Below are 144,179 nucleotides of genomic sequence, written 5' to 3'. Positions count from 1 at the left end.
AACTTGCAAAAGTAGCGAAAATTCGCGAGCTTGAAGGCGTGAAAAAAAACAATGTTCGCCGATTTTCATTCAAATTTTATATAATGCCCTCGCAAGATTGGTAAATCTACTACTGCAACAACACGTTGCATTATTTTGTTTTAGGCTCTGAACTTGAGCATATCTTTAGAACCCTTTCTTTTTCAGCAAAAATTTCACACGACGTGGGCTAATGTTTCTGTACAAAGTAGTAGTAGTAGTAGTAGTAGTAGTAGTAGTAGTAGTAGTAGTAGTAGTAGTAGTAGTAGTAGTAGTAGTAGTAGTAGTAGTAGTAGTAGTAGTAGTAGTAGTAGTAGTGTAGTATTCAATTCCTATTGTCAGTGTAGTGATAAAATTAAATTGACATTACATTCATATTGCATTCCGAGTTAGTTGTTTTGTGTATAGTAAAGTGACTCAGATTGTGTCTTTCTTACCTCTACTGAGCCACAAAATGAGTTGAGCTTGAGCTTTCAAGGCTCCTGTGTCTGTATTTCTTCCTATATTGTACATTAAGGTAGCAAGCACGCAACAATGCGTACAGCGAGTTCTCAAAGTCAGGTGTGGGAAAATTTAGTTCCGGCACTGTTCTCCAATTACACCTGCTATTTGAAATGTTCCCCGTTGATATGGCCGATGCACCAATCAAGTGCCTACCAGCGTTCCCTGCCTCTTTGATTCGAGCCAGTGTCTCAGAGGACATAAAAGAACACGTATGTTTATCTCTTGTAGTGCCGTTAATAGCCTTTCTTTTTTTTAATTTCATTCTCAGTAGCCGGCGCAGCCTGCAGAATCTGTAGTCATACCACTGTATACCCGGGTTACACGTAATCACTTCAATTCCTTTCCCCTGACGTGACATTCACGAACGCTTATTCATTCCTCATTGACTCATTCCTCATTGACTCAAAGGTAGCTTTTCACAGTATCAAGTCTGCCTTAGATCACAGGACATACGAGCAGATGATATCCGACATTAGGGAAATACACAACCACACTCTGGAAACAGGGTACAGCATAATCTTTCAGTGGATTCCTGTTCGCAGTGGCATCGTCGGCAACCACTATACTGACTGGGCTGCCCGGTCTGCCAACAAAGACAATGCGTCAATACATTTGGCAAGAACAAACGCTGCCAGGGAACTTCGTCTGTTTGCACGCAAAAAATCACAAGCTTCCTGGAGTTCAAGTTCCTTCAATTGCCTTCAATTGCCAATTCATAAGCAGGACCCCTTGCTACGGCTACAACCCCTATCTAGCCTTTCCCGCGGCGAAATAACCTTCACGAACGCTTACTCCTATCGTATGTGAATGGCTGCGAGCCCGATGTGCGACTCCCGTAGGTGCGAGAAAACCATCGAGCACCTATTGTGTATCAGTCCTCGCTACGACGTACAACACCTCTCTTAGTACTCGAGACCGTTTTCTTGAGACAACAAAGATACTCTGACCGTGGTCACATACGTCACTGGCACAAAAAGCGATTCGTGCACCGGTGCAGTACCTGAAGTGCACCGGTTTTAAAGACCGCTTATAGTGTCCCTGTGGATCCTCCCACGTTCATACACTCAGTGCTCACTCGCTTCCTCTTTTTCTCCTTCTATTCCCCCTTTCGCTTACCCCCAGTGTAGGGTAGCAAACCAGACACATGTCTGATTGACGTCCTTGCTTTTCCTCGCTTTGCTTTCTCTCTCTCTCTCTCTCTCTCTCTCTCTCGCATCGGATATCTTAGCTTTTCTTTCCGTTGCAGCTGTTCTAATTAAACGGACGTGTCTCATCCATCGTGGTCACAGGCATCGCCGGCCATTGCTTTCAGATCGGTCCAGATTAACGCCAGCGAGAGCATTGTTGCAGATATATCATGGAACTCTATAAGGTCAGCATCTGAGCGGGGTTGTTTTACGACCGATACTTCACCATAAAAATGTCAGGACAATTATTAATCTTGTCAAAAATTTTGAAGGCACTTAAGCTTCGCCTTTAAGAGTGGAATGCGAAATAATTCAAAGATCCCTGACTGCTTCTCACACTTCCCGGCAACTGCAGCTTATGTAACCATAAGGTTTACCTGGAGACGCTGGCGGCAAACTCTGTGCACGAAGGCGAGCCTTAAGGTTATTTCTTTCTTCTCCTCCTCCGCCTTCGAGCGCCGCTGCCGCAGATGCGCGGAAGCGAGCGCCATCTGGACGGTGTTGCGAGGAACCGAGCGGTGCGCGGAGCTCTATGCATGGTAGAAACGCTGGAAAAGGGGTTTGCATTTCAGTTCCCGCGTAACATAATCATTTGGAAACATACTTAGTGCCAGCGAACAAGGACAGAAGGGAGACGACACCACAATGCGCTAAATATGCTTTCCAATTCAGTTTGCTGGCATGCCCAACAAATGGCAATGCTGAAACATAATTAAGCTTTCTCGTATATTCAGATTATAATCCGACGCTATCATGAGTGCGTGTTGTGTGTAAGTCGTACTTTACGATTTTTCTGACGCATTTTACTTTGAGAAATTCAATACGTTCGGCAAAGCCTCTGCGCCATGCGGATTGCCTGCGCGGTTCGGTATGCGTGGTTCGGAATGATTTTTCGCTCGCGAGACGACCGGCGCCGGACGCCGACGAACGGGGCCCCGTTAAAATTTAAAGCCTAGTTGAATCAGCAGTGAGCCATGCGTGCGAGCCTCGCTGCGCGTGTACAAGGTCACCCAGGCTTAGAGAAATTGACAGTGCCGATCGATGTCATGGGCTATACCGCGCTGAACACGCCGATTCTCGCCCGATCACAATATTCATAGTATATAAGTGCGATGTAACGTATGCATTTCTTGTGCTTATACACGGGGGAAAATTACCCGATGTCAAGCGTTGTGAAGACATCTATAATGAACATGCAGCCTAGAAACTAACTGAAGCTGCGATGAGCTCATGAATAATAATGATGTGCTTCGTCTCGCAGTGAGCAGCCACATGGAATCAGTTCGGAAATCTGCCATGAAGAAATTTTTTTTAATTACGAAGCTACCATGAAACAGAGAGAAAGAGAGAGAGAGAGAGAGAGAGAGAGAGAGAGATGTGGTTTTCTTTAGAATAGTGAGCTGTTGGGCTAGTTGGTTCCACATATCTTGCAAAGGGGCTCGCAGAAGTGGTTCGGAAAAAGGAGACAAGATAGGGAAATGGCTTCTTTCCTGTCTCCTTTTTCCGAACCACATCTGCGCTAATAATATAATAATAATAAATGAACTTATATAAAGAATAATAATAAACTGCGGTGCTTACTGCTGTGACTTGCAAGTGTTTTCAAACTGTAGGGTTTCTATTTCATGGAGAGCAAAATTTATTCGACTTCTTGTCAAGGCAGCTCTTTGTTAGTTAGAAGGGCGAGGGAGGGGAAGGTCCGCCATGAATCGCGAGTGGTTTAGAGCGTCTTTCCTGCGCCGGACTGCTTTATTTCATCGACATCTCTCGTTTCAACGCTGCCACTGACGACCATCTTCAAGTCACGCCGCCTAACCTGACCCGCCATTTTTTTATGTACCCACCCCCCATGTATGTTCCGTTTCTGGGACCTTTGAAGTACTATTAGTAAATAAGTAAATAAATAAATAAATAAATAAATAAATATAGGGCAGAACGTTCACTCGAGGTTCATCCGCACTATTCTCACTCGCTGAGGCACGAGCTTGAGCAACCACCGCTTCATTCTCCGCCTAATGTATATCAAATGCCACCCGCCGCAGTTGCTTAGTGGCATGTGTTGGGCTGCTAAGCGCGAGGTCGCAGGATTGAATCCCGGCCTCCTCAACGGCCGCATTTCGATAGGGGCGAAGTGCAAAAACACCCGTGTACTTGGGTTTAGACGCACATTTCATAAAGAACCCCGGGTGGTCCAAATTTCCGGAGTCCCCCACTACGGCGTGCCTCATTATCAAATCGTGGTTTCGTAAAACACGTAAAACCCATACGGCACGTAAAACCCCATACTTTTTTTTTTGTCAACTGTCGATATATAGGACAGCCGTTTTCACCTTTACTATCTGTATTGCTATATATCAGTAGTGCAGCATGGTCAAAAGCACGAACACTCCTCCTCCTTCTTCTTCTTTTTCTTCATAGCTTGTTCAATCTTCTTCATCTAAAAGCCCCTCGAATGCGCCGTTTCCTGCTATAGAGCTCGATCCACGTCACTGCGACCGCTACACTGTGTGACTAAACGCAAAACGTGGGCTCCACGTGTGCCCAGTCACGTGTCACAAAAGGTTTCGCAAGTTTCCTGCAATAAAACGCCCACCCTTCTTTCCTTCCTTCAGTTTTGAACCGCATCGCGAAAGTCACTTGCGCAATCAGGCCTACGGTCAAAGCATCGCTCCCTTCGTGCGCTGCTCGATCACGTGCCTTCTTTGTGTCGACGCGACGACCGAGCGTTTGCGCGGCCCGTCGCTGCACCCGTCGGCGAGGGCGCTAATGAGGGCGATCGATCAAACGTGTTTGTCTACGGGATGGCCCACGAGGACGAATGCAGGGCACACACGCATATATATGGCGATTCCTATGCGCGCGCTGCAGAACGCGGGCGCGAGGCCGGCGAGACGAAAGGGCCGCTCGCCGGGCGAGGACAGCAGCCCCTTCGATCACAGCTACTTCGAACGCGTGTTTTGTTTCGTGTTCTCCCGAGCTGCGTTTGCCGTTCCTAACTTTGCATCGCAAAACTCTGGTTACTGTTACCGACCAATATGCGGCGGTCCATATGTGAGCTCGGTCAGAGAGAGAGAGAGAGAGGAATACTACGATTTCTGGCTGTAGTGCTGCTGTGGCCACGTTATACTTCCGCTATTAGATTCGTCGGACGATCCCACCGCTGTCAACCAGATGTAAGATTCGTCGGACGATCCCACCGCTGTTACCAGTTGTAGGAGTTGTCGGACGATCTCGCCGCTGCCACCATTTGTAAGCGCTGAAGGTCGTAGAGAGGAACTTGGGAGGAACTAGGTGAACAGGGTTTATTTACATTATTGACATTTGAACAAGTGATACATTTGCACAGTCTAGCGTGCCTCCCAAATGGAGCCCGCAAGACGAAGCATACAGCAAACGAGCACACAGCCCACGAGTACATTGACGAGCACCGAGCACGACGACGAGCACACAGCTCACGAGTACGACGACGAGCACCCGCACTAGCAGCCGACAACAGCCCCTTATAACCACTCCGTTCGACGTCATCGTTCGACGTCATCGTTCGACGTCATCGTAGAAAGTCCTCGTGGTCGCCTTTGTGAGAAGGGCGTAGGGGTTTCACACACACTCATGCCGCACAGGTTTCAGTGCTTTCTCCGAGGGCCGACGACCTTTGCAGCGCAGTCATCGTGGTATCCATTGTCTTGCGTCCCCGTAGTCAGATGGTCACGCCCAACCCCAGCCGGCGCCTCTAAATTCCAGAGCTGCCTTTCTCCTGTAGTCGCCACGTGTAGAGGCAGACTGTGATGAATCCTGGGGCCCGCGTACCGCAAAGCACCCTTTTGCCAGGGTGGCTCCCCATGCCGCAGAGAGACCATGACGACCCGGCAAATTGACCAGCAATGCACGGGGCGCCAAACGTGACCAGCCCTGCTGTCGTCACCGATCCTCCAAACGAGGCGCATGGTCGGCTAGCGTTGTCGTCCTCGCTCGTTCTCTGAAGGGCGCCGCCACCGCTTGGTCGGTCGAAGCACGTGCAGCGGGCTGAAATAGCTGGCACGTTGCCACCCCGGCCGGCCATTCCTAACACCGCCCTCTTTCCATGTTCACATGTTCGTGAGGATTAATAATTTACAGGATAAGTGCTCGCCTCAGCTGTCGGGTGCACTTTGCAAGGAAAAGTTTCCAGCAGAAAACACTGACGTGGACAACCGAGAGGAAGACGCACAAGACACCGCTGTTTCCCGCATGGTGCCTTTTCTAAACAGTTCTCAAGTTTACTTGTAGTTTGTTCCAGCGGTATGCAGTCTCTAGTTTGTCCAGGTGCGAGCTTTTCGGTTGGAAATCTTTCTTGCTTAGCAATTTAGTCCGCCTTTCGCTGCGTATTCTTATTTTTGCAACTATTTATATGTTTCCTCGCGCCTCCGTCATTCGGTCATGAAAATCAGTGCTTGTACGCGTTGCCGTGTAGTGTATGCCTTCCTTCCTACGTAATACCCGTGAGCTGTAATGGTATTTCAAGGTAAACGGATAAAAAGCGAACTGAGCTGCGCAACGCATGGAATGTGTCGGCAACGACAGAGAGCGTCACAGGCCTGTCATCGCGTCTACAGAGGACACTGAGCGACTGAGCTCTTTCGACGTTTCTGTAAGCGACTGTAATGGCAGACGGATGCCGTTCTGCGATGGTATTCGCCTCTTGAGAAAGCCTATCATTGACCGTAGTGGGGGAGGGAAAGGTGCAACGCTCTGTCATGTTGAAATTGCAGAACACGCTGTAATTGCAGACAACAGTTTCGATCCTCCCCGAGCCATAGCGACTGCTTTAGTTCGCTCAGATTGAGACCACTGCAGTTCCTCACGATTCGATTATATGCTTCGCTGATTGAAACGAAGTTGTTGTAGCGGCACATTCTAACGAGTTTCCCGTCCGGAAATTTCCAGCTGAAAAAGCGAGCTGTGTTGACCGCACAAGCGAAGCAATTTCTTTTATTGCGATAACAATTGTAGGCATGGACACTCTAGCCGCATTTTTTGCCGTCTGCGTCGGCGTGATGTTCCGTAGAAAGCCCAAGGGCGATAACACCGTCGCAGCGCGTCGTATGCTGTATGTGCGAGTGAAAGCACCCGAGGAAAGTCGACGATCGCGGCTCAATCTGGCGCGCGCGAGGAAAGCGGAGAGCAAACGCGCCGTCTTCCGTCGCGCGAAATGCCGTGGGGGTGGCAGGTATAGGGAGCGCGGTTCGGTGTTGAGCTGCGGCAGCAACTGCGCATTTTGCGACCGGGCGCAAGGGGAACTGACGATCGCGGCTGAATCTGGTGCGCCATACATGGAGGAAAGCGGGCAGGCAGCGCGAGAGGGATGGGGGGCGGCTTCGATTCCTCCAAGTGCGTACTTTGCACCACCGAGCGCGATGGCGCGCGTCCTGTCTTGAAAGGAATCTGCAGACGCATCATACCTTTGTGTGCGCTGTGTTCGCGGCGCGCTCTTGAGAGCACGAAGGTCACTTCGCTCGCTGCTGCTGCTGCATTTGCTCACACCAGCGTTTCGACAGCGAGTGTCCACGCTATCGAGTGTGACGTGTTCCTGTTTGCTTGTACGCGCTGATAACCATGCTTGTCGATTCAGTTAGTCAGCGAATGATTCCAAGTTTACACGGTCCATAAAATTACTATACTTACTTCGTACAGCTGTCTACTAATTTTCTATCGCAATCGATGCTTCGCCCTTCGGGCAACTGCGACTTTTTTTAAAATAAAATCTGTTTAATTTGGATTCTAAGCTTCATTCAAGCGATGAACCAGGTATGTTGACTAACGGATGCTTACCAGGTAAAAGGAAAAAAGAAAGAAAGAAAATGTAGTTGAAATGTTTTCAGTAAATTGAGCAAATGCTGCCGGATGCGAATCATTTCAGAATGATCTTGGCATATAGTGCGTGTGTATACACGTCAGAGGATGGCGAACGGTTTCATATACAGCCCTGTTTATAATGGCGCACGCCATTATAAACAGTGCCTATATAAAATTATATAAAAATTATATAAAAGTGCCTCGAGCGGCCAGTCGTGCTGCAATTTTACGTGTATTTGCGGGCTTCTTTCACACTCGTAAAAATACTTTTACATAGCACGTATCGAGCAACAGAAAGCTGTACGGGAGTTTTTCATATTGCTCTACAGTTTTCTCACTGACGCTTTTCATCTAATAGTAATATTTGAGAAGTTGATTAATTAATTAAGACTAATCATCTAATTAGGCGAAATGCAAAATATAATTTGAGTATCTCCAAGCGACGGCACACAACATCACCATGGTTCTGCCGAGGTACGTAACATTTGCATATTTTACATGTTTGGCTCGAGTTACGTGGGACACCCTGTATATGTGGACGAATGAGGAACAGATACGCGCTGGCGTCATCTTTGTGTAGGTTGCGCTGCATCTGCACTCCCCCCCCCCCTTTTTTTTTTTGCCGTGTCAATATAATGCGAAAGCATATGACTCACTATCGGGAAACGCGTGAGTTTGGGTGAGTCACGAGGAAGATCGTATCACGTTCCAATAACGGCATATATATATATATATATATATATATATATATATATATATATATATATATATATATATATATATATATATATATATATATATATATATATATAATCAGTGCATCACAATGAAAGGTCTGTCCAAATAACACTCACGTACGCGCTGTCAGTACCATAGTAGGTATACTGCACTACAAACGCTGCTAGACCTGTTACGGGGTAGTCCGTAAGCTCGTAGCGACATAATATAGTATATGCTTGTATACAGTATACTTACATACTTACTTACGGACTCAAAGGGTGATGCCCACCCTCTGTCAATATCGATCTTTCTTTCTTCCTTTCTTTCTTTCTTTCTTTCTTTCTTTCTTTCTTTCTTTCTTTCTTTCTTTCTTTCTTTCTTTCTTTCTTTCTTTCTTTCTTTTTATTTCGCATCCTCAGCGCAGTATACATCAGCAACAGGACGTCAGAGCACACGGCGGCTGCCCTCAGTTCGCAGACGACGAGTAGATAGACAATTGCCTTCCGCATGGAAACAGAGGCCACCTTGTTTACCACAGAATGTTCGAGCGACGATCGTGTGACCGATGATCGAGTATCCAGCAGCGGTTGACGTTTCCTCGATTCCGTCGTCGTCGACCCACGGCGGGGCTTCGGTGTGATTTCTCCGCGCACGAGAAACTGGAGAAACGGGGAAATCTAAGACGGGCGCTCCCGATACTTAAACCGCGCTCATCTCGAGGACATCTGTATCTTGAGTGAGCCAAGAGCGACGGCACTCAAACTCGCAAAACAGGCTGCCGGTCGTCTTGTCGCTATTGTACTGACTGGCTCGGGCAACGTGGACGAATGTTACGGAATTAAGCTTACATGAATTTTTGCGAGGTTCTCTTCGCCGCGTCATCTTCGGCATGACAAAATAGAAATGAGGGGGGGGGGGGAGGAGGAGTACGGCTCTCACTGACCGCACTGAATGATGACAGAGTACTGATGTCTTCGCATGCATACGTTTTATCTTGCTCCTCCTGGAATGTGTCGTGTTTGATGAGACATGTCTGTATTGTATAAAAAGGTATGTATAGAGGAACGCATCTTAAAGCGGGACTGTCAAGCGCTAGGATGCGTTCTTGAAAGAAAATACCGTGGATGCCACATCTTTAACACGTACGCTTACACAGAAACAAGCAAACAAACTAAACAAAATAATGTTCGGTTATTTAGCGCAAGTTATAAATTTAACTATGTTGTGGGAAGCGGTTTTCATGTTGACCCTTGAAAACGTACTCGTCTCGTGCTCGTGCTCCGAACATCCTGGCTTGAAAGCAGCTAATAGTGAGTAGGAACATTACATTTCAACGTCACATTTACTTAAGTACATAAAAGGAAAGGAAAAATTAGTCACACACCCGACAGTAGCCGTAGCTACGAAGAAAACCCGAATGGGTTTCTGATAGAACAAGCAGTTGAAGAAAGATTGGCCCTGGATCGGGAATCGAATCCGGGACCAACGTCTTTCCTGGGTCTTTTTTCCTCCACCTTGCGGGCTTCCGCAGAACTCATCTGCAACATTATGTGTCCCTGAACTTTCAATTGTCGATTAATTCACCCTCGCTCTGTGATTAGATAGCTTCCTGCGTTGTTATATAGCTCGAATAGTAGGGCGTCATCGACATGGCAAACATGCGTTGGTCCCATGTCATCCCGCATTGCCCCATTCGTGGTTTTACCATGCGCCCCCAATGGAGATCAGTCAATCGACTTTCGTTTAACTTCCAACCCCAATAACATCTCTAATTTTAAGCACAGAACGGCACTTGCAAACGTCAGCGCTGGACTCGTGAGGGCAAATAAGCGCCGCCGGTGGTGTAATACCACGACGAAGTCGGCAACCAAGAAAGCAGCCACTGCAGCGAGGACGAACATGTATAATGCGAAGTCCCGCTACAGCGAGCTGCCCTTACCTTGTTCAGCGCTAGGCTTTGCTTTGCGAATGCAACAGCGTGTCTCAACACATGATAAGTGACCAGTAGCGGGCGAACAAGGGGGCCACTATAGAGCCAACGTTTGGTGAAGTCCCCCTGTCGGCATACGTTGGCTCAAGGCTGAAGTTTCCGTTGTTCCGTTCATCAATTCATCTCCATCTTTCTGCAGATATTTTATCCTTTTTGAAGTGTCTTCATCTTTTCGTCCCCATTTCCCCCTTCCTAGCTGATACGGGGGAGGGGGGAGTTGACAACCGGGCTCAGACTGGTTCACGTATCTGCCTTTTCCTTATCACTTTTCTCTCTCTTTCTTGATTGCGATTAAATGCCATGTTGTAGAGCATTTAATTAACACTTACCATATATCGGCCAGCAGGCCTGTCCGAAACACATTGAGGGCTCTTCATGAAGTCCCATAAATACAGTATAGCACTTGTAAACATTTTGTGAATGCAATTAAGAGGAACCTTTAGCTTGAGGGCTCCTATCTAAGCACATGGGAACAGAGCAATCGTTTTTCAGCAACCACTGCACCAAATGTGGCGATCGAGGTTTATTGTTGCACTTAAAAGATAAAGTTAAAATCTAGTTACTATAGGAAGCAGATTTCTTATTTAGGCCGTCAATTTTTTTACACAAATTGTTGAAAATCGAAGTTTTTCAATAAACGAAATTATTAAGCTTACAACTCTGTAACCCGGCAAGAAAAATGATTCTGTAAACTGCACCTAACAATACATATAAAGTGGGCAAAATAATGTATTGTGCACTCATCTGAAATATACCGCTAATTTGTGAGTACGACTTTTGTAAAAACCTTGTAAACATTGCAACAAATTCACGTAAGCTGTCGTTTCATGCATCACATTTGTCCGCTTTAGATGCTCAACAGATGTAGTTTACAGAATTGCGCTATCTCTCTTTGGTGCAGAATTACGAATTGATAAACTTCGTGCTTCTATTTTGTTTAAAACATTAAAAAATTCCGACAAGTTTTGTAGATCCGCCGTGGTGGCTTAGCGGTGTTAGATATGGCGCCGTTTCCTGAGGCTACTTCGAGTTCCCCAGACCACATCGGATGGCAGCACAGCTAATTGAGGAATGCAGAAGCAGGAAAGTGCATTCCAGAGAAGCGGCCGAGCAAACAAGTTTAAGGCAACAAGTTTACGTGCCAACAAGTTCGTGCGCCGCCGGGATTAGCAGGTGGGCATCCGACAATGAAGCAGGTGCAGCCCTCCCCTTCTCTTTGTTCGAAGTGCATTGCCAGTCTGCGATGCAAGACCGCAGCAAGCCGCCAGGTGTGACACCACGACACGGGCGCCTACCATTGGCTGAAAGTGGCGTCATCGGAGTGGACTCTCCCATTGGTGAAACCTGACGTGACTTGCAGTGCTCGAAGGGTTTATAAGAAGCCTTCCAGAGAGACCTGAGCCTTCTGGGACGTGCCCTGATTCCCTGATTCACCTCTCTCGAACTTCTTGCCGCGGGCCGCAGCGTCCGAGTTGCTGCCGGCCCGTAATGTCTGTACGACTGTTAATTGACGCTCACGTACCCTGTATATAATGTAGAATAAATCCCGCCCAAGTTTTGTGGCTTTCATCCCGAAGTCCCGTACTCCAACCCCTACAGCGGCTATCTCTTTGCGATGCTATGTGCGAGGGCACGGAATCAAATAATGGCCATGGCGGCCGCATCTCGATGGGGGCAAAATGCCAAAACGCCCTTGTACCGTGCATTGGCTGTACGTTAAAGATCCACGGGTGGTCAAAATCTCCCGAGTCCCTCACTACGGCGTGCCATATAATCATATTGTGGCTATGGCACGTAAACTCCAAAATCTCTCTCTGTGAAGCTTTGTAAAATATTATAGGCTATAAAGCAATATCTTGATTCCTAGAGTGACTATAACTTAAGTTTATCTCTGAAATGCAACAAATTTTATTCAAGTCGGTCCAATGGTTTTCTCATAAAATCATTTCTGCGTTTTACATGTATTTGGATAGGCAGGCCCCGAGCTGTAGCTTCCTATCAAGCCTGCTATCGGATGTGGTGTAATAACGCGTAGCGGCTGTACGGTGCAGTTGGCTGGTTACTATAAAAGACGTTGCATGCGAACATCGTTCTCACGTAGCTCGTTCGCGATTTCTGCAAATTAAGGTGGGCCTTCCCCTCCAGCCTCCCTTCACGTGCCCTTTCAATCCCCTTTAAAATTTTCTGTTTTTCTACCAAACACTTCTGACGTTCCTCCTGGCACCGTAATAGCAAACGACTCCGGAATTCTGCTTCCACTGGCATGCACCGTGTTCCTGCAAGAGGTCACGCGAGACGAGTGTTCATTTGTCACCACGGCAGCTTCCGATTTGGGTCACATCTAGAAAAGCGCTCCTTTCTTTGACGTAAAAACATTTTTTTTTTCCTTCCGTAATCCATGCTCTTGGCCTTTTGAGGTAACAGGAAACGACGCGAGAAGATCGTGAACCCCAGCAACATATAGAGCTCTCTGCCGAGAGCGACCGGCTTATACGACCGAAAAATGCCCCATCCGCGACAGGAAGATGCATCGCGCTCACAACCGCACGTGCGTGAACTCCAGGATTCGTGACTCTGGGATCGCCCAGTGGCCTGTCCAAATTCCCGCGCGCTCTCAGAGACGACATCTGAGCGAGAACAGTTCGCTGCACCGCGGCTATTTTCCGATTTTCTGGGTCATTTGAACATTACAAGTTCCTTGAAGCTGCAATCACGTGCCTCACGGAATCCCGGACAGCGTTGCGAAAGCTACAAAGGCGTACCAAGGTGCAGCTCCTATCTCTCTACGTTTTTTTTTCTTTTTTTTCTTCTTGAAGTTCCGCGACATAACGGCGTATTTGTCACTGTCGCAAGCACGCACTTATTGAAGCTCTTTTCAAGGCTTCTCAGCATCGTGCCGCGCATCTTTTGCAGCGTCGTCTGCTTGTGATCCTCGATCACAGACGACGCAGCCACGGATACTGGTGCGCGCGTCATGCAGGAATACATGAGTGCATCGGTATACGCTCACCTTCCTCACCGACTAGCTCACTGTCTAGCGGAAGCTTCAGCTTGCCCAATGCTGCATGATTTTATTGAAGCAGCACATGCAATATGGTATACAAAGACGTCATCGTGGAGGCACTAATATTATACATTCATAGACCACGATGCAAGCAGTCAAAGGTTGCTTATTTATCCCAATGCATGTGGGTATATGTGGAACTGCTGATATTGTGAACATGGTAACATGACGTCCGTGGCGTCATTTGAATACTGTGTGTATTTCTTAAATTTTTACGTTGTTCAGTGCTTGTCCTCAAACAATACTCATTTATTTCGCGTTAATTTCATTTCTTTAACACTCCGTACCCGCCCTGGTTGCTTAGTGGTTTTTGCCTTACACTGCTAAGAACGAGGTAGCGCGGGGTCAAATTGCGATGAAATGTAAACTGGAGCGAAATTCAAAAACGCCTGTGTACCCTGCTTGCATCGGGTGCAGGTTAGAGAACCCAAGGTGGTCAAAATTAGTCCTTGGTCTCCCAGTACGGCGTGCCTCATAATCAGATCGTGGTTATGGCTCATAAAATCGCAGACGTTAATGAACCACTGTGTGGTCACTACTTTCCTGTCTAAAATGCCATATCACGTTCATGCGCACCTGCTATCCATAACCTGAAAGTACCAAGCACAACACGTTAAAGGAAGGAAAGGCCCGCATAGGTAGATGAAGCTTGTTGTCTGGCTACAAGACACATACGCTCCAAAGGGTGCAAATTTTTATCAATGTGTAGGCGTGCTTGAGAAGTTCAAACAAGTTCAAACATTCTTTAGTTGCACTAATTCATTCGTATGGTGATGTGATGTTTTTACAGGTGACAACGTTGCGTCCTGTATGTCCACGGATTCGAACGACAGTTGACCTTTAGCTCCCCTAAACGACTGCTGCTGTAGCCGGAAGCGGTGAAAATGCGCTCCAACACAATATGTTTGTTTACATCAGCTAGCGTCATACCCTTCGTTGACAGGGTGTAAGAAAGGAAACCTACAATGCCAGCGCAAAAAACGTTATAGCAGCCCTTTGATGAACAATTCATAAGATGGAGTAGAAACCGTTGCATTCAAATAAGTGGAACAGAGTCCCGTCAGTTTAGAGGACGACGTTTTCCACATACTTATTTCCAATAGCAGAGACAGAGAGAGAGAGAGAGAGAGAGAGCAACAGTTGGTATCGAGAACGTGCCGGTTGCTGTAAAAATTTACGTAGAATTGTGTTATGAAGCCACGCAAAGTTATGGTGAACTACAATAACCTTGCCGATTATAATGGTCAAGAAAAAAAAATAGAAAGCAATAGAAAGTTTGGTTCACCATCGCTCTCGGGGCGGACATAATCCAGACATCGAAACAAAACCGAAACAAGATTATTCAACCCTTAATTTACTTTCCTCAATTATATCGCAATTACCACTGTGCTCGGTAACAATGTGCTTACCTTCACGAATACTTAAATAAGAGACATAAAGACACGAGTTAATGAAAAAAAAATTGAAAAAAAAAGCTCTCGCAGCGTTCATACCATTGAAAATCTTATCTCGGTGCATGTTTTTCCAGCGTGGCGAACAGCAGCCAGCGCCATCCACACCTATCATATTATCATTATCACCAGTTGTTAGATGGCGCTCATTCTGTGTCCTTCCTTTTTGTGTTGCCGTCGTTTTCCGTGCTGATTCGAATAATGCTTCTCTCTCCGTACGGTACACAACTTTTGCTAAAAATTACGGCCAAAACTCTCCTAACAAAAATTTTTCTATATAGTCATATCACAAGAAGCCAACAATGACACCAACGGCAGCATAATGGAAATTACTTGCAGTTCTTAACTGAATTACCGAAACGGTAAATAAATGGAAATGAAAGTGGATGAAAACAACAGGCCGCAGGTGCGTTACGGACCCCCGTCTTTGCATTGTATACGCGTGCGATGCTCTTACCAATTGATCTACCGCAGCGCCGTTCTCCCATCTACTTTCTGTGGTATTTCGTGTTTATCCACTAGAACTAACCCAACCCTGGGAGTGTTAGCGCCGCCACTCACAAGCCTTGGCGGCGCAGGTGGGACATCCTTTCCGCCGCAGGCGTCACGTCTACGTGAACTTTCTGGAGACGGCAACCGGTTAGTAAACCCACGCATGCTACCTGAAAGCATCAGAACTGCCCGATTCAAGACCCTCGCTGTGTAATGAACGAGAAGAAAGGAAACCGAGCGTCTCAATGTTGATATGGCTAATAACAACAGGACCTCAGTTACCTTTCTTCTCGATCATAGTTTCTCACTATAACACATAGAGGGAAATCTGGCGCCACCGTCTATGGGAGTTTCTTAAGGGGGCACCGTGACGTCATGGGAATGATGGTATATGTGTCTGCGAGGCTCGTGTTGGCTGGTGTTGTAAGAGGCTTCGTCTAAAACGAGAATATGGCTACACAAATAACGTCTTCTCAAAGTAAGTTCTTCATGAAATGTTTCCATTCAGGCATATTACATCTTTACTCACCCACAATGCATGACCAAGCGAAGAAAAGCAAGAACAGATGACCAACTGTTACAAAGCGAGCGCGAACCTTGTCGTTTGTTCTCCAACTTTAGCGGCCCGCTGATACCTTTTAGGCCGCTGGTATACCTATTACGTAAGATATAGTCGTACACGCAATAACAAGTTCTAATAGCTAAACAAAACATGTTTTCGCGTAATAATAAAGCTAAAACAGCTTTTCACGAGCTGTTTTAGTAGAAATTGAATCATTGTGACAGACGGAACGGTACTTGCCAAGCGCGTCTTCAAGGTGTCCTGGCTCTCCGAGAACGATTCCAATCCGAAGCCATTATATGCCGGCATTCCCGTGCATACCACAGCGCAGCAGTGCCAGATTTCCCTCTAGGTAATGTAGTGAGAAACTCTATGTTGCCCGTCCTGCGGCCAGACCTCCACTCTACCTCACATGCTCTGGGAGTGCGGGTCGACATACCCCAAGTTCATCAAGGAGGAGTGGGACTCGCTTTTGCGTAGCCCCGCTCTAGAAAAGCAAATCCTGGCCGTCCGGCGTGCCCGCGACCGGGCAGGTGGGCTAGACCTGCCGGTCCCGACGTGGGACTAGCCGGACCTACAATAAAGTTTATTCACTCACTCACTCGATCATATATATATATATATATATATATATATATATATATATATATATATATATATATATATATATATATATATATATATATATATATATATATATATATATATATATATATATATATATTGCCACGACCTCGACACAGCTGACAGCCACACGGTGCAATTCGGTGCCACATGCTAGGCATGTTGGGTGGCTCGCAGAAGAAGAGAACGACGAAGGTGCCAGGACAGCGATCAATAAAGAGATCTCCAGCGTCGACCGAAGTCTTTGTGGCTTTGTCTGTGACAAACTGGTGGACGTGCTGGGTACGCGTCTATGTACTCTGACCCCCAGGAACGGGAAGTGGACAACCTACGCAAAAGCCGACGGCTTCAAAGACTGCCTCCGGAATACGGCCTGCAAGATCTGCCGAGGATGTCCACCACAACCGCAAGCCAGACACAGGAGACGTACGGTACGGGACAGCCTCCTGCGTCGCTGGTTCTCCACACCCCACGCTGGCCGCGGCCGTTCCATGGTGAGCCTTTTGAGGACGTGGAAGACTGGCTTGACGACTTTGATCGTGTGGCTGACGTCAATTATTGGGACGAGCAGAAAAAGTTACGGAACGTGTACTTCGCCCTAGAGGACTCTGCCCGAACATGGTTCGCTAACCACGAGCCATCCATTACCACCTGGCAATAATTTCAGCAGCAGATACGCGATACGTACAGCAGCCCCGCAAGAAAAGAACGAGCAGAGCAAGCCCTTCAGAACAGGGTTCAAAGGCCGAACGAAAGCGTCGCCATGTTCGTCGAGGACATGTCGCGGCTTTTCAAGCGTGCTGACCCTGGCATGACAGAAGCTAAGAAAGTACGCCTGCTGATGCGTGCAGTGAAAGAACAGCTGTTTGCTGGACTGATGCGAAGGCCTCCAAGTACAGTAGCTGAGTTCGTCAGTGAGGCTACGACAATGGAGCGAGCCCTTCAGCAACGTTCCTCAGCCTACGATCGCCAAATCAGCCTGGGATCAGCGTCTTCTGTCTCGTTGCCCTATGACACCAATGCGCTTCGAGAGCTTGTGCGTAGTGTCGTGCGTGAGGAGCTCGATCGACTACAGGGAGCACGATTTCAACCGACCGTAACGTCCCTCACAGATATCGTCCGCGAAGAAGTCCGCCAGGCGGCACAGCCATTCGTGCAAACCAGACCTGAAGCCGCCCCCGTACTGACTTATGCACAAGCAGTGAGGCTACCATCGCAACCCGGGAACCACCGTAACCCGCCTTCTTCTGAAGAACCGCTGTGCCACTTCCAGGGCCAAGCTTCACGTACAAATATATACGGGTCCACGAGCCCCCGAATCAATACGCGAAAGTCAGACGTGTGGCGCACACCGGACTATCAGCCACTCTGCTTCCACTATGGCGAAGCGGGCCACCTGTACCGTGCCTGCTACTACCGAAGAATAGGACTCCAGGGCTATCACCCCGGCGCTCGTCGCCCACGTGAGGGAGAGCGCCCGAGAGAAATCCAGCAATATCTGGCCAGTCAACCTTCGTTGCCGTATGCGCAGTTCCCACCGGTTGAACAGTCCCTGCCAACGACCCGATCTCCGTCTCCGCAGAGGCGCCAGTCACGATCACCACCTCCTCGACGATCGGCGTCACCTAGCCGCTACACTACGTTCTCCGCTTCCGTGGGCAACCGGGCCACGAGGCCAAGTCGGGGAAACTAAGAACAGCGACCTCTGGGGGTGGGGCCGCTGTCCAACGCACTTCGAAAGATCCTCCGCTGCGACCCCCCGACGACGGCGTCGACGACGACGACGATAACGATGACGACAACGACGACTGCGTACCTTCGACACCTTCCTGCGAAAACCGTGAACCTGTTTCAGCCGACATACTTGTTTCTGTAGATAACCACCCGGTAACCGCTCTTGTCGATACTGGTGCCGATTATTCTGTCATGAGCGGACAACTGGTTACTGCACTTCGCAAGGTGACGACACCATGGCCAGGACTTAAACTCCGTACAGCCGGCGGTCATGTTCTCACGCCGATCGGCAAATGCACTGCGAGGATACAAATTCGTGAGGCCACATTTGTCGGTTCATTTATTATACTGGCAGAGTGCTCCAGGCAGGTCATACTCGGCATGGACTTTCTTCGGGAGTACGGCGCAATCATCAACCTTCGCGAGTTACTTGTCACTTTTTCCAGCGAACACGCAACTCATTCGGGCGACTACCACCCACAGTCCACGGTGTTACGCGTTTCGGGTGACTGTGCTACTTTACCACCCAGGAGTACTGCGTTGATCACCGTAGAAACAGACGATGATCCTCCCCGTCTCGGAATCGCTGAAGGCAATCTGTCAGTCTTGTTGGCGCGACAGGTTTGCGTAGCCCGCGGCATCTTGCAGCTGTCGTCACGGACTGCTCAGATTTTAGTGACCAATTTCAGTCGTGAATACCAGCACTTCGCCCCACGAACTGCCATTGCCTATTTGGAGCCAGTCAGTGACTTTCCCGCTTGTTTAACTGTAGGACACACTGATGAAGATTCTAACTGTGACGTACCAGCCAACAACAATATTGCTGTGAATTCTAAATTATCAGTTGAACAACAGGCTAGCATTTGGAGCCTTTTACAGTCTTTTGCGGACTGTTTCGCTTCAACATCGAAGGTCAACCAAACGCCTATTGCGAAACACAGAATTATTACAAATCCGAATGAAAGACCTGTGCGCCAACGTGCCTACCGTGTTTCTCGTAAAGAGCAAGACGCCATTCGAAATCAAGTCCAACAAATGCTTACCGACGATATCATACAGCCCTCCACCAGTCCATGGACGTCACCTGTGGTTCTGGTGAAAAAGAAAGACGGCACACTGCGTTTTTGCGTTGACTATCGCAAGCTTAACAACGTTACGAAGAAGGACGTTTATCCCCTTCCCCGCATCGACGACTCTTTGGACCGCCTTCGACATGCTCGATACTTCTCATCGATGGACCTTCGCAGCGGCTACTGGCAAATAGAGGTTGATGAGCGTGATCGTGAGAAAACCGCATTTATTACGCCTGACGGACTCTACGAATTCAAGGTCCTTCCTTTCGGATTGTGCTCTGCGCCTGCTACTTTTCAGCGCATGATGGACACGGTTCTATCAGGTCTGAAGTGGCAGTCATGCCTTGTCTATTTAGACGATATCGTTGTGTTCTCAGAAACTTTTGAGCAGCACATCCAGCGTTTACAAGCAGTTCTTGCCGCAATTCGCACTGCTGGTCTGTCTTTAAAGCCTGAAAAATGCCATTTCGGGTATGACGAATTCAAATTTTTAGGCCATGTCATCAGCTACGAGGGCATTCGACCAGACCCCGACAAAACCATTGCTGTTGCTTCGTTTCCAACACCTTCGAACAAACACGAACTCCGCCGTTTTCTAGGGCTTTGCGCATATTATCGACGCTTCGTGGCTAACTTTTCACGGATAGCCGAACCTTTGCAATGGTTGACTAAGGATAATGTTCCGTTTGTCTGGGAGCAGGACCAACAAGAAGCCTTCTGTGAACTCCGGAAACGTCTGCGCACACCTCCTGTTCTAGGACACTTTGACGAAGACAGTGACACCGAGTTGCACACAGATGCCAGCAACGTTGGCCTTGGTGCCGTCCTCGTCCAGTGGCAGGATGGCGCCGAACGCGTGATTGCATACGCCAGCCGCACTTTGTCTCCAGCTGAAAGGAACTATTCCACTACGGAAAAGGAATGCTTGGCTGTGGTGTGGGCAATTACTAAGTTCCGACCATATTTGTACGGCCGATCGTTTCGAGTTGTGACAGATCACCATTCATTGTGCTGGCTCGCCAATCTGAAGGATCCATCTGGCCGTCTTGCACGCTGGAGTCTTCGCTTGCAAGAATACGATATGACGATAGTATTCAAGTCCGGGCGTATCCACACCGACGCCGACTGCCTGTCACGTGCTCCACTTCAACCGTCGCCAAACGACTTTGATGAAGAGGACGCATTTCTGTCCATTATCACAGCATCAGACATCAGCAAGCAACAGCGCGATGATTCAGAACTCCGGCCGCTCATCGACTACCTTGAGAACCGTCTACCAGAGCCGCCTCGTATGTTTATGCGCAAGTTATCCTCCTTTTTTCTCCGCGATGGCGTGCTCTACAAATTAGGTTTTCACTCGACCGCAACCGCCTGCCTCCTTGTAGTGCCGTCTTCACTACGTGACGACATCCTGCGGGCCTCTCACGACGAGCCATCTTCGGGCCACTTGGGCTTCGCACGGACGTTTTCACGCATACGCCAAAAGTACTTCTGGCCTAACCTTCGCCGTGACGTAAAGCAATACGTGAAGACATGCCGCGACTGCCAGAGACGCAAGACACCACCCGTGCGTCCTGCTGGACTTCTCCATCCCGTGGATCCTCCGAGGATCCCTTTTCAGCAGGTTGGCATAGATTTGCTTGGACCATTCCCCACGTCGAGGACTGGTAACCGCTGGATTGCTGTTGCCACAGACTACCTTACACGATACATTGAAACCAGAGCTCTCCCACGAGGCACCGCTAATGATATTGCGACCTTCTTTGTACATGGTATCGTACTCCGCCACGGTGCCCCTAGAGTGGTTATAACCGACCGGGGCACAGCATTTACAGCGAAGCTCACAGAAGATATCATGCTTCTCAGTGGTACAGTTCACCGCAAAGCCACTGCTTACCATCCCCAGACGAATGGGCTCACAGAAAGGCTAAACAAAACGATCGCTGATATGATTTCCATGTATGTTGACGTCGACCACAAGAACTGGGACGACGTTCTCCCATATGTTACGTTTGCATACAATACTGCCGTTCAAGAAACTACCGGCTTCACCCCTTTTCGCTTGGTGCACGGCCGGGAAGCTGTCACAACGTTGGACGCAATGCTTTTACCCACCTGCTGCTCTAATGTTGTCACTGATGCTGCCGAATTTGCTCGATGCGCCGAAGAGGCGCGCCAGCTCGCACGAATGCGTATCCGCTACCAACAACAAAATGACGCCGACCGCTACAATCTTCGTCACCGCGACGTCACTTATCAACCCGGTGACAAAGTATGGGTGTGGACACCGATCCGCCAGCGTGGTCGGTCGGAGAAGCTTTTGCGCCGCTACTTTGGACCTTACAGGATCGTTCAACGACTCGGCGACGTCACATACGAAGTGATTCCTGAAGGAGTAGGCACCACGCACCGTCCCCGACGCCCACCCCTGTCCGATGTCGTTCACGTCTCTCGACTGAAGTTATACAACAGCCGCTGAACGCAAAGCTCAGCACCTCTCTCACCATCTGCGTCTCTCTTAACAGTATCCCCGTGGCAATCTCCAGTGCATCAATATTCCGCATCGAGACGATGCTCCTAGGGAAGGGGGTAATGCCACGACCTCGACACAGCTGACAGCCACACGGTGCAATTCGGTGCCACATGCTAGGCATGTTGGGTGGCTCGCAGAAGAAGAGAACGACGAAGGTGCCAGGACAGCGATCAATAAAGAGATCTCCAGCGTCGACCGAAGTCTTTGTGGCTTTGTCTGTGACAATATATATATATATATATATATATATATATATATATATATATATATATATATATATATATATATATATATATATATATATATATATATATATATATAGTTATAGTTATAGTTATAGTTATAGTTATATAGTTATATATATATATATATATATATATATATATAGTTATAGTTATAGTTATGGCTGTGCGTGTGTGCGTGTGTGCTCGTGTGTGCGTGTGTGTGTGTGTGCGTGTGTGTGTGTGTGTGTGTGTGTGTGTGTGTGTGTGCGTGTGTGTGTGTGTGTGTGTGTGTGTGTGTGTGTGTGTGTGTGTGTGTGTGTGTGTGTGTGTGTGTGTGTGTGTGTGTGTGTGTGTGTGTGTGTGTGTGTGTGAACGAGAAGAAAGGGACTCAGCGGCCCTATATGTATTAATCATATCATAAGAAGCCAACAAAGAAAACAAGGACAACACAGGGGAGATTACTTGTACTTACGCAAGTTAACTAATTAAATGAAAAAGTATTGGAAATGAAAGTGTATGCAAAAACAACTGGCCGCAGGTGGGAGTACATCAGCAAGTACTAGTAATTTACCCTATGTTGTCTTTCGTGTCTTTGTTTGTTGGCTTCTTATGATATACACTTTAACCTCAATATAACGAAGTCGGTAAAATCGGCAATTTGCTGCGTTATATCGAAATATCGGTCTTTTGAAATTCGACCTTTTATGCAAGTATGTACCGTTGCCGATCGATTTTTCTTGCACAGAAAGGGGCCGCAGAATTTTCCGAATTAACGGGCAATCGGAAATAGCAAACTTGAATGAGAAAACAATTCACTTTGATAAATTTGGAAGTCGGCGACGATGATACGGCTTCATGCCACATCGACGATATCTTCACATCGGCGGTACGACTAAAGCGAAGCCAGCCACGCTTTCGCGTGCACTCCGCCCCCGCGACTGATAGCGTCGAACGCACTGGGAGACGCTCTCAGTAAAAGCGCCGGCAGCGGGGGAGCGAATGCTACGCCTGCCTCTCGCTCCAGCGGGTCACCGAAACTCGAGATGACGCAACCTCCAGTGCCAAACGCGCGGCAAGAAAGCTTGCATGATGCCACGCCGTCTCGGCACGCCCACTCTCTGCACACATATGCGCGCGCACAGCCCTGCGCAGCCAGGGCCCAGACGCGAGCTTGACCGCGTTTTACTGCGAGCTCGCTCCCTTCCCCTACTTCCCCTTTGCTCGCGCGGGAAAGCGGCATTCGTGAAGCCACCATCTTTCTTGTCTCACCCTCGCACACTTTCAAAGCACACAGTGCGCGAGGCGCGATATGATCTTATCGCACGTCAGCGGTCGCTCTTGTCGCGCGGCGCGCGATTTTAGAGGTGCGTCTGCAGGAAGCCGCTTGTAATTCAATGATTTGACCACTTGCGTCCGCGGAAGTTCCCATTTATTGACTCGGCATACCGTGGCGGCGCCAGTGAAAGTTTGTTATATTGAAATCACATATAAACACACTTCGTAATATTGAGGTTTTAAATAGATGGTGTTCCGTGGACAAGATGTTATGAAAAGTTATATACTGCGTTATATATATATATATATATATATATATATATATATATATATATATATATATATATATATATATATATATATATATATATATATATATATATATATATATATATATATATATATATATATATATATATGTATATATATATATATATATATGTACGCGCGCGTGTGTGTAAATATGCAGCCTTAGGCTGAGATGTTTGCAGTTTCAGGGCAGGAGCAGCCGTGTAGAGTGGCGAGCGGCGACCGGGTAGATCTGCTGCCCTCCTCTCCCATTTCCAATCATTGCACCAATAAGCGTGTGCCTCCGCACCACCTGCGCGGTAGCTGCGCCACAGATTCGGAAGGGGGCTGAGCTTCGGGCTCTGTTGCGGGTGACTTGATCTTCGTGCCCAGACGACCAGACGACCCAAGTATTAGTGGTACGATCACGTGACTAACCTCAAATGACTCCTTAGTTCATGGATAATACAGATTGGCCATTTTCAAATTCCTAAGTTAGCTTATCACTTCACACTCCTCACAAAGCCAAGATTCGGTCTCGTAATTAACTATTAATTTTTATGAACTACTGCATATATTCTCACAACTCTTGCATATTATAGACATTATTAGGTCTACTTCATAACTGTAGCAATATTTTGCCGGATTTGTAAGCGGAAAGATTATTTTTTCAGGTGGGCCTAAATTTGAAAATGACCTTGTGTGACCTTGCTGAGCGCTTCCCATATAATGCTCCACATGCAAACTAGTGAGTGCGCGCGCACGTGTGCGTGCGTGGCATTCGCTCTTCTCTTAATAACGGGTATAAAAGTAAATTGAAATGAAAAAAGCTTTTGGTACGCCACGCCACTTAGAATACCTGAAGAAGGGAACTCGGGAAGTTTAACGAGTTTAGATGACAAGAACCTTTGGAACACGCAACCTCAAGGAAATGTTTCAGGAGAAGAAACAGGATTGCTGTGAACCGCGACCCAAAGTGACAAAAAAAAAAAAGCAATGTATCCGGAGCATTCACTTTGTCGCGACTATGGCCCCGAAAGACGTGCTTGCGTTTCTCCGTAAGGACCAAACTCACAACCACCGCGCAAAAAAAAAGAAGAAAAAGAAAAAAATGCGATTAGGAGAAGAAAGAAAGAAAGGAACAGAGGGAATAAGTGGGAAAAAAAAAGAGGATAAAGCCAGCACCGCCCGCGGGCTGCGGGCGTAACGCTTCTGAAATTCAATAGCTCCCTGTGCTTGCAAACAAAAGCAGGACATCGATTCATAATTACGGCTGAGGGAGCCGATGTCTTCGCAGCATTGCGTCGCAGCTACGCGTATAAGCATTAGTACGCAAAATAAATTATAACTTGTCGAGCTCTGGTACGTCTTTCATATAGTACGCAGCATGACACGATGCAAAGTGCTTGTCCGTGCGCCCTCGTTGTGTTCCTCCAAGTTTGCGGCACAATTATCTCGAAGCACGCTCATAAACTGCAAACCACAAATGAACAAAAGGAAGAACGAATTATTAAGCTGAATTATATTAGCCAGAATTATTCATTATTAATTACGCTTCGGCGAAACGAGAAAAATTATAAGCCAGTCACAATGTGAACCCACCCAGACGCGTTATGGGAAAACCGTTGCGTATATGCATATCGCGCTGCGTATAACAAGCCCCGAGTGCGCGGGGGCGCACCGAGCTTCGTTATGCGACGCGCGCGTGAGAGCGAATTTCGCAATTGCGTCGCCAATGCTGCGAGCGTGCTGGTGCCATCCGCATGCTCTCGAAGACGGCACGCACGCACACACGCACATAAACACATTCAACTTCTTTTCCACTTTCCGTTCGTTCGTTCGCTCGTTCTTTCTTATTTCTTGTTCTTTCTTTCAAATTCCTTCGCTCTCTTTGCTCCTTGTCGCGCTTTCGTCATGCACATTCAGCAGGGTGTGCATACACAACACGCGCGGCTCAAGGGCACGCGTATCACATCCTGCGCGAGGTGCGACGCGCTGTTCTTCGCGGAACGGAAACGGTTTACCTAAACAGGCGCATACACATCCAAGTGGTACGTGTGCCACCCCACCCCAACATGCCGTTGCGCAATTAATGCGAGCTTCGCGCACTTATACAGCGGTGCACGAAAGCAGAAAACTTCTCTCGCTTTCTTCTTGCATTTCGTTCGCCAAGTCTTTGATGCGGACCGCATCAAGGCAGTTTATTTATTTCTTTCTTTGCTATCGTTACTCATCTTCTTCAAGGTGCGGTCGTGCAGTCTATTAATACAGCTCCTACCGTCAAATAGCCCCAAGGCGCCTCCTTTAGCTGTCACCCTCTCGCAGCGGCGGCTGAGGACACGCTGCATGGAAGCTCGCTTCACGTAGTTTCGTGAAAGATAAGGCAAGAGGGCTGGCGGGCTTTCTCGGGCGGATGTCTGCCGAGTGGGAAACGTTGCCTATATCCCCCCGTACATCTGTTCTTCGTGCCTATCGGAATTGCAAATTGGGTCAAGTGGTAACAATTAATCTTCAACAACACAGTTCAAGACAGGGGCACGCAGACATGTGATATGCATTTGATGCCTGGCGATGCCTATAGGATGCAGGGAATACTTAGTACTACGCGTAAAGGGCGGGAATATAATCTGTGCGCAGCATTGCTACGCAGTCGTACGAGTTTCTCGATGCAAACTGTTGAACATTTCTTCTATTTTCTTCTTTTTCCTTTTCTTTTGTTTTCTTTCTTTCAAAAGTATGTAAGCGCGCTTTCAAGATGTACCATCTGGCATAGAGTTTCCATCTGGTCAGCACTGGGCTGAAAAGTGAAAGAAGAGAGCGAAATACAGGAGGAAGCTGACAGCAAACGCAGCGTTTTTAGCCTCCTTTCGCGCCTTGATTGTTCATTTGTTCAGCGCGCACTCACACACACACACACGTACGCACGCACACGTAGCTTCGCGTCAACGCGAAGCTATGTCGCGCTGTCACAAGATCCCAGCCGATGCGATGGTGAATTCGCTCCGTGGGTGTACACCGCAAGTTGACACTGGACGTGCGATAACCGACGCCAGAAGCGCCTCGACATGTGGATGACCGAACAGTTCGCGAGAAGAGCACTTACGATCCTAAGGGAAAGGAAATAATGAAACGTTTCACCAGCTCCGTTTATTATACGCTCACTTGCTGTCTTTCCTTCCACACTCCCTTTGTGGCGACTTTCTCCACAACTTCAGGAATCACGTGTATTCCGGCGTCACGGCTGCAAAAACGCCTGCAGCAATGGTCTCCTCCCTTCGCGGCGTCTATAAAAGCTGCATGAGCGAGTTGGCTAGTGGCATTATGAAGCGTGTTTACAGAGCTGACGAAGACGACGCACAAACGCCCCCTGCGTCACACGCTAGCGTTTCATGTTCCTTAGCGATGTAAGCATGTCTTTTAACGACGTTTATCGGTCATCCCCACCGTCGCCTCCTTTTTAAACATGCGCGGCCATCTTCGCTTACTATACGGGTGCACAGCGCGTCAACTGCTTCGTCCCGTTTCTCTGGCCGTCATCGCGCATTCTTGCGGCTAACTATAGAGCGCACTGCCCCGGCCAACCTGTCGGTCTTTCATATCAATAGAACCCGCTCTGATCGTTTCGTGTGATTAGGTGCGCTTTCGTACGGGATAACTATCTCGGTACATATGATCGATTAACGCGTTGACCCGAGACTTACTGATGTGTGACTGGTCTAAAACAGACAATTTCTTCTTAATATTTTTTGTCACGTACGTTAGGACCATCAGCGATGCTGCGGCTCGGGCAGCTAAATGAAGAAATGTTCAGCAATTCGTGTGGCGAGGTTGCCACGTTTAGTCGCGTCTTGTGGGAGTGTCAGAACTTAACAGACCATTCGGACAGTGTCGATCCCTCCTTCTCTTCCAACGCCAGCCTCCGCTCGCGCTGGAAGACCACACTGCTCAGCTCGAACCTGACAGCACAACTCTGGGCCGTCCAGCGAGCCGAGGAAGCCGCTTCGAGACAAGGTCTCGGAACCGCGTCTGCGGCGGCTGCCCAGACCCATTAAAAAGACGCCGGACTCGAATCTTTTGAGTTGGAAATAAAGTTTACACCCTTCTTCTTCAGCACTCAGTAAAAACGCAGTTTTCCGTGCTAGGTTTCCCTCAGGTAAAATTGTCGGTAAACTGCCAGCTAGAAATCTTATGTTTGCCTAACGCTACTCTGAATTTTTCGCACTGCTGTTGACCATGGCAAAAAGCGCGAATATCTGGTAAAGAGAGAAATAGCTTTATTTATTTACTTATTCTTTTTCAAGGGATCAGTATGCACCAGTGTGTAACGAGCAAGTGAATATTAACAAAAAATTAACTATTGTAGATTTACTGAATCCTCTATTACCTTACCACTGAAGAAAGATTTTGACAATTTTCTTATCTTCTTTTTTGTTTTGTTTCTTTCTTTTTAGAAACATTCACATAAGATTTCGCGCTGCCTTCCTGATTACAGAAAAATACCACTTGAACGGATTATTCTGATGAACGAAAACTTATAGCGTCGATGGTCGGCATAAATGTCATCGTTATCTTTTAAATATCCGTTCCATAAACTTCAGCCAGTCAAAATTTCATCTGTAGATACCATTTTTCGACGTGACCCGACAGAGCTGTTTTCCTCTTTTTTTAATTAAGCTCTTCCAAATGTTGACTTTCCGGAACGTGCGTGCGGCGGGACCTTTCGGGGCGGCCGTTATGTTGGTTATGAACTGGTGCAGTTAGTTCCACTTAAGGCGCCGCAGCTAGAACCGGGCTAAAGCAAGGTTTTAAATCCACGACACAGCGACAGCTGCAGCCAGACAACGCATGTTGTAAAAGCAACTTTACGGAGTTTATCGATCGTTGCTCTAGAAGCTGTCGTACCTGACCATAGCGCAGGAAACGTTTTTCGTCCACACCCACAGGAATACTCAGATTTTTTTCACACTCGGCAAGTTTACTGTGTACTAAATGTACAGTATATATGATGTACGAGTAGCATATTAAGCTTTATTCACTAATATTGTCGCTTTTCAGTGCAATGTACTAAATACCTACGTACTTTTGTGCAGTGCCAAATAAATGATCTTGCGTAAGCTACTTCATATTTACTTTTCTCGTTAATATGAAGGATTCGAATTATGGCCAATAGTTGAAGGCACCAATATTTTCCCATGCATTTGCGTCTCTTTAGTATGTAAACTCACTGTCTGTATATTTGGATTTGTTAATGTGAACAGCGTCGGCATGGGCAGGATCCCCTATAAATCAAAGGGAGCCAAAAGCCCTCCCTCCCTCCCTGCCCCTCTCTCTCTTCCCCCTCTCTCCCTCTCTCTCTCTCTCTCCCACACACACACACAGACACACACACACACGCTGAACGAAGCAAAAGAAACAGGCACATGGTTCCAAGGCCAGGAAAGCAAAATGCAATGTGAGCGAATGCGAACGCATGCGCTCAAGCGCATAACACCAGCAGCGGTGCAATTTAAAACCTGTGTTGTCTGGTTCTCTTCTCCTGTGTCCGTGCATGCACGCTTTACCTTCTTTTGTGATCAACTTAAAACGCTTGTACACAAATGAAGCCCAGCGCCCACGATCGTTCACAGTGCTACTTAGACGAGGTCTCATCTTGTGCATTGATTGAACAAAAAACGAAAGACTGTAGAGTGAAAGCTGATTGCAAGCGCTACGCGGGCATTCCACGGGAACACGAAAAGGGCGAGCCCAATTCGTGTGAACAACGCCGGTGCAGGGAGTCGCTGCCGACGACGATGTGGGAGCGACGGGGCTTTCTAACGAACAGCAGATTGGGAAACTCTGTTGCAGCGGTGCCAACGCGCTATCAAAAGGCGTCGCCGAGAGAGAGAAATAAGCAAGGATAGGAAAGGCAGGGTGGTCAACCACGTGAGCGTCTGATTTGCTACCCTGCAAGAAAAGTATAAGGAAAAGAAAAAGGAGAGTGAGCTGCCGAAGGAAGGCTCTCGGGCGCCATCCCGTGGCGCTGGAGCGCGCGAGGAAGCCGAGGACGCACCAAACGCAGCCGTCGAATACTTTTGGAATGAAGTTCAACAATTGTGTACTACAGTTCAACTGCGTTGAATGACTTGACGGCGGCGGGGGGGAATGGGAAACGCGCTTCATAAACATGTGCCAGATAAATATTATGCTCGAACGCTGCCTGTTCTAATGGTTGTACTACGCTTGACGTTTATAGCTGTGTTCGCGCAGGCACACGGTTGCGGCAACAGCAGTGCCGTACTGCAAGCAAGTCTATTTGCGCCCGGTTGTCGAACGAGTCGTTCGTACGATAACAAGGCCAATGACCACTCAGCCAGAAGGAGAAAGCATTAATTAAGGAAGAAGTCACCAGTATGTTCGCAAGATGGCATAGAAAATGGCATACGCTGTCTTAATGCAACCGAAGAACATTGTATGATTCCCGCAGCCATTCCGACTGTGTAGAGGCCGTGGCACGAGTACCATAATCGTACCGAACAAGTAATGCGCTGCAGTAAAGTGGAAAGCTGGGCGAGCTGGACTTGACGCATTCTTTGGATCAGCGCGGAGAACCATGTCAACAGAAAATTGCGAAAGCATTAATGTCCAGCTGAACCCCGCTAAGAACTCCTCGCGGGCAAGCGATGGCGCTCGCGACGTGGCGTCGCAGCCAATGAAAAATTAGGGGCCATTTCGCAACTACAAATGACAGACGCCGGCTTCTTCGCTCAATTATGGGCCATTTGGCGCTTTCGCATCAAAAGAGAAGAACACAAGACGAACGCTGTCTAACCAACGCTCATCTAACTCAGTTTTTAGACAGCCCTCGTCATGTTTCCTCCCCTTCTTGCGTTGCCGTTGTTTTCCGCGTTGATCGAAAGAATGAAAGTAACTTATACTGCTGAAAACTCGACAAAGAAAAGAGACAGAAGTGCGCACCCTTCTTGTTGAAATTTGTGCACTACATTATAGTAGTGCAGTTTGAACCAACCAGTTCGTGACAGAGTACTTCTGAATTGATATGCAAGTTGCTAAAAAAACTGTTTTCGTAACGCTCATCTGTCATGGCCTCACAAGCGCAATACCCATTTCGCATACTTGCGCGTAAGTGTATTTATTTTCCCTCTGCTTTGACTTCCGATTTCCAGCAGTATAATTCAAAATTAAACTCTATTTGCCGTCAAATATGTCCTCCCTCCACGCTCACAAAGAACGCCTCTATTACTCTAATGAACATTTACGTTAGCTTTCAAGAAAAAAAAGAATGCAGAAATGCCTACGCACGCCGCAGCAGTATGCATTAGCCCTCGTGAGCAAACCACCTCGCGAGCGATGGAGCGAGCGATGGAGCGAGCGATATTAAACTCACCCTGAGCCACAGGCGGAGCTTAGACATGCAAATTGTGGCAGCACGTCTCGTCGAGAGCACAGGGGGTGTGAGGCAAGCGCGGGTCGCACAAACATACAGACGCACGTTTTGCAGCACTGCGCAGCAGACCGGCATTGACGCCTTCTGGCCTGCAGAGCAGCGCCCTCGGAGCACACCGTTTCACGCTCGCACGAGCAGCTGTACGCCTGCTCGTAGACGCTCGACGACGCCATCAATGGGAGCGAGAGCGGCGCCGTCTGTGCGAGCGGCGCTGCTCCGTGCAAACCGCCGACAGCGGGGGCTCAAATCAACCGCAGCTGCGTGAAGTGCGCATGAAAGTAACCAGGAAATACAACTAGCGGTAACGGGTGGACGCTATAGCGGTGTGTGGGCGTGTAACGGAAGGGGCTGCGTGCGGGCGCGTTTCAATGTTTGAAGTGTTTTGAGCACGCAAAACAGAAAAGATTTGTTCTTAAAAAGCAGATGCGCACACATTTTTGCGATGTAAATGTGAGGAGGTAGCAAAAGTAGCCGAGATATTCGATTATCTATATAGACTGCATATATGGAAAAAGTCGTTAATATATGTCTCTGAAACTAACAACCATAATATGTTATTGTCACAAGGTATGCCGCGTACATCTATAGGCGTACACCCGCTCGTACACACCATGGGACTGGGCGAGTGGCTGATGAAAGGAATAAATGGTCATCCATCTTATATACTGCATAGCACGAAGCTACAAAGGCGGAACGCTTCGCGCCACAATTCAGCGAGGGAAAGTCGCCGTTTATTTATTTATTTATTTATTTATTTATTTATTTATTTATTTATTTATTTATTTATTTATTTATTTCAAATGCCCTCATGGCCCTACGGGCATTATTGAGTGGAGTGGAACAGGACATTCAACAACAAAGATAACAAGAAATGTAAATACATTCATGGGTCACAGCATTAACGTATCATTGCATTATAGCATAGCATTGCACACATAGCATTACATAGCTCACTGCACTGAGTTTTATAGATTTAACAGCATTACAGGTTTCAGCAATTGTGCACATCCACGGAAAGCTAAAAAGAAACGAGAAAAGAAAACAAGAACTGACAAGGCAAGCTAGAAACCAGCATCACAGAGTTCGTGAGGGACCAAGAAACGAACGGCACACATGTCATGAACAAGGAATGCAGACACTTCACTTATTCTTAAAATTCTCGAGATCGTCGGCGAGTGTTACATCTGCTGGCAAGTGATTCCACTCGGATGGAAGACCGTGTTTGAGGGCACGGTGACAAGTGTTCCAATTAACAGCTGCCTAAGATTGCCACAGCCACATAAACTACCCTGCACCTAACCAGAGTCATCTGCGAGATGCGGTTGGCCGCGATAGGTTCGATGCCGGTATACCGTGGCTCCGCGAGGCTTCGACAGAGCAATCATAAGCGGCACGTGGAAGCATGTTGGCCACCGCATGCGCGCTCGCGTACGGCACGTGCATCGAAAGCGTTGCAATAACAACAGCGGTATACACAGTGAGAGAGGGAGAAGAAACGTGCGTGCGTGCGTGCGGGCAGGCGTGCATGTGTGTGTGTTCGCCCACGTGTCAACACACCACACCGTGAGAGAAGAAATTAAACGGTACCCGGTATACGGTCTAGACGCAACGTTTTCTGTCCATTAAACCGTCCCTTCGCTTTACCAAGTTTTCCTGCATATGCATATATGCCCCCCGCGCGTTTTCGAACGGTTCCTTTCCCGTCATTCGGTAACACGTGCGGTCTCCATGTAGTGTGTTTCCGTGGATCTGTAGTCCAAAAGCAGCAAGCTCGTGCCAAAGGAATCTCTCTCAAGGGCATAGTTGTAACGATTCACCAGCGCTAAATATAGCACCAATAAACGCGCCTCAACCATCTAGGGCTTCCGCACTCGTGGTCCAAAGTGTGCGAGGAATCGCGATGTCCGATTATACATCTTCTTCAGTAGTTTGCGCCCAAGGTGTAGTTAGGCGGTTAGGCCCGACGAATTCAGGAGATCATCCGAACCTGGAGAGTAGGTAGGTGTTGTGCTCCTTCCGCTGGCAGTTGCCAACTTGCGCCTTGTGTGTTTAAAAAATAATAAAAACCTTGAGCCATTCTAATCTGTGAAGGTGGTTGATCTGCGAAGCTGTTTAGCATACGACACAGAAGTGACAGAGAGAGAGAGAGAGAGAGAGGAATATAAGGATGTCAGGGATGCTAACCAGTCAAGAGTCTGGTTGGCTACCCTACGCTGGGGGAACGAAGAAGGGAAAGAGAGAGAAGGGAGAGAGAATGTATAGAGACGTGCGCGTACAGTACTTGAGTTAAAGCCGCTCGCGCAAACTAGACGCTGTCAGAAAGCTTAAAAGTGCCTTCACTGCCTTCTGAGCCGACCATCGGTGGGGACGGTGCTCTAGTACTGTCTGTTCACTCAGAGGACGATCATGTAATTTTCTCAATGTGTTGGACAAAGATTGTCTTTGTGCTTGAAATTGAGGGCAATGCCACAATAAGTGGTCAATGTTCTCCTCGCATCCGCAAACATAACAAGCAGGACTATCAGCCATTCCAGTTAATGCTGAGTAGGCATTGGTGAAGGCAACTCCAAGCCACAATCGACACAGAAGAGATGCTTCGCGTCGGTGCAGTCCGGGCGGAGGTCTGAGTTGCAGTGAAGGGCTTAGTCTGTGCAGTCTTGTGCGCCTTGTATGTGGTATTCCACTTTATTTTGAATAAAGGTAAGAACAAGGTTATTGTCTTCAATGGTGGTCATCGTAACGAAAGGTACGCACACGCATTTATTTAGATACATTTGCGTGGAGAACTATATATTGCCGCTAAGTGTCACGCGCCAGCGCTGAGAGAGAAGTGGCTGAAACGCGCACTCGGCAAGAGGTGGGCGCTGAAGAAGAAGAAGAAGTAGTAGAGGCTCAGGACGCCGGCTTGAGTTTTGTGTACGCCATCTTGTACAACAGTTTGTCTCGCCGACGCTGGGTGCATTTTCATTTGTCTTTTCGTGACAAAACTGGTGGAGGTGCGGGGTACGGTTCATCCTGTGCCACAAACCCCTCCAGGTAGCAGGAGTACCAGCCCTATACTAGTGGACACCCCTGTTCACCAGGCCAGCAGGAGAATCTGAGGATTGCCTCCGGAGCTTGATCATCTCTCCGCAACAACATCGACGCCCCCACGGACCAGTATGGAATGAACATCGACGTCTCTATCGACCATTATGCAAGGTACGGCCACAACGGCAACTACAGTACGTGCTGCAGAATCTCCGAGTGCCGAAAGTCTTCCACGGGGATATCTTCGAGGATGTAGAAGACTGGCTCGCTCAGTTTGAGCGCGTTGCCGAGATAAACAAATGAAGATGCACCCGGCGTCGGGTGCATCTTCATTTCATAGTGCAATATATATATACATATATATATATATATATATATATATATATATATATATATATATATATATATATATATATATATATATATATATATTGCTTTTTTACTTTTTCTTCGGGAAGCCGTATTTGTCCCATGAGCTATTGCATTTCTTTTTTGCTTTCTTATGGGGTATGAGCCATTGCTGATGATAATAGTTTTTGTTGACGCAGAACATAAATGCATGAAAGCACAGCCATGAACAGCTTCGCTGTTGCAATATTAATGTGGTCTGTGGAATATGTGGTAGCTGTCCGTTCCGTGCTTTCTCAAGTATACAGGGTCGCTATTCTGGACGAATTCCACCATAATTCGCCATCTTGTCAGCGCTGATTGGCTACGGACTCCTTGGTTGGCTCCAAACGCCGCCATTATAGAAGTTGACAATATGGCAGAATTTGGCAGTGTCGAAAACAGTACGTTAGCTGAAACTCCGCGCCGTAACCGCAGAAACGTACCAACCCAGCACTTAATTTGTTTAAAACACAAATATGGGTTAGAAAGCATCAGTGGTGAGACATCTGCTTATGTTTTGCCTCGTGCAATGTGCAGACGTCACAGACATTGCAGGAACTGACAGACAAAAGGCATGCTTGACTGCGTACGAAGATTCTGTGAGGCGCGTGAGGTAAAAGCCTCATGAAGAGAAGGTGCAAAATTAAGCGAAGTTCGCGAAATACTGCAGCATACTGCGGTGGATTTACACATAACTGTAACTGCACAAAAAATATTAGAATTTTTTCATTGAAAACAAGAATAAATTTAACAGAATTACGAGCAATGGAGCAAATTGCAATATTTCTAGAAATTAAGGCAATGTGGACATCCTATATACCATTTTGGAGGCTTTATTTTAAATGTGTAAGCATTTATATTCCTACCCAACGAGAACTTTGTTTGTTGCGTAAGACAATGAGTGGCTCATACCGTATTAAGCAATGGATCATACCCACGTAAGGCCGAGGCTGCAAGCGCTCAGCAAAGTGAAGCGAACAGCGCATACATTCATTGAAATCACCCATACAGCACGCAGAACAGCATGCCTTTCAATAAAGAACAAGCTCAAAAAAAGCATCCGAACAATCAATAAGGCATCTCATACACCCTTCAGCAAACGTAGCGGTGGTTTCGCAACAGCTTCGCCTAATTAACCTTAATTTACCTTAATTAACGCCAAAGGTCGTGGGTTCGAGGGCCGTAATGAACTCTATCTTAATTAAACCTACCTTATCAAGCGAACGACCGATGAGGGTCGATAAGGGTCTATACTGGTCGGATCAAGTGCCATAAGATTGATGACGACACCGGGCTGCGTGTAGATGAGCAAGTTGCACAATACTTACTCATACTTAGACAAATACCAGAGGAGTTTCTGCGTGAATTTTCTTTTCACTGTCGCAATAAAAGGGCCGATGTACCGGAGGGTCACTGTTCTCAAATGATTCTGTCATGATTATGAAAACCTAAGGCAGGATGTGCGTTTTGTGCCATGTCGTGAATTTTGAAAATTTGTCAAAATGAAGGTTGGGCACTTGATCTGCCATGTCATAACTTTTAAAACTTGTCATAGTGGAAGGTGAGTTTGCTATTTAATTTCATATTTTTTAAACCTTGTCGGAATGGTGTATCGTTTAGCGATTTTAAATGTAGCGGGTGAGCACACGCTTGGTCAGCAAACGGTACAAATCTTTTTTTCTAAAGTAGAGAAAAAGGGGTGTGCTCGAGCGTGGGCTTTACATGGCATATCTCGCTTAACTGCAGTAAGTCGGCGACTGGCATTCACATACATGTCTGCGACTGGATTCTGCTCGTATACCTTTCGGATGCGCAACTCGCTCTTTCCTTTACAGAAACTTATGTCCGAATATCAACTTGTCCAATGCTTCCTGCATAAAATAAAGTGAAAAACACCAGACAAAGGCCAGAGAAATGTTTCGATATGATGTGTATCTGATGGCACTGGAAAATGTTCAGCGAAATAGAGGGTTAAGCTCTCGCCTCTACATCTGAAGCTAGACGGAACAATGACATCCCATGGCGTTGGCTTCACGAAACCAAAGTAGTAATGTATTGCGATTAAACGATCGTTTGTTAGGATTAGTCAAGACCAACGGCTTTGTGGACTGACACACCATAAGGTGTCGGTACATTGCGTTCTTCAACAGCAGAACATCGTGAACCACGACTCCGCGTATCGCAGAGTAACATCGCCCTGTTAGAAAACATTCTATTTCTGTGTCGGAACAGCGTAGTCCATCGCACTGCGCACAGACATCTGGCGAAAAAAGAAAATAAAAACGGCAAGATACTTGCGACACACAGGGGATAAAGAATTGCGGGACGTATTTCTCTCCTGTCCTTCCTTTCAGGGCGAGCACAGCATCTTGCTTGCTGCAGCGAATGGCCGACTTCATCTTTCTTGCTGATCACGGTCCTACCTCATTCTCAGCTATGTAAACCAGTTGGAGGGGCAAGCAGTTGACCAAAATGAATAAAGAATGCTCGATGCGGACGAAAGATAGCCGTGATACTGCAGGTGGCGAGAAACATCAGCGCGACAGAGAATCAGGTCAGTCGGCAGGGATAAATGTTGATGTTCATTCGTAGCGATCAAGAATAATAATTAGGGTAACAGCGCTATCCTAAAATCTATCACTACTGATGACTGCTTTTACATATGTGCTAAATCTGCCGCGAGAAGCCTGATACTCAAATGCAACACCGTTTTTTAACAGTATATGGATTAAACATCCTTCTTGTAGGTTTTAAAACGCACATTTCGTTGGCTATATATGTACTATCGCGATAAAGATACGTGAAGCAACAAGTAAGAAAAAAAAAAGAATGCTCAAATTACTGATGCATCCGCTTTTGGATACAGAACAGCAGACGGATTCACAAGGCTCGCCCGAGCTGTCATCGTATAATCGAGCAGGGCAAGATGGAGACGGGAATTTGATCCACTCCGGAGTCCGGACACGTATTGCGCCACAGCCGTGCGACAAATCTCCAATGGTTTCAGGCGTATACGTCGTCGACGCGTATCAATGCCCTCCACGTCAACTCGCCTGGGACATAAATAGACTCTGCCGCATGTTTTTTTACAGCGGGAAAATACAGTCATTCCAGTATATATGCAACATGCGCGAGGGAGCGCGTTAGGAAATATCCTCCTGGCGTCAGCTTCTTGTCTAAATTCCGTGACTGATTCATTAGGTTTAACGTCCCAAAGCAACGGTAAGGAAAACGCTGTACTGCAGGGCTCCGGCTTAATTTTAACCACCTGATGTTTTTTATCGTGCACGTAAATCTTAATAAACGCGGGATTTTTTTGTTCATTCCGCCGCGTAATGCGGCAGCCTGTTTCGTGAATCGAACCCGCGACCTCGTGCTCAGTAGCAGACCATATTGACCCTTTTTCGGCGATCTCGTGGGCACCGCCATGTTTGATCACGTGGTGACACATCCATTGCTTGCCTCAACTGCCTCCGTTGCCTCCGCGTTTACAGTGGGTACGTGCATATGACGCCGGTGCAGCTTAGCAAACCTTTGTTTCGGGAGCTATCGTAGACGGTGACTGGGTGGACGATATGAAGCTTTGGCCACAGCTACAGAGAACATGCAAAAGCGCTTTGGAAGCTGATTAAGCTATGTCCGAACGGCGCGAGCCACGTATATATATATATATATATATATATATATATATATATATATATATATATATATATATATATATATATATATATGTGTGTGTGTGTGTGTGTGTGTGTGTGTGTGTGTGTGTGTGTGTGTGTGTGTGTGTGTGTGTGTGTGTGTGTGTGTGTGTGTGTGTGTGTGTGTGTGTGTGTGTGTGGCTTGATGTACAAGCGAGGCTAAATAAGTATTCCAAGTTATTCAAACTTCCTGCTCATGAATTGGATCAGGATTAGTGTGTTTTGCTCTTCGTTCTTTATTTGGCAAATATTTCGAAGCAGCGAGTCGTCGCATTTCTGACTCAGTAAATTTTCTTGGTGCGGTCACTATGTTACTGTCTCTGCCTAATAGCTTGGCGTGCCCAGTTCTGATAGATTTGTTCTTGCTGCGCGGAAGGCTTGAAACGTAACCGTTTTGTACATTGTAAAACCTTGTAGCAAAGATGTATTATCGCTAGTAACTCGCTTACTTTTATGGACCGTTACGAAACATTCAGCTTCGACCATTCGTGCGCTATCGGTGTAGTCTGTCATTCATTGTGCGTATATATGGTGCGCATATACTATTCAAGTGTGTGCCCATGCAGTTTATACGTTGGCGAGAGAGTGGGCTTAAGATTCCGTGCCAGTTGAGGGCAGATGTGTGCAGATACTGTGCGCGAAACTTACCATGATAGAAGCGGCGCTACTCTCTTTGTCATTATTGTTTAACGAGCGGCACTCACTCTTGCCGACGTTCTGTGGCTGAAGCACTTTCTTTGAAGGTTAGCGATACAACGCTACGGATGAGCAAATTCCTGTATCCTTGAAGAAAGCCGTACATCACGAAGTGCCGGTAACACGTAGGTCAATTGCAGCAACGGTCCGCGAACTTGGCTACACAGATTAATTTCATTCCTTAAAAGATAGAGGAGGCTAAAGCTTCGCCTTTAAGAGTGGAACGCGATAGCATTCAAAAATCCCTGACTGCTTCTCACGCTTCCCGGCAACTGGATCGTATATGACCGTGATATTTACCGGGGCGCTATGCACGAAGGCGGACTTTCTTGTAGAAACGCGGCCTCTTGCATTGCCCGCGATGCGGCGGACGCGGGCGCCATCTGGAAGTATTGCAAGGGACCGGGCTAGCTGTTCCGTGGCCCCCAAGACCCTCGGGTGCCGGCGCGCGCAAATGGCGGACACCGTGGCCGGTGCATGAGTGGTGAAACGCTGGAAAAGGGCCTTCTTTGCGTTTTCGAGTAACAGAATTATGTTTTCTCGTATAGTCAAATTACAATCCGACGCTATCATATCTGTAGGTTTTGTGTAAGTCGTACTTTACGACTTTTCTACATATTTTAGCTTGAAAATTTCAGTTATTTCAGTAACTTCCATGCACCACATGGAGGGCCTAGGTATGGCTGGGTCGAAAATATTTTTGCCGAAACGACGTCCGACGCTGGACATTGAAGTTTCTGCGACAAGGGGCACTATTTTTGCAGCCGACTACTGCACACGTCTTCAATCCACATGATTCAACGCGGCATGACTGGTTTACAGTGCGTTAGCGAAAACTCAGTTGCATTTCGGACAGCTGATCTCACACAAGCAAGGTGGAAGCGGTAACGTATTCTTGGATTGTAGCGCGAAGTGACACACACAAGAATATGTTACCGTACCAACTCGCCCAACTTTCTATCCTTTTGCAAGCGGTAATGGTTTCGTAATCGTGAGCTGTCGCTGAGGCGATGTGCGGCGCATCGCCGAGCGTGCCATCTCGTTTCTCTATAACAAACTGCTCTGCGAAAAGGGTCAATAGGCGGTCCAGAGTTGCAGAGCGGTACCCTCAACTCCATTCCCACTGCCTCCCGGAAAGTGGAGATCCCCGTAATTTCACTCCTTTTCACAGGCGAAAAGTTTTCATTTTTCCGGAGGGAGGCTGGTGTGCGATGATTGGATTTCCGAGCACTATATATATATATATATATATATATATATATATATTATAAGAATTTTTCACTGAAGTGACGACCTTATATGAGAATTTACAAGACCTCATGGTAGGAGACAGTTTCCTTTCACAGCCTTAGTCCTCTACCACCACTAAGAATAGGGCATTTCTCGCTGGTGTAATCTACCTTCGTGTAAGTGCCGTACACTTTGCTATCACTAATACTGCTTCGCCTTTCTGGTGAAACTGCAGGCTCTCTGTGTCTTTCTTTTTCTGTAAGTCCGAGTATAAGCGCTTCTGCGCATGACTGCTGTTGATTCTGATTTCGAGTGAACCCGGCTTGGCCTAATTTCGGTTACTGAGTGAATTATACAGGGTGCCCCAACTACCAAGCACCAAGATTTTAAAGAACAACATTTGCGTTACTTGGAGAAAAGCTAGTGCATATTGTTCCCAGTACAGTGGAGTAGCCGCACGTAATTATTTCGTTCCTCAAGTTCAATTCGACAATTACAATTATCTAATTCGAGAAGTACTCTCCTAATTATCAAAGTTTCAATGAGTAATTTGCAGCCACCCCTAGGCACCCCGAAATGACATCTAACTGCTGTGTTTTCAGCGACGTACTAATGGCGTGCTATATTTTCCGACTGGCAAACAAACCTCACGAAATATGAAAAATACCGCGTGAGTGCGCTCCCACCCGCATCATAAAGCAGCGACCTCAAATAAGCTGATTGAAAGCAATTGCATTGCCTGGTCGCAAACCCGAAAAGAGAGCGCATCACCTTGATAATGGTACGGAAGGAGCACTAACGGCAGGTTTCGCCGCTTTGCAGCTAGCTATTCCTTCCTCTCTACGTCACAGTTATTATCCGTCTCTCAAGGCCAACTGATGACATTGATAACAAAAGCCCCTTGACAACGCGGCTCAAACGCCGCTCTGACCACGCACGAAACGCGGAAAGCAATGTAATAGACATAGCATACTTCAAGATCCCGGCTTTGCTCGCACCGCATCGACAGAGTGTGCGCGCTGTTGTGATCGGCCGTTCACCCCGCGACAACCTGCGGCGACGGCTAACGTGATTATGGGGAACGGGCCGACGGCCTCGTCGAAATGGTTCTCAAAACGGATGATTTATGACCAGCGCGGGAGTACCTCGTTCAGGAGAGGTTTGAGCAATTAGCATTGATGCGGCCGTCACCTGTCAGCCGCCGAAATCGGCATGTCCACGCCGGGGACGGAGTCAGTGTACGATCGGAGTCAATGGACAGTCGGACACCGTGTACGATGCCCCTTCCCCTGTTTGTGCCTAGTGATGTGCGTGCGTTTCCGACATAGCTCCCTTCGGATTGGTGGGGCCTGATGTCATCGGTCTCCTGACGCCGCATTGACTGAACAATGACAACGCAGGGCATAAAGGCTTGGAGCAACAGGACGGCGGGAGTGATCGGCTATACAACTTCATCGTGAACTTTTTCTGCATTAGAACTGATAGTTGGGCGAGTTAATGCGATTTCATAGTGACACTGAAATTTTGTTTTCAGATAAAAACAAACTAGCACGTGAAATTACAGAAGCGTTTCATGTCAAAAAGTGGGCTGAAAAATGCATAAGCCAACCATCAGTTGCAATCACTGACAATGAATTTGCATTTTTAAATACTGGTTGAACCTTTTTAATCTGTTTTCAATCTGTTTCTGTTTATACTGGCGATTTTGTTGCACATGCTCAGCGCTGATAGCTGGGTTATTTATGTTCTGTATCTTTCCGAAAATAAACAGTTGTGAGTAAGCGCTGTCAGGATTGGGGGCTCAATCCCATCGTCCGTGGTCCTTTGAAACAATCCTACTGCCATCTGAAATTCGAGAGCGGATCCACGTGGCGCCGATCCCCCGTCACATGCACCCAGTCCATCATGCGGCACGGAGACGCGCGCGGGCAGCCACCTTACTAAGGCGGCGAAGCGACCCGGATACTTACTTTACAGACGCGAGTTCGTATCACAAGAATACAGGAGCCCTCAATACATTTGCAGCAGTCGTGACTAGCCAAGGACGAACAACCGTAGCAGCATCTATACACACGAAATCGGTTGCAACGGCCGAAGCTGTGGCCATAGCCCTTGCTATACGCGCCGCGGAAGCTAAGGGCCAATCGGCCTACGTGCTGACAGACTCGCAGGACGCCTGCCGCCTCTTCCTTGGGGGGGCTTTACCGGGCTGCGTCTTCCGCATCCTAGGAACGAACCTCACCATGGATCATTGCGTGACCTGGTGCCCGGCGCACACAGGGATAGCGGGGAACGAACGGGCGGACCGCTTGGCTCGAGGCATGACAGGCCGAGCCGCGGGCCACACCGCCCGGGAGAACACCTCGACACCCGGTGCGCCAAGAGAAATCCTCGAGTTACAACGGCTAAGTAGGCGAACCAAAGCCCTTCCTCACCCAGGCCTAGACAGGAGGCAAGCACGGGACTGGCGCCGCCTGCAAACAAACACTTTTCCACATTTATACAGGCTACACAAAATGTACCCAGACAAATACAGCAACACTTGCCCGTGGTGCGAAGGAACACCGACATTGGAACACATAACATTCCAGTGCGCGTCACGTCCGGCGGCTGCCACCTCGCCGCTGCTAGACAACACTCTACATAACTGGTCGTGGGAGGCGCGACTCGCGGAAGTGGAATTGGGAAGCCAACTGGCGACCCTTGACCAGGCCCGGCGAGCCGCTGTAACCAGTGGGGCCCTGGAGGAGGGGCTCCACCCACCATAACCAAACAGTCTCTGTTACAATAAACGTTTACTCTCTCTCCCCCCCCTTTGCCAAGATTGGAGTACGGCATGAATTCGAAGGTAGCTGGCCCATGCCGTCGTCCAACTTATTTACGCTGAGATCGTTGATGAAGTGAAGAACTGTTTCTCATCGAGAACGAGGAAAAGGGTTTATTTACAGAAATTAAATCAGTCTAACCTGACTGCTTGAGAAAAAGAGTATCAGTCCAACATGACTGCATGAGAGAAGTGACTCAGTCTAACTTGACTGCTCAAGAGAAGTGTCCTCAGCATTCGCACAACCACAGTTTTTATACACTCGATCCGCCGGTCATACGACGCGGCGACTGTTCGTTTACTCATCACCAACTCGCCGCTGCTCTGCAGATCAGTTTACAGACACAAAGGCACACACATTCCGAAGCCCAAACGACGGCGTTGGAGGGTTGCCGTTCCGGGAATTATCGGTGCCGATCGAGGGTCGCTCGTTGTTCTGCGCCACGCCGAAGCGTGAGAAGCACAAAAATACGTCGTTCCCGCGGCAGCTTGTCCATGCGTGTCAAATCAGCTCCGCGTTGGGGAACTCCGGAATCATTGTTCATACACCGAACTAGTTCCGTCACAATGTCGAAGGGGCTGGAGGAAGAAGGCGGATTTCACCACAAAGGCCGCTTCTTCGAGCGCCTCCCAGCTGCAGCGACGGTGAGGGGGAGATGCGCGTCGTGTCGCCCTGTTGTAACTGTGTGGCAATCTTGTTTGGCAGCTCGCCATTCTTAACAGCGCTCGTGTGTCCCCCTTTACTGTGTCCTTGTCGATTGTGCGCGCTAAATATTTCACTATGAATTTTTCTGCATTACTTTGAACTTTCTTGTAAATGTGTAAATATAAACGTGTTTGTCAAACGTCCTGAATATCGGACCCAGCCTCACGTTCACTTACTGCTCCATGCACGAGCAAAGTGAATTCCACATCTTCGGACCCCCAGTCGCAACAGCGCGCAGCTATATTTCGCGCCAAAAACTTGATTCGGACCAAAGTCAAATTAAAGTGACGGTTTTATTTTTCATGAGAGTGTATACGTGCTGCTAAAACAGCTTCATGACATAAAATAAAAGCGATATAAACAGACCAGGAAGCGACCCACGTGCTGAGTAAAGGCAGAAACGATGCGTTCAAGAAAGTAAATAACCACTTCTAAATTACCCGAATTGGCAATCGCGACTCCTGCACACAAACAAAAACAAAAAATACATCAGATTTTAGTGTGCCCTTATTATCTATGAATTTGTAAGCGCTGTTGAACATAAGGTGCTGCTATAGAGGACGTGTTCGGATAGGTCTCCTTCTGAGCTACGCAGTACTGAGTCCGCTTTGTCACATCTTCAATGGATTTCTTGGTGACTGACGCTCGAATTCTACGGCAGGCATCCGTTATCCTTGCCTTGAGTTAATTTGACGTCCGTCTTGATCATGTAAGCACCATCTTTCACATAACCCCAAAGAAACAACTCGAGTGGAGAGAGGTCAGGTGACCAATAGCCGGCCAATTTACAGGTCCGTGCTTTCCAATCTACTGCGCATGAAAAGTCGCATCCAGCCAGTTTCGTGCTCGGCTGCTGCTGTGTGCGGGTGCCTCTTCCTGCTGATACGGCAGAAGTGGAAGACATGACAGTGGGACTTCGCTGAGAAACTCATCTACCGCTCCTTCAAGGATTTCGTCCACGTAACACTGTCCAGTCAGTGTGGGATCGAAGAAGATGGGACCGATTATAGCACCGACGTAAATTCCGAACCGCACATTAAGCGACCGATGCCGATGTACTAGTGGAACGATTTACTGGTGCCGATTGCGCTTTACCCAGAGTGCATTGGAGTCACTCCAATAGTGTGCATTATGCAAATTTACCTTGGCGTTTCTGCGAAAATTGGCTTCATCTGTGCACATGATGTACCTAAAAAAGTTCGGTCGCATCGGCTTTTGTGAGAACCCAAATTCAGGAAATCTAGGCTATTCTACGGGTCCCTATCTTCCAAGCATTGGTGCTGGTTAAGGTGGTACGAGTGAAAGGCTGTCATTTAGAATCCTCCAAACTGTTGACATGTAAATTGGTACCTGGGCGGCCAAGTCCCGCACGCTAGCATGAGGGCTTGAGGCCATAAATGGTAGAATATCCGTGCGTAGGCTAGAACTTGTCTGAGGTTTTCTGAGGTTTGTCTGAGGTTTTCATAATTACTGATGACAGTCGATGCGTTTGGTCTACCGCCACACTTCCATGACTGATATATATTTGCGGCGTTCCTCTTGGTGCTATTTGCAGCTGCCAAGGCAAGGGTCATGTTTTCCTTCTGCTCATTTGAGAAAGACATGGCGACTGGGACGAAACAAAACGCACCTTTAAACATTTGGACTGACGTTGTCAATTTGCTATTGTGGAGATAGGTTTTTGCCAAAAAAAAAGAAAAAAGAACCATCTGTGCGCTTTATCTACGCCAATACAACAGCTATTGCAGCTTGTTTCCAACTAACACCATACGCGACGTGTAAATTCGCGCGGAGCGCGGCAGAATAAGGCTAACTCGATCCTGATGTTTTTCTTTATTTTCGTGGTTTCCTCTATATTTCGCGGGGTTTATTTATCAGTCGGAAAAGAATTAGTACGCTATTAGCACGTTGCTGAAAATACCGCAGTTAAACGTCCCTTCTATGCCTGCAAATGCCTCACTGACAATGTGATAATTAGGATAGATAATTATCTAACTCGAGAAGAACCATGCACTCGAGTTAAATAATTATCTACAATGACCTAATTGAAACTTATCCAGCTTGGGCTCCACAACACTACACACGAAATCATAGAGGCCCACAGACAAGCACAATACACTCGCTTAGCTCAATCTATCACAGGACGTTACATACTAGACGCTCTTCGAATTCGCATACCAGCAGCCGATCCCACATTCCTACCAGTTCCCCGCCCCGTACATACTCAGCTCATAGTAAAACCCCGCCCTCGGAACACCCACACCACCTATCATTCGGCCCGCCGCAAGGCCCGTGCAAAAGCTTTATACAAATACTACGGTTTCGAAGCTGACGACGTATGGGTGGACGCGGCCTGCACGGGCGGAGACGCGGCAGCTGTAGTCATTGACAATACACTCCAACCCATCACAACTCTCCACCTTCCTGGTGCATCCATCCCGGAATCCCCAGAAGAAGCGGCGATCGCGCTTGCCCTCACACACATTGATGCCCGGTACGTCCTTACCGACTGAAAAACAGCACTCCTAAATTTTGCACGCGGACGAGTCCACGAGACCGCCTTCCGCATTCTCAGCTCGCCCTCAGCAAACCTGCCCCGCCATGTGGAACTAATCTAGGTGCCTGCGTACTCCGGCAACGGAACCCCCCGGGAACCCCGGCAACGAAGCCACCAATGACCACGCCCGAGGTCTCATCAACCGGGCGGCGGCGTAATCGGAGTCGAGCTCTTCCCGGGAGCGCATGCACTCGTTCAGCGAGCTGACTCATATATCGCGCCGAACGCCAGCTATACCCCCCACCCCACCACTCCCTTGGCAATTATCACCAAATACTATGGCGCCGCCTCCAGATCCGCACTATTCCCTCTCCCTATTTCCTCTCCCGCATCCGCCCGCGAGCATACACCCCCTCGTGTGCTCAATGCACCCACCCCCATGCTACGCTTACTCACATTCTCCTTGAATGCCCGGCGGACCCACCCACCCCGCGGGGCGCGGAGCTCCTGACTACCTGGGAGGAATGGGAGACCCTTCTGCGCTCGACGGACCCGGTCAGGCAGAAGATCGCCATTGACCGGGCCGCCCACGTCATGGAACTCCATGAACTCACGTGTAGTGCAGTGGGTTCGTGCGGGGACCCTGGGACATACGTGCACGGACCCCTTAGTCAAATAAAGTTGTTTCTTTTTCTATCTCCTTGCCGCCTTTCGCGTGGTCCACGGCCCTCCGCTCCTCCGTCTCCGCGTCGTGCGGCTGTACGACTCTCAGCCGTGTCTCTAGCTCCCCCGTTTGCGGGGCATAGTTTACAGGACACGGTACGAAGGTTAACACAAACTTTTGAAGAAAAGAAGTTGATGAAGAAATGTCCTACGAAGAGAACTTATACGAAAAACAAAATAGCATCTGAAATTCGACAGCGTGCTACCATCGACGCAAAGCTTTGACGCCCCAACGCGACGATGTCCGCAAGCAAAACATTTCTACTCTGGGACAGAGATTGTCGGTAGTAGGGTCAAGTACGACTTGTTCGCATCAGCGTCATTCTTTCATACGGAAGGCGGAGTACAGAAGGATTGTAGCTATAAGGATGTCGGAAGAGCGCAATTGACGCGGGACCGAAATAAGACGTCGATGGGTGTCAATAAGCACTCGATAAAATGTTAGAGGCAGGCTTACCAACTCTTCTGTGCATGCACGAGCTCGCTAAAGGATAGTATAAAGATCCACTCCGGGTGAGTGAGTGCTCCGGTGAAATTCGAATTCTACAGCGATTGCCGTCATGTACATATGTTCCGAGCCGTAGCCTTCTGCCGTTGCACCTGTCGAAAATACCTGCTCAAAAATAAAACCGCATCAGTTCTGCAATGATGTCGCCGCGCATCGTTCGCGGAGGGCACGGCCGCTGGCATTTAAGGATTAAAGGGACGTAGGAACGAGAAAAATTATTTGGCCTGTAAGTTACCCCTCCATAATATCAAAAACATGCACGTACCACTTTTCATTGTAAGTCGGAAAAGGTGCAAAAACGAAAGGCGACGTCGCCTTGAAGTACCCGCCGTGATGTCATCATGTTGACGGCGTCTGCTAAGGGCCTATATATAGTCAATCGTTCATCGATAAAAATGGACTACATGTATTCTGAAGTACCCAAGGACTGAACATGGCAAGTTTCTGGAACATTCACCCAGACTACATGGCCCAAATACGAATACCTGTGCTTTGAAATCCGTGACGCCATGCTAATGTACAGACACTGCGGCTTGGGAGCGAAATTCAGGAAACGGAACTTTTATTTTTATTTATTTCTGATAATCATCCTATTACCGCGAAATTAACGAAAATAGTTTATTCAGGTTAGAATGATTACAGCAAAGCTAAAGGGACGAGCTTGAAATCGATCAAAGCAGGAGGCCCCGCCACTCCGCGTCGTGTTCGCAGCGCACCCAGCGCGCCTCCAACGGGCGCTACGGCATCTTTCAGGTTCATGTTTTGTTAGACGGAGAAGGAAAGGACTAGGAGGAAGCATTGTGCAACATAAATGAAGCCAGGCGAGCTGGCCCAACAAGTGATCATGTCGCGGTAAGGTTTAGTGCCTTTCACCTCCGCGCTCAGCGTACATTCTTCCGACAGGTGCAACAGCAATGCGCGGCACCGGCATGTAGCAACGAAGACGATAAGCGTGTATCCGTCGCAATAAACTACTGTAAGTTGCGCGAACATAACGGGAGAAAATGTGCACAGAGCGGTTGGCAAAGAACCCGAACAAGTGCGCATCAAACCTACCGAGAAGCAGCACAGTGGGCCTAGTCCACCGAGTGTAGAGTCTATGGTAGTCGCATGTTCAACTGACTTTTTTGATAGAGAAAAAGCAGAAAAAAGCGAAGGGTATTGCTTCACGGAGTTGGCTTGCGAATGCCGGCTGCGTGATGTAACGCTTCCTTCGATCTAGTTTAATTCCTTCCTCCGTGGTCTTAAGGGCCGATAATTAAAGGCAAAAGTAATGAGCTTGGTGGCATCCGCTGCCATGCCGTTTCAAAGGGGATGCTCACGCCATCCGTCCGTCCATCCTCATAGACGTGGTGCGCACCTTCGAAGCCATCAAGGCACCCTAGTGCAACGGCTGTTTTGCGGTCTGTGTCTTGCTCAGTACGCAAGGGGTCCCGGAATCTATACCGTTTTTCATGCTTTTGTTTGATTTACAACAAAGCTTATTTCCCGCCTGCAAAAGGTACTTCTACAGACCCTTTTCACGGCAATACCGTGGGCGCCGTCATGCTTCATCCCGTGGTAACGTTTCCATTGCTTGCCTCAGCAGCCGCCGTGTTTACAGTGGACGTGCACGACGCCCGGTGCAGCTCAGCAAAACTCCGTTTCGGCGGATATCGTAGACGGTGACCGAGTGGACGATACGATCGAAGCTTTGACCACAGCTTCAAAGGTCATGCAAGTACTTACAGTACTCTTTACGCCTTGTCCAAACAGCGCGCGCACTGTGTATGGTGCTTTTACTAAAAGTGAGGCTAAAAATGTATTCCAAGCTGTCCAAACTTTCTGCTTATGAAATAATCAGGATCAGCATGTTTTGCCCTTCGTTCTTTATCTCACAAACTCTTTGAAGCAACAGAATGCCATGTTCCTAACTCAGTAAAGCTCCTCGGCACGGTCACTACCCTATTTCTGCCTAATCGCCCGCAGAAGTGCTCAGTACAACAGATTTCTTCGTGCTGCGTACATGAGCTTGGAAGTACATGTTCTGTACTAGGTGCTTGTAACAAATACGTTTTGTCACCAGTCGCTAATTGCTTACTCTGTGCAGCGTCACGAAACGCTCGATCAGCTTCGAACATTTGTGCGTGGCCGGTGCAGTCGCCGTCGCCCATGCTTTGCGCATTGATTCAAGTATGCGCCCATTCACTTATTTTTTATACGTTGGCGACATAGTGGCTGTATGTTTGCATGCAAGTTGACATGGATGTGTGTGCATAAATGAATGAGCAAAGGCAAGTCGCAAAAGACCAGGACTGAAGAAGGACACAAACGACAGGACTGGCGCCCCTGTCACGGGAGAAAGGCGCCGGTCCTGTCGTTTGCGCCTTGCCTTTACTCATTCAAGCATGCACCAACTAGCCCAAGCAAGAGTTTTACGTGTGCATAAAGTGCGAGAAACTAAGCCAGGAAGCGGCGCTACTGTCTTTGTCAATGTGTAAAAAGCCGGACTCCCTCCAGCCGACGTTCCGGAGTTGGAATCCTTCCTTTGGAGGTTAGGTATAGATCGTTTTTTTTTTTTTTCGCAGACGCCATTATATATTGATACGCAGTGGCGCCATCTATGGGCAGTCGGTATGATGGCTTGGGCGGTATTGCATGGCAGGTATTGGGGGGCGACCTCCACCACTGGAAAAGCTGGCGCCACCGTCGGCGTGACGTGCATGAGGGATCACGTGGACACAACGGCCGCGTCGGCTGCATCGGAGGCGCCGAAGCGAGCTGAAAAGGAAAGTTTCAAGTCCCACCTGCGCTGCGTTTCTTATTAAGTGGTGAGGCTTTCCCGCCTTGGATGTCTGCTTGACAACATTTGAAATAGGTAGTGGCTGCCTTTGGAGGCGTGCAGCATGGTAGGCTGCACGCCTTGGAGGCGTGCAGCAAATGGTAGGCTGCACGGTAAGCACGTACGCAAGGGATCCCGGTGTCAGCCTTATTCACACGTAGCCGCAGGACAAGAAGCTGCGTGAAGCTTGGCTCGCGAAACTTAGGACCGGCAAACAGACATCGGCTACAACTCGGGTATGCAGCAAGCACAGACGCGAGGAATATTTCTGCTACGGCGCCGGGACTGCGATGTTCGGCGAGTAGCAGAAAACGCGCACTGAGACGTTCGCCCGCGCTCGCTGCCCGGCTAATGTCGCCACGGTTTGGTCTGTGAACTTGTTGATGCTACACACTGGGAAGTTTACTCTAATGGAAAGGGAGTGGTAAGAAGCACATTAAACAAATGCATGGCATGTGGTCATGTTTGTGTTATGAATTAACGCAATGGATTACGAAAAAGAAGCGCGAAATCGCCCACTGAGTGCATACAGTGCGACGCAACATTAGAAATAATATTGAAACGACCAAGAATTTAGAAGAAAAAAAATCGTCGCGACGGCACATCACAGTCGCCGTAGGCGTCGAAGTCCCTTGTTAAAACGAAATTGTTTTTGAACAGCTCTCATAACGTCCGCGCAACAATGGTTGCTTGTGGACTGTCATATGCTCATATTCTGCGGCCTAAAGCCCACAGCGCGGTACAAAAACGCTCTCAGTGAAAGCGAAACATTGTGCGCGGACATGCATGCAGGCGCGCATTCGGTCGCCGCGAACCGGTGCGATCGCTGCATGCATTGAGGCTTCGTTCTGTTATGCGCAGTTTGGCACATATTTCACATAGTTTGCGCTCAGCCGATTGCTTTCACGCAAGAAGCTGGTTCGGGAGACTCCATCGCGGCGACCGCGCGCAATGGCTTTCACTGTACGTATTCGGTAAAGAGATAGCGTCTGTAAACGATTCTGTGCTTTCAGTTTACCCATCATTATTATATCGACAGTAAAAAACTTAAGTGATTTCAAGCCTACTAAACTTGAAATGCTTGAGAACGATGCAGGCGTGTCACAAATATTTGATAGCGCCTGCCGCTCAGATATTTCGTGGTTGCCCCAAGTTGGCCGTACACAAGCGTGCGCTCTTAATTATGTTTTAGTCCCAACGCCAAGCGATCAGATAGTGAGCAGATTTACCATTTCATGCTGGTAATGCAGACACACCGATTCTCTTCGTTGAATTAAAACAGATATACGCAAAATAGTTCACAACACATACACACAGCGCGGCTGATAATGCGCCCCCAAGAGCGTACTGTGTTACCGATGCACCGAAAGGCTTCCCCTACATCCTCGTGCAGCACCGCGCTGGATCCGACAAGCCAGAGAGGAGGAACGGCTCGCCGCGCGCCCTTTCGTCCTCGCCCGGGCGGAAGAATGGCTCACGAGGGTTGCAATGTGGGCTTGTAGGTAATGCATCTTCAAGGGGAGTATGGCAGCGCGATTCAAAGACTGTGTGTCCCTTGTCTTCCTTTGTCCCGTCTATGAATCGCGCTATCATACTCCCCTTGAGGAAGAATGGCCTTTTTTTATCCTCAAGGAAAGCTATCAATTGCGAAGGGCTCGCAACACAGGCAGTCCGCTTATGTAGCAGATGTCCGTGGACTTGGTCGCACAGATTCATTTCATTCCTTAATGTGCCTCTCACTATTTTTGCGGCCAACTACTGCACAAGTCTTGCCTCAACCATTCCACATATTGCAGCGTAAATGAAGCACAGTGCGTTAACGAACGCTCAGTTGCATTTCCGACAGCTGGAGGGGTATTCTGTAAATGTCCACCTAGTGAACATGTCCATTTCGTCTGCTGCTGAAGTGCTGATTGGGGTGCACCTGTCTCCTTCTCACACATACCCCAGCCCAGTCAATCAGAACTTCAGCAGCAGACCAGCTAGGTGGACATTTCCAATAGGCAGACACTTACAGAGTACTGCCCCCCCCCCCCACCCCTCCCCGGTGTCACAGTGGAAGGGCAGAAGCGGAAATGCTTTTGTATTCGTGCGCTTTCGCTGAGGCAACATGCGGAACGCCATCTAAAGTGCCATCTCATTTCTCTAGAGCAAATTTCTGCTCTGCAAAAAAAGGTCTATATTATATAATCATATTCCAGCAGAACATTTTGTTGGGCTAGTTGGTGCAAGTTACTGAAGTACTAAAGCGCCACACAGACGACACAAAAAGAGACACGGACGAGCGCTCACACATTAGCGTGAATTTCATGTTTATGCTAGGCTTTGCCTTAATGTGTTCCACCTGTATTTGACATCTACCTTTCATGACAAGAAACACTATTGCTTTAAGAAATTTGCTTACAAGGTCAGAAAGAAAAGAATTTAGCAAAGCTGAACGCTATGAAGCAGACTTTGCATCGCACCCAAGAAACGACCTTAGTCCCACCCGGTTTCAACTAGTTACAAATAGCTTTCCCAACAGGAACAATTTGGCACTTGGGGGGTGTTGATGAAAACCCAGAGAGTTCTACAAAATCTGGGGCAGCTAGCAATCGTAGTTGGGTGCACCTAAATTGTGGCACTGCTACTGTAAATGAGCGTTACTTCACATACTCGTCAGTGGCTGCTCAGTGGTGGACAGTTTGCCACTCGTCTGCGTCATCACATGTGCCCTCTGTCCTTACTTAACACTTGAGCACTGACTACTTTATGGGCTTGTCTAACTTGAGAATTGACTCCCTCTATACACAAAAGTAAGGGCATAGTATCACTGCCTTTCACACACATGGACAAGAGGAGCCTTAGCACAGAGCCAATGTTTAGACAAGGGCTGCTACTGGCAGTACAATGACGGCAGTACAATAGTGGCTCTGTGCTGATACTTCTCCTGTTCATCCACTATTGATAAATCCACCTCCATATTCCTGTGACCTCTTTGTCTTGCTTTGACGTTCAACATAAAGAATATTTTTGAACTTCAGCTGTAGGGCTTTACTGTAGTAGCATTCTTGTGAAAGCCTTAATCTGGCATCCACTGTTCCTGGTACATTGTGTAGCTTTTCAGCATGTGTATCCATAAGTCAAAAGGTCTTTAACCAGACGACTACTCTGTTACAGATAACTAGCTAACAAGCTTGCGTAGGCATTGAAATTGAACCCATGGTTTGCACCAAAAACTTGTACAAGTGGCAATAAGTACAAGACAGCAAACAAACAAACAGTCATTGTTACAAGCATAACGAAGGTGAGATGTTTGTGTTAACCATGTCCAAATCTAAGATATAGTACATTAAATGTACTTTTATTTGATCTACAGTTCACTTGATTTATGTGTGGTTCCTTGCACCACATGCACCAATTCACGGTATGTGGCACCACAGCCCTCGATTCTACAGTGCAAAAGCATGCCTTTCACAATGGTTTCAATTACACCTTCGTGCAGGTGATGTGCCACGCTTGCAGAGGTAACAATAGCAAACACAGCGTCCATTTCCAGTAGAAGTGAAAACACACCCTAATCCCTTTAACAAGGTTAATTTCAACAGAGCTTGAACAGCGTCCGGCGCATTGAAATTTATTGCGGGCACTACTATGGCTATGTTTTTTTCAGCTCCTGTCAGATTTGTGCTCACTTATCTACACTGTCAAACTGAGCAAGTAATGTTGTTCATGGCACAATGCTATGGAAGTGATTTAGAACTTCACTGAAAGCACAAGAAGCTTGCACTGAACTGAAGAAGTAGCCACACATACCAGGCCACAGGTAATTTGGCCAAGCAGATGACATGGCCTACACCTCAGTGCTCCATTCAAAAGCGTCTGCAACATGCTGAACCAATACCTGCTGCACCACTTATGCATAATACTGGCACCGGCGGAACTTTTCCGGCACCAGTTTCATGAGCTCCGGGGGTATCGAACATACCACATATGAGGATACTACCAACACACACTTGTTCTTAACGTGCAGAGTGAATTATAAGTGGAGAAACAAAGCACTACCCTAAAAACACACTATGCTTTGCTTTTTATGCTACATTGACAGACACATATTGGAATCTCTCTGTCAGCTCAAATATTTACTTTCAAAATGAAGGCAGTACACATAATTGTCTCTGCAGCCAACAATAATGTCGTCTTCAAGCACAACTGGCGATGAGAAGACTTCATTGTCGAAATGGTATGAGCTGAGCACTTCTCCATGGTGACTGTCAATTATGCACAAATTTCCTTGCGTGCTTGCACCAACATAAGTCTCCTCATTGTTGAAACAAAATAATGTTGAATAGACAGGCGCATTGAGAAGGGTCTTCCAAAGCACACTCCCGTCTTTACTAGAAAGTTTGTAGACATGGTTATCATGGCACCCAACGATTAGAGATGGGCCTGCATCACCGGTGGACACTGAAAGTGTTGAGAATATTGCACCACCAGTTTCTGCCATCCACAGCTGCATACAGACAAAAACAGTGTCAGTCAGAAATTTTACCAACATGCTGAAGCAAGGAAGCACAAAACACAAATCAGGATGCAAAGATAAAATGTAAACTTTCCTGCAGGTGCAATGTTACAAAAGCAACAGCTTACATTATTTCATAACAATGCAGACATCCCTTCTTCACTTTTAAACTGAAGAAGATATGTGCAGAAGTAAGTAGAAGTGACTTGGGAAAAAAAATATAGACAGCCTTGCTCCTATTTTATACTTGTGCAAGCTTTTACAGTATTCAGTACTGGAATGCACCCATCGACTCAAATGCAATAGGAGTTTGGACTGTTTAAAGACATACTGACCAATAACTGGCTATTTGTATTGTAAATAGCACTTGCCATTTTCAGTGACACAAGAGCAACTTGCAATGTTTCAAATATCCTGTTACAACATCAATATATTTTATTTGGGAAATAGTTTCCTAGTGAACATATTAAAGCTTCAGCAATTGGCATCACTAAAAATTGAAACAGGTAGGATTAAAAATACAAAATTTTTCAATGTCCTTGTTGCATCCACAAATGGAAACACTGGGCTTGAAACCTATTCAAAAGACATGTATTTGGCTTGTGTGTAGGAAGTTTACCAAATGCAGGCTCCTCAAGAAAGCAAAACTTCTACTTCCTTCAGGCATTCAGCACCTAAATCAATAAGACACTGCACCAGTCACACATACTGCTGCACAATGCAACATGGAAGTTCAGGTGATGTACCCAAGCTTTGTGCAGAGACAGCTCTTTTGTAGCTAGTGTGCCCCATAAACATTTTGACAGCAATGGTACCTGATAAACACTTCACACCTCAGAGGCTTGCCTACAAAAAATATATTATTGCAAAAAGCTAACAAAAAGAAAACTGTCCCCATAATCCTCAATAAGTGTGCCCATAAATGAACCAGAGACACTTTTTCACAGTTTTTAAAGAACACTTTGCACATGCAAGCAAATTTACAGCAGGAGCCATTAGATTTGTTTCCAGGTGTGGACAATGCATATTAAACTTGGTAATCTTGTTGGTGCTTTCAATTTTGAGATGTAAACTCGACGTCTTCTATTGCAGACGTGGCATCAAAAGGGGATATGAGCATGCAGGCACAAGTAGTTGTTGACTCAATACGTATCTTTTCTGGCTTCCAGTAACAGTTTCATGCCTCCAGTACATTTCGTATACTTTGAGTCAGAATTTTTTTCTATACATATGTGCACTTGTACATCAATAACTGATTTACAAGCCCAAACTTCTGCATACATTTTTGCGACATATCTCACTTTATCTGAAAGCTTGTCTACTGCCGGGTGCAGCCAGGGAAGGGGTACCTATTAGTGCTTGCAAATATACGTCAAATCGGCTATCCGGTTTAACTGGAGGGAAGTGAATCCGGTCTCGAAAAACGGTTATCCGGATTTTAAGAAACAGATATTGAGGATATCTGATTTAAAAACCGGTTAGCCGGATATTCGAATATTCGATTCTACTACATGTTTCCGCTCAAATTAACCTAAGCGCCAGCTATCTTAGTCCATGCACCAGTGAATTTATCTCAACTGCCACACATTTAATCTCAGCGCCAAATAATTTGTCTACGCACTACATATTTTAATCCTAATGCCAGCGAATGTAAGCAAAAATAAAGATGCATTTGCAAAGGTGTCCTAAAATGTTCAAAATAATGACGAAATGTTATAATTTTACGCCGACCAGACATAACTGAAGAGCTTTCTTGATGAGCATATTCATGTAACAACAAAAATTCTTTCCCCGCACGATACATCATCTAAATAATGCACTGTCATGGACATTACTGCCACGAACAGGTCATGTCAAGCATAGCTGTTTGATGGCTTTGCTTACATGCATTGAAACAAAGGGGCGTCCAGCAACAAAACGTTGATTTCTAAAGCTGATAAAAACTGTCTGAAAAGAGCGTCACGTGACCTCTCATCATTTTGTTTTCTACAAGGCCCATTGACATGGATATCAAATGAACAAGCTTTGAACAATCTCTGCGATTATGATCACGTAACGCATCTGAGATCCCGTGGAAGAGGGTGTTACGGGCTCTCACATAACATTCACCAGCATATTCCTCATTCACAACCATATTGACATAGATATCGAATGATCGGGCTTCGAAGGAGCTCTGTGATAGAACCCACGAAGAGCATGCCAGACCATGTGGTAAAGAGTGTCACGTGACCTCCCGTAGCTTTCAGAAGGCAACATGCCATTCACAAACACAGTGAGATGGGTGTCAAACGATCGGGAATCACAATAGTTATGCGATGGTACGCAGGTAGCGAACGTCAAATCACGTGGGAGATGCTGTCCCATGACCTCACGTATATTTCGCTGACCCATGCGTGATATCCAACCATACTGACATGGATACCAAATGATCCGGCTTTGAAATAGGTCTGCGATGGCACGCACTCAGCGTGCTTCAGACCACGTGAAAAAAAGTCACGTGACAACATGCAGCTTTAGCCAGACCATGGTTAATTATCACCCATGCTGACATGGATATCAAACGATCGGGCTCCGAACAAGGTCTGCAATGGTACATGCGTCAAACCACAAGAAAAAGGGTGTCTCGTGACATTACATAACTTTTGCCAGATTCATCAGTCTTTGCCAACCATACTGACATGAATATCAAACGAACGGTCTTCGAAGAAGCTCTGTGATGGCACCCACACAAGATACGTCAGGCCAAGTGGTAAAGAGTGTCACATGACCTAGTGCACCGTTCGAAAGCCGGCGTGTGATGCACATACCCACCGACATGGTTATCAAACGAGGATCAGAAAAGTTATGAGATGGTACGCACGTTGCAAATGTCAAATAAGATGGGAAATGGGGTCACATGACCTTGCATATCTTTCGCCAGGCTCATGGGTCATTCCCCACCATACTGACATGAATATCAAACCAACCGGCTTCGATGAAGCTGCGCAACGGCACGCACATCGCAAACTTCAGACTACGTGAAAAAGAGTAACGGAACGTCACATAACTTTTGCAAGCCCGTGGTTCATTTGCAACCATTCCGGCATCTATATCAAATGAAGGGGAATTGAAAAAGCTATGCGGTACGGGAATTGAAAAAGCTATGCGGTGGTACCCACGTCGCGAACCTCAGACCAGGTGGCGAAGGGTATCATGTGACCCCACATAACTTTCGCAGGACCATGGGTGCTTCCCAATCATATTTTTAATTTATTTTGACCTCCTTTGACATGGATATTATACGAATTGGCTTCGAATGCGCTCTGCAATGGTAAGCAAGAAAAGCACATCAGACCATGTAATAAAGTGTGTCACATGCCCTCATGCGACTTTCTCCAGTCACTCAGTGATTCACAAACATAAAGACGTTTCGGGGACAGGGTTTTGGCAACCTTCAACAGGGTCTGCTTGGAGTTAGAACTAGATTGAGCATCACTGAGGGTCCGGCAGGAAAGATGATATGATGTAAAAGCAAATAATAGAAGTTTAATGCATCATTACGTGTGAGCGAACGTTCAGCGTGCATGCTCTAGCATGCATTGGCAGAGAAAATGTCACGTCGCGTCAACACATTGGTCAGCCCACTGACCAACCCGCACAGAGGAATTCGGAACAATACTACTCCCTGGCGTAGACGAGGAAAACGTGGGACAAAGGGGAGTGGGATTTGCTCTGGTGCATAATCCCGTCGCGCACACCCAACGGGCAAGTCTTTTCACGTTGAGGAGCGTGATGATCAGGCGCGTCGTCTCAGGCACTTGGCAACCATTCCATTCATCACTGCACACAGTACACAGTGAACCGTAACAACATGCGTACTAAATGCACGAAAATCAAACAGCCAGTGCGTTCTTTGCCACACAACACCATGGAAACAGAGGTGAAAAGCGCATCATGTGACTTCACATAACTCTGCATTGAACGTGACTGGCTGCTGAACTGATTGACGTAGGTTTCACGGTGAGAGGAATTTGCCTTGAAAGAGATGTGGTACTGATAAAAGGAATGAATTGGTAGAGCTTGCCACATTTTTTTTCTTTCCTCGCACACACACAGGAAGCCTGAAATGCTTGCAAATTCTTGCTTCGGTAGTTGCTCTTCACACATTAACGATGCTGTTGAATTATTGTTATGGTCTCGTTGCTGGAAACGCTGGACTGCTTTGTGCATTATCACTGCACAAGATTCCTTAGTATGTGAAAAGAGATAAGCACCTTTCCGAACCATGGGTGAGCAGTAGCATGACTAGACGTAATAGATAAGAACGGTCATTGCTAGTTTTTTTTAAATAATCACCATGCAACTTCGGCTCGAACAAGTTGAGTGCCAACTTCACTGGAATTTGTCACTCGACGGAACGGAATATGTGAACAGAATAAAATCGGCGAGAATTGTCCTGGTATTATTTCTCTACTTCAAACAACGCAATACTTGAACTCATGTAGCATTGTACTATACCTTTCCTAACTTTTTCTAATATTTCAGTTCACCATTTTTATCTACACGCACACTTCACAATACACTGAGGTGCGCAAATAGCAACAGAGTGTCATACCATAGTGCACTATGCACATAAAAAGGATACAAGTCAGAGAATCTTCTATTCTGCATCACTGCGCTTTCTCGTGACAAATTTTTTCAAGATTTCTCTACAGCACATGTGGCTCATTTGGGGCAGCTTGCTCAGTTAACCAACGTGCACACAAGAAAAACGAAGCACCGTTTATTCAACGAGGAACCCGGCAGGCACCACCGAACTTTGGCAAACATGTTTACCTGGCATGTCTATATCAAATTATTATCGCTTATCACAACTGCCTGAGCTTCCTAACAGCTTCATTTCCTAACAATAAAAACCTATTTCTGGGGTGTGGGTGATGCTTTCGAATGGAAGTGAAAGAAAAATGATTTTAATAAATTTTATTAGCACGGAGTGTTTCCGCAATGGTTGCAAACATTTCCCCTGCAGCTTCTGACTCAGTGTGCAATAATTATGCACAATGTAGCATAGCATCTGGATGAATGAGACCATTACAACAATTAGATAGCATTGTTATTGTGTGAACAGCAACTAGAGAAACCAGAATTTGCAAGTATTTCAGTTGTCCTGTGCGTGTGCAAGGAAAGAAAAGAATTATGGCAAGCATTACCAATTCATGTCTTCTATCAGTACCACATCACTTTCAAGGTAAATTCCGCTCACCCTGACATCCACAGCAATCGGTTCAGCAGTTAATCACATTCAACGCAGGTTTACATGAAGTCACGTGACACGCTTTTCACCTCCGTTTTTGTAGTGTTGCGTGCCAAAATTCAAACTGACTGTTTGATTCACAATTGTTTAGTATACATACCAGTATGTCTGTAAATCATTCAATTATTGAAGAAAGCCCCGTGAGGTCACATAACACTCCTTTTGAGTTCGTATGCTTTCCATGTCAATATGGTTGAGAAGCATCTATGGGCCTGCGAAAGTTATGTGAGCTCACGTGATACCATTTGCCACCTGTGCTGAGGTTCGCTACGTGGGCACCACCACACAGCTTTCTCGATGGATATCAAAAAATCGGGCTTCGTGCTAGCTCTTTTCAGCTTGTTTTGATCAGCTTTAGAAAACAACAGTTCGTTGCAGGATGCCGCTTTGTTTCAGTGCATGTCAGCAAAACCATTAAATAGCTCCGTTTTCCATGACCTGTTCGTGACAGTAATATAATGTCCATAACATTGCAATATTTCGATGATGCGTTGTACAGGAAAGTCATCTTTGTAGTCACATGACAATGCTCTTAAGGAAAGCTCTTCAGTTATGTTTTGTCGGCGCAAAATTATAACATTTTGTCATTGTTTTGAACTTCTATAACACCTCTGCAAATGCATCTTTACTTTGGGTTAAATTCACTGGCCTTAGGATTAAAACATGTGGCACGTAGAATAAATTATTTGGCGCTGGGATTAAACTGACTGGCACTTCGGCTAAAACAGCTGGTGCTTGGAATAATTTCAGGGGGAACACTGTAGTACTATTTTAGAGAGCACAGCAATTTGGAAAGATAAATTTAAGAACGAAAGGCAAGGTTAACGAGACAGGATATTGTGTTTGCACAAGTAGTTGCAATAAAAACTACAAATCTAATACAAAGAGAAAGAGAGGAAATTTGGGCACAATTATAGATGAACAAATATCAGGGTATCCGAATAACCGGCTATCCGAATATTCGGTTACTGGTAACCGAATAACCGATCACTCCGGTTATCCGTATTGAAATTCGAATAACCAGTGAATCGAAGAATCGGATAACCACTTTTTCTGCAAAACTGGTTTGATGTTGCTGCACTGGTACCTATTAGGCTGCTGGAACAACAGCAAGCTTTTAAATGAACTAAGGTACATTACCGCTCACCTTGCAGCCATTTAAATGATCAAGGAAGAAAATTTTGCCGTCAACACAGCAAATGCCCACGCCACTGTCACAAACAGCAGGTGAAGAGAAGATAGGCTTGTCCAGTTTGCAAATCCATAGCAGAGCTCCGTGTTCCTGAAAAAAACATTACCCTTGCACCACACCAAACAAAGTGCCCTTCATAAGCATTGAGCTTTGACACTTAGGTAAGGCATGTTGTTCAAGTGTTCAAATGTTCAAGTGCAATAGAGACATTTGTTAACGTTTGCACTCGTGTGTATCCACTCATTTTATTTGTGTGTTTTTATTGCACTTTTTGTTTAGGCAAGCTGCTCACAAATAACAATATTAGGACTACTACTGCTACCACTATAACAAAGCTGGCCAACTTTTCGTTCATTGCAACCACTGTTTCTGTGTGACCATGCAGTAGTGTTCTAATTATCAAGCGGAATTATGATGGTTTTGGTATATACATTAATTATGTCATGATTTACATAACCCATAATACAAGAGCAAAGTTTCACTTAAAATGCAAGCAATGAAACTGCTTCTACCACTTGACAGTAAATGCACACTACCAGGCCAGAAAAATTTGTGACACCTTTATTTCAACATCTAATGCTCTAAATGTTTCAACGTAACTGAACTGATGCTCTATGAATATTTGTGTGAACGGGACCACCAATGACAACATTCAGTGTGCTCACAGCGAAACAAGCCTGAGAGCACTAGCAGATAGAGGGGGGGCCTGCGGATTGCAGTTTTCCATGAGCTCCAGACAAAATGCCAAGTTTGTCACGTTTACTTTCCTTTACTTCAGTGACGTATGCAGTGGCATCGTACTTCACATTGTCAGGGGCGAGTGCCTAATGAATACATTGCAAAAAAGTTGCTGTCCATGCGTGAGCACCCCCTATATGGTTGGAAAGCTAGCAGAGAACTTCTTGCCTGGCTGGGCATTTTGGGATGCTCAAGCAAGCTCCCGCGTCCACGTTTCTGAATGCTATGCCAGCGTACTGCATCGCATATGGATCTACAAATTATTGTGGCAAGAATAAAGTTGTTTTTGTTTTTTAGTTGTTTCTATCCGAGCAGTGGTACCTGCTAAAGAGAGCATCATGAGTAAACGTCGTAAAGTGGTTGAACGCGGACCACTCAGTGTGGTAACCAAACGCGCACTCAGGGATTCGGATTCACAGCGAGCACTTTATAACAAGTATACATCATGAATTTTGGCCTGTAATGAGTCCTTTGTATTAATATTTGCCTTTCTTCCATTTTAGGCCGGCCTTCAAACTTTTCTAGTCACTCTGACTATGTGCTAACTGTTTTCACATACACCTGAACTTCCGGTCGGGCTGCAGTGGAGCCGCACGGTCGTTGCATGGATAAAGAGGTGTGTAACAGCACCTCAATGACAGTGAAGTAGGATTTCGGTGTGGCTTGCGTGCGATGGCATCGGCTAGTCGTTTCAGAGCGTGCTCTTGTGCTCGGTGTACACTCCTAGCTCGGAGCTCGCGGGCTCGCTCTGCCGGCGTCTCGCAGGCATAAACCATGTGCGTGTGTGCACGCCAGCTAACACACACGTTTTTATTGCGAGAGCAAATTAAAATCAAGAACCATATGTGCTAACGATTATATTGAAAATCATGTCATACCATCTCACACGTCACTACACATCCGATAGCACATAGATTGAATACTTGATGCTACGAGTTATATGACATAAATTCAATCTGTTGGAAAATTTGGCGTTAAGTCGGCGATTATTCTATGCTGGCCACTTGAAGCGCGATATAAGTGAGCGATGTGAAGCAAAAACTAGCCGACGCAATGCATCCTGCTTTGACAGCCGATGATGCGACAGGTTGCTTTTGTTAGCATCTACCCAAGCCACTCCAGTTCATCCCTGGGCTTCATTTCAGCTTTCTTTTATTACAGACACGTCACAGTTTGCTCAGCAACAAATGTACATTGTAACGCATATAGTTCAGCTTCTACAACACTGCAGGAAGCAAAAAGCAAGAGTGAATCTACAGACGTCAAATTCAATGGGGCAGGTGCAAGCTTCCCGAACAAGACCCACTTGTGGGTCACTGGTGCTCAGATTGAGCATAATGTTCCCCACATAACTCTCTTTTTTAAATGCCCAACTACGATGGGCCTGACGCACGGTGGCAGTTATTGAGTGCAGGGAGCTCCACACCTTGTTGCTGGCGATCGAGCATCGCGGTGTCACAAGTCCATCTCATTTCCAAAGAAGAAAACGGAATGCAGTATTCCTCCATCATTTTTATACAACGTAAGACGACTAAACAAAAAATGCAAGCTTAATTTCAAGCAATCAAACTCGATGGCACAAGTAGCAACAAGGCGACAACGGGGAATGTTTTCCACACAAGTACTCTCGCACTCGGCGCCCCGAACGCTTCCTCACACCTACAGAAGGGGGCACTCACTTTCCATTGTCTTTTCCTTGAAACTCTTGCAGGTTTTCTAGAACTGCCACGATTAGCACATCTGAATTACACAAGATGATGATGCCATTAGATACCAGCTGCATGTACTAAACTGCACTCGAGGAACGCTGATTATGATCATCATTTTTTGCCAGCAGTGAGTTCTTTGTTTCATAGAGCCAAAGACTGCTAAAAAATTGCCCAAAAGTTCAAGTTGTGCGTGCCTTCTGTCCATATGTGACCAGGGCATCAAACCAAAGCTGAATTGGAATATTAGCCGGAACTGAGTCCAAACCAATATTCCCAGAATGTGCCTCAACCTGTTGCAAACTTGAATAAAAAAAAAAAAAAACAGTTACCGGTTCGACACAACATGGTTCAAGCACATAGGGTGTTCAATAGCATATATAGGCACTCAATAGATAAGCGATTTTTCAAAATATTTACTTCTTCAGTGAGTACACCCACATGCAGATTATTACAACTCACAAGTTGTGCTGTGTGCTTGTGAGAAAAGGGATAAACCTAGGCAGGGACGCTCGCACTTCTGAACTCGGCCATACCAATTCTGTCCCACGGCGAGAACCGTCGACTCCGCAGGGACTCCATAGAATCACTATTTCTGTTGAAGCTCCCTATTCAACCATTATACGCCAGCGTGCTAATAGTGCTCGATAAAGAGAAAACGCACACGCGAGGATACACAAAGTGCATGAATGACTCTGTTCTTGAGAAGGGAAAAAAGAAAAACCAACAAGTTCATCAGTACGGCTTCTTGTAAGAATAACACTGTGATCGCTAAAACGAATGCTGTCATCATCTCAGTGCGCAACAACGGCACTTAATGGCACAAGAAATTTGATCTTTGTTGTGTGCCATGGTTCAATGCATGTTTGTGGCTTCCAAGCAAATTACAGTGCTCTTTGATTTTTCAAATCTTTCCTGGGCACAACATGCATGATTTGGACTTTTCTGTTTGCATTTAGTCAGTGCGAGACTCCGTGCCACATGCAGTTGCATAAGAAAGAGTGCCGCTGTACTTAGCACAAACTGTCCTAGTTCATCGTTCAGAAACGTCAATGCCCTAACCTACTTTAATTATTTTAAAAGCAGTAAACTGAGCTAGATGTCAATAGCTAGCTTCATACATTACTCCAGATTAGAAGTTCGGGGTTGTAATTTAAGTAATACAATGTGAATGTTGGTACTCTCTTTGACAAAGAAAAGCATAGAAAAGGTGTACAAAGAAAACAAAAGGGATCGAGCACAGAACCGGGCTGCCGCTGGCCGCTCTTCTCATTGTTGGCATCTCAACACCCGGATTTATGCTGCATCCTCAAGGCCAATTCTTATAGTTTGATTCTAATATCGTAAGGAACAACAACAGTTCTTGCAGTCTACAGGCAAAGAGATTGATGAAAATGGAGACTTGTCTGATTGATTCTGGTTTAGCAGAACTACAGTTGTGCAGATGATTGAGTTCCTAAGCAAACACATGTATGAGGTCACTTTTGCACAATAGTTACCAGCCATCAAGTGAGCATGTCTCATCTTAGGCACCCTATGAATTTGCTGTCTTGATCTAGACAAAGCAATTTATTATTTGACCCATCTCAACAAGTTTGGATTCCTTCAAAATGAAGCCTGATGCCTTTAGCTCTTTTAACGAGCACTACTCCCTACTAAATGCATCCAGGACATGACCTTCCTCTTTTTCATTACTTTTACTGTCCCTGTGCATCAAATGTGATTCTACTGTATCACAAACAACTATTTGTCACTTGGTAGTGTCATTCCACTACCAAGTGACAAATAGTTGTTTGTCTTCTAATAATGATACCAATTAAAGTTGCTGATGGTAACAGCGCAATGCTGTGGTCCTTTAGGCACTTGAGTGATTGCTGTCACCTGAATAATCATAAAGCTATACAACAATGACATAAGCACATTAAAACTTGTGCAGTGTGCAAGTAAAAATGCTGGGCATGGCAGATTATATTCATAGATAACTTACAGGAGACAAAGCTGCAACCAGTCCATCGAGAGTTGCTCCGTATATTTGGTATGGCTCATATGAAACAGATGGGGATGCAAAGATGCTTCCTTCCGAAAGGCGCTGCTTCCAAAGGAGGCTACCAGTCTAAAAGACAATGCATGATTAAAGACGTTTCATAAATACCATGCAACCTACGACACATACTGTTAACTGCTTAATGGAGCCCTCTAACAATTACTGAACATGATAAGTAAACTTGATGAGTTGCTAAATCATGCTGACATTAAAATATGAACAAAAGGTCCTTGTACAGATTACACAGACACTACGTTTCGCTCAAAAGTATAAGTGTTCGAAAACGGAAATTTTCCAATTGAACACTGTATTCGAGAAAAATCACATTAATCTAATTTCCAATCTTCAGTCAAAGTGAAGTATGAAAGTTATGTAGAGTCTGTTTAGTAAACAAAATCTGATTTCATTATTTGATACACGTAATGCTATTCATAACTGGGTGTCCTGCCAAGTATTCAGATTGTAAGCGATAAACAACTGCAAGGCGATCGTACCTGGTACACCATGATAATGACAGTAATAAAACAATATAACAGTACGTCACCAGACACATGCAGTGTGTCGTGTTTGTTTGAGAATCCAAGTGAAATAGTACAGCACTGCACATCATCATAAAGGGATGCAAACAAGGTGAAATTGGCCACACAATAAATTGCTGTGCTTAACACCGGACAGCATACTTGTAAGCTGCATAAGAGCAAAGCATCCTATTGAATAAGTGGAAATTATTAAGCAGAAGTTATCTGCTCCATGTGCTTGCTTGGAAACTGGTGCCTCTGCACAACAACCTTGCCTCTCCTGCAGCAGGATCATTCGTAACAGTCATTACTTGCATTGCTCTTCCTACAACTCGAAAATAGTTCCTTTTTGTACTTTAACAGAAAAGTGCCTATGTTCAACAATATCAAATAGTGAATTCTCATATTGAATATGAATCGATTAGCAAACTCTGTTCAATTTGTACATGAAATTTCAAGTATATTCGCAGACCTCTACTCATGAGACTGCTCTTTTCTTCAACTTTCTGAAATACCAGCAGCTTTTCGTCCACATTTCTATGCACTTATGAACACGATGGCCATTTGCTGGATTTTGTAACATATCAAAGACTAAGCAGTGCTTGTGAGAGAAGCAAAAAGGTTTTATCTATGATAAGGCAGTGGCCCCATCTGGTGCCAGAGAATGATGGCACTATGTTGACACCATAGCCTATGAGATTGGGTGGCACCATCACCTGAAGTCACACTTCAGTGTTCATGCAGACTGGGGGATAGAATGTGGCAGGCAAAATTTCCTATTGGCACAGTGGCACAGCTTCGAATGCTGCTTCAAATTATAAAAATGAGAGGAGGGCAACGAGTACACGGCAATCATTTAATCGCTGATAGCTCCACTAGTAGGAGGCATATTGTTTAAGAAGACTAAGGAGATTTTGCCGTTTAATACGAAACAATCGTAATGGCACCGCTCAACTTTGTGGGAATGCTAGAATTCCTTGACCCTTGATTAGTGGCCCCTTTCCCTGCATTATACAGATGTGACGGTGGAAGTCTGAGTCGATGTTGCACAACTGTGATGGGAGATGGTGTGACTGTGCTGGCACGAGCACTACCTGACAGTGTGGATAACATGGGTGTGCGAGGAACTTGATTCCAACCATTTGGCTATGTGATGTTGGCATGTACGGACCAGCCACGCACTTGTTGGTGCTCTTTTGCAGGATAGTTCCGTGGAAGGTTCCTCTTTTGGCTTTGGAGTGCAGCATCAACGTGAGCGAACACAATCGTTCAGACGTCCTTCCATTCCAAGGTTGCACCCGCGAATAACTTAGGTGGCGGTGTCATACATGGGTGAACATTCACTTGGTAACCTTGCATCGCGAGCCAAATTTATTCGATTCCTCAGTGTGTGCCATTGAGGAACTATTCCTTGTATGTATTTCGTCTAGCTGGCATTGTTATACAAGGAGTAATAAATACCATTTTTATGTGTTTGCACCACTCTGTGCTGCGCTCTTTGTTAGGGCACTTCAGACACAAAGAGGCAAGATGCACACCTGATGTGTACTTCCCATCCTGTATGCTTGTGCTGCACACTGAAATTTATTAAAAATCAACTCCTCAAAGGGCCCCTCACCAGGTTTAGCCATCCTAGGCTGACAAGGACAGTGCATACAATGTGCGCTACTGATCATGCCTGCAAAGTATTACTTTGCTATGCACCACAAAAACAACTGAAATTCCAAAATAAATGTTGCACGCCCTTCTACTCGTGGGTGCCACGCTCCCAGCTGGAGATTTGCACAATCACACAAGTGTATCTATGTAAATGGCAGTGCTGCGACACCACTCACAGTGACGCTTGATTTCGAGAATTATTCAAGGCAACATCAGTTATTTGCTTGATCTGTTACTTCAACAGATGATTTAAAGTTTGGAGAAATAAAATCTACAAACCGAATGTCTGTGAGTCTTTGTTGTACTCCATGCTGTAGCAACAGGTACGTGCTTCATTTTGTCTGCTTGTTCTCATTTCGTGCAGTTGCATGCACAGAAAACGAAAACATTTCTGATTTCCTACTGGGTTCCAGTGCATAATCATGTTCTTTGATCCGTTAGCCTCTGACTCAGTGCTTGCGTAGCACTGACTTATACCACTAGTCACATGTTCGTGTGCACAGTGTGCAAAATTGTGTGCTGCGCGAAATAAACACAAGCCCAACAGCTCGTGTGCAAGATTCTCAGGAGAAGCGCACCACATAGCAAAAACGTGTGGCAAAAAAAGTTATGCAGATCCCACGCATTGTGGGCATCGATGTAAGTGAAGCTTTCTCTGCTGTTTGCTTTTATTGACAGTAATTAGTGGTGATGCTGACAGCATATGTTCAATTTTTTCAATGTTTTGTCAACACGAGAGTGGTGAGTTGATGTTAAACGTTACCTTGCGTGTACCACTGTTGTTTGTCTGCGTAGTAAACAAAACACAAAGGGAGAGGTGTTTGCTTGAGGTGTTGTGCGCCATAATTCATAACCTCTGAGAGTGTTGAGCACTGTCAGTGCCTCACATGGCAAATCGAATTGTGGCAGGAGCATTAAACTTGAATTGGATTATAGGGCTGTTTGTACCAAAGCCACAATCGGATTATGAGGCAGGCTATAAAGGCACACTCTGTATTAATTTTGGCATCGTGTTGTTCTTTAACATGTCCCTAAATAAATGTGCACAAGCATTTTTTTATTTCGCCCCCATCGAAATACGGCTACCTCGCTCAAATCCACAACCTCGAGCAATGCCATAGCCACAAAGCTATTGCGGCGGTTACAGAAGCGTTGATTTGAGATGTGCGACTGCTTCCGTTGCGTCACCTAGACCCTGCAATTCGCTTTAATTAATGCGGCTCTGCTTCTGCAAGCCCTGCATAAGTTGTACGCTAGACATATTTGCATCGTTTTGTTTTTCATAAATAACAGAAACCCACCGTACCGTACCTTGAACTTAAGTTTGTCCAGCGTTTCCTTGCCTTCTCGCATCACCTTTTCCCTGTTCCCTTCCCCCCTTGTATTTGTATGGGGACTGGGAACGAAGAGTGGCAAAGCTGTTATTCACTCATTTTGCGATATGTGTTGGTTCTACCCATTCTCTGCCTTCTCTCCCACTTCCTCTCTTCCATTCTATCTAGCTTCCCTCTGGACTTGCACGTTGGTAGAAAGGTAAGTGCTTGCGGGGGTCACGGATAATCACAACTGTCAAGAGGCTAATGTGGCGATGACCCGGGAGCTCCAGAGGGCATTGTGCACATTCGACGTGGTGTGGTCCAAACGAGTTTCTTGCGTCTTTTTTTCTCTGTCACTCTCCTTCCATGTATATACACGCTCTGAACCACCCCCCGACTCGGTGTGCTGCCGCCGCCGCCAACTGATGCAGGAGCAGCAGCAGCAGTGGGAAAGTCAAAGGAAAAGGCAAAGCAAGCTTCGCTTTAAAAGAAGGCAGGGCTGTCACGTATGCGCCACATGATCCTCTGGCTCCGGTATGGGAGAACGCATAAAAGGAATTTTGCTTGTGGAGGCTAGAAGGGACAAGTAGAGAGAGTGCCAATGTTGGCACTGAAGCTTGCCTCCTGAAATCATGGTTTTGCAACACTTCAAAAATATTTCTATCTCTGCTATTAATGAGCCAATCAGAAAAATTGTTGCGGTAGAACACTCCCTACAGGGCACGTAACAACTTCCAGTGCATAACCAACATTTGTGGCCTTGTGAGGGGCCCTTTAAATATAGTGCAATTGAAGAAAATGGCTCACTCACATTCTGACTGATGCAGTAGAGACATTTATCATGAGACCCACAAAGGAATGAGCAGTTGATCCTGTTTGTGGTGGGTGAGCTTTTGACTTCTGCACCAGTGCTCAACGCCCACTTAACACTACCATCAACAACATCAGCACAGTAAATGTGGTGATCATAGCAACCTAAAGGACAAACAGAGCACGAAGAAATGAATCTCATGTACTGCATCTGCATCTGTCTCTGCAAAATCTGTTTCTGAAACAGCTTTTTGACAATGATGATATTAACTTCTATAAAACTATTCGTAACTGGAATTATTAATTGTTAGCTACAATGAGAAGGCATTTCCCAAAAGCAAACAATAAATAAATAGATTAGTGTAAATGGTTTGGAGTTCTGTAGATGAAGAATCATGTTAAATTCATAGCATTATCTACAATACCGTGCATGCTACACAATCTGGGTCCCTTCGAGTTTTTCTTAATGGGAGCCGGCATTTCCCAAAAGCAAACAATAAATAAATAGATTAATGTAAATGATTTAGAGTTCTGTAGATGAAGAATCATGTTAAATTCATAGCATTATCTACAATACTGTGCATGCTACACAATCTGGGTCCCTTCGAGTTTTTCTTAATGGGAGCCTGCTGTGTGTTCAGTGCACAATAAAGACAAAAGAAAGTAGGCAAACACGCATGTAGAAGTGTAAACTTACTAGGATTACTCAACTAAGCCAGCCTTCTCGTCTGTAAATTAGAGCCTGGGGACTGTACATCAATACCTGCAAATCACTCACCCCCCCTCCCTCCGGTCTCCTCTCCCATCTCCTCTCGATGTTAATTATGGTAGTACTGCCATAGTTGGCATCAGTTAGCAGCGTAATCATCATGTTGTCATGGCAGAAGAAAAAAAGAAGCCACCAGAACTACTTAGAGATTGCAAACTGAACCATCGCAGCAGCTTCACTGCATTTCCCGAGGTTGCCGTTTGAAAAGTGCGAACATTGGGCTGTCAAGATCATTTTCTGTTTTCAACATCACCTGGCCAACTATTCCTGATTTGGGTAACACTTTACAATTTTCCTTAAAGTGGTCAGTATAAAGGCAGTATGTATAAACAACTCCAGTCAATGCCCATAAAGCCAGTCAATCCTCACAAATGTATGCACTCAGTGTTATCTGAGCAAGGTATGAAAATCCCAGACACATACCGAACGCAACATATTTGCCACAGGTGGAAAGGGTGGCTGAAGACTCTATCCTGTCAGACACTGACATCTCCCAGAAGCAATCCCCAGACTTCTCATTCAAGGCACAAAAGCGGCCTGCATGTGACCCTATGAACACAACCGTGTCACCCCTGAAACAGATTAAAATAAGCAAGTTTTTACTTTGAATGCCAGCCATTACATATTACAAGTGGAAAAAATACATCTCAAATTCTGTGCAAACATTGACTAAAGCTGCCAGGCTATAAAAGGAGCAGCAAGAAAGGTAGCACTGGAATTCAGCAGAAAGACATGCTATCTAGCTCTGAGTGACAGTTTTATTTTTTATAATGTCTCTTAGTAATTATCATTTTCTTTACACCAAGCACATTTGATTTCAGCAAAACTTCAAAACTCTTAAGACTGCAGAAATAACAATATAGAAGAAAATTTCACTGCGCAAATCTATTCACATTTATAAAATTGTAGAGGTAAACAAACAGTAATTTTTTAAACTGAATCAAAGTGAATCAAACATTGAATATTTCTTTTATAGTTTTTAATAATGAACAGCCTTGTTTTATCACTCATATAAAGCAATGGTTGTATCCTTATGTCCACCATATTAGCGAATTCCTGCCATTAAGCTGGACATCACCCGCCATGGTTGTTTAGTGGCTATGGTGTTGGGCTGCTAAGCATGAGGTTTCGGGATGAAATCTTGGCCACGGCGGTCGCATTTCGATGGGGGCAAATTACGAAAACACCTGTGTACTAAGACTTAGGTGCACATTAAAGAAACCCAAGTGGTCCAGATTATTCCGGAGTCCCTCCCTACAGTGTGCCTCATAATCAGATTGTGGTTCTGGCCCGTAAAATCCCATAATTCTTTCCTTAAACTGCACGTCATGAAGCACAAACAGAGCATTAGAAATAAATAAACAGTCCACTTGCAAGTTCATAACTCTTCAGAAAGTGCTGCCCAACTACTGTAAAATACCGCGGAAGTGCCCAGTTTTGCGCATCATCATCATCATCAGCCTGGTTACGCCCACTGCAGGGCAAAGGCCTCTCCCATACTTCTCCAATTACCCCGGTCATGTACTAATTGTGGCCAAGTTGTCCCTGCAAACTTCATCTCATCCGCCCACCTAACTTTCTGTCGCTCCCTGCTACACTTCCCTTCCCTTGGAATCCAGTCCGTTACCATTAATGACCGTCGGTTACCTTCCCTCCTCATTACATGTCCTGCCCATGCCCCATTTCTTTTTCTTGATTTCAACCAAAACGTCATTAACTAGCGTTTGTTCCCTCACCCAATTTGCTCTTTTCTTATCCCTTAACGTTACACCCATCATTCTTCTTTCCATAGGCCGTTGCATTGTTCTCAATTTAAGTAGAACCCTTTTCAAAGCCTCCAGGTTTCTGCCCCGTACGTGAGTACTGGTAAGACACAGCTGTTATACACTTTTCTCTTGAGGGATAAACGTGAACCATTCTTATTCTTCTGATTATTTCAGTCTCATGGTCCGGATCCGCAGTCACTACCTGCCCTTCCTGCACTAGCTCTCGCACAAGTGCCCAGTATTAACATTTCCAAAACTTCAGGATTCTGAAAATTATATGTTAAGCGCCCACCTCTTCCAAACTTCCAAGCATCAGCCAAAATATTCAACCCGCTGCAGTCGCTACGAGACCGCTAGGGGCGATGACGGGGATATTCGCTTCCTTGCAGTGGACAGGGAAAGACCGATGGGGGTGAAGATAATGAGGAAGGGAGAGAAGACTCCTAAAAAGAACCTCCGGAAGCCTTCGCGCCAAGGCATGCTGAACTTTGTGTCGACAGCTTGGGCTGCTGTATCTGAAGAGGTGACCACGCAATCGTTCAAGTGGTGTGAGATCAGCGTCACGTTTGACGGCAGCGAGGACGGGCACTTGCATAGCACGAGGGTCAGCGACGAATGGATTTACCTCCTATTCAGCACAGACTTGGAAGAGTCATTCACTGGGTTCAGTCACAATGAGTAGGTGCTCGTGTACCCCATCATTTATCACTTGAACATGAACATACTTTCTTCGATTCCGTAGCCACCGTAGCCTTGCCTTGAAGTTTTATATTGGCCGCCATCTTGGTATTTACTGCTTCAACTGGACAAGCGCCCATATCTAGACCTAGAAAGTGGGGTGCGCGCTACTGCGGTATTTTACGGTAGTTGCACAACACCTTTCGTATTTCGTGAGCTTTCTTTCAGGCTTGGAAGCAAGTTTTATCTAGCACATGTTGTGGAACAGAAAGCTGGATGGTATTTCTTTCAGCATGGTCTACAATTTCCTGATAGACACTTTTGATTTGAATATTCCCTATTTGGGAAATTGATTAATTAATAATAACTAATTATGTAATTAGGCAAAATACAACAAACAGTCTGACTTGCTTCAAGCGACGGTAAACATTACGTAGGTTCTGTCCAGCTTTGTGGCACTTGCATATATTTAAACTTCGGCACAAGTTACAAGAAACACTCAGCGTGGTTCCAAAAAATGCCCATTTCCTAATGCCATGTGTGAAGAACAATTTTTAGTGCGAATTACTGCAATTTCGCAAGGTCTGGTACCCCGAGTGAAGCAGTGTTCTCTGCTACTTGATGTGCACTATTTGATTTAAGGACCGTATCAAATAGGACAATGTTTCATTCATTATTCAAAAGTTTCAGATATTCGCACTGCCTACGAAGTGGGTACTTCCTGTTGCACCATCACGAGAGCACGCAAAATTACTTCACATACAAAATTACAATATTACCTTAGTGCCATCCAACAGGCCACATAGTAAAACACAAAAATTTGAGAACAAGTGCTCTACACACAAGCAAAGAAAGAGAGAGGGAGAGTAAAGAGGAGGGCTATTTATAAATTGTGCATTCTATGACAGTGGCCATTGAAAAGGGGCGCTCACTAGAATAATCACAACGGATGGATGGAGAGGGCATGGGCAGCAGCTCAGTGCGCCAAATTCAGTACTACAACTTCTCCATATTAGATATGTTTCACAGAGCATACATGTGGGTCTGTCATCCCCATCACATCGTGTGTTGGGGATGTCTTCTCGTGTTAACTGCTTTTCAGTTGACAGGCCAATTATCAAAACATTATATAGTCGATTTTCGTTAATTCGACCGTGAAGGGACCAACAAAAGTGGCCGATCTATCAGGCGGGTCGAATCAAACAAAAGACAAAAAGAAAGAACGCCGAAACACGCCGTTAATGCACTTGGCAGTATCTGCCTTAAAGTTAGCTTCGCCACAGTACATCCTTGCACGATGAAGCATACCAGGTGGGAACAGGTGGCACTGTTACGGGACATATCATGTGTTGCTTAATATACATACGCACATAAACCATCTCCAGTCACTGTACGAGCACTGGAATGCCTAATAAGTTTAATGGCAGGCCTTCAGAGTTTTAAAAAGACTTTTTTGTTGGCCCCAAAAGTCTCATAGACTTTCGAGATTTTTCGCCTTACCGCCTTCCTTTGCACTTGCTTTCCCAAAACACCTAGTTTTCTTCGCTTCTCGCTGCACGGTGCGTGCGCATCATCAAGGAACGCGTACTAGGCCCCTTCAATGGTGTCATAAACGAGACATGTATAGTGGGCTAAACAAGGGCTCAAATCGCCATAGAAACGTCAGAAATAGCTAAGAATTGCTGCCAGCACGGTTACTTAGCGTCGAGGTGCTCGTACTGTGACCGGGGACGGCGCGCGCACGCGTGTATAATAAAAGTAACGCGTACAACGTCCGGCCACGGCGGTCCCCTTCCAGTCTTAGTAAGCTTCACTGCATAACAAATATGTACTGCGGCGAAGATGACAAGTCAAATTCGCATTATTTGGCGGTGGTCTATATTGAAATCAAAATAACGGGAGTTGAGGCCCATAGCGCGCCTGCCCATATCAGCGCCAGCCGGAACCTTTGGTGGGAAACGAATTAAGTGAATAATCTAATTAACCGGTGTCGAATTAACGGAAGTCTACTGTACCACTGCTTACAATTAAGTTGGGTTAAAGCATGTTCACACACAGCACATTAGCTAGTAGTCCATTTCAACTCTGTTTCAAGTAACCATGCACGACTGAAAACTACAGCTGGAGCTTGTCAGTCAGGGTAATGCCAAAATGAATTCACACATCCTGCCATGTCAGAACATTGCCTGCACAGTCACAAGTGCCAGAGTACACCTCATAGTTTTCATACCAGTACCATTACACTTCACAGTATCTTTTTGTATTCAATATATCACTAATAAGATTCTCAAAGGAAGAAAGAAAAGGCAAGCAAAAGCTCAATACTCTGCAGTTACAATGAAGCTATATAATTGAGAAGACTTATAGCAGTGCTGATTGAAAAGTTCACAGAAGTTAATTCTACTTCAATCATTTTCCTACTTTAACAATTTATTCCAAACAACACATGGCTGCACAAAGTGCAGTAGCGTTTTTCACTAAAGCTGCTTAGGTGATTTCAGTACTCTTATGTCATTATAGTTAACTGCAATAAAGCAGAGGCAAACCTTTCATAGCTGACAACAAGAGGAGATGCATCAATGCATTTCTCCAGGCTGTATTTCCACCTTTCAGAGACAGTTAGCCTCCCACGATTGTGGCCAGCTATCCTCTTCGGTTGATGGCAGCTCTCAGCACAGCAACAATGTTTCCAAGTCTCAAATCTTGTTATGCACGTAAAACAAGACGAACGTTTCACACGTGTTGGTTCAGACAAAGTGTTCCATATAGGTACGTGTAGTTGTCTTGCTCGTTTTGCAGGAACGGGGCAAGCTGATTGCTCACGGCTTTGTGTCATGGTGGCCAAATATTCCTCAACATTTGAAAACTTCTCATGCAGGATCTTGTCCACAAGAAGTGGCAGAGGGCTGCCCAAAGCAAACTCCAGTTCCTGTGAAATGCTCACAGCACCCAGTGAGTTCCCACCAGCAGCAACGAACTCTGAGTCTGCAGAAACAACTGTGCCACCATTTCTTATTGTTGAGGCCTGAAAAGGAAAAAGGGAGAGGGAGGGGAACAATGTTTAAAAACCATTTCGCAATAAATTTTTTTGGTTTCTCATGTGAAATTTGATAATGAGCAATAGAAGCCACATTGCATGCATCACACACAATGTGTTGTCAAACAGCAAATCGTGTGCTTCAGCACAAGTCGCAATAAATATGAATGTGCAGGCACACGGTGCCATTCATATTTAACGACTGCTACAAGGGAGCTTCTAAGTGGATGGCCTCATACTGCAGCCGCAGTACATATTAAACTGCATCAACAATGAAAATAAGGTTGGAATGTATTCGCGTTACACGAAGCCTTTTTTTCAGTCCTTCATCCCCCATAATTCCCAGGAGTGGAACCACCTTCCCAAAAGTGTTATCGAGCCTTCATTGATGACAAACTTTTTCATTACATATTGTTACGTAAGAAGACGCAGATGAAAAGCTATATACAAGTATATTTACAACGTATTATGCCGCACTTGACCAAGTGGCAACAGCCCGCGCTAGCCTCCAATCGTCGTCGTCTTCTTACTGCTCGCCTCTTCGTTATTGGTAATACTATTTCGTAGCACTACCCCTGGCGGCAAAAGCACCGTCCCAGAGCGACTAAAGATCGGACTCGGAAGCAGTGTAGTAGGCCTTGAGCCTACTGACATGCACATCACTAGATGCCAGGGGAGAGGACGAGGTTGAACCCACAGGAGCAATTTCGTAAGTCACAGGCGTCACCTGGCGCAGCACGCGGTAGGGCCCTGTGTATCGCGAAAGGAGCTTTTCTGAATGTCCGACGTGACGAGAGGGCGACCACAGGAGCACGAGCGCACCAGACGATAACTGTACATCACAGTGGTGCGCATTGTACTGACGCTGCTGAGTGGTTTGCGAGTCCATCAGTCGAGCACGGGCAAGCTGGCGTGCATGGTCAGCGAGGGCGATGGCGTCGCGCGCATACTCACTTGTTGAGATCGAAGCAGGAGGAAGTGCCGTGTCAAGGGGCAAGGTCGGTTCGCGACCGTAGAGTAGATAAAAGGGAGAAAATCCGACGGTGTCGCGCCGGGAAGAATTATAAGCAAATGTGACGTAAGGAAGGGCAATGTCCCAGTCGTGGTGGTCCTTGCAAACGTACTTGGACAGCATATCGGTAAGAGTACGGTTTAACCGCTCTGTCAGGCCACTGGTTTGAGGATGGTATGAGGTAGTCAGCTTGTATTGAGTGGAGCAGGAACGTACAATGTCGGCGATCTTTCGAGAGGAAGTTACGACCACTGTCAGTAAGCAGCTGTCACGGGGCGCCATGAAGTAAGATAATGTCACGCAAAAGAAGGTCCGCGACGTCAGTGGCGCAACTAGTAGGGAGAGCCCGCGTGATAGCGTATCGGGTGGCGTAATCAGTTGCGACGGCTACCCGTTTGTTCCCAGAGGATGACGTGGGAAAGGGACCGAGGAGGTCTAATCCAACATGAAAGAACGGTGCTACAGGGACGGTGATCGGCTGGAGATGACCGGCAGGTAGCACCTGAGGTGTTTTCCGACGCTGGCAGGTATCACATGCAGCAACATAGCGTCGGACGGAGCGAGCGAGACCAGGCCAATAGAAGCGGCAGCGGACGCGGTCGTACGTGCGGGTTACCCCAAGATGTCCTGCAGTGGGTGCGTCATGCTTCTCAAAGAGCACAGTCTGTCGTAGCTGTTTTGGCACGACAAGAAGAAGATCAGAGCCGTCATGGGAGGAAGTTCCTTCGGTACAGAATGCTGCCCTGGAGGACATATCGGCGAATGGATGCATCGGTATGTGTAGAGCGCAGACGCTCGACAAGTGCTCACAGCAATAGGTCTCGGTACTGCTCATCGGCCATGTTAGCGAAGGCAGACAGAGAGAAAATGCCGTTGGCGGTACTACTGTCGGCGTCGTCAGGCTCGTCTACCGGGTAACGAGACAGGCAGTCAGCGTCCTTGTGTAGTCGGCCAGATTTGTAGGTGATAGTATATGAATATTCTTGGAGGCGTAAGGCCCAGCGACCAAGTCTTCCTGTAGGATCTTTCAGTGAGCATAACCAGCAAAAGGCGTGATGGTCTGAGACAACGGAAAAGGGTCAGCCATATAAGTATGGGCGGAACTTCGCAACTGCCCAAACTAGGGCCAGACACTCACGCTCAGTGATGGAATGGTTGCACTTGGAGGGTGAGAGGAGCCTGCTGGCATAAGCGATAACACGGTCGTTGCCGCATTGGCGTTGTGCCAGTACTGCGCCAATTCTGTGACCGCTGGCATCAGTACGGACTTCGGTAGGCGCAGAAGGATCGAAATGGGCCAGAACGGGAGGCCTTGTGAGAAGGTCGATTAGATGCGAGAATGCAGAGGCCTCGTTATCGCCCCACTGGAAAGGGGCGTCTTTTTTCAAAAGCTCGGTTAATGGTCGTGCTATGGCCGCGAAATCTTTCACGAAACGGCGGGAGTAGGAACAAAGGCCGATGAAGCTGCGCACATCCTTGACACACTTCGGAACAGGGAAGTGCGTAACAGCGTGGATCTTGCCTGGGTCCGGTTGCACTCCGTTCGCGTCAACGAGATGCCCAAGGACGGTAATCTGGCGACGGCCGAATTGGCACTTCGATGCGTTCAGTTGCAGACCGGCGCTACGAAAAACGTCCAGGACTGCCGAGAGGCGCTCGAGGTGCGTAGCGAACGTTGGGGAAAATACTATAACATCGTCCAAGTAGCACAGGCATGTGGACCATCTGAAACCATGAAGAAGGGAGTCCATCATGCGTTCAAAAGTGGCAGGAGCGTTACATAGACCGAACGGCATCACTTTGAATTGATAGAGACCGTCCGGAGTTACAAAAGCAGTCTTCTCGCGGTCAAGATGGTTTACGGCAATCTGCCAGTAGCCGGAGCGGAGGTCAATAGAGGAGAAGTAGCGAGCACCATGGAGGCAGTCAAGGGCGTCATCAATCCGAGGTAGGGGATACACGTCCTTTTTGGTAACCCTGTTAAGGTGACGATAATCCATGCAAAAGCGCCATGACCCATCCTTCTTTTTTACCAGTACAACAGGTGACGCCCATGGACTACATGACGGTTCTATGATGTTCTTGGCAAGCATTTTGCGAACTTCTGCGTGAATAACTTGACGCTCAGCCGGTGACACTCAATACGGGCGGCGATGAATAGGAGGGGCATCGCCGGTATTAATGCGATGTTTAACAGCTGTAGTTTGGGCCGAAGGACGATCGTTAAAGTAAAAAATATCGTTGTAGGAAAACAGAACGCGGTAGAGCTCACGAGCGTGCTCGGAAGGCATGTCGGGCGCAATCATTTTCTGTAAGTCGGCGATGGTAGAGGAGGATTGGCTGAATTGTCGTCTACCTCAATAGATGCTATTGAGTGATCCTCGAATGAGCAAAGCTAGGGCAGAGACATCCCGCGTGGCAGCACTTGTGTCGTCAAGCCAAAATTGACCACTGGCAGGCAGACGCAATTAGCTGTAATAGATAAAACGGTATGAGGTACCGTGATCCCATGTGTAAGGAGGACGTCTTGCATAGGAGTCGCGATATAGTGACCGTCGGGCACTGGTGGGGATGACACTAGGTCAACGTAAGTCAGTGCCGAAGGTGGCAAGCGAACGAAGTCGACGGAACTGAGGCGACTGGGGTGTGGTTCAGCGGTATCCAGAACAGGCAGGTCAAGGCGAAGAGTACTGGCAGAACAATCGATGAGAGCAGAATGCGCGGAGAGGAAGTCTAAGCCGAGGATGATGTCGTGGGGACAGTGGGCGATGACTATGAATAGCACAATTGTGAAGCAATCAGCGAAGGAGACACGGGCGGCACACATACCAATTACGGGGACTGTTCCGCCATCGGCGACACAGACAACATGCGTCGTGGCGGGCGTGATAATTTTTTTCAGGCGGGTACGAAGGTCAGCGCTCATTACCGACAAATGCGCCCCAGTGTCTATAAGAGCAGATACAGGAACACCATCTACTTGCACGTCAAGAAGGTTAAGATGAGCGGGCAACGTCAGTAGAGGATTTGGCGGCGTAGGGACCAATGCAGCGTCACCTCGAGGCGCTGCATCATCTAGTTTTCCAGCTGGGAGCGGCGTCCGAAGGGAGTCGGCGAAAAGGAGCGACGGGGCTGGGGAGAGCGAGATTGTCGTCGTTGGGGCGAAGGTGAATGAGAATAGGGGCGGTTCGGCGCAGGAGAGTCAGTGACGGCATTATCGGAGCGTGTGGCATAGGGACGAGAAGGGCCACCTGAGGGGCGAGAGTAGGCAGTATAAGCAGACCGAGTCGGGGAAGTCCAGTGACTTCGACAGTGCCGAGAAATGTGCCCGATGCGACGGCAGTGAAAACAAATGGGCTTGTCGTCAGCAGTGCGCCATTCAGATGGGTTGCAGAAGCGTGGTGGGTAAGAAGATGCGGGACGGGGCGGAATGGAAGAAGCCGGATGGGTATCAGGGCGATGGGCCGAGCAGATGGTGTGAAGGCCCATGTTTTCGAATTCCTGGCAGACAACTGCCTGGATCAGGGAAACCATGACTGCAGGTGCGTTGGTGGGGCTGGAGTCAAAGGCAGCCGAATAGGCGGCCTCAATCTCACGCCGGACAATCTTGGTAATATCGCCAGTGTTGTTGGGACGAGGAGCGTCGGCACAGGAAGATGTCGCTGGGGTGTTGGGCAAACGGGCAAACTGCTGGTCGATACGTCGGCTTTTAGCGAGTTCCAGGCGGCGGCACTCTTTCATAACAGCATCCACCGTCGTGACGTTGTTGAATACGAGCAAGTTGAAGGCGTCATCAGCAATGCCTTTGAGGATGTGGGATACCTTGTCTGACTCAGTCATGTGTGCATCAACTTTGCAGCACAGAGCCAAGACGTCCTGAATGTACGTGACATAGGGCTCTGTTGACGTCTGCACACGGCCAGAAAGCGCCTTCTGCGCGGCAAGTTTGTGACCGTAGGGGTTGCCGAACAAGTCTCGGAGCTTTTGCTTGAGCGAATCCCAACTGGTGAGCTCATCTTCGTGCGTCCGAAACCAAACTCGAGGTGTGCCACCGAGGTAAAAGACTACGTTGGCGAGCATGATAGTAGGGTCCCACCGGCTATTGCGGCTGACATGTTCGTACAGGCTGATCCAGTCCTCGACGTCTTCCCCATCTTTGCCCGAGAATACGCCAGGATCACGAGGAGTAGGGAGAGTAATGTAGGTCGTCGAAGTGGCAGCAGGTGTCGGAGGTGGCTGAGTCGAGTTGTCATGAAGCTAGGCTCGACGTACCGTCCACTGCGAAGCTCCGTGACGAGGTACAGGGAACGTCCACTTCCACCACATATGTTACGTAAGAAGACGCACATGAAAAGCTATATACAAGTATATTTACAATGTATTACGCCACACTTGGCCAAGTGGCAACAGCCCGCGCTAGCCTCCAATCGTCGTCGTCTTCTTACTGCTCGCCTCTTCGTCATTGGTAATACTATTCCGTAGCAATATTAACTAACATTGTATAATCAGGAGTATCTTTATGCTATTACCACTCCTCACTGTGCTAGTTCTTCTTTAATTGCTATGCTTTGTAAACACTCCCCTCTTCAGTGCCATATGGCTCCGAGTGTATTTCAAGTAAACAAAATTAATTGTCAGTCTGCTGAAGCCTCACTTTGCAGTTGAAACATCAAGGTGAAGCCCTTGCACCAATAAACACCACACACCATCAACATCAGAGAAAAGACACTAAACCAACAACAATATGACCCTGACACTGGCACCTAACAGACTGACCAATTGATGACTGATTCAGTGATTTGATTGGCTAAATGGCTGAATGATTGACTACATTTTACATCGCAATGGAACACAGAGACTATCAGAGACACCGTAGTTGACAGCTTTCGATTACTCCTGACCGCCTCACCTGTGTTTCTTCAAACTAAAACTGATGTTTGGTACACGATACTTTTTAATGCAAAAGCATTATATACCCCATTACGTCGAGGGATGGTGGCGTGACATCATGAGTCTATAAAGTGAGCGTATCAAATAAAAAGCACTAATGTCCAACTGGACACCGCTGAGTTTTGGTCTTTCGAGTTATGAACTCCTCGTGGGCAAGCGGGTGCATTCTGATTTCGCCATATCATAACACAGTTAGAACATAGGCAAGAGTCTGTGCAGACAAGGAATGTATGGAAAAAAACATTTCACCAAAGTGACTATAACGCTTTCGCATTCCCGCACGTAAGCATTCAAAGTGTCCCTGCTGAATTTTGTATTCCACTTCTATTCGAATGTGGCCACAGTAGCCGGGAATTAAACTTGTGACCTCATATTCAGCAGCAGAATGCCACTGCTACCAAGCACTTAGAGCAAGAAAACAGATTGAGTCACACTGAAGATGTCGTATATGAGAGCTAATTGGTTACTATTACAAGCTGTGAATATGCCACCAAAGCCTTTGTTATATGCTCACTAATAGAGGGCACTATGTGGACACAAATAGTCCTTGAAGCAGCAATAACGCATTTCAATAGAGGGAAGGGGAGGCATAGGATGGCTGTCACCAAGTATATATATTTTGTCAGAAAACCTACATTCCAAAGTCTGGCCAATACCATACAAAGATCTGGAAAGGAACTTTGCAGTCTTCGCTTCTTCTGATGAGCCACAAGGGCGTCAACGTCTATTTTTCCTGTGAAATAAACAAAATAGCACCCCCAGCATGAGACTGCACACCCTAAACAGGAATGAGGAACTGTGATGGAAACAAAAAGAAGTGCACTGAAGGATAAAAAAAGAAGTAAGAAGATGTGCATGTAAGTTTCACTGCTAGCCATGACTGATGCACTTCTGAAGTGATAGACAGCAAGCACATTAAAGTTATGTACTGAGGTTCAAAGAGGCTAGCCAAAGCTAAAATTCCCACAAGGAATTAAGGGGAGCTACAAATGGCCTCACTTGCTATGAAGTAGAAACGGACGACTTTGACAAGGTGTCTCAATATGCAGGCAAACACTGAGCAGGAAGGGGGAAACATAAATGTGTGTTCAACAGCCTGCACATTGCTATGCTGCAGCATGAGAAACGGCAGATAAAAACAGAGTGAAAATACAAATACAATACCACGCAACAAGCAGGGCAAATGAAACCTGTCGCAAATGCCTTTTCTACACTTGGGTATTTGAAGAGCAAATAGAGCAATGCTATGCTGAATGAAAGTTCAAATTTACAGATGTGCAGGAGTGCAATGGCTCTGCACATACATAAGCTGGCTTTTTTTTAGCGAAAATAAAGGAAGTTTGCTGTACACTATTAATTTGTTATCTTATTGTATGGAACATGCATAAGCAACATTTACAGTGGCAGCCAAAAGCTGGGCCACCCTCCCCCCCTTATGGCTTCTCCACCTCAGGGTTCCACTATCACCTGTACCAGTCCACAAGAGATTTGTGGCAAAGCAGTCCCTAAGAATTACTGCATAGAGTGAAATGCTTACGGCTGCCAGGTAACTCATCACAAGTTAACATTAGTATTTGATTGTAAAGCAGGCAAAATGCAATAATACGACAAAAAATTGAGTAACAACTTTTATCATTTTGTAATACTAAGCAGTGGTTACGGTAAGTATTAGTGCCAATAAGTTATTAAAAAGGTCAATACAGCACCAAGTCAAGGGTGCCTTGAATTTCCTTGAACCAACAAAACAACAAAGTGAGCAGAAACTGAAATAACACCAACACCGAAATGCTAATGCCTGAAAATATATTGCAGCCCAGGGGCATCTCCACCCTTGCTTTCACTAAAATGGTGAACACCGGAATCAAAACAACTGTTTTTGCAGTAACGCATGGAGCCTACGCTAAGGCTAAGACTACAAAAATACACAGCTGATGAAGAGCAAGCACAAACCATGGCTAGTGAGTGGCCATCTGGGAACGACTTCAACCTGGAAGGGACACTGGCACTCCTGTTGAAGGATTTGTATCAACTGAGTAGTCGCAGCTTCAGCAATGCAAGTAGGGTGCAGAATGACAAAGAAATACAGCGTCCGATCTGTTTTGGAGAAGTAAGTGTGGCAACTTTGTATCATTCCCATTTCCTGAAGCTGCCTTGCAAGGTATGCAGGGTTGATCTTCTTGCCATGGTACTTAAATATAGAATCCTTCCTTCCTAAGAAAATTAATCCATTGGAAGATTTTCTGACACTGTCACCAGAACTGCGCATGTGGCAGGCATCCAGATGTATCCACTTTTCATTTCCGACCAGGCAACGCCGCGTAGATCCACCTGGATGTAAGAGAGGCACCCACATTTAACACGAGACCAAACAAGCAGAAACACTGGAAGCAAAATGGTTGGAGCATGACAGTCAAAAGGGTGAGATGAACACAAAAATTTGTAGCTTCATGATGCTCTCAAGTGGATGACAACTCTTTCCTTCCCTAAACCTTTACCTGTCTGCATCATGCACTTCTGAAGTGAAGTGGTACATGCCATAAGTACGATTGCAGCAAACTATGATTACAAGCTCCGGATCAAATTGAAGAAGTTGCTATAAGCTGATTAAAAAATTAAACTTTATAAATGTATGCTTATCTGACAACTGATAAATCAAAGACAGAGAAGCTGTAACAGCAAGTTTTTACGCTTTCGGAAGTACTAGGGGGGTTTGTTAGCTAGCTCACAGCCTCGCTTGAACGTGGTCATCGCAGGCAAGCGGTATTGCAGCACTATGGTATCAGATTTCACTGCTGCAGCCGTACAAACTCCTAGCTGATGTCCAACATGGAGCCAGTAAACCTCAATGTGACAAACAAAAATTACAAATTACTGGTTTAAAAATTGTGCATAAAAGTTATAGTCTATGCGAATGTGGTATACGCAAGATTTTTATTTTACCAACACCCACCATTATGTTTCAAAGCAAATTCAGGGCTCCGACAAATGTTGGTTGTATTTACATTTGACATTGACAATGCTGTCGCACACTGGACTTTACCACCACGCAAAACTCATTGTGGAACTCTCCCAAACAGCCTCACTGTATAAAAAAAAAAAAACACTTACCGACAAAAAGGATGCCCTCTCCTTCTTCAACAACTTTTCCAGAATCATCTCTGACTTCTAGTACAGTACCATCCAGTGGTTCTCCCAATGGTATAACTCTGAGAAAGCACATCACAGTACCAATATGTAAGTTTTTGAGAATGCCAAAGATGTTGTATATTGCTATCATCCACTCATTCTCATCCATTATACAGTACGAGACACTGTCATAGCTTATCAAAATAAATATTTTGATGGGAAGCTGTTCTTGAAACGTTTGATCCTCCAGATTCTCGGATAGATTGAAGCAAAATGTGAGGGGTGATAAGGGTGATGTGTGTCCAAAGTTGCAAGAGGGAGGGGGAGGTGAATTAAGTCTATAGTGAAAAATAATATTGTCAACTTTTCTAACTGCTTGCCTGGGCCTATTTTGAAGCTGTGTAGAAGTGCATCAAGATAACTACGGAGTGTGTCAGATAGTAGGGGCAAAACTTGCAAGTTAAAAGGGTGGATAAAGGAGCCACAAAATAATGTCACCCACCGCAGTATCCCAATGATTAATGCCAACATAGCGCTGTTGAGCTTGAGGTCACATGTTTGACTTCAGCAGCAGCGGCCACATTCCGAAGGAGGTGCACTTAAAAAATTATTGTGTACTGGGCACTGGGTGCACATTAAAGAACCCGTGGTAGTCTAAATTAATCCAGAGCCCCCAGCTACAGTGTGCCTCATAATCAGATCATGATTTTGTAATGTGAAACCCCAGAATTTAATTTATTGAATTAAAATAATGTCAAAATTCTACTAAATGCAGCATGTCTTGAGGTTTGTCGGGAGTCCCAAATGCTCATTTAAAGGAACTTCTGAGTGTATCAGGTTGACAATTTGTAAGAATACAGCATTGCTTGGATAAACATGCTGGTGAGATCTCAAAGTCATGGAGTAAATATTGGCATCACAAAAACGCCTTTTTGATAAGCAAAATTTTAGAACTGTCAATGGAAGAGAATGTGTAGAGATTAGAAGATTAAACTTTGCACACGAACAGTTAAAATCTTGCTAAGAATAGTTGAGCGACATTAAAACTTCCTTCCAAAATTTGGAAAGGTTATTTTTAGGAGGCATTCATCACAAGAGGCTGCATTTCAAGGTCACATCCACTACAGAAGCACCAATAGTGCACTAAGGGAGAACTGTGTTATCAGCCAGTGTCAGCAGCATGGAGGAATGGCAAGAAAACAGTTATTCTCTACATGGTCACTGGAGCTGGAGCGATCTCACTGCAGAATAGTTCAAGAAATAGTTGTGCTGACAAAATAGTCAAACTAGCTTTTCATTGGATACCAGGTTGTCATTCTGCTATGCAGCATGAGTCTGCCGATTTTTTCATATTTCGCTGCTGTGGAAGGGAACAAAACTTCTAACCTATTTATACTAAGCCACACACTGCCATAATGACCAAGCTACTGCAGCGGGTAGAAAAATGAAGCAGTTTCACACACGAGTGAGACTGTTTCCCGCCACCTGTGCAGCCTTTCTCTTTTTTCAATGTAGGTAATGAGCTCTCATTAGTCATATCATCCTTAGCTTATTATATCCACTGCAGGATGAAGGTCCTCCCATCAATCTCCAATTACCTCTGTCTTACGCCAGCTGACCTCATATTATGCCAATAAATTTCCCAATTTCATGACACCATCTAATTCTCTGCTGTCCTCAATTGTGCTCCCCTTTCCTTAGTACTCATACTGTAACTCTAATAGACTACTAATTATCTGCTCTACACATTACTTAGCCTGCCCATTTCCATATTTTACTCTTAATGTCAACAGTATTGGCTACGCTCATTTTCTCTCTAATCCACACCGCTGTCATCTCGTCTCTTAACGCTGCACTTAACATTTTTTTTTTCCATCGCTTGTTCTGCAGTTAACTTGTTCTCGATATTAGTCATATATGGAGTGTCTTTTTTAGTCTATACGAAATTTTAAAAGGACACTAAAGGCAAATACTAAGTCAAGCTAAAGTGATAAATTAGTGCTCAAGAATCTCTAAGGCGTCAATATTATCGTGAACAGAGCCCTATTAATCAAGAAATTGAGGTAAATGCACGACATGATTAGAGACTCCTTCGGGACATTCAAGCACTTGCCCGATGACAAAAGCACTCCTCCGTTAAATTCTGTCACTAGTGCTCAACTACTCATTGCAAAAAACATCCATGTGTACTATTATAAGATGAAATACAATACTACTTGTCCAGTTCTATTTCATTTTTAGAAAAAAGAACTCATTGAAATTGCCGTTGACAAAGACACAGGCGGTCAAACGGTTTCGTTTGCGTTCGACTCTGCACCACCCACGCTTTCGCATTTTAGTACTTTCCTGATCGCGTAGTGCTGCGCTGGTTTTGCTGGCTCGTGAAACTAGCACAAATTGCAAGTAGTAGAGAATTCAACTTCCATGTAATGTTGTGGGATTACCGAACAGCCCATGCCACTTGACCAAAAAGCAGCTGCAGCGGCAGATCCACCACTTTGTCTTGACTCGGTATGCCATCTGTCGGGTGCCGTTTTACTCACCGACGGCAGGCTGCAAAGGGTGGTGATGGCGTGTGCATCGTCACCACACCCCCGTTTTGGTGGCGGGAGATTCAAATTTCGAAAAAGGCATTCGGACCCTTCAGATGCAATTTTCTCATAAACTAAGTTTTTTCTTGGCCCAAAACAAGTGCTGCGAGGTTTCTGGGACGGTATTTAAACAGTCCGCGTCAACTTAGTATTTGCCTTTAGTGTCCCTTTAAAAATCTCTTGTTGCAGATAGCACAATTCGTCTTTCTGCTCGATTACTCGAAGAGGCAGACATTACTTGCATGCGAAATGAATATGCATAATCGTTTAACTTACAAAACATCCCTAATTAAGTTTGTTATTATGACTTTATGGCACATATTTCAATATATGATTTGTAGCCGGTAACTTTGCGGGGCATATCCACTTGGAAGAAATTCTGAGGATGGCACAAGTATCAAGATATGCATCATCAAACTTGCAGTAAAAATGTACTGCTGTTCCACTTACCTTTTTAACTAAACACCATTTTATATATTGAAGCACAAAAATAAATGGCATGCCCATGTATTTCATAGCACACTTTGGAAATGAATATCTCATGACTGGTGTGATTCTGAAAATTTGTTTCAAGTGGATACGCCTTGTGAACTCACCAGCAACAATTCATAAATTGCAACATGTCCCGTAAGTTAACCAAAAACCTAATTAGCCGTATTTTGTTAATTAGCCTATTGTGGATTTTGGGTTCTTTTGAAAGTAATTAACTTGACTGTCTTTGGCATTGGTGAAATACCAGGAGAAACGGATGCAGTGCTGCGTGAGAAGGTGATAAAGGAAATTTTTCTCGACAAGCTTGGCGTCAGCTGTGCATTGGTTGCAAGATTTCATCGACTGGGGAAGCAATCAGAAAGATGCCCTATAATTCTTTACCTTGAGAACTACTTGGGAAAACAAAAAGTGTTGCATAGAACAGGAAAGCTAAAGGGTACGCACAATTTTATTCATAACGATTATTCATTGGATACATTAAGGAAGTGGAAGTTGCTATGGCACAGTGTCAAAACAGATAAACTGAAAGGCAGGAAACTATCCCTTGTAAATGACAAGTTACATATTGATAACACATACTACATATGGAATTATGCTTCAAACAATCACACTGCGTTGCAACCTACTAGAAATGCTACATCTGACGCATGGCTCGAAAGGGAGTCTGCACGCCAGATATGCATGCTTTCTTTGAATGCAAGAAGCGTCGTGAATAAAACTGATACGCTTGAGTTCCTTTTACTTTGTTATGACCCTCATATAGTTGTAATAACAGAAACTTTGCTGCATGATAAAAATTATGATGATGGCATTGTACCCCCTGGTTATAGAATATTTAGATGACATCACTGTTCCCATGGAGGTGGAGAAGCAGTGATTGCTAAATCTACAATTGTTGTTAAAGTATTACGTCATATAGAAGAGCATGAAAACCTGTTCTTGAAACATTGAAATATGTGCATTCTCGCTATTACTTTGTGCGGTTTACTAGGCACCTAATGCTGAGGAATTGTTTCATCCTAAACTCTACGATCACTTGACCACTGTGAACACCGGTAACATGATAATAACAGGTGACTTCAACCTTCCTACAAATGATTGAACACAATGAGCGTATGGTAACTGTGAAAATGCTGACGTTATACTTGATATCAAACTTGCACTAATTGTTGAGCAAATTGTAACTGACAGTACAAGAGAGAGTCCTATCTTAGATCTTTTTTTGTCAGTGAAGTGTTTTATGAAGCTGCAATTTCTGTTGAATCTGGGATCCGTGATCATATATTGTTGCTTTTTTATTGGTTATCTAGATCCTGTACAAACAGTTTGAGATGTGAAGTGTTAACTGTTAAAAATTTTGACCACAGTGATGATACATCAGCCATAGATTATTTAGACCTTTTTTTATCTTATTTTGTTGTAGCGCAAGCTGGACAACATGCAAGGACAATAGAAAGGCACATCTGACACACACAGCGCTTAATGTGGATATTACATGTCATGATTTTTACAGCTTATGGATGAAGATTACGAATGTCGTTGGCTCTTGTATTCAAAAATTAATTCCAACAAGAAAAGTAAAAAAAAGGTTGTATGAGCCCATGGATTAGTCATGAAATTATTCATTTAAAATATAAAATAAAGAGACTCCAAACGAAACAAGCTGCTAAACTAGAATACTTTTTGGGAAGTAAACAATACTTTGGACACTAAACTGCAAGAAGCCAAATCTCGTTATTTTACTCTCACCCTTCGTGATTTTCTAAAAACTGACCCTCCAAAGTTCTGGCGTTACTTGAATCACGCTAATAAAGGAGTAGAAAAGCTTACCTTACATGGCAAAATTGTAGCAAATGGTATACAAACTGCCATAGCATTAAACCTATATTTTCAAAATGTTTTTTTTTCAACAAGTTCATTATGCAACACAGGCTGCTATTTAAAAGGAAGAGGTCTGGACACCGACCAAAAATGGTTTAAAAGAGTTATTTACGTTTCGGCTCCCCCACGGGAGCCTGAGTACGTCATTGACTCGGTAGGGCGTCAGCTGGCTCGCACAGTACCCACCCAGTCTGGACCCCCCAAAAGACGGGCTGCGATTCCGTACGTCCCCGGCATAAGCGAAACTCTTGCACGCGTCCTGCGGTCATATGACGTGCAGGCTGCGCATGTGCCCTCCCGGAAACTTAGACACGAGCTCGTGCATGTGAAAGACACATTGGAAAAGGACAAGTTCCCAGGCGTGGTGTATGTCATTCCGTGTGCGGACTGTCGATATGTCTACGTCGGTGAAACCGGCAACTTCAAAACAAGACTTAAGCAACACATGAATGACGTCCAGAAACGACACGTTGCTTCAAATGCCTTGGCCGAACACTGCACAGCCACATCACATAAGATTAACTGGGAGAAATCTCGTGTGATTTCGAAGGAGCGAAATCATTCTTCGCGTCTTCATCTTGAGTCCCTAATCATCCAAACCACGGCGCACACTCTTAATCGCAACGAAGGCAATCTGCCGCCCATGTATGCCAGGTGCCTTAATCATGTTTTGAGACGCACATAAAAAGGGGCGCCAGCTCTGCCGCTTCTTTCATTGTGAACAAGGCTCCCGTGGGGGAGCCGAAACGTAAATAACTCTTTTAAACCATTTTTGGTCGGTGTCCAGACCTCTTCCTTTTAAGTATGCATCATCCCGACCAGACGGGCTTCCGTCATACTCTCAACTTCATACAGGCTGCTATTGATAATGCAGAAATACTAGTGATATCACTAGAATATGTTTTGTCGATGCTTCTAAATTGGAAAAAAAAAGAAGTAACTCGCCCAGATGACATCCAAAATGCTTTTTTTAGATGGTACACGGTGCCAAATAGCAAAGTCTATTGCACGCATTTTTCAAATTTCGATAGACTCAAGCGAACTGCTAAATGACTGGAAAATGGCATGAGTAGTGCCAATTTTCAAAAAAAGGTGATAAATTGGTTGTTTGGAATTAGAGACCTATGTCAATTACGTGTGCATCCTCAAAGTTGATAGAACATGTAGTTGCAGGTGAAATTTGCAGGTATTTAGACAATAAAGGTATACTATCACCTTCTCAGCATCGGTTTAAAAAAGGTAAATCAACCACAACTCAATTATTAACTACTATTTATGATTTCCCCTTGGTGTTAAACCAAGCTGGGCAAATACATGCATTATTTCTAGATTTTAGGAAAGCCTTCCACAAAGTGACATATGGGAAACTTCGTTTTAAACTTGAATCCATAGATCTTCCAAATTGTATTGTTAAATCGGTAGAGGCCTATCTAAAGAATAGGAAACAATTTGTTGAAATTGATAGCTGTGCTTCTGGCATCTTTCCCATTATCTCCAGTGTACCACAGGGGAGTGTTTCAGGGCCCCTGCTCTTTTAATTTATATAAATGATTTAACTGCAGTAGTGTCTAACGCTGTAACTGTTAAACTCTTCGCAGATGATTGTACTATTTATAAGGAAGTCTTGTATGACGAAGACCACACGGTATCGCAGGATTCCTTGTTAGTTGAATGGTGGTGTTGAGAATGAGATATGGAAATAAATGTCAATAAAACCGTGCTTTTAAGAATTAAGTGCAAGAAACAGCCTAGTGCTTCTATCTATAACTTTAATAATTGACATCACCAAGGTAAGCAAATATAAGTATTTGGGTGTTATTCTCACCAGTAGCCTCCTGGTCAGTCAACACACACAAAAGAAGTTTGTCCTGCTTTCACAATGTTATACTTCTTAAGGAGAAAACTAAACAAGGCACTTAGTAAGGTTAAGTTTTTGCCGTATGACTTAAGTTTTTTCCTATATGACATTTAAGTTGGAATATGCATCAGAAATTTGGGACCCGTACATTAAGAAAGAAATGCACTACTTGGAAATGATACAGAGAAAATCAGTACAATTTATTTATGGAAAGTGTAAAAGATGCGATTCTCCTATCAAACTAATAGCTGACAATTACACTCCAACCTTGGAAAAGTGTAGAAAACTTAAATAGAAATTGTTCAAAATGTTATGACAGGCATACACGACATTGGCACTTTATCATATGTCAAACCTGTTACCACACAAAAGACACGACATACACAGAAACATGTGATACAACCAATTTTTGCCAAGACAAATGGATCCAAGAACAGCTTTTTTCCGTGGGCTATTACCGATTCAAATGCACTTCCTCAGACCATTTTCGGTGCCACTGATTTCAGTAACGAACTTCAAAATTTATTATATCAGTAGCCCGCAAGCTTACTGTATAGGTCCGTAGTAATTTTTTTATCATTATTAATAATATCAAAGTATGTATTCCTGTAATTGTATTCTCAATTTTCACGGTTGGTCCACTACCTCGATTTCTGTTGTTCAGTACTCTTGCAGTGGCACATATGCCTCCTTTTTGTGCTTTTAGTGGAACATGTATGGTGTATATTCATTCACTCCTGTTTGGGCCCACTGGCCGCAGTATTATGAAATAAAATAAAATAATGTCCCTCACTTTCAGTGATCCAGCTCAAGAACAATTATGCTATCTGCCACGGGCAATTCTGAAAAATTTTGTATAGCCTAAAGAAAAACACAAGGCAGATGTCACTGAATCATAACCATAAACAGTATGCACATGCCTTGTGTCGGTAGGACTAATCCTATAGCATGCTGCCCAGCAAGACACCTCAGTGATTCCATAAAGGTTGTAGATTTCTGTTCTGTTTCCTGGCTGTCTCCAGGAATTTATGCAGGCTCCGGCAGGGCACTCTTCACCTCCAAGGGCCAAGACACGCAAGTGTGAAGCTTCAGTAAGCAGCGAGCTCCGGATGCGATCAGCACTAAGGCTGCGAACAAAACTCGGTGTTGCCTGAGAAAAGAAAAGTAACTGAACATTCTTTTCATGGAACATTTCCTACATTAAAGCTGCATACATATAAATATCAACTTTCAAGACCTTGCAACAATTCGCAAAGGCCATATATATGCAAATGGCAACTTTGCACTTATGCCATCACTACACTAAATAAAGGCATACGTTGAACCAAGCTGGTTCAATGTTGGGTTTGTTTCCTTTCTTTCTAACTACTGTGGTGACACATCAAATATAATCAGTGCCTAGTCATTTCCCATGTCTGGGTCTTTCCTTCTTTCGTATTTCAGTGCTGCTTACTTTGTGAAGTTATTGCATTGTATACAGCTACATTATATGTGACAAGTCAATTTGGGTAGTCATAACAAAATATCACAGAAAAGTATGAAGGCTAGTAGCTGTACATGAGACATGCCCAAACATCTTCCTACCTGAATAATTGAAACTGAGTAGTCAATGAGCAATTGCGTAAGAGCCCGAGGGATACGTTTGACAGCCTCGGATGTCAAAACCAGCTGGGCACCAGTTGTAAGAGCCAGAAAGATCTCTATGACACAAGGATCAAATGTCATGGGTGCTGCCTGAAATATTATGTCTTCTTTGGAGATGTTGAAGATGGATCTGGTGAGAAAAAAAGTTTGACTTGCCTTCACTTTGTACACGCACAAGGAAAAACAAATGCCTGGCAACTGTACTAAAAAAATGCCAAAGCAGAAAAATAAATGTGCGTGATATAGGCCCACAGTGTGAAAACTTGAAAATTCATGATATTTTGTATCTTGTACTTTCATTTCAAAACTTGCTAAGGATTACTGTCCTTAAAATTTTTTATTTCAATGCAATATGTTTTAAACATCCTGGTGTTTAATTGTTTCAACCAGCTACAACACCATCCAAGGTGGACAAGCAATTAGGAGGACCCTCTATACAGGCAAACGAGTTATGGCACTGCCATATGGGGAGTTCCTAACCCTCAGTGACATCAATCTACATAAATATTTTCACTCAAAATGTTCAGGGAGGTGTTCATTCCAGTTATTTTCTGTGCACCAGACATCACTAGACGCATCCAAAATAGACACAGTTATATATACATCTGACAAATGTGCCTCTGATGCAGTAAAAGCAATATAGAAGGGGAATTTGGGGGGGGGGGGGGGGACTAGTTTACTTATCTAGTTGACATGGGTTAAGTGGGCTCAAAAATTAGATCTGTGCTACATAGTGCAAGCATGTATTAGGCACTGTATTAAGTAAAACAAAGTAATGTGAAACATTATTTTGTGTTCATTCTTGTTTTAGACTCTTTGCTTACCTTCTGTTCATGTTTCACATGTGCTAGCTCAGTGGGGTTGTGTGTGCCCCAGTGGCAGTCTTCGATTGCACTCAACAATTTCATCATGATTAACAAAGCATGGTTACATCAACTGTGCTAGAAGATGACCATGCAGTGACACTTGATTTGCATCAAGTTCAATCATGTTTGACTCAAGTGGTCCAAAAATTGTGTGACAGCTAGGGGTACGGAGTCAATTCTGTAAATTTAATATATATATAAATACGATGGCAATTGTCGAGGACTATTGAATACTAAAATGCAAAGCTGCCATTGGTATTAGAGTGCAGCAAGTTTTACATTGCCATCACACTTTCCTTTCAAAGTGTGATGGCAAAGATTTGCACACCCATTCGTCACAAAGCGCAAAGTTTCAAGCAGAATTGGCCGTTGACATAAAATCCATAAAACCCAGCCAAAAAAGCATCCAGTCTGACATCAGCTATATTTGCAAGCGGCTACACAATCTAGAAACGAAATCGGATTTTTTTTACCACCTCTCAGAAGAAATAATCTGAACTCGGTAGTCAGTAGAAGAAATGAAATATGAAAATCACTGAGTACAATCGCGCCTGAACAAGCTAGAAGACAGATCTCGTTGGGATAACCTAATATTTTATCGCCTTTCTAATTCTTAAGAGACATGGCTCGAAGAAGAAAAAAACTAGCAAATGAAATTAAGGCTGTTTTGAAATCTTTTCCCGTTGATTCATTTCAACATGCCCATCTCTTGGGCAATTTTGCTCCTAACAAATGTCGTCCCGCTGTAGCGAAGTTTACAAACTTTAAAATAAGCGATAAAGTGTTCTCATTTCATAGTCAGCTGAAATTTAAGGACATCACAGAAAACAAGGATTTCTCAGTTGCTACATAGATCGCCCGCAAAAATCTAATAAATTTTGCAAAATCTCAGCCAGAGTCACCAAAATTCAAGTCAAGATACAATAAGTTATTCACAAATGACAGGTTCTATTCATACAACACAATTTCAGACAGCATTCAAGAACTTCAAACAAGCACAGATATCAGCACCAATCGTTCAGGTGCTTCATCGTCACCTTCAGTGTAGGGCTGCGAGAGGGGTGGTGGTTTACATTCTTCATGCAATTCACATCTGTCAGTTATATGTACCAATACTAGAAGCATACAAAATAAATATTGTGCATTATTTCCTTTATTGATACATGCTCAGCACACATTATTGCCCCCACAGAAATGTGGGTGAACCCTGATGTTCAGAACCACGAAATCTTTCACAATGCAAATGACTTTATTATCTACAGACGCGATCGGCTTATACATCATGGTAGCGGTGCTCTTCTCGCCATATCTAACAGCATTCCATCCTCAAGTATCAATATTAGTACTAATCTTGAAATAGTCTGGGTGCAATTAACTCTTGACCATCGTAAACTAATACTAGGCATTTGCTACTAACCTCCGTGTACCCCACCTTCCTTTGTAGGTGAACTCCATGATAGCCTTAACGAAATCAGTATGGCATTCCCTTCTGCTCCTAAACATTTACTCGGAGACCTTAATTTTCCGAGCATTGTTTGGAACTCTAATACCACGGCCACATTGTCTCCCCTCTCGACCCAATGTGGTGAATTCATCCATCTATGTTCTCTATTCTCACTGACACAACTAGTTACAGAACCGACTAGAATATCATCCAATGTATCAGACACTCTTCATCTCATCCTGACCACAAGACCTGATTTTGTATAGGACATCACTTATTTTCCAGGCACTAGTGATCATTCATTAACTGCTTTCATATTAATGCAGTGCTCCCCAAACTTTTTAAGGCAAAAAAAGACACTACGAGACTATAAGAGGGCAGATTTCAGTGCAATCAATAATGATCTGTGTGTCTTCATGGACACTTTTCTTGCAAACTTTTTTCATCAATCCGTTCAGTCCAACAGGGATATTTTTGTAACTGAGGCTGACCGTTTAACAAACCCATATCAAATGGCCATATGCCCATATCAAAAAGTTATAAAACAAGAAAAAACTGAATTTATTGCACCACAAAATTTTCGCCAACTAACTCACGCTGGGCGGCTTACAAAGCTGCCTCTAATGCATACATATCAGCCCTAAAGAATGCCAAAGACAACTTCCTATCCAACACCTTACTGGACATATCGCAAAAATATCCTAGACAATTCTGTCGTGTCATTAATCCTACAGCTAGCAATCCTATTGCTTTGGTAAACCCACATGGTGACTCATTTTATAGTCATATGTGTGCTACAGTATCAAATGATACTTTTGTTAATCACTTTTCACCACATAACAGCACCCTTATTCCTGATATACATCACCATGATTACTTATTGATGCCTCTGGTGACTGTTGACCCTTGTGTTTGTAACTGTTATTTTAGCTTACATTTTTCAACAGTCATTGGACATTGGCACGCTTCCTAAACAATGGAAAATTGAAAAGATCATTCCATTTCATAAATCTGGGAACAACAATTCTCCTGCTAATTATCGCCCCATATCTATCACAAGTACATGTTGCAAATTGCAACATTAAGTAATTCATTTTTTTTTGTCTGCACAACACGGTTTACGCAAATCATATTCATGCAAAACCCAAGTAATTTCTTTCAGAGATAACTTTCATCATATACTTGGCAGGTCATCAGTCGCTGATTGCGTCTTTTAAGACTTTTCAAAAGCATTCGACAAAGTTTGCCATGATTTGCTTCTACTAAAATTGGGCCACCTAAATATCAACAGTAAAATATAAAAATAGATCGCATGTTTTCTGATTAATCGTTTACAATTTGTCTCTGCCAACGGCTACAACTCACCATTTGTTAATGCCCGTTCTGGTGGGCCACAAGGTTCTGTTCTCGTCCACTACTATTCCTAATTTACATCAATGATCTTCCTTTTTGTGTGTCATCTCACATACATTAATTCACTGATGGCTGTATTATTCTTCGTGATATTAAAAACAATAATGATGTTAACATGCTACAGCACGACCTTATGGCTATAGTGAATTGGTGCAACCAATGGCCAACTGAACTGAGCCTTAACAAATGCAAGGTCATTCGTGTCACCCATACTTATACTCCTTCTCCAGTACACTATCTAAATGACATTGCTCTTGAATGTGTAAATTCTTATAAGTACTTAGGCATCCACATTACATCTGATCTAACTTGGAGGCTTCACATAGATTACATAATCAACAATGCTAACAAGACGCTAGGTTACCTGCCACAAATTTTCTCGCACACAGTGTTCTTCGAAATTCATCACCATCACCATCATCACATTTTATGTCCACTGCAGGATGAAGGCCTCTCCCTGTCATTTCCAATTACCCCTGTACTGCGCCAACCGATTCCAACTAGCACCCGCAAATTTCCTGATTTTATCACCCCACCTAGTCTTCTGCCATCCTCGACTGTGCTTCTCTTCCTCTTGGCACCCATTCTGTAACCCTAATGGTCCACCGGTTATCTAACCTATGCATTACATGACCTGCCCAGCTCCAATCTTTTCTCTTATCGTCAATTAGAATATTGGCTATATGCTTGCTCACTGATCCAAACCGCTCTTTTTTTGTGTCTTAACGTTATGCCTAGCATTCTTAATTCCATCGCTCTTCGCGCAGTCCTTATCTTGCTCTCAAGCTTATTTGTCAGTCTCCAAGTTTCTGCCCAATAGTCATCACCAGTAAAACACACTGATTGTACACCTTTCTTTTCAATGATAATGGTAAGCTTCCAGTCAGGCGTTGAAAATGTCTGCCGTATGCGCTCCAACCCATGTTTATTCTACTGCAAATTTCCTGCTCATAATTCGGGTTCCCTGTGAGTAACTGACCTAGATAAACGTACTCCTTCACGGACTCTACAGGCTGACTGGCGATCCTGAACTCTTGTTCTCTTGCTCGGGTATTCATCATTGTCTTCTGCATATTAATCTTCAACCCTACTCTTACACACTCTCTGTTAAGGTCCTCAATTATTTGTTGTAGTTGTATAAAATACAGAGAGACGCTGCAGCTTCGCCGGAAAGGCGAAGCACTATTAGTGGTAGCGAAGTATACGGCAATTACACGAATGAAGATTACACCACTGAGAAACGCCAGATTCTTGGTGGTGGGAGAGGACCCAGGCTGTGAAATTGAACTGGCTCCTACTATGAAGTCTTCTAAACTCTCATATAAGGCCGTCACTTCAGTGGACAATTCAAGGTCACACGAAGTTTCTTCACGCACGCACGCGCGCACACACACACACACACACACACATATTATGGGGTTCGAAAAGCTGGTCAGGTCCCCCCCCCCTCCCTCCCTAAAAAAAAAATTAAAACTTTCCGCCCAAGAGCCAACCTGTTTTCTTGGTTGACTAAAGTCCAGTGTTGCCCTTAGTCTATTGGTTTCTTGGTTTGTCCTATGCCAAGTTTCCTTCTCACTGATTTCATGCTGCGTCAATTTTTTACTGCTTTCTCAGTCTTTCTCACGTTACAACTTCGAATATCATTTCCTTCTTGTTGATCAGTTTTGACAGTTCCGCAAATTCTATTTTATCTTTTGAGTTGGACACTTTCATTCTTTATCGTTTCTTTATTAGGTCCTTTGTTACTTGGGAGAGCTTGCCTACTGGTTGCCTTGGTGCCTTACCTGCCACTTCAATTGCTGCCTCTGAAGCCAGCCTAGTTACGGTTTCATTCATTACTTGTATGTCATCTTCATCTCTCTGTTCTAAGGCTGAATATTTGTTTGCAAGTACCAGCCTGAATTGGTCTTCTTTTACCCTTACTGCATCTAAGTTGGCCTGTTTCTTCCTGACCAATTTAACTCTTTCTCTCTTAAAATTGAGGCGTGTCCTAGACCTCAGTAACCTATGATCACTGCACTTTACCCTACCTAAAACATCTACATCCTGCACTATGCTGGGATTGGCAGAAAGTATAAAATTATTTAATTTCTAGTTTCACCATTAGGGATTTTCCATGTCCACTTTCCGTTGCTATGCTTCCTGAAGAAGCTGTTCATTATTTGCAGTTTATTCCTTTCCACAAATTTTACCAGCATCTCTCCTCTAGTGTTCCTAGAATCGACGCTGTAGTTACCAACTGCTTGTTCACCAGGCTGCTATTTCTCCACTTTGGCATTGAAGTCGCCCATTACTACAGTATATTGAGTTTGCACATTTTCATTGCTAATTCGACATCTTCGTAAAACTGAACTACATCATCATCAGGCTTGAACTACCTTTAATCTATACCTCTTATTAAGTTTGATTACAACTGCTGCTACTAACTCATTAATGCTGTAGAATTTCTCAATATTTATTTATTTATTTATACATACATACATACACACATACATACACACACACACACACACACACACACACACACACACACATACATACATACATACATACATACATACATACATACATACATACATACATACATACATACATACATACTCCAGCATCAGTGAGGATACTGCAGGAGATGAACAACAAACATACAAACATTTATAAACAGGCTTACGTGAATTGTTTCAGTGGTAGTGAATGCATGTTGCCCGGTAATGAATTCCAGATTTCAATTGTTGATGGAAAAAAACAGTTTTTAAAGGAATCAGCGTCAGCAAAAAACGTTGGGATAATTAGCGCATGGTTACTCCTCGTACACAAGGGCTTGGAAAAAGTAAAATAGTTATCTAGAGAGGAGAGGTGAGGAGAATTGATTAACGTATGAAAAAATTTGAGGCATTCAAGTTTCCCACACTCTGCAAGAGAAGCAAGATCCAGTAGGGGAAGAGAGTTGGACGGTGAAAATTCCTTGTCATATCTCCTACAAACAAAACGCACTGCCTTTTTTGCACTGATTTTAGTTTTTTGACGTCACAGTGTTTGTATGGATTCCATACAACGCAGCCATATTCGAGGATGGGGTGAATTAGGGTTTTATATGTAAGAAGTTTAGTTTCTTGAGGAGCAAGACGCAGTGTACAATATAAGTAACCTAGTCTTTTAAGGGCCTTGTTACAGGTGACATCAATGTGTTTCGACCATGACAAATTGTGTGTTAGCAGGATACCTAAATATTTGAATTTGAAGACCCTATTTAAAGTAATATTGTTGAAGGTATAGGCAAAGAAGGAAGGGCATGAGCGTCATGTAAAAGACATGGAACAGTTTTGGAAAAGTTGACATTCATTTGCCATGCTTTGGACCAGTCACAGAAGTCAGCAAAATAATTGTTAAGGACAATATGATCAGTAGCAGATTTAATTGTATAATATAAAACACTATCATTTGCAAAAAGGTGTATTTTAACTGAAGTGTGTAGGGGGAGATCATTAATATAAAGCAGGAATAAAAAAGGGCCCAGTACTGAGCCTTGGGGAACCTCTGATGAAACAGGCATCAAGGGTGAGTTAGTACAGTTGAAACATACATACTGTGAATGCTGGGAAAGAAAGTCCGATATCCAGCCAACCAAAGATGCATTTTTTAGTATAGCGAACAGCTTGTGCACAAATTTAGGGTGTGGGACAGTGTCGAACGCCTTTGCAAAGTCTATAAAAATAGCATCAATCTGGTCACCTATGTCTAAAGAGCTGCTGATGTCATGAACGAATTCTATCAGTTGTGTTATAGTGCTAAGGCCACATCTAAAACCATGCTGGAAAGCAATAAAATTTTGTTAGTTGCAAGAAATTCCATAATATGTTTAAAGATAATGTGTTCAAGTAATTTACATGCCACTCATGCATATTTCCATGGAAACTGGAAATTTACATGAGTGTGCTGTTAAGGAGAGTGGCCTATAGTTAGCTAACAATTGAATGTTACCCAACTTAAATAAGGGCGGAATTGAAGCAAGTTTCCACGAGGGAGGAAGGATGGCAGTAGAGAGAGATTTTCTAAACATAATTGTTAGATAGCATCGAACGAAAAAAACAGTCGGGATACCGTCAGGACCACACAACTTCTTGGTGTCTAAGTTTAGAATTAAGTTGAGTAACACCCTCAGGAGAGTGATATATTGTCGATAGGAGGGTATGGTTTGGAATCAAAAACAGGGGTTACAGAGTTATCAGTCAAAGACAAAGTGGAAGTAGGTGTTAAAAGTAGAAGATACTGTTTGTGAATCTGAAACTGCAACATTGTTAATTATTAACATGTCCGAGGATGACCTAGGTGGTAGGATGGCTTTCCAAAATTTACGGGGATTAGCCGTCATTAATTTTGACAAGGTTACCTTGTAATAAAATTCTTTTGCAGCAACCATTTTAAAACGGAGTTCCTTTTTAGCGCTATGAAATTGCGTGAGTTTTGTTGAGTCACCAGAGCGTTTCGATCGACGTAATCTTGCCACACAACGTTATAAATGCAAAGGTCCCTAGTCATCCAGGGAATTTTGGTGTTTGTTTTCTTTGTGTTTAAAGGAATAAAAAGGTGGATACACTTACTGACAAGATTTTCGAAGAAGCTTATCAAGGTATTAGTATCACTAGTGGTACTTATTAGTTCAAACTCAAGAAAGGAATTGCATAGGGAGTCTGTTATTGCCAAATCATCAGCGTGGTTAAAGTCAGGAAATGTGCGGTAGACATAGCGGGATTTAGGGACGATGCTTGGAACTGCAATGAACACAGCATTGTCATCAGATATTCTATCAATAACATCAAATTTGTAACCGGCATTAAAAAGAGATGTAGCAAAAAATACAAGATCAAGGACTGAAGTTTACCGAGTGAAATCCTGAATGATCTGATGCAGGCCACAGGACAGTGAAATGCGGACCAACTCGTGCCCGACAGCTACTTCGCGTCCGCTAGCCTTCACAGAAGACCAATCAACATCCAGAGCATTAAAATCGCCCATGCAGATAACGTTGGATGAAGAAGTATTATAACTATGCAAAAATTCATTTATATTGTGTAAGTACTCAATATTAGAAACAGGCGGACAGTAAACGACCCCTATAATCAAAGACATATTTTCAAGTAGGACTTTACACCACAAAGACTCAGTATCAGGTGAGGCAGGGAGTACAGAAAAGTGAAGGTGAGATTGAATAAATAGAGCAACATCGCCTCCTCTCCCGAATTTTCTGTCTCGCCGAACCACCTTGAAACCAGGAGGGGTTATCAACAATCATGCACATCATCATGTAACCAGGTCTCAGTAACACTGATGATATGTGGCGAGTAAGACGAGACCAAGGAAAGAAATTTAGAAGAATTGCTGACAAGGCTTCTTCCATTAATGTTTAAAATGGAAAGTTTATTGCCAGTACTATGGAGTCGGGGGCATTAGGTCCTAGCAAGTGTTTCGTTGGTTTTGGTTGAGCCAGCAGATCATCTGACGAGAGTATTGGATGTGCTATCCTAATCGTATCGTACCCTGTCAATAAATACATGATCAAATCGAAGTTGAACAGATGAGCCACTATCCCTATGAGAGCAGGACGCTTCCCATACTTCTTGCGAATATTGCGAAACTGTGGCGAAGTCTTCTGAAACACGAAAGCTAGTGTTTTTAAGTTTATAGCAATTCCACAGCACCATCACCTTATCCTGAAAATCAAGGAGCTTCATAATAATGGGACATGACCAGCCTCTGAAATTATTGCCGAGTCTATGACACCTTTCAATATTCGGACATGCGATCTTAAGAGTGTTCTGGAACCATTTAGCAATGTTGGAAGAAAGTTTCTTATAATTCTCGTTAGGGCCCTCGCTGAGACCATGTATAATAATGTTGTTTCTTTGCGACCTGTTTTCTAAATTGTCGTTTCTGCAAGAGAGAGTTGATATAGCATTTTTTAATTGCTGGATTTGAGTGTGTAGGTTGTGATTACAATCCTGTGCACCACTAGACGTTGAGGGTGACTCCAGAGCAGATACATGAGCTTCCAAAGTCTCAAACCTCGTGTTGACAGATGACTTGAATATTGCCTGCTATGTCCTTATGGGTTTGTTATCCTACCCTGTATTGCTTCTTATCTGGGAAACCTCTATAGCAGAGGTCATGGCTGTTAATCAGCACTGTATAAGCCTCACCAGTTCTTCTAATCTCACTAAGGCCCAACAATGACTGATAGTTCATCAAAGAGTCCTGCTAAGCTAGCCTCACTCAACAGAGCTCGGGTGTTAAAAGTTGCCAGAGTCAATTTCCATTGGCGTTAAAGAAATTAGCTCTTCATAAAGCATTAATCCGTCCTAAACTAGAATACTGAACAGCAGTGTGGGATCCTAGCCAAGACTACTTGATTACTTCCTTAGAATGTGTTCAGACAAACTGTCCGTTTCATTCTTCCAACTTTAACTGAGAAGCAAGCATAACAGAAATGAAAGCTAATTTGAATCTTCTATCGTTGACTTCACAACAAAAGATTTGCCGGCTCACTCTGTTCCACAAGTTATATTATCATGCCACCTCGCACAATAACTTCTTCCATCGATCCAATTACATATCGCGTTGCATGGACCATCTTCACAAAACAGCAATTCCCTAATGCAGAACAGCTGCTTTTCTACCCTCACTTGTTCCCCGCATTTCTAAAGAATGGAACGATCTTCCCAATGAAACTGTATCAATGAAACTGTATCTATAACTGACATCAATAATTTTCGCCCAAGTTTTGGTTGGTATTGTACGAACATTGACAGTATTGTATTTCGTACTTACTAACGATTTCATTGTTTGTTTCTTACCTAACATTGTATACACGGGAGCAAGCATTTACGTGCCTGGATTTTTCACATTGTCTGCTTTAATTTTCTTTCTGCCCAGTCCCCTTTGTAATGCCTGCATGGCCCTGAGAATAAAATAAATAAATAAATAAATAAATAAATAAATAAATAAAATATTTGTGCAGTGGCTTCATTCTATAAAGCTGTACAAAGACAGAGTGGTTGAGGTGAAAACTGAGCCCATCGTGCACATTTTGTGTATAGCACGTATGTTCATGATTACATTGCACTGTTTTACACTGGCAAAATTATGATGAAGGACGCAGACAGACGATTGCTCTTCGTCCATCCACATCCATCTTCCCTTTTTCGTCATTTTTTTACCAGTGTCAAACTCAGCACAACATAATCATGAACATGCGACAACTAGCCCCTTTCATTGCTTTACTTAGTAGCGCATGCATGTGTGTGAACACACACATAACTGTCTAGGAAATGTTAAAGATGTTTGCAGATGAAAAGAAGGATTTCAGAGCTAAGTCTAGAGACATTAGGTTTGCAAGGTTAGTCATATCCACTGTAATGCTGACGAGGACAAGTTCCATATTTTAACAACAAAACACACACACATAAATACGTTTCAGAAATTAACACCGCTAAACAGACGAGGACAAAGGAAAAGAGGTTGCGAGTCAGCGCCAGTATCTTGCTCTTCTTTTCCTTCGTCCTTGTCTGTTTAGCGCTGTTAATTTCCAAAACATGAATTACCACCAACTCGCCCAAGTTTCACTTCTAGTACACATAAATACCTTGAACGAACCTCACTCATGATAAGCAGTGAACTGAATGAGGCTGCTGAGGTGTTCAATAAAATTAAGAGCACTTGACTACAGAAAATTTTGACAGCACACATTAATCAAATCTGTTATTGCTTTACAGGTTATTCTAAGAGCCAGCCAAAAACTAACGCACAGTGTGATATGATAAAGAACACTGTGATGCTTGCCAAAATGTTGAAACAGATGTGATAATGTAAACTCAAACTTTTATCACTCACAGAAAATGATGCTTGTAAAAAGTTAGTTTACCAGTAATATTTCTGTGTTGCACAGTGCACACATGAAACATGAAAAACCTATCACTGTACTCATAATTACCGTAAGTGTTGGACATTCAGCAAGGCACATTCATGGGGAACCCTGACCACCTTTGGTTCACCAGTTGTTCCTGATGTGAACATGGTGTAAGCCATTTGTGGCTCCAGCAATGTTGGCTCTTCAATATGTGCTCTTGCATCGTGGAAATAACTAGCAAATATAAATTTGCTGTCCCATAAAGCATCGAGCACAGACCACTCATCAATCGTTGCAAGGCTGCACTGCAAAAGCAACAGAAAGACTTTCTATAATCATAATGGATTTCAATTACACTTTTCATACTGATGATGCAGAAGTGAGTAAAAAGCACACAGGAAGCAAATTGCAGGTTATCATGGAGAATGTATACCAGTGAGCAAAAGTACACGGACCATACGCTCCCCCAAAAAACTGAATTTATTTGTATTTCAGGCGCACAAAGTGAAAATGATGAGTGCAGTGAAAAATTCACAATTCCAAGTTTGGACTGCAGTCTTTAAGTTACATTCACAGATGAAGAAGAGAACCGACGTTATTATGAAATCCCTGGTCCCTATACTATTGCTCAGGGGGTACACCACTAGGATCAAGGAAGACACTGGTGGGAAGAACTTCAGAACATGCTGGCAGCATTGGCAATATATTTTACCAGCAGCTGCACTTCATTTTTCTGATATTGCACAGGTATGTATAAGATTGTTAAAATGGAGGCGACAAATATAATGCTCCTGTCAGACAGGATATATTTAACTTCATTAAGGTCAATCTACATTGGGCTTTTTGAATTGGATCAAATCTTAGTTCAACTGAACTTCGATTTTTCTGTAGAGGATCGAAGTGCACCTTGTAGTGACATATATGTAGCAGCACTTGATTTATACAAGTCTCATCATCACAGACTCGACAGTGTCCTTGTGACAGGCACATACTGCATGTGCAAACGTATTGCGCACAGGTATTACAGTCACGTGCCAAGTTGGGAATGACAAGAAAGTGGGATTTCGTACCTTATCATACAGTGATTTCTCTGCAACTAAATAGAGTGGAGTTGTTGTATCCACAAGTGCTTTAATGTACTTTTCAGGACACTCGGACCTCAGGAAAGCAAATGCACAGGAAGCCTTGAGTACCCTGGGGGAGGAAAAAAAGCCTTGCCAATCCGAGCAACTCAAATGACGGACAGCGAAGCTGTATAAGGGAGTTCTCACATCCTAAGAATGTAAAACGGTGCTCCTTGGGCAGCGTCGAGGGCAGAGGGCCACTGGATTAGCAACGGGCGAGATCCTAGGCAGGCTCATGGACGTTAATGCCAACGCCGATGAGACGTTGACGGGACGCTTGTCACGTGGGAACACGAATGCTGACGTTACTGGTGTACCACCCAAACTATTATTGATCTAAGCCAAAAAGCCCAGAGCCCAGACGCAATACCCACAAAATATTTGTCTGTTTGAGTCCCTCCTGGCTGATCTCCAACGTGGAACTGGTTAAAAATGACGTGAGAAACAAAATTTATGTATTACTGGCTAAGATAAAAAGGCAAATAAATTATTGTCTATTCGGGTAATTCAAAGCAAATTCTGGGTTCTGATGCAGGCTACGTTGCTGCCATTTCCTTGATTGCCATTTGATACCATACACGCCGTCGCACGAAGATGATGTTGGAAGTCCCTTTAACAGCTTCGCTGCAAAATATGGGGCACTGATTGTGGACGACACGAATGTTGACACTGCACACATACCCTAGAACGAGATCCACAGCGTTGGCTGTAGTATCACATAGACACGCTACGGTAGCATGTGAAATGCCGTGCCTGTTGATTAACGCAGAGAGCTCTTCTGAGCGCCGCGACAACTCCAAATACGTCTGATGAGACTTCTTGTTGCCATCATCGTACACCACAGCAGTCCTCGATGGGTTTTGCTCAACTGTTGCTTCGAAACAACCATGCAACGTAGACATATTCCAATGATTTTCTTGCTAGTTGATAGAGTTGGCTACTCGCAGACGCTAAAGTGACATTCTGCTGCTTCAAGTAGCTTCTGCGTTTTCGCTTACTTATTATGTAAAAAGTTGTGCCATTATCATAGGTTCAAAGACAACGCCATGCGCGAGGAAATCGTACGCACGTGATCCAAACAACACGCAAGCAACGTTGCAACGATAGCATGATGATGATCGCCTACTTGTAGTTTGGGTATATTCTAGGCCATGTTCTAGGCACTGGTTTGGGCACTTATGGCCATGGATGGGTGTATAAACCAACGCTTGTAAAAACTTCGTACAACGCCCGCTAAAAATTGCAGCAAGACTAATTACTCCCTCATTAGTCCACATCTGTTGTCAGACTTGGCAGGAACTGTAGCGACTGTAGCATGACATTACGCAGGGCGCGGCGGTGGGCCGGGGGAGTTTTGCACACGACTGTCAAATCATCTCTATGGTCAAATACACAAGGTAGCATTAGTAGTTTTTTTCTAATTGTCAGAGGTTAGTGCGCAGCTCTTCTACTGCTGCGGTGGCTGAGCGCAACATTACTAGAGTTAGTAACGTTGGCTGAGCGCGATCACGCGCGTCCCATCTTGGAGGCATTCTATGCTGTACGTGGGTTCGAAGGCTTGTGAACCTGATAGCTGATGGCTTCGTGTGCGCTTTCTCGCGCGCCTAGTTCGCATTAAAACGAGAGGCAGTACGAAGGTCAATTCGCTCGCCGTTGCTACCGCTCTTTATCACGCCAGCGTTCGAGTGTCGATAGCGAGTGTCCACCGTCATCGAGTGATTTGCCTGTGCGCGCGTGACAACAGGCATGTTAGTTTGTACTGCAGTAAATTTATGCAGTTGATAAAGCGACAAACCTTACTTCTATAGCTGTCTAATGATTTGCTATCGCAATCAATGCTTCGCGTTTCGGTCGGAACTGCGACTTCTTTATTACATATGATAGACTGGGGGAACAGGTCAATTAAAGGATAGAACAACGTTACCCTTAATTGGCCATTCACTCTTACCAAGAAGTGTGTCGCACTGAACTCCTTTTTAAATGCCAGGTGCACCAGTCTAGCTGTTGGCCAGATCAAGTCACTGCAGCAAAGATCGGCTGTCCAAAAAAGTCAATTTTCTTCACCAACTACACTTCGCTCCAGGATGCAGCAAGCATTTATTCAACAGACAACTAACCTGCAGGGCAAAGCTCTCTTCCATACCTCCCAGAACATTTTAGAATAGGGTTGCAAAACTCAAAACCAATGTGACTCAGACCCACGGTGTAGGAATATTACTCAATATTCCTACACCGTGGTCAGAACCAACCTATCTGGGAGCCGCACATCAACAGGAAACATTTTTGCTTGTGGTAGGGCAGTTTTTGACGTCAAAAGTGTCTGCAGGGTCAGTCATCAAATAAATCACCTGTACAAACATATAGGCACTTCTAAGGAGATAGGCCAGTTTCACAGCATTCTTAGTTATGTTTCCATATATGTTATCAGGGTAACTATAAACCTCAAGGAGGGGCTACTTCTGTTACACGCCTTTTAGGTCTGGCCAACACTGTCGATGAACGTAGTATAGTCGCCGTCTTCTGGTGTTGCCAAGTAAAGGTAGTGAAAGAGGTGGTTGCTCAGTTTCTCATACTTAAATTACTTTAAATGATGTTTAAAATATTTCAAAAAGGCTCTTGATGTGTTCTGAAGATTTGATGTTCTGTACGTTCTTCACCATATGCATGAATGTTTACTTTCAAAATTAAGATATTATTTGTTGCCAGAATTTAAATTGGGTGGAAAGCGCCATGATGTTTCTGAATGCGTGGTGCGACAGTGGTGACTGCAGCGAAGCAAAATTTTCACCTGTGACGGCAAGCGAAGAGGTTTCCGCGGACCGAAGTCGGGACGCCTTCCGGGGCTGGAGGCCAAGCTTGCAGCATACATTGTTGAAATGCATGATTGGTCCCTGCCAGTGATGTACAACATAGTCATGAGACCAGTCTGGATCTTCGCATTTTAGGGACCTGCTCCCCCTTGAGTACGAGTGGCTGGCGGCAGAAGACCGCGAACTTACGCCAACCGGACATGTCAAAAAAGCCTCCCTGACGGCTGTGTGTGGTTGGGTGCTTTCGGCGTGGATTTATGTATGTATGCGAATGCACTTATGTATGCAAATGCGGAATTTCGTTGGACGAAGACGTGCTGTGAAACCGTAGCAGCAATTACGATGGCATCACTAGTGAAGACGATGGCACAAGTGAAGAGTAGTCCAGTGACCATGCCAGCTACTAATAAATTTTCGTTATGGAATGCGCCTGCAGGTATGCCCTTCTTTTTTTCCCCTATCACACGCGATATGGGAGGGTCGACTTACAGGGTCGACTTACATTCGAGTCGACCTACAATCGTGTAAATACGGTAGCCTTGATTGATGCTCACTCCCACTGCACTGCCATGTCGGCAAATATTTGTGAAGGTTGAAAAGTTAGGCAAACACACAAAGCATATTACCATTTCGCAGGCACGATAGCCTTCGGTCACTGAATACAGACATATTGGAAAAGCACACGGTCGATTCAATTATGTATGCTGCACAGATAAAGCGGTCATTGATGTTGTATGAAGAACAAAACTTCATTGCATGACGACTCTAGTCCAAGTTGTCTCTGCTTGTGGAGGTGGCGCTCAGTAGTGGTGGACTTGTGGTGGATACCATTGCCTGCTAGATGTGGCTGACCTGGCACACCAGAAGGAGCCAGACTTAGGCACAGGTCTTCTTGTGGTGCAGTCACGGTGTGGGTGCAGTCCAGCTTGTCCTGGTATATGGCACAGACAGGAGGAGCATTGGCATGTGTAATAATGTGGGGGGACATTCCCAGTACGTGTACCACATTAGGATGCTGCTCCCAGACCCGAAAGATGGGATAGCCTAATCTAACTGTGCTCAATGTGATGAATGATTGCATCATTAGGGAGAGTGAGGGTCTGCACGTGGAAAGAGATACGAGGGAGTTGTTAGGGGCATGCGGGGTTTGTCAACCTCGGAGTCGAGCATGGCATTGCTTGTGGTGCTCAGCTGAACAAGCTTCAGGGAATAAACTTCTCGTCATCGGAGTGGGGTGCTCAGTATATTGACGTGGGCAGGCAAATGAGCTTGATCATTGCCTTCCGTCCCGATGACCAGAAATCCATTCCAAGAGGACCTGGAAGTTTGGATGAGATGTTATGCGTGTTTATATGAGCAAGAAGGTGACAGTGAAAGAATGTTGTAAGATTACGTGCAGTTGTCGCATGCGTTCATTAACTGTTCTCGGTAAAAGGGCTCTGCTCCATTTTTCTTTTTCTCCTTTTTGCTGTGCTTGATGCCACCAATGGTTCATTTTATGCCCAACATTTGCTGACAAAAGTGTATACTACAGTTTCTCTCATCATGCGACCATGTGTTGACTGAAGCACGAGTCCACTATAGAAATCTGAAATCAGCCCCAGGCAGCCAGAAATTCACTTGTGGACCAAATTTGGCATGCCAGCCGTATGTTGTGCATCCTTGTATTAAAATAACCTTTTAGTTCATACTACTGTAATGCTACTGAGCCAACATAAAGTGACAACACAACTTCGCTGTAGGAACTAGTACAGCCTCCAATCTTTACTTGCATAGACAAAAAGCCTTTTGTATAGTAGTCTAACACTCCATTTTTTTAGCCAATAGTTTTACAAGGTGAGCAATAAATAATAGTGTCATTTTGCCTAAGGTAGTATGTATCAATTATGACAAGCAGGATATGTATGTTTTCTCAGCCCGCTACTAGAATACACTACCTATGCATATGTAATATTAGCAGAATGAATTTAAGAGAAAGTTAAAGGATTGTATGGTATGCTGCAATGTTAGTTCATACATTCAATGCAGTAACGCATTGCATATCATAATTCTATGAAAATGCTGTTGGAGAGCATTCAACCTTCTTACATTCAGGCTTGGAGAGCATTCAACTTCTTACATCTTACATTAATACATCACTATCTTCAATTTGCAATTCCTTCTAGCCATCATCGTACCTTGCTGGTGAAGCAGCGCACTGACACGGACACAGAGAAGACAAACAGAAAAAGACGAGTTGCGAGTGCAGCGAGTGTCGTCTTTTTCTGTTTGTCTTCTCTGTGTCCGTGTCAGTGCGCTGCTTCACCAGCAAGGTACGATGATCACTCACCAACTAGCCCAACTTTCGACTTTACTGACCTTCTAGCCATCATCTTTTGTAGTTATTTCATTTTCAGAATGGTAGTGTTTATTTGCTATGCATTGTACACATTTAATGCTGAGAGATGTGCCTGATGTCAGATCTATTTTTGTATTTGACTGACCAAGGTTCGCTGAAATCAAAGACCCTGCCACCTTTAAAGTTGCAATTAACAATTTATTGTTGGAACACTCCTCTCTGTAATACCCTCAGGTCCTGAGAATATGAAAATAAACAAATTCCAATTTGTTTTAACATTAGTCCAATCGCAAAAGACCTCTTCATAGATTCAAGTGCTACAAGTGCACAATGTGGGACAATGTCAGTGAGATGAACACCCGGGGAACCTTAGAAAATATTTTATCCCAGATCAATGTGAGCCATAACAAACAACCACAGCAAACAGGAGGCAGGGCATTTTTGTTTATTTACGGCGACTACCTTAAACTGAAGAAGTCCTTGGTGGCTTTCCAAACATCTCTACCCTTGTTGTTGAGGGTTGTATAACACTTGCCCGTTTCTTCAGCTGCATTGCCAGTACTTGCTGCATAGTGCTATTCGATTGCGCAGGTCTTTGGCAGGTTTATGAACGACCATGATTTCATTGACCAACTTTGCACATGTACATACACTATGGCTATATTCTCGTGAGTGAGAGAGATCCGACAGTGGATTAAAAATTCATATTGCTCACTACAGGGCAATGAACCATAAGAGTCATCTCGAAACTGTATGCGTGCTGGCCAGGACATTTTCAAAATTTGTATCACCCCAATATCCAGATCAACCGCGATTTTATCGACAATCAATTGCTACAAGAAAGCCCTGTTGGCTCAGACAAAGTGTGCAATAGCTACATTACACTCTATCAACCTTTTCTGGTCCAAACTCTCGTCTTGTTCCTACTAGTGTGTAATAAAAAAAATATTCCCAGTGTACTTTTTTTATAATATATTGAAGCCATATCACAAAATCTTCACTGTAGGTAGCTAGTGACATGTCAAATTCCAAAATTCAGAGCGATGGATGTTCGAATTACAGCCACAAGTTATTGGAATGCTGTTTGCATTCCCTCAAAGTCGCATAGCTGGCCTTCAGAGTTGCAGCACTGAGGCCTAATCTCAGAATGTGACAACATGTAGACTTTTCTAAACCTTGGAGAGAACCAATGACCTGCAGCATTGAGTTTGCACAAATTAAATGACTGAACTGCTGGCACTCAAGATCTTTAAGGTTAGCTTTGGTCTATGCTCTCCTCAGTCTTGCATATTCTTTGTAAAATATTACAATTACTAAAGGAATCATCACCCCAGAAAGGCTTAATGAAAAATTAAACATGAAAAGGGGGATGCAAAAACAGTCCAAACGTCAAGAAAAAATGAAATTCATTTATTGTTACACGGAGGAAATTGAGAAATGGTTGTTGTCGCACAAGTTGGTGATAAAGTGCCATTAAACGAATAGTTGAACCTCGAACTGTGGCCACCACCACCAGTTATATAGCATAGGCCAGATGACTACAAAACCACATAATGAGCTACTGTTTGCAATTATGTTTGTTTTGCACATCCAAATGTCCCAAAGCAACACAGTGGTTAAAACATACTGTAGTGGCAAAATCCGTTTTGTGACCACCTGGGGTTCTGGCTTTGAACTATTCAAAGTGCCTTTACACAAGCATTCTTGCATTCTGTCTCAAATGAAATTGGCTAGGAATCGAACCCATAACCTTGTGCCCACACAAGTAGAGGCCCATAGCCATTGAGTCACGGTGGCAGGACAGTTTCAACTGCATTTCATTTGACCCCCCCCCCCCCCCCATTTTACAATAACTGGATGGCAGTTGCAGCAGGAGGCCTAAGTGTAATTATACCTATTATACTTACAAACTGCAGAGTCTACACTCCTGGCTCTCCCACAAGCTACTGAACAAATGTGAACCAAGTCAGAAAGTAAAGTGATTTATTAACCATTCAGCACGATTTGTACAATGACTTATGAAAACCTAAATTTGAAGATGGCACACTAAAAAAGAAAAAGAAAAAAGAAAGAAAGTAAGTTCTCCACCACATAATAAAAGTAGCACAAAATTTGTAAAGTCCATCACTTCTGCTTTGAAGTCATTAATGCTTCCAATAGTTTAGTTTGAAATTTGTCTACAACACTTTCTGAAGAACTCCTTCTGACGTTGCTAAAATGATTAGATGAGTTAGAACCGGACAACTTGAAAGGCTCCTCCACACCTTGCGGGGTGGAATTCATGTCCAGCTCTTTCAGCACCTTGCTGAAGGAGTCAACCCTTTTTTCAATAAATTGCAGGTCAGATGTGGCAACAGAGTCAGGGTTCTCATATGCTGCCATCCTTAACGCAGCTCGTTTCGTCTTCAATTCTGCTAGTTTTGTCTGAAGACTTCGTCTGAAGGCTGCTACGTCTTGGGAGCTGCCACATTCTTCGACATCTTCAGTCCTACTTTTGTCCACATATTCACAAGGATCAACTTGCTCTTGCGAGTTGTTGACATTAGTCGTGTTGCTTAGAGACATACAAGACTCATCATAGCTGAGGCACCAATTATCACTCTTGTTGCCTCCATTCACAAACACAGGTTGATCAGACAGAGTGCAACTCGCCACCTTACTCTCCAGCTCACTTCTCAAATTCTCTGATGGATGTTGCAAGATTCTGAGAATGTCTGGAATATTGTGCAAGTGATACAACTGGACACTGTCGAAATAAAAGACACCATCACTCAGGGAAACCTCAAGGTGAAGCTCTGGATCACACTTTTTTTCTAGCAAAGGCCCAACAAGACTGATACCCTTTTTGGAAAGGCTTGTTGACACCAAGTCATCTTTCCAGCCCAAAAGCTTTGAGATACCCATAGAAGACATGTAACGTCCCCCATTCCACATGATCACATCGGCAGTGTGACCCTCTGAGAAAGTCCATGTTTCTATAAAATTTCCAGCTGCAATTTCTTCTTTCACCATTGTGCTTACTGCCAAGTCTTCGTTAATCAAAACTTCACTAAGAGAGTACTCCATGTTGCCAACAGACATCACTAGCTCTACAGCTAAGGTGTCTTGCTCTTTGCTCATGACAGAGCAGCTACACTCTCCCATCTGTACTAGCTCCAAGAAGCGTTCCTTAGCGTTGGATGGCCACACCTGTTCGTTTTTGGGCTTTATACCTAAAAGTGAAGCTCTAATTGCCTGCGCAGGAAGTTCAAGAAAGTCAGATCGGAGCCTCCTGATGTCAGTAACTTTCACAGGCATTACCGTGCCGTAGTCAATGTAGGACACAAACACTTCATGAAGTCGAACACTTTGCACAACAGCCCGATGCCAGAGTGGATGTCCATTGCATGTGTACAGAGCAGCACAAACGAAGCCTGGCTTCAAATTACTGATACTCACGGAGTAAAAATCAGCAGGTGTGCTGGAGTAAAATGCATCTAGCTCAGTCATTAAGTCTGTTAGTCGACTGAGCCCATCACCTTCTGTAATTAAGATGTAAAACTCAGATGGCGAGAACACTTCCCCTATAGCAACAGAAAATGTCCAGCAGCTGGGTAGTTCTTGTACAGGATAAGCACACATTACTACAGAAGAATCAGACTCGCCAGCATCCAAGAGCGGCACAGATTGCCCGACATTCTGCATCGGGTGTTGCAGATCCTCTTTGAGTATTTGTACGGTGTGTGTCCCATCACCATGGTTTTTCACAACTGTGCCAGGAATTGCATACAGTATGTTGCGAATGAAGTCGCTTGTGCATTGGCCGTGAGTTTTGATGTGGCGATGCTCACCAAAACGGCTTTCGTACAAGTCTAGCAGCTCTGAAACTTCGAGGCCTTGAGGGATTTTGAGCAGAATTGACAACAATCCACATCGGAGATCATCAGGCAGGGCAGGGGCACCAGTTCGCGTTTCCTTCTGGTCGTTGTTGGGAAGCATAACTTTGAACTTCCCTCCAGAGTCAGGCATAATGCACACTGAAGAGACTGAAGATAATATATCTGGCAACATTTCAAGAGGGTGCTTATTCTGCTTAAAGTAAGCACTGCTGCCCATTCTCTCTTCGCACATTTTCATCAGCAATTCTATGTCAAGACCAGTGGGATACTTCTCCAAAAGGCTCCTAATGCGAGTTGCGAAACCTTGTGGAATGTCAACAGTTAAATCAACTGTTGACGTTCCCTTGCTCGTCACCTCAGGTGCAACTTGTGTCTGGTTGTCAGCAAACTCTCTACCGACTGCTCTTTGTGTGAGCTCATGTTCATCTTGGCCGGCAGTTGCTCGTATGCTCATAGATCTTGGCTCGTATGCAACAGCACTGGGATTGAGCGTGCTGCTCATTGACTGCTCACTTGTTTCACCATTACAAGCAATGGGCCCTTCTTCCAGCGGAGTTACAAATGGACGGCACAGTGAAGGCCTCAAGGTAGGCTGACCGGGGGGAATGCTGACACCTTGCACAGGCAAAGTGTGTTGATAGACAGGCTGATACATGCTGCTGGTAACACAATTCTGCGCAGTCCACTGCTGAACAAGGCTGTTACAGGGCATATAATTTAGATTTCTCTTTACAGAAGCTGATTTGCTGCCAGAAGCTTGGCCTGAAGAGTCATCACTACACCGTTCATGCTGAGCTATGTTCGTAACTTCTCTACAGTTTTCATTGTCAGAAACCGACAGAGGCATATAAGGAATTGGCTCATGTTTAACACATTGGGGGGATTGATTGGGTGCATCACCTTCAACATGATGTTTCGGGTCCACATGGATGGGATAGTTTGTTGCAGTACTGTTCAAAAGACCAGTATTTCTGAGTAATGCATAGTGGAGCCTTGACACCCCTCTGCGTTGAGCTGCGTCATTTGAGGCTGTTGACGTAGTTGTCGTTTCATTGTGAGAATCTGGAGTGCTAGGTGTGGCACGAGAACTTGAAGGTTCACACAACTTCTGTGACGTCATGACTGTCGTTGAGTAGTCTCTTCCGCCAAAGGAGCGGCCACCTCCTCGGCCCCTATACATGCCCCTTTGCACATACTTCCCTCGTACTGGTGGTTTGTGCGATACATGACGGACTTTAGCTTTTGTTGTGCTTGGCTTTTGCTGCTTGACCATTCGTTCAATGTGTTGGACTTCCTGCTTTGCTTTAGCCTGTATTACATCCTCTCCAGTATAGCTGCGCGTGACAATAACGGTGTCGGAGATTTTGTTAAGAAACTGCCGAACATTTGTGCAACCAAATTTTTGATATGGCACAGGGCGGTCTTCATGAGACTTGAACTCCTTTTCTAGTTCTGAAATTGTCATGGGTCCTTTATGTGCAAATAGTATTGAACTGATAACCAATTTCACTGCTTCCAGATCTTCAGCCATTTTCTTTTAGCAAAAGTTATTGGCAGAAGCAGAATAACTGCACAGTTTAGAATGAAACAATCGAAGAAACTAATCTTAGAATGGTTAGAACATGTTAACTGCTAAACAACATCAAGTCCTGCTTTGAGTAGTGGCGGGCTTGTTAAACAGAGGCATCAGCGGATGCAGCTGAAGGCACGGCAGTTGACACTGGTGAAGTTGACTTTTGGCATGACGCTGACATTGGCTTGCTGGACAGGTGAGTGCACCTTGATCTGGCGAAGATGGGTGTCCCGACCGTTCTGGTGATTCGACAGCACAGCAATTTGCACAAAGAAGGTCCTCACAGGGTGGCCAGCTGCGTCACGTGTAGCAATGTGCACCCAGCCCGTGGGCTCCGTCAAGTCTACAGCCTCCAGCTCCTGCAGGTCGTGGAAACTGCTGCCCACACGCACAGAAATCCTGCATGTTGAAGAGAAGGCAAATGACAATTTTTCACATTGGTCCTTCTGCTGGCCAAGTGCATTTGTCTTACAGTTAAAGAACAACTGACAAATACAATAGGAGCTAGTATGATTTTTCGTAGTCCAGTTCACCAACACAGCACTGAAACAATGCAGCATGCAGCGTCATCTTATGGCATTTTCTGCTAATAAACTCTAGCGAATGACATGAAAAGTCCGAAAGGCTCGCAGTGAAATGATTTTATTTTTTGTTTGATGGCAAAACTCTTGGCAGATAATGAAACAAAAAAGTATCTCTGCTGAGTCTGCTGCTGAAAATGTAAGAAAAGCTCTTTAGGTGTAGACAGTGCGCCTTGCAGGAAGGGCTGATAGTGTACTCTGGTTCAATATGATGCCATGAGGTGGCTCTTGGATCATGGGTTTGTCACAGGAGAGGGGGCAATATTTTATTAAAAATGTGCTCTGTTCTGGCATAATTTTCAAACAAATTGCACACAGTCGCTCAGCAGAAACACTTGCATGCATGTGCACAATGCTCATGCCAGCAATGGAAGGTAGAACGCTGCCCTTGCTCCACTCCTGTGTCTATTGAGTGGAGCATGACAATGTATTAATTTGGCTTGTCATTTTGTAGCCAAGCTGACTGTACGTTGCTTGCATCCCAGGGAGAGTGCTCGTGAAAAATGGGAAATCAGACAGTGGCGCCACTTTTTTACTGGATGAAGCTGCAATCATTGGTCTCTTCAAAAACAGCACGAAAGCATGTTATTTGGAAGTGCTCACAACGGCATTTGTTACGCTATGTCCACAATTAAAGATGTGAATCTCAAACAGTGATGCGTTAACACATTTGGCATGTTAAGTCTCCGTGTTGAGTATCGCCACAGACAACACATACTTCCCGTTTAGTCCTGAGGAAACAGTGGATAGTGTACCAAAGCTTATTATCAAACTGCATGAACAATAAAATGTGACCTCTGTTCAAAATCTGAATGTGAATAAGCCAGCAGTTTAGCCAGAAGACTTGCACACCTGGCACTCCATCTTATGCAACCATTGGAAAGGCATCACTGAATGAACACTTTGTGTATTTTACATGCAACATTCCCTTTTCTTTTTTTTCGTTTACTCAAGCATATCCATATATGCCCTAATTTTCAATAGGTTATGCAGTTCCCTAGAAATGAAATGGACACAAAGTTCTCCCAGATGTGCCCTGTCCTCAGTGGAGAAACAAAACACAATTCAGTAGTGAACAGTTTGCATCATACAGGTCAGCTTCACTCTACTACCATTCTGCTTGCTGTCTACCAAGCTCATGATAATACTCCGTGTGTCAGTGACTAAAAAACTGCAGGGCAGGAGAAAGCATAGGGGCATGTCATTTATTTATTTATTTTATTTGTTTGATGATACTGCCAACTGCTTTTTGGCAGCCAAAGCTGGGATGGTAGATAAAGAAAAGGGACACTTTCACAAAGCAAAATAATGTGGAAATACAATTCAAGCACAGCAAAAATAAAAAAGCACTCAAAAGTATGTGTACGCAACTGTGCAGGGCAAGAGTGCTGATGACTAAGGATGAGTGTTGAATAAAAAGCAAAAGAGGGTATGTAGGATATAGTAAGATCACAGCTACATATCTTTGAAAAAGAAAGCACTTATTTTAAAATCCGTACAAAAAAGAAAAAGGAAAGGAATATCAAGTGCTTCTCTCATAAATGACAAACAGCGGATAGGAAAGAGTCGACTGAGTGCCTCTTCGTGACTTCTTTTGTAAGTATGTTCCATCCTCTTACGGTTCTAGGAAAGAATAAAATGGGTAGGCATTTGTTCCAGCCAAGGGTATAATGAGGGTATGTTCGTGTATTGCACAAGTTATTCTAGAAGTTTTAAACTGTAAATAACTTTCATAATTCATTTTAGTTTGCCGTTCCATTGACTATTGTATAAAGCATCTTGGGACGGTGTAATTTATGACAGTCCTCCAGTATTGGTAGACTAGACCATGAACAGACATCAGATATTGACTTCTCTTTCATAGGTATTAAAAATAAACTTCAGCGTTCTCTTTTGCACTTCTTCAAGCTTATCTATATTAGCCTTTGTGGGTGGGTCCCAAACAACATCACAATATTCGGGTAAAGGATATGCGAACGATGTATCGCCAATCAGTTTTGTTTTACTTGTGCAGTGCTTGAGACGATGACGAAGCAGTCAAGAGTCTTTTTGATGCTGGCAAAACTATGCCATTTGATGTGAGCACTCCATTCTAAATTACAAGCTATTTCCAGTCCAAGATATTTAGGCACATTAGCAGACTTGATGTCAGCGCTGCTAATTTTGTATGCACGCAACAGCGGGTTCTCTTTTCTCGTTACAGTCATTTGGGAGCACTTAGAAATCTTTACACTCATCTTCCAGATATGGCACCAGCTAGAAATTGATAGAAAATTGGTTAAGGTTGATTCGTCACCTTCAGACTGAACAGCACGATAAACAACGCAGTCATCCGTGAAGAATCCGCATTCTATAGGAGTGTCAAAAACAGATCATTTATATACACAAGAAATCATTATTTTCTTCTAATTTTTCCTTTTGACACACGTGTTTTGCACTGATGCACTGCTTTGGTGTTTCATCCACAATGGGAGCCATGCTCAGAAAGGTCCAAATTCACAAGATGCAAAATTACGCAAGTCAGCTGCTCTGCCAGAGCTTGGCTCATACTTAACCCTGCTATTCTGGTTGGACGGGTGCCTGCACCTTATGCATGGCTTATCTTCAGAAATACGCTTGCAAACGATGGTGCAACACTATCGAACTTAAAAATATTTAATTAGTACATACCATTGATCATATGAGAAATCATACAGCAAGAGTGATGGTTATGTCTGTATTTTACATGAAATTTGGTGTCGTTCAGGTTTTGTAAGGCATACAACAGAATATGGTATATTAACACAGGTATGAATTTGCCATACAGGGGAGCTTTTTTTTGCAATGTATGTTGATTCAACCTGATTGCTTCCCATACATATTTTAGTCAGTCTCGCGAAATGTGCAGGTGGTATCAAAAGTTGGCGGCATGTACGTTCAGCAAAGAAAGTCAAACTTCAACCAAGTTTTAGCCTGCAGCCTGTAGAATTCTTGTGTTGCTGCGCTGCTTTTACTAAGAACATGCCACAGTATGTGGGTCACATACACTAGTACAGATAGAAAATCTGAAATACAGCCTGCATGCTCAGGCTCAGAAAACATTCACCCCAATAAACTTTTGATGCAGACGGTACAGCCTTCTAAAAAAAAGAAAAGAAAGAGAGAGGTGGGGGAGCCAGCTGGTAGTTCGTGCTGATGGCTGGGTGGTCTTTACTCTTTTTTTACGACAAAGTACTGTGGTACAAAGAGTATGTACATATACATAACGAATGAACTTTTTGTCTGTTCTATGCTGACATGTGCACAGAAACTCTCCCATTGTCAAGACAGCATTATTATGACTGACAACTACTAAGCTGGCTCTGTACACAGGTGCACCGGCAATAAAAAGAAATGTGGACATGTCCCCAGATTGTGCGCGTAATAAGACCGATTAGTTGCAAATCAGTTGCCTCAACTTATGAAATGTTATTACATAAGGCATTACTAAACCTTGAAAGGTGTTACCTCTGGTGTGACTCTGTTCGGCAAGGGTCTGACTGGTGTTGTGGAAGTCGAAGGGGGCTTTTGTAGTAGCTGGTTGCTTTTTTTCGTCGCAATGATACATTGAATATTTTATACAAGTACTTCTCCAAGAGGGTACATGTAACCGGCAAACGGAGGCTGCAGGAAAGCACCTGAGATTATAATAACATTGTGCCTAATGGTACTTCGCACGTACCTGCTTTGCTTCCGCTTCGCTAACTCCGCGGCTCTCGCCTACCGACTCTCGCACATGTTTTTGCAGAAGGACGTTTATTTAACTCAAAAGGGTTTAGTAAAGATGCTTTTGAAAGGTCACAGAGAGCAGCATACGAAAAGCCTGGCACGAACGAAGATACCTCTCCAGCACTGCAGGCCCGGTTTCTACTACGGCCCCTACTCCTCCCCCGGGAAAATCAGTGATGCAATATTAAAGGTAAAACGCCGCAAGCCGCGAAAAAGGTATAATTCGCCATAACTGACTCCGCACAAGCGCCGCAGGTGCGAGAAAGTTTGTCCGACGTACACCCAGCAACGAAAGAAAGCCCCCCGCGACTTCTACACCACCAGTCAGAACCTCGCCCTCTGTTCTTCGCTTTTGTTAAGTCCCGTGCTCTACCAACAGTTCCAGCAGGCACATACCCTGACAAGGAACGCGTACCTGTTAGGTGTGTAGCTCTCGTCGAGTTTATAGTCGGCGTAAATGCATATCCCCTGAATAGTCGTCTTGCGGCGAAACTGAATGTTGACTAGGTGCGGCTGAGGACCATCGGACTGCCAGTACGTGTCAAGGCAGTTGTCACGCAGCTGATCAACACCAAATCCTGCGAAAACAGCAAAATCATGCGAAACGCCTTACAGAGTCAAGGCTGCTGACATTCACCCGACCGCAAGTTTCCAGGGCACCAGGGACGCGAGAAAACGAAAGAATGAACGCACACAAACGCGCCCAAAATGCCCACTCACGATGCCGTGAGGAAGTTTCTTCACAGCCCCGTGCACGGGAAACATTTAGTCGCGTGTATTACACTGAATGACTTCGTGGCTTACCCGGCTTACAAGATGACAACGACCACACAGCTTGCGCTCCCACTTCCCTGACTTTGCCTTCCCGTTCCAAGCTCAAAGAATCGCGGACATAGCCAGTGTTCATGGCAGTACGGGGATCAGACTGAGCGAAATACTCGCACGCACCTACGAACAGTTGAGAAAGACAAATGAGCAAATTTGCGACCGCGCGCACTCAAAATGTATACAGTTTCAAGTACGAAGACATTTACGTGACGTGCGAGGAGAGGCTTTGCCTGCAGGAGAGCCGCCTTTACTGTTGCATCGACAACGCTATTATCACTGTTATCTTGAAATTGGCACAATTAATTAGGCAGAAGAGCTCACGCAGGCACGCGAGTGCTACGCAGTACGATATAGTACCATGAAGCAGCAAATCGACAGCGTCGTCAGCATTTAAGCATAGAGAAAGGGATTTTAAGGCAGCGGCACAACCATGGCACAACTGCCACAAAATATAGCACGCGCGCAATGTTGGTGTAATGGTGATGATGATAATGATGGTTTATTTACGTGGTGCCCCGTGTTGTACGTTGTGCGCGTTTTACATAGCTAGGTCACACATGGCATGAAGTTCCCTACCAAATTTTTTTATTAAATTATGGCGCATCGCTTCCTAAGTACAGACGTCACTCTCGGAAGCCATGACCAGCGCTCAATCTGTGCTATGGCTATGGCGGCAGTGTGTTGTCCGGCGTGCCTCTTTTTTGCGATTATGGCTGGGCACATAGAGTTTCTCACCATAGTGCCATAGAATAAAGAACAAACTGATAGTTCTATAGTGAGAAACTTTATGTGAAACAAATTGGAATATGGCCTCGAGCTCCACCACTGGAAATGCTGGCGCCACCGTCGGCGTGACGTGCTAGGAGGGATCACGTGGACATAGCGGCCGCGTCGGCTGCTTCGGGAGCGCCGAAGCGAGCTGAAAACGAGTTTAAATTCCCTCGTACGCTGCGGTCCTCATTTAGTGGCGAAATTTTCCCGCTTCGAGTGTCTCCTTTACAATGCTTGAAAGCACTACAATAGGTAGTGGCTGCCCTTGAAGGCGCGCAACATGGTAGGCTCGGTGCCGCAGGGCCGAACGCCCGTAACGGAGGCCGGTGTCAGCCTTATTAACACGAAGCCGCAGGACAAGAAGCTGCGTGAAGCTTGGCTCGCGAAACATAAAACCGGCAAATAGTCATCGGCTACAACTCGGGTATGCAGCAAGCACAGACGCGAGGAAGATTTCTGCTACGGCGCCCGGTCTGCGATGTTCCGAAAACGCGCACTGAGACGCTCGCCCGAATCCGCTGCCCGACTAATGTCATGACGGTTTGGTCTATGAACTTGTCGATGCTATAGATACTGGCAAGTTGAGTGGAGTGGAAAGGTAACGGTAAAAAGCACATTTAAAAAAAGCATGGCACATGGTCATGTTTGTGTTACGAATTAATGCACTGGATTTAAAAAAAGGAGCAGCGGGAAATGGCACGCTGAGAACACCGATAAACATACAGTGCGACGCTACTCGACAAATAATATTGAAAGGTCAAAGAATTTAGAAGAAGAAAAAAGATTCAATCGTCGCGACGGCACGTCACAGTCCCCGTAGGCGTCGAAGTCTCTACCGTGAAGTTATTTTCGAACAGCTCTGATAGCACCCACGCAACAATGGTTGCTTGCATACTGTCAAATGCTCATATTCTGCGGCTTAAAGCTCATGGCACGGTGCAAAAACGCGCGCGCGGAGAAAGCGAAACAGTGCGCGGACAATTATGCAGACGCGCAGTCGGTCGCTGCGATCGCTGCATTGAGGCTTCGTTCTATTACGCTCCATTTAGTTATACAAACACTATAAGAACATATTGCACATAGCTTGCTCTCAGCGTTTACCTACCTTTCACGCAAGAAGCCGGTTCGGGAGATTACATCGCGGCGCCCGCGCGCAGTGGCGTTTACTGTACGTATTCGGTAAAGAGATAGCGTCTGTAAACGATTGTGTGCTTTCAGTTTGCCCAAGATTATTATTTAGACAGTAGAAAACTTCTCTCGTTCCGAAAGTACTTACAGAAATGTCCGGGAGAGCTCGCGCGTGGTGTTTTCAGTGAGCGCTGACAGCAAAACCTATGAGGAGCGCGCCGCGTGATCCCTCATACTACGCCAGCGAGGCGCTTCCGCTAGATGGCGACTCCGTAACTCCTCGCTGCCATATTATATATCATAGCATATATATGGACATATAGTGAGAAACTCTATAAGCGGCCGGGAGTGCCGGAGCACGCCGGTCTACTGCAGCACTACCTGTCGCTGCAGCTTGGAGTTAATGCTGACAAAAGAAAAAAATAATGGTGCAACACAGGGCCTCCGGAATTGGTAGTTATGGTTGTCGCGGAGCTCATGCATGTACGTACGGACCGATTGCTTGCTGTGGTTTTTCCTGCCACGTTCGCACATTCTTTATGTGTACGGGAAGCGCTGGATTTGTAAATATCTGTTTGTGTGCGTGTGTGTGTGTGCGTTTTCTTCAGTGAAACCTGGCGATCGCCTTTCTGGCTGATGCAGCATGAAAGGAATCTCATGCAACCCACTAGGCACAGTGCAGGTGCTCCAGCCTGACTTCTTATCGTCGTGTGTTTCGAAACACTAAAAACACATGCGTGCTTACCGAATGGAACGAGTAGACGAATGTTTGTCTTCTGCAACCGAAGCACTGAGCAGACGATCAGCAATACAGCATGATCTGTGGTTGGAAACGTGCAACCTTAGACGCCGTTTTGATGTAGCCTAACAGTTTGTATGGTTTATTTTTTGTGAATTATATTAATTTCAATTGTTTTGAGAGCGTTTTAGTTCATAAATGCAGAAAGTGTTGTGCATGTTTAAATTTCGCGCGCTATGCACGCTGGTCGATCGCCGCGTCCTACTGGCGGCGTCATCGCAGAAGCGTCCCCGGTTCTTCCATTGTTTTGCTGTACGGACGACACACTACCCAATTCCACTACACCATACTATGGCCTCCGAAATTGGCCAAGACTAATGCGACTCGAGAACAATCTACGACTGAGGCTACACCAAGGAATGGCATCACGGCGTCTTTATATTTTAGAGCGATCCCGTTTCTACGGCGAGCGCCGGCGTCGTACCCCGTAACCTAGCGAACGATGAAAGCGAAAACGGGAGAGAAGGAGATTCTTGATGATGGGAAGGAAAGGTTGGAGTAAAGTGCAGCGCAGTAACTGTCTCTCAGCAGAGGACACCTAAACCGCGCTGCACAGGGGGTAGGGAATGAAAAACGGTGATACCGAAGAGAGTGCGAGGAGGAAAGCGGAGGAGGAGGTTGCAGCGGAACCATGAGGCGCAAAGCGGCAGAAGAAAAGCGTAGTGCTGGCTGTGCGCAAGTGGCCCTGATCCCTTTTGACTCTGGGCAGGCGATTGTCTGCGGCGACGATGGCTACGAGATGGCGCCAGAGTAGCGCGCGTCGTCTGTATGGAAACAAAGCGCTGCATGGGTGGAGGTATGTCTGCGGCAGCTGCTGCGAATCGCATCCACGTCTCACCCACGCGATGCTTCTCGCGATCTCCTCATTATCAAGGCAGTCGCGCCACACCTCGCTCCGTTAGCAACGTGCCACACGAGGCAGATTGCCCACGGCAGTAAATAGATCACGAAATGAAAACATGTATAGCGCTGCGGTCAAATTTCACATTAGGGAGTATCGCAATCGTCGTTGAAATTTTTTCCAGCTCATGAATGTTTGTCCCTCTGCTACAAAAGCAATGTTTGTGCTACTGCACACAATTCTGCCTCAAGCACTTCAACCACAATGTTTATGCTCGTCTTGTTGAAATCTCTCGCACATCCAATGCCTCGGCAATCTCATCCTCAAAGGTTGGGGTTTTGTACTGCAAACACCGCCGTAGATGCACCTTTTCGGCCGGTGCTTAAAGCGAAGTATGGTCATTGTAGTGTCTACATATGGCTGATTTCATAATCTGGGCCACATCAGTGATGAAGCCCCAGAAAAAACTCATTCCACTAAAGTAGTTCACGTGGCACTGCTGCTGTATGTAGGCAGTTGTCTGAAATACATGTTTCAAGGACGCCTTCAGGAAATGGCCGAGTGTCACTTAGGTTTACTGCCTGTTCATTCTTATTAACAAATGACAGTGCTGTATGATAAATGGTTTGCACAGGCTTGCACAGTGCCAACAGCTTTCCTCGTGCCAACTTTTTTGTGCATTCTAATAAACTATCTCGAGCTTTAAAGTCGGGATCGCTGTCACTCGATTTGTCGAACCCTGCAACTCTCTTCTAGTGTGATTGTATACTACTAAAACTAAATTAAACCAAGCAAAAATGACAAAAAGCTAGCTAGCGAGTGAATACTAGTCTAGAATTTCATTTCTTGCATGATAGGGACTTTTTACGCATGTTATACCATGCTTGCAACCTAGTAGACCGAACTTAGCTTGTTTCCATAGAAGACTTTTGGATTCAGCACGGCTCACATTATGTAATCGCAGCCAGGAAAACATGCTGCCACACCTGACAGGAGTCCAAAGGCAGCGCACCACCACTCTCAAAAGTAATAGAAACTTGAAAGAGCATGCAGTTTGAAACTTTACACAAAAGTAGCCACAAACACTGGTCATCCCATGCCAGTAAGAGTTAGGTGCACCAAAATTTTAGCACACAAGCATTTTTGCATCCTGCCTTTTGTGGCTAAGAATCAAACCCAAAACCTTGTGCTCGGGAACATCCCTCGGGCTTGGTGAAATAAGTCTGTGGGTGGCATACGCCACTGTCTCAGCCAAATTTTGCTGTCTACCACCTATATATGGCTGTACGAGGTGCGTGAAGCTCGCAAGCGGATCGCGTAGTCCCCTTTCTCTCACTCTTTTCAACTGAAGGCCCTGCCCTCACTTTCTTCTAGACACTATTTTGTCATTCCATTAGATGGCTGCTATTGGCCGACAGCAGACATCAAGTTGTAGTCTGCTACATGGCATAGATACCACGGCCGTCACGAGTCCACTGGCTCAGCGCACTGTGGCTCGCTACGGATAACCGCATTTGGCTAATGTTTAATGTTTCGTAGGCACCAAAGGCTGAAGTCCTGGCGTCTACGTTAACATCCAGAATTAAATTTGAACTGAGTACAACGGTGACACTTAGAAGGCAGAGCGTTGCGGGCACACCCCATTGCAGCAATCTTCGCACTGCAGGGCATCGAAGGGACGGGAGCACAGCGGAGGCAGTGTTTGATTACGAATAATCCAGTTTCTGCCAAACACATACTTTTGTGGCCAGCTACTTCTGAAATAGCCTATTTTCACTTCAAATTCCTTTCTCCACTTCGATAAAAAGCGATTCAGGGCCCCTTTAAGGGTTTTATCCCTCTGCTTTAAGACACGGTACAAGAATTACACAATTCAGTTTGACTGCCTGGGGTATAGCATGCCCCTGATACTCAGTATGTTTCTGCATACTGCAGTTGGGATTCAAATTCATGACGCAGGCTACAAAAGTAAAAGTGTGGCAGCCATACACTGCCCATATGAGTTGCACCGGCAAGGCTAACTTTTAGTATTTTTGCAGTGACTACCTTTGAAATTTCAAAGCGAACAGACTGAAAGCTGTGTGTTCATGGTCATTTATTCCAATGTGCTCAGACTGTTTCAAGCACAGGGGGCTCATAGCCCTCTGGTCTATCCACTTTCACGCCTTCTTCGCCTTTGGCGGCAGATGCAGTTGCACTAGCACCACCTTTGCCAGAACCTTCTCCGTGCAGTTCCAGGAGCTTGCCCACTGTAAATAAAGCAAGCTAATGTCAATGAAAATGCAACGCACTGGACAAAATACAAATTATTCCACAGTAAAAAATATACTAGATGCTCAGCAAACGGCATAGCATTACTTTCTAGTAGTGGGCAGTTTCTTGCGAAATTGCATAGAGAAAGAACTGGTGCCACCACCTAGCAAGTTCCCTAATGGGTGCTGTGGCATCTTGGGAATGCTGGTATGCACATAATTTCCTACAAATATTGCTATAGGGAACTCTGGCACTTATATCTACAGGAGTTGCAAGTATAGTGATTCGGTCAACATGCAAATAATGGGCAGTACATGAATTTGCCTAAACTGTATCCTTTTGGCTTCAAACGGCTTCACAACTTTGTAAAATTGATTATATTCAACAAAACATTGTGCTACAATTGCCACATGTGCGAAGTCTGATTGTCTCCTGCACTTACAAAAATATGATTCTGCTATGAAATTTGTCCAACAAAGGCAGATAACGCATAGTAAACAAGGCCTCTAGAACGTCTGAAGGCATGAGCATGAGGATCAAACATATCTATGTACTGACCATGGTAGCTGAATAATTGCAGCGCCCCATTTGCTTCTAGAAACCTCAGTAGGAAACTATGATAATATGTGGGTTTGCAAGGCTTGTCTCAAACATTGCTTGGCTTCAAACAGTCCTTTCCACACAAATCCTGCTTTCTCAGGGCAAAAATCACCACATAGGTAAGTCTGCTGTAATACATAATTCATTATTGTCTACACATATTTAATACAAGAGAGGAAACAATAGCCACACATTTCCTTTTTTCACGTATTCCGGCACTAGCTCATTTAATTGCCACCCTCACTGAACACTTCACTCACTAACTGTTTCAAGTCTCCCAGTACTGTGTCTGTTCATTTACGTGTTAAAATAGCAACACTGACTTTGTGTAACTAGTACTCTTGCATGACAAACCGCACATGCAGCCTTCACAACTCAGCGGCTCGGGTGTGACCATTGACTACTGCTAGTTCCCATTTCGAAGAGGCACCGGCAACATATTAAAAACAAAATAACACTATTTCTGCACAAATGTGAAGTCCGAATTATTAACTGCACGCTGTAAGGTGTCTCAAAATTTTGGTCATCCTTATAGTTTAGGGCCATAGGCAGTGCCATGAAGCTGTAAGAATAAATGGTTGACGATTGCACTTACAAATGCTGTTGACACTGTTTCTAGATAGATTTCTTGCAGAAGTATTAACCAAAACCATATAAAATATCCTTGCAAAGTCTGTTACTAGCTAGTAACAAGACTATGTGTGGCATGGCTGTGACTCGCTTGAGGTATCCCTTCATAATGAAGTCTCAAAGTTGAATACATAGTTACATACATACAGTTGAACAAATAGCTAAGAGGCATGACAATAATGGAAGGCTTTTAACTTAACCCTTTATTGACAAGTGTTACCTGCAGACAACATACCAGAAAAATATTTTCTTGCAGAGTTTTGCTATTGAGTACGGAGTTTCTGGCTAAATGTCTTCAGCAAACAACGAATGACAAGTAGCAGGCGTCATTTGTTGGTTTAGAGCAGGAACACGGGACAAGGAAGAAGCTTGGCATGCAAATAGCACATCAGAGGAAATAGACCAATACAAGATCTCCGGCTGCAGTGGTGTCACACACATAATGTAAAGCAAACGTACACTTATGGTTCACATATTACGAGAGCTGCCTACAAACTCTATAAACAAAATAAAAGTCACAGGTGCCTTGGGGTAAAGCCAACTTCCAGTTTTCTGCCTGGCATTGCCCACCTATTTCCAAAAAAGTCTTCAGCAAAATATTTGTTTCCCCTTTTCAGTGATTTTGCTTATTCTCTATAGGCTTTGCACATTTTAATGGAAAATATTTTAAGGGGGAAGGGGGTATATATATGTGCTGGTTAAATTTCTGAACATTCTTGTGTAATGGCTGCGCCTTTAAATTAGGACCCAATTATTTCAGAAAAAGCTACTGGTGCGTGGCGTGCAGCCCCCCCCTCGCACATGTGCACACTTACCTTGTCAGCCACAACAGCGCAGGAGCATCTCTACCCAGTACCAATGCAGTACACTTTTTGCTTCTGCACCCACGAAATCCGGGCCCAAATTTAAGAAAAATGTGTGGCCCTTACAAGAGAATATACGGTAGTAGAATAAACATGCACCTAGATACTTAATTGGCAGCAACAAAGGACAAACATGCAAACAAAAGGACAAGTTATAAGGCTGTGTACTTACATTCAAATTTAGGCTTCTTGAGCACCTTCACTTTGCGGATGAGCACATCATGCAGAGGGTAGATGTGTTGGCAGCTCTTTTCGATGTCCTTGCCAATGCTTCCAGGAATACTGTTAAAAGAAAAAGCATGCAGTGAAGCCAAATACACATACAGTAAAACCCTCTTAGCTGCAACCTTTTAAAAATAAGAAGCAAGAAAACTGACATATGCAGTTTCAAGATAAGCCAAATCATGAAAACAAAAGCCCTCTGACTGATCATAGGCCACATAGAGCCCTTCAGAAATACTGATGGCAATATTTTTTGTCACTTTCACGAGCATCAGCACTGGAGAGGTTGGCGTCTATGGGCAACAGCGCAACTGGCACTGGGCCAAGACTGCATGCTTGGCACAAAGTCGAGACTGATCCTAATGATATACCACATTTAATTGCGTAATAAACACAATGCCAGATTAGTCGCGGAAAAACAGATCACTGTTCGGAGTGCGCATTCAGTTTCGCCGCACGTGACTGGCCTAGGTTGTGCAGAATTCGCATCGCTGACGCTTTGGTTCTTTATTCTAATGTGTAACCACAAAGTGGATGAAGCATGCCAGCGACGTGAGCAGCAGGGCAGGTGGTTCCGATGCAGAGTGAAGTTACAGTTTGCAAATGGTATACATGTATTTTTACTGCAACGATAAGTTATCTTATGCATGTTTTCAATAACTACCGTCTTGCTTTTCAATTTTTGCTGTTTAGGAAATGTCTCTACGAAATTTACCCCCATGATGTAGGCACCCCCTACCCCAACTTTTCTTCGGTACACTGGAAAAAGAAAAGTGCATTCATTACGCGGGTATATACGATGCTTGAATCCAGTCATTCATGCAACCATTTTCAGACATCCATAAAGTTGACGCTGCTTTCCGTATCACAAAGAATTCTGGACAATTTAACATCAAAAACAAAGTACAGAAGAGTGCAATTGTCATGCTACAATAGACGCCTTGTGAGTGACATGGCATCTACGCCTCACTGTCGCTCGAGCATGATGATTTCAAGCATCCTGATCAAGCTGCAATCTCGCTTTATTGCCATGGGCTCACATGCTGGTTTCTTTTGGGCACAGCACTTCGGCTTATCGCACCTGCTTGCCAGTCATCTTGCCCAACATCACAATAAGCTGTGACCATACTGATGCGTCACTGACAGCGTGATATTGAGATAACAGAAGTACGGTGCAAAACCCTTTCGATAAGAGGCGAAAAACACAAGGGTTGAAAATTTCGACTTAACCAATATTTCAAGACATCAGAGTTCCCGTTAAGAGGGTTAACTGTACTTCACATTCAAAAACTAATGCGCTGGAAGATACAGTCGACTTCCATTAGTTTAATCTTGAAGGGACAATTGGATTCATCGAGTTTACTGGTGCATTCAATTAAACAGGCCAGATAAATATGTCCAGCCACCGCTGTTTTGTTTGGTGGTATTCACCCAATTCTAACACACACACAGTTCTTATGATCTCAAAGTAAAAAGCAATGAGCCGAAATGTAACTTGCACTCTAATGTACAAGAGAAATGTAGAATGATTGCTCTTCTTGCAATCAGAAAATGATACCTGCAAAGTACCCTTTCAGGAATGCAAATTACTCTTTATGTGCATCACCATCGCTCAGCTCTGTATCACTATTCAGTCGGCGACCGATTTTTCGGACTCCAAAAATTTGGACATGATCGATTATTCAGTCTGCTTCGCGGCACCGCCATTCTCGCCATAGACCATAACGTATAACAACTGCCGAAAGTTCGGACACCTTGCAACCTCTCGTCGGATTTTTCGGACACTCCTTGAGCCAACTCAATCGAGAGCACCATGCACCAACTCTGACCGGTGTATGGTTTAACTAGCTGAATGCCATTTTTGTTTTGAACGGAGCCTTCTTGCTGCCTGGTTTGTGGCCACAGCCATTGCTACAGCAGTTATGGTCTCAGCTTAGTAAGCCATGTCAAGACAATCCAGCAGCTGATTGGTTTGTTTCTTCATGCACGATGTTGCGAGTAGGCGACGTTTGTGCGACTGGTGTCGGCGTGGTGATGTTTGCTTTGTGTGCTGTGTCGAGGTTGCAGTGATTGCAGAGGTTGCGGAAACATAGCTTAGAGTGTCCAATGGTGCCGACAGTGCCTGTGCAGACTGCGCTGGGGAATGCCGGCAAGCGGGTGCCGGGAGGCCTAGGATTTATCGCCTTCTGATGTGCTCCCTACTGACACCGAAAATGTTCTGCCGAGCATTGCGATTCCAGACACCGTCTCATTTGACAGTTTCACAGGTGCCGACACTGCTGTACTGACATGTCCAGAACTCGACGGCGAGATCATTCGTCAGGTTTCTGCTGCACCGCCGGACGATGACTCAGAGTCGAAAGATGACGCCCCATGTGCTATGCTGCCGTTGCATGCGGAGCGTGTACAAGCAGTGACTGTGCTTTCAGCCACCTATAATGACCGTACGACCTTCTCCGACATTCAGGCTTATCTGATTGTGCGTAAACGAAACAGCGTGCAACGGCGCATTCACAATTTCTTCAAGCCTAGTGCCGAGCCCGAATAAGTGCGTGGAAATAAACAATTTTTTTTTTCTTAATCTGCTTTTTCGGACACCTGTTTATTCGGACATTTCCGCAGTTTCCGTGAGGTCCGAATAAACGGTTGGCGACTGTATTGGCCAAAACTTGTCTGTGTTGCCCACTGCTTTTGATATACCATGTTCTTTCTGCACTGCAAATCAAATCAAGGTCGGACTAACTATGTGCGGTTAATGGAAAGTAGAAAACTGACTACTCTTTTTCGCTCGCTAATTCACACTGCTGTCTTCTTGTTAATGTTATGGCTATAACTTTTTTCATAGTGCAACATTCTTTTTGACGATAGTAGTAAGCTGGCAGTCATGACCTGATGTCAGTCCTTAGCCTTCTGTAAATTTCCTTCTCATAATCAGGAACCACTGACTAACTGGGCCTAGAGCGACCTGTCATGTTCACTCGAAATTCTGCAGAGGGCAATCTGAAAATGGGCATTTTTGCTAGAGATGGCATACGAAGCATTCAGAACGAAGACCTATGCCATTGGGGCCACCACTGGGGCAAGATGCATACATTCTGATCAGTCAATTTCAAATGATACGGCAAAGGTGAATTTTGTGATCAAGACAACTGAAGTCTTGGCCCAGCGTATCATGAAAGTTAGACGAAAAAAGAACTTACAGCTTGTTGACGACCTCCTTGAGACTGGTGGAAGACACCTCCTGTATCATCATCTCAGTCATTTTTTTCCTGATGAGGCGTACCTGGATGAGACATTGCAAATGCATTAAGCACCTGTCAACCTCTTTGAGGCAGGGCCTTAGCTCGACCTAGTTCATTGGCCTAGTCGGAAATAAAACCTTGAACTTTTGTTATGTTAGGAAATCAATTGCTGCTTTCGACCACACGGAAACTTTCACATAAAGATTGTGTTTTTATGTGCGAAAACAATCACCTGATTACGAGGCATGATATAGCGGGGTCTTTTTGTCCAGTTCAGGCTTTTTATTTTTACCATGGCCACAAAGCCACTGCGGCAGGTAGTTTGAGACATCAAAAAGCACAAGGTAAACAATGGTAATCTAATCAGGATAGAGATAGAAAGGCACTATTAACCTGGTTGTGCTGTGCATAGCATGTCTTCTTCAGCTGGTTGGCACACTTCTTTGTGAAACCAATGCAGAACATGCGCAGGAGGTAGCCATCAGTCGTCCGCACGTCAACTGTGGCCTCAATCAAAGTCTGCAGGAAGAAAAACCAGTGTAAACGTACATTCTGTAATGGCAGTTTTGACAATGCAGCAGTAGCTGAAGTAGAATGCTTTCACAACAAATGTTTTATCCCAATGTGCCTAATGGTGACAGACATGTGCAATGCACAGGGTCAGTTTGCTTTCTACAAATGCTATAGCAAATTGTTCTTCCTGCATCGATTACCTAGTGCCAAGAGCTGGGACATCCCTTGCTACTGGCACCTAATTGTGGTCTCTCTTCCACATACTGACCAAGCACAATGCTGCTGTTATGACAAGAACTAGTGCTAAAATATGCAATAAAAAGCTTGAGCTTAGCATGGTTCGGTGTCAGAGTGTGGTCTATGAAAGCATGTGGGAGGATCAATGGCTGATGTAAAATGCATGGGAGCATATAAGCAACTGGAGACATACTGTATTTACTTGCATAAATGATCGCACCCTTGAATTTTGCTGTGATTTTTTTTCTTTCCCGTGTAATGATCGCACCCCGAACTTGCCGCAGCGATATGTCGTCTGCCAAGTCTAGCTAATGATGATCGTGCTTACCATCTGTTGAATGCTATGCGAATGACTCGAGACATACTAAGCGGTCTGCACGCCCCAAACATTTTAAGTAAATGCCTCATTTCATTACTTTCATCGCTTTCCGCACTTCCGCGACAAAAAGAGGTACAACCAAACTTGCCTTTTTCATGTGTAGGCTTTATAATGGTTGTGGTCAACAACAAAAAAGGCGCCTTTCAATTCTTCTCGTCTGCACTCGTGGGCACGCAACAAATCGCGAGCGGCAACGATACTAGTCACGTTTACACTGATACGTTAGAAGTGCAGCCTATTCACACGCCGACACTTGTAACACAGCTAAGATATTCGCCCACCCTTAGCGGAAACATGCCATATCAGGACAGTAGTTAAGGGAGGGCACGACTCTTTGGGACGAAAAATTCGCGAAAGTCGACTTTCGGAAAATGGAATTTTTGAAATCTGCAGCTATTGTTCCGCAACTACACAATGTTTCTGGACTCTTGAATCAATATTTTAGCCGCAAGATACCTTTATTTTGTCGATGCCTGCAGAATTTCAACCGAATTTATTGCAAAAACGCTACTTTTTTCGTGAAGTGCAGCTGCTGTTTCACATGCCTTGTCCCTCCCACCTTAAGACCAATGCCACAGTTTCCGCAGCATGCCCCGCCATGTGTTTCTATCACTGGTGGCTAAGCATGCCCATCTCTGTTTCTGTCCCCTCAAAGTGGACATGGCTACATCATTGCCACAAACTTGCCGATATTAACAATATTACTCATTACTGATGCGGACGAAACTGTTTCAATGCCTGTAATGCACTCACGAGAAGAAAAAAAAAAAAAAAAATCCGCGTTCAGCACATTTGGCTTGCTCCGCTGGCAGCCATTTTTTGTTTTGGTGTCCCGCACTGCTACAGCTGCAGCCGCCTGTTTGTTGACCTGTTGTCATCCCGCAGCAAACGCGTGATGACAAAAATTTTCTTTTCGTGGGAAATTTAACCCACATGATGATCACACCCATGAATTTGCATCAATTTCTCTTGACAAAAAAGCGCGATCATTATGCGAGTAAATACTGTAGTTAAATGACTTGTACAATTTCTGTTCCAGCTATTATGGAAGGCGAGCCACTAAGTGTTGCATGCCTGTGGTGAGCAGGAATTGATGTAGCACAATCTTAGAACCAGCAAGAGGAAAAGGCCTCGAGCCAGAGGGTTTGTGTGCAAATGTTATCTTTTATACAGTCAAACCTAGTTATAATGAAATGGGATGCAATGAAATAACGGATATAGCAAAGTAAGAAATTCCCCTTGAAGTCCTCATAGAGATTTAGATTTAAAACTTCGTTTTAACAATGTAAAATTGCTGTGCCAATGGATATAATGAATTATATTTGTCTGCAAAAAAAAAGGGGGGACCCTTGAACACCAAAAACGGTGTACTCTTGTTACAACTGACCCCGATAATCCAACAAAAAATGTTCGTTTTATCCTAAGTCCGTAATACCATAAACCGCCTCACTTCTGAAACTGGTTGCAATGTGTAACAATGTTATTGCCAAAAGTGAGTGACAAACATTTAAAGTAAAAAAGTAAAAGAGATGGAGAGAGAGAGGGGGGGGGGTCAGTTCCACCCAAGAGGCGAAGCATCGACTGCGTTAGAAAATTAGTAGACAGCTATGCAAAGTAAGAATAGTAGTTTTATCAGCAATATAAGGTTATAAACATTTGCTTACTAACTAAATTAACCTTCTCTGGGTAGATGTTTTTATTGCAGATTCGAATTCTTCTGAGGGACCTATTTCAACAAAAGTTACCGTAATTTTTCTAGGGTGACCGTAATGTGAGAAAAATATTCTGTGTTGGTATACATCTACTCTTTATTTATGAATAACAACAACAAAAAGGAAATTAGCTTATAAGAATTTCGAATTTGATGCATGGCTATACACATTCATGGCTTAGAAAATGTGCACACGAGAATATTTCTCAAGTCTCAAATGTTCCTGCTCTCACACTAATATTTATGTCCATAGCGTAACTGAACTGCGTAGGCGAGTGCACTCAAGAAAACTGTGTGGTTGTGTGCCCGTCAAAAAAGCAAAGCATGTGACAACCTTCCGTTAATCTTCATCTTATCACCAACCAGAGGCAATTAGATTTCGAGACTCCCCACGCCCCAAAGGAAACGCATGCATGGCGGCACCCTTCCTATGATCATCCCCGTGAGCACTAAACGAGCGAGAAACAGGAGGTTGCCCCTTGAGTGATTAGTAACGAGATGGCCATTAGTTTTGCAAGCGCAAGAAGCCGAAACCGCCTGCGGATTCAAACCCAAACCGCTGCCTGCCCGCGCACCAATGCACGAGCGGTAGTATGTAGACGCGCCAGAGCAAACTAGTTCTAAAACAAACCATGCAACGAAAACAATGAGGGAGGCGCAAGGAAAAAATTCCCTGCATTCCCACATAGTGGCAGCACATGGCAGGAAAGAAAAAAATTTGGAAATTGGCGCGCTTTTTAAACGTACAGACGTTGCCTTAAATATACAGCATCGATCATTTTGGACTTGTTCGCAGCGCCCTATATTTACGTCATTGATCCTGAAAGGGCTAACAAGCACGGCGTCACGCGCGCCCAGGTAGGATGGAAGGATGAATAAAACTTTATTGGATCTATTTGAATGTGGTTGGGCTCCTAGACTTCCGGGAGCCCCCTGGCCGACATCTCTAGGCAAGCACGGTCCACCAGCCAGAGCTGGTCATCCGAGCAAGTGGCCCGAAGAGCGGCCTCCCACGAGGAAAAGGAAGGGTTGGGAATAGGCTCTACAGTAAAACCTTGTTAAACCGTACCCGCTTAAACAACAGTTTCGGTTTAAAAGTAGTAAAGTCAATTCCCCGACTCAGCGGCCATTGAACATAATGTATTTTGTATCCGCATAAACCGTAGCAGCTTATTGCGTACGCATCGGTTAAAACGTAGCGTTTCCACTTTTCGTCGAGTAAACACAGCAGTGCGTCGTCTCCATCGGGTGGCCCGGCAGAACAACAAGCCTCAAAGATCGGTACAACGGCCTCCAAGCGCCCTGTGCGTTTGCACGTGAAGCCGCATCAACATCAACATCATTTCGACGCCACATGGACACTGTGCCAGAGAGCGTTGTGGCGTCGTGCAAGCGAGGACTCGCGTCATGCCGAAGCTAGGATAAAAAAGACGCCGGGTGCTCAGCATAGAAGAAAAATTAGACATCGTCCGTGCTACCGAACGTGACACGAAGTCAGCGCTGGCCCGCGACATGGATCTGCTGTTGACTACAGTGTGTGGCATTTGGAATGCGAAGTTGCTCGGCAGCGCTGCTGCGACCACGAAGAATGTCGGCTACGAGGTTCGACTTTTCACCATCGTTGCCGCTGTTGTTGCCGAAGTGTCAACTAGCGACAGTGATGAGGACGACACGGAAAGCGACAGCACGGGCTATTCAGGCCCGACAGTGGCAGAAGCTGCGCGTTACGTCAGCCTCATGAATGCGATCGTCGCAAGGAGAACAGGGGCGCGATAACGTAACTATTCCAAATGAAAAGTTTACCGAACTCCGGCACCCGGTAATGAAAAAGGCGCCCCGGGACTTATGCAGCACTACTGCACGCGTGCACGGAGAATACGTAACACCAACGAGGAATCTGCCGTGCGAGTGTTTGCCGAGAGGAGGGGGGCTGGCTGAGAACCTGGCACACAGCTTCAGTAAGTTTGAGGCCGCTGTCGTCGTGCTAGACCGCCGCATTCACAATTTCTTCAAGCCTACCGCCGAGCCTGAATAAGTGCGTGGAAATAAAGGATTTCTTTTTTTTTTCTTAATCTGCTCTTTCGGACACCAGTTTGTTCTGACATTTCCGCAGTCCCCGTGAGGTCCGAATAAACGGTCGGCGACTGTATTCGTTTCGGCCAAGTTTTTTTGCACTTATTAACGGTGCACCCTTGCGCCTTGCAGTGAGTGGGTGCAGCCTGGCACACCATAGGTTTGTCCGACTCAGAAAAATGTGCACGGCACCATACACGAAGTGCACGTGGCGCTAGTTATGGTGTGTCAGCCTGCACTGCATCGCAGCAGCACCTTGTCTCGCACCCCGTGCAATCGAGCACGTGGGTGCAGGGTGTACCACTGCACCTCGGGGAATCGAAGGCCTAGGTGCAGTACATTGTGAATGGGTGCAGAGAAACTTGGCTGAATCGAATAGACCTTATAACTGGCACCACCTGCACCTTTTCGTTTGTGGTGCCACGCAAAACCTCTTGCTTGCACGCCGCCAAAATGATGATGATGTGGCTTCACGTGCAAACGCACAGGGTGCTTGGAGGCCATTGTTCCGATCTCTGAGGCTTGCTGTTCAGACGGGCCGTAAAATGGGGACGACGCACTGACATGATTGCGTGACGAAAAGTGGAAACGCTACACCAATACGTATGCAATAAGTTGGTATGGTTTATGCAGACAGAAAACGCATAATGTTCAATGGCTGCCGAGTCGGGGATTTGACTAATACTTTTCAAATTAAACTACTGTTTAAGCGGGTACGGTTTAACGAGGTTTTACAGTACAAGGATTTTTTGTTTTTGTTTCACAGCCTTTATTTTCATTCCACAGCTTCTTTACGCTGATGTTTCAGCAAACACCTGTGCATCAGCGCTTGTGAGGGTGTCTCGTTTCTGTTTCACCTCACGGACTGTTTGTTGCGCTCACAGATACTGATGTGTACCTGGTTTATAATCTTTCGAAGTCACTGCTAGATGGTCGCTCGTCTATTGCTCACAGGGGTTCACAGGCAGGTCCTGATATATACAAACGATGCCGTTATATACGATGCTGCTATGCCTGCATTTCTTTTCTCGGGACTCGGCTCATGAAAACTGATTGCCCCTAGTTGGTGACAATATAAAGAATTACTGCAAGCTTCCGACTCGTTTGGTTTTTCTGATGGGCACAAAGCCATCGAGTTTTGTTGCGGGTACTCACATACACAGTTTGATTACCCTATGAGCGGCAATTCCTCAGATGTGGACTACTACGCAAGTGCTGAATCAAAATATTTCAGTATCTGATTTTTTATTCTTATAAGTACTTATGGAAGCCGATCTGTATTCATGAACAAACAATGCATGTCTACCTACAGAAATATGTCACTTCATGGTCACTAAAAAAATTGCAGTAAATCTTTTCGAAGTACACAGTCCGATTTAAAAAGAGAAAGAAAAGGAAATAAAAAAAACGACCATAGGGAGTCATATTTGGTGAAAAAAAGTACCCTCAAAGGGTTAAAAATAAATATTGACCTAGAAGTTTATATGCCCTCGTGAATAGTGATGTAAAACTAAGCATGCTGTAGCTTAGAAGGTGACAACTGGCCAGAATGTGTTGCGAGACATTGATAGAAATGAAATGATCATGATTTATAGTTATAGAATTCAACATGCTGTTCAAAATTTAAGTACGAATTATTTTGAATTGGCAGTGAAAGCTTCAGCAACTAGTAAGTGGCGCGACCTGGCAATTACATCTTGGCACTTCGGATGTAGCATGAGATTACTGTACATAATTTGGCTGTTAAGTACAGCATACTTAGTGCATAAAACTGCAGTTTGTATGTGTATTGCTAAGTAAAGAATGTGTGCGCTAATGAGTGACGCTGCCTTCGTTGCACGAGTGGAGCGGCAGAGCTGTTCGATGCATCGCGGCGCACATGAGGGCTCTTGCATGTGCGAGAGTTTACTACAAGTTCATACACCGAGTTCTGTGGTCTCGAGATCAAAATGCTATAGACAAATTATGCCATGGGTTTCAGCACTGCACTAATACACAGCACTACTAGAACATCCTACCACTTAACTTGGCTTGCCTAAAAAACCCGGCACATGTACCCAGCAAAAGCATGGCCTTTTAGATCAGTTTTACATGGAAGAGCCGTCACAGGGGCTTAGTTTCAAACACCACCCATTATTGTAAAAATAATTCAATGCTTTATAAAACATGAGCTGAAAGAACATGGGCTCGATAAACAAAATATTAATTTCGTACAGCTAAAGCCGCGCTCTGTTTCCCACCAATGTCGGTGTATAATGGCTATCGTGCACTATATACTCAATCCAGATAGAAAACTTCTGATAAAAAATGTTTCACAGCATTTTCCGCATTAGCACTAAGATTGACACTCAGACCAATAAGCTTTCCGTTGCTCTAAGAGCAGGTACCATAAAAAAAGGTTGTCACTCCCTTTTAAGCTTGTTGCTGTCTCTTACAACGTTGCAATAGAGCATAGCAACTTCAGCCATCGCAAGTCAAAAGCCCAGAAGCAAAATGACGCCTGCCATGTTGAAGCCGTTGTAGTGCCAACCCAAGTAATCACTTTTTACAAGAGCAATGTTTCAAATACTTCAATTATACTGCACTGTCCAGGCTGTATCGACGAGCACACAACACATTAAATAATGAATGACATCAAGACAAATGACGCTAGGTTTGTCCGTGTGGCATCACACAAATGATGTTAAAACTTGAGGCATTAGAAAGTTAATGTCATTTCCTGCACCTGTGTGACCTGTATCCTTTAGCCATCCGTGGCTGAAACAAGTCAGGTCATGCCTCCCAGAGGCCCTTATGAAGTGATACAGATGCATGCAGGTAGAGACGACATAGTAGAAAGCACCATGCTATGCCTATCTTTTCCCATTGAGGATGGCCAGCACAGACACAGTGAAAGAGGTTTTATTTGTTCAGCCACTACATAAACTGCAATGTTTGCCTGCTAGGCACATAGAGGGTGAGGACGTCCAAATGAACACCAAATCCTGGTCCACAATGTCTGCTACATTGTTATGAATTATAGGCCATGCATGAAGCATGCTGCCCTTTGTGGCACAACTCAATCTACACGTACAAAAGCTCTACTAGAGAGTTGGAGCATGAATGTGAAATATTTAGCACAGCAATGTACCTCAGAGCAAGCAACCTATAACGACTTGCCCACTTGGCAGTACACTCAACGCACACATTCTTGAAACCATGAAGGATGTGAAATGTCTTCTAGACACCATAGGTACGTTCGATTCCCCTGCACCATCTGAACCAGTTCACAAGGTGTCACACCCTGCCATTCGTTTCAGGGGTACAGCAATGGCACCCTCTGAACCACGCCGTTCTACTTTAAAAGTTGCAGGAGAGGTGCAGGGCTGGTTCGTGATTTTGCTGCACCTTCTCTACTGTCGGTGCCAACTTGGTGCAGGCGTACAGGTGCAAAGCAGCAGTGCAGCAGACGTAGCTGCCTGACCACAAACACTATTGAAACCCCACTTACATGCGCCTGCTGTGTCTACGCAAGCGCGGGTGTAATTATATACCTCAGAAGGCGATCACACCAGCAGTTCAGGACCTCTCAAACTTATGCACCCTGTGCACATTAGTCTGACAAAACATAAGACCTACACCGCAGAAATAAAGCTGCACAATTTTTGAACTTCTTGTGAACCACTATATTCTGTTTCACAATGGTGCAGGTAAATCGAATGGACCTCATAGCTCCCGATAGCTGCACTAGTTTGATGGAAACTGGTCACGAGTTGTCTACGCGTGCTAGGAGCAACTGATCACGAAAAACAATTTTTGTTTCAATGAATTTATCACTCTGGACAAGACAAGAGATTGAAGTTATTCTAAATAAATCTGATAAGAGAAGCCTATTCCTCTGATTTCCACAGTGCACATGGCACACAGATCGTACACACCTGCCATTTCTTGACCATGGAACGAAGCTTGTCAGTGGTCAGGTCCATTCCATGGAAGTTGGTCAACACATTGCGCCCCTGCACTTCCTCGGCGATGAGGCGGAATTTCCGGAAAGCATCCTCTCCGTTTGTCAAATCGGCTTGCGAGACTTCGAATACACGTCCCTTCAGCCCTTCAGACGCAATCTCTACAATAAGAAAATTCCAGCATGCGCTTCAGAAACTACGTGGGTTAGAACAGTTAGGTTCAATTTCCAATCAACAAGAGCACATTCAAGCTTTTATATAGCTTGAATTATAACTTGTAGCAGCAATTCGTGTTCCAGCTATTTTGGAAGGCAGGCACCAAGATGCTACATGCCTGTGGTGAGCAGGAATTTATGTAGCACAATCTTAGAACCAGCAAGAGGAAAAGGCCTCGAGCCAGAGGGTTCGTGTGCAAGTATCCAATGTATCACACACCGATCATGATTACAAAGAGAAGTAGCAACAAGATGGCATGGTTTCACTCACTTGTGCCTTGCGTGCGGTTGACAAAAGTTTTGCCGATGTTCCTGACGGCGTACATGGCCGGCGCCTTGACATCGTACCAATCTTTGCGCGTGAACGGGTCAACACTGCAAACATGAAATACAGAATTCAAGTGCTACATCTCAACAAGTTTTGAGCTGACCATGGCGGTAACATGCACCGGGTACCAGCCACACCGCAACAGCATCGAGTTGAATCCACTTGAACTGTCACCTATTCCGAGCACTGCTTTATGTAGGCGGTACACGGAATAACCTATTAATTCAACAGAGATGATATTTTCACTTACATCTTCTTCTTCACACCCTTCTTGCCGCCTTTAGACAGGCCCTTATTTTTACCGACGGCCATCTCTACTGTGGCGAAGATGAAAAGACCGGAACCTGGCTGGCTACTCTCGAAGCAGACTACAGACCAACTAAAGGCAAACTAGAGTGTACTAGACAACGGTCGAGTGGACCGAACGGCGCTCCTCCGCTGAGACGCCGCGTGTGGAAAAATTTTGCGAGGGCGCTGCGAGCGAACCGGATTGGGGCCGGGATGCGCTTCACGGCAGATTTAACGTAATTTCGCTGCGGGCGCTGAGACCGATTGCGCGCCTACGTTCGTATATTGGTGCTTTATTTCAACTGCAAGTTTATATTGACACCTTTCTGCTACGTATACATATTTGACGCGTGGTTTATACAACATGACGTGTTCAATTTTGCTGTTGTTGACAGGTGTGTCGTCTGCTAGCGAGCGCGCGTTCGTTGCGTGGGCGATGGCGGAAGTCCAGTTTTTATCGCAGAAAGTCTGTGCAGTAAAAATTTTATAGTTTTACTTGCGTTGGTGCGCCCGCGACTCTTGCCGGCTGGTACTAATTGTATTTATATCCAGGCGAACTGCTATTTTTACCATTGTTTTCTAAAGGTAACACGTAATTTTTGCCACAAAAGCCAACATGAAGCTACATAAGAAAATTTTATTGATATCGCGCCATTTTACGCGCTCTTCTTGTTCCTGGAATATTTATCAGGGACAACGATAAAAGAAAACAATATTATAGTGAAATAAAACAGGTTTATTAACTGCGTGGCGCGAAGAGATGCAGATGACCAATGCACTAGTTTCTAGGTATATATAATGGTACATATACATATATCTCCACGACATATATGTAAGAGAAAAATTATCAAATATTCTAAATGTACCGATTGAAAAATTGAAAAATCCCGACCGGAATAAGCGTCTTTCTTTTATAAG

General features: G+C 45.0%; 4 protein-coding genes across 6 annotated transcripts in view; all 4 read right to left on the bottom strand.

Moving 5' to 3' along the window:
- The window catches only part of Ac13E (Adenylyl cyclase 13E), a 270,901-nt gene extending 239,662 nt beyond the window's left edge, over positions 1–31,239 (bottom strand). The window contains exon 1 of the mRNA XM_070535151.1: positions 30,959–31,239. The gene's annotated coding sequence lies outside the window, so the exon portion shown is untranslated. The remainder of the gene's footprint in view (positions 1–30,958) is intronic.
- Positions 31,240–54,245: 23,006 nt separating this feature from the next.
- Positions 54,246–107,777, bottom strand: LOC135917518 (beta-alanine-activating enzyme-like). 3 transcript variants are annotated; one of them, XM_065451099.2, is made up of 14 exons: positions 107,151–107,777; positions 106,416–106,539; positions 105,430–105,650; positions 93,663–93,852; positions 92,999–93,228; positions 85,239–85,336; positions 84,081–84,458; positions 82,766–82,863; positions 75,678–76,156; positions 71,111–71,259; positions 69,920–70,083; positions 65,559–65,684; positions 61,083–61,217; positions 54,246–54,633 (listed from the first exon to the last, which is right to left on the bottom strand). In XM_065451099.2, the coding sequence occupies exons 1-14, from the start codon at positions 107,369–107,371 to the stop codon at positions 54,250–54,252; spliced, it is 2,997 nt and encodes a 998-aa protein (XP_065307171.2). In that variant the 5' UTR covers positions 107,372–107,777; the 3' UTR covers positions 54,246–54,249. The 3 variants fall into 3 exon arrangements, with proteins under 3 accessions (XP_065307171.2, XP_065307172.2, XP_065307173.2); XM_065451100.2 differs by lacking the exon at positions 107,151–107,777 and adding an exon at positions 106,617–106,807; XM_065451101.2 differs by lacking the exon at positions 107,151–107,777 and having other exon boundaries at positions 105,430–105,645.
- Positions 107,778–117,096: 9,319 nt separating this feature from the next.
- On the bottom strand, positions 117,097–122,683 carry APC10 (anaphase-promoting complex subunit 10). The gene is made up of 4 exons (XM_065451098.2): positions 122,431–122,683; positions 122,201–122,344; positions 121,812–121,974; positions 117,097–117,467 (listed from the first exon to the last, which is right to left on the bottom strand). The coding sequence occupies exons 2-4, from the start codon at positions 122,301–122,303 to the stop codon at positions 117,182–117,184; spliced, it is 552 nt and encodes a 183-aa protein (XP_065307170.1). The 5' UTR covers positions 122,304–122,344; positions 122,431–122,683; the 3' UTR covers positions 117,097–117,181.
- A 5,158-nt stretch (positions 122,684–127,841) lies between these two features.
- RpS3A (ribosomal protein S3A) lies at positions 127,842–143,384 on the bottom strand. Its single transcript, XM_065451102.2, has 7 exons — positions 143,224–143,384; positions 142,917–143,020; positions 142,404–142,591; positions 133,967–134,092; positions 133,532–133,614; positions 130,282–130,391; positions 127,842–128,012 (listed from the first exon to the last, which is right to left on the bottom strand). The coding sequence occupies exons 1-7, from the start codon at positions 143,283–143,285 to the stop codon at positions 127,873–127,875; spliced, it is 813 nt and encodes a 270-aa protein (XP_065307174.1). The 5' UTR covers positions 143,286–143,384; the 3' UTR covers positions 127,842–127,872.
- Positions 143,385–144,179: the final 795 nt, after the last annotated feature.

The sequence above is a fragment of the Dermacentor albipictus genome, chromosome 3, assembly GCF_038994185.2.
Source record: "Dermacentor albipictus isolate Rhodes 1998 colony chromosome 3, USDA_Dalb.pri_finalv2, whole genome shotgun sequence".
NCBI lineage: Eukaryota > Metazoa > Arthropoda > Arachnida > Ixodida > Ixodidae > Dermacentor > Dermacentor albipictus.
Note: the sequence above shows the minus strand (reverse complement) of the source record. Positions and strands in the feature narration are given on the sequence as shown.

What these genes read in the sequence shown, in the direction of transcription:
- LOC135917518 (XM_065451099.2), bottom strand. Translation starts at nt 107,371, where the DNA reads ATGTCTACGTTGCATGGTTGTTTCGAAGCAACAGTTGAGCAAAACCCA. An exon ending in AGAAATCACTGTATGATAAG is followed by an intron (nt 105,651 to 106,415) that starts GTACGAAATCCC and finishes TTGCTTTTGCAG; the next exon opens with TGCAGCCTTGCAACGATTGA. An exon ending in ATTAGTCCTACCGACACAAG is followed by an intron (nt 85,337 to 92,998) that starts GCATGTGCATAC and finishes GTGCTTTCTCAG; the next exon opens with AGTTATACCATTGGGAGAAC.
- APC10 (XM_065451098.2), bottom strand. Translation starts at nt 122,303, where the DNA reads ATGAACACTGGCTATGTCCGCGATTCTTTGAGCTTGGAACGGGAAGGC. An exon ending in GTTGTCATCTTGTAAGCCGG is followed by an intron (nt 121,975 to 122,200) that starts GTAAGCCACGAA and finishes CTGTTTTCGCAG; the next exon opens with GATTTGGTGTTGATCAGCTG. An exon ending in GAGAGCTACACACCTAACAG is followed by an intron (nt 117,468 to 121,811) that starts GTACGCGTTCCT and finishes TTCAACATGCAG; the next exon opens with GATTTCTGTGCGTGTGGGCA.
- RpS3A (XM_065451102.2), bottom strand. Translation starts at nt 143,285, where the DNA reads ATGGCCGTCGGTAAAAATAAGGGCCTGTCTAAAGGCGGCAAGAAGGGT. An exon ending in AAGGAGGTCGTCAACAAGCT is followed by an intron (nt 130,392 to 133,531) that starts GTAAGTTCTTTT and finishes TTCTTTTAACAG; the next exon opens with TATTCCTGGAAGCATTGGCA. An exon ending in CAAGAAGCCTAAATTTGAAT is followed by an intron (nt 128,013 to 130,281) that starts GTAAGTACACAG and finishes CTTTATTTACAG; the next exon opens with TGGGCAAGCTCCTGGAACTG.